Source organism: Hemitrygon akajei, chromosome 9 (genome assembly GCF_048418815.1).
Source record: "Hemitrygon akajei chromosome 9, sHemAka1.3, whole genome shotgun sequence".
Lineage (NCBI taxonomy): Eukaryota > Metazoa > Chordata > Chondrichthyes > Myliobatiformes > Dasyatidae > Hemitrygon > Hemitrygon akajei.
The window spans coordinates 144,626,071-144,770,249 of NC_133132.1; the positions used below are offsets into that span (position 1 = coordinate 144,626,071).

Genomic DNA, 144,179 nt, shown 5'->3' on the forward strand with positions numbered 1-144,179 from the left:
TTTTTAAAAAAAAGGCAAGCTACCATCTAATTGAGTAATTATGTATTGAAATGAAATACAGAACAAATTATAATACCGCCAATACTGGAACAGTACTATAAAACTGTATTAGTTCCTAATAGTTAATAATGGAAGAATTCATCCGGTGTATGTTGCAGTGTACGGGTGTCCAGGGAGGGGTAGCACCTCTGGTGAAGGGGCTTGTTATGGCCGTTCTGGGGCAGCTCACTCACTTCTGGCCCCCGCCAGACACTCAGCTCTCACCTGTGGCTCCAAGTAGCTCTTTGCCTGAAGTGAATAAATGCCCCCAGCCTTTTTCCCCAGAGATCAGGAAATTGAGACCTAGAGAGTGTAGGTTTAAGGTGAGAAAGGAAAGAATTAATAGAACTTGAGGGACAACTTCTTATTATATGCCAAGTGTGGAATGAGTTGCTAGAGGAAGTGATTGATGCAGGCACAATAACAATTATTAAAAGACAGTTGGTTAGGGCAGGTTGAGGAGGACATGGGTCAAATTCTGGCAAGTTTGTGGATGCAGTTTTAGATCATAAGACATACTTTAGGAGCAAAATCTAGGCTATTCGGCCCATCGAGTCTGCTCTGCCATTCTATCATGGCTGATTCATTATCCCTCTCAATCCCATTCTCTTATCTTCTCTCTGCAACCTTGATGTCCTGATTAATCAAGAACCTGTCAACTTCTGCCTTAAATATACCCAGTTATTTGGGTACATTCTTTTCTTAGATAAGGGGCCCAGACCATTCACAATACTCCATATGGTCTGACCAATGCATTATAAAGGCTCAGCACTGCATCCTTGTTTTTGTATTCTAGTTCTCATGTAATGAATGGTGAACATTGCATTCTCTTTCCTTCCTATCAATTCAATTTGCAAGTTATCCTTTAGGGAATCCTGCACAAGAATTCCTAAACCCCTCTACACCTCTGAGTGTTGAACTTTTTCCCCATTTAGAAAATAGTCCACACCTTTTATTTCTTCTGCCGAAGTGCATAACCATACACTTCCCTACATTATATTCCATCTGCCACTTCTTGCCATCCCTCAATCTGTCTAAATCTTTCTGCAGGCTCCCTGCTTCCTCAACACTACCTGCCCCTCCACCTATCTTCATTTTGTCCACAAACTTTGCCATAAAGCCATCAATTCCATCATCCAAATCATTAACGTGTAATGTAAAAAGAAGTGGTCCCAACACCAATCCCTGTGACAAACCACTGGCTACCAGCAACCAACCATAAAAGGCCCCCCTTTTCCACTCCTTGCCTCCTGCCAGTCAGCCAATCTTCTATCCATGCTAGTACCTTTCCTGTATTATCGTGGGTTCTTATCTTGTTAAACAGCCTCATGTGTACCATCTAGTCAAAGGCCTGAAAATCCAAATAAACAACATGCACTGACTCTCCTTTGCCTACCTTGCTTGTTATTTCCTCAAAGAATTACAAAAGATTTGTCAGGCAAGATTTCCCCTTGATTGAACCGTATTTACCGGCCTATTTTATCATGTGCCTCCAAGTACCCCAATTATGGACTCCAGCATCTTCCCAATCATTGAAGTCAGGCTAACTGGCCTGTAATTACATTTTTTCTGCTTCTCACCCTCCTTAAACAGTGGAGTGACATTTGCAATTTTCCTGTCCTTTGGAACCATTCCAGAATCTAGTGGTTCTTAAAGATCATTACTAATGCCTTCACAATCTCTTCAGCCACCACCTTCAGAATCTTGGGGTGTACACTATCCAGTCCAGTTGACTTATTTACCTTCAAACCTTTCATTTTCCCAAGCACCTTCTCCTTAGTAATAGCAACAGCACTCACTTCAGTCCCTCACACTCTCACATTTCCAGCATTCTGCCAGTGTCTTCCACAGTGAAGACAGATGCAAAATATTTATTAAGTTCGTCTGCCTTTCTTTGTCCCCAATTACTACCACTTTTGCATCTTTTTCCAATGGTCTGATATCCACTCTCCTCTCTCTTCTGCTCTTTGAAGATCTGAAAAAAATTTGTATCCTCTTTTATGTCACCCTTTCAAGGGGAACACTACTGCCTTCAACTTGAATAAGGGCAATTATAATATGAAGATCATGTTAGAAAAGGTGGAGAGGGAATAGCTAAAGGATGGGTCAGTAAGTAAACAGCCGGTCCATAACACAAAGCAGGATTATGTCCCAATTAGAAAGATCTTCCTTGAGTAAGAAGCACGATATGTGGTTAACAAAGAAGGTCATGGATAATATTAACAATGTCAAATGGGGCACATAGTGTGGCAGGGGTGGATGGTGGGATTGAGCTGTTCTTAAGACTGGCCATTAAAAGCCCATATGACATGAGAAAATGATTATTTTGATATTACGTGCAAGGATTTTTCATGCAAACTGCCAAAGTACCTATGAATATTTAAATAGGAATCCGTTGCTTAAGGTAGGTGTGGGATATCTGGAGATCAAGGCTGGTGAATGAATAACAGGAAACAGATATGTCATATGTTAAATACATTGCATCAATCTTCATTATGAAGGACTCTGCAAATATCCTTAAGTTAACATGTGGGCTAATTTCAAGTACCAGGCAGTTACTTGTAAAAATCCTGATCACAAAGAATAAAGTATTAGATAAACTCACAGGGATAAGGGTGGAGAAATCACTGGAATTCAATGGGCTACAGAAATAGTTGAAACTTTTCAAAGCTTACCAAGTCACATGAAAGTACCAGAAGGTTGGAAATATGACTTTGTTTAAAAGAAAAGGGAAGATAGAAGCTGGGGAACTAAAGGCCAGTTAGTTTGACATTATTATTGGTAAGATTATAGAGTTGACATCACTTTAAGAAACTCAATATAATCAAAGGTAGTCTACGTGGTTTTGTGAAAAGTAAACCATATTCAACAAATTGACTTGAATTGTTTGAGGATATTTGTTTTAGGTCTTTATTCTTTGGAGCGTAGGAGGTTGAGGGGGGACTTGATAGAGGCATTTAAAATTATGAGGGGCATAGATAGAGTTGACGTGGATAGGCTTTTTCCATTGAGAGTAGAGGAGATTCAAACAAGAGGACATGAGTTGAGAGTTAAGGGGCAAAAGTTTAGGGGTAACACGAGGGGGAACTTCTTAGAGAATGGTAGCTGTGTGGAACAAGCTTTCAGTAGAGGTGGTAGAGGCAGGTTCGATATTGTCATTTAAAAAAATTTGGATAGGTATATGGACAGGAAAGGAATGGAGGGTTATGGGCTGAGTGCAGGTCAGTGAGACTAGGTGAGAGTAAGCGTTCGGCACGGACTAGAAGGGCCGAGATGGCCTGTTTCCGTGCTGAAATTGTTATATGGTTATATGACATGACAGGAAGAGTTAATAATGGGAACCTGTAAACGTCATGTATTTAGATATTCAAAATGCAATTGACAAGTGCTGCAGAATTTATGTCTCTTGAAAGCCCAAGGTATTGGACCAAGTATGTTGGAATAGAATGAAAAATATCAACCATATGGAAAACAAAGATTGGTAATAAATGTGTCCATTTAAGGCTGGAGGGACGTAACTAATATTGTATCCAACAGATGGGTTGTTGAACCTTAAATATTTACTATTAACAACTTGAAGGAATATAATTTAATGTTTACAAGAGATTCAAAAGATGCTGTCAGTAATAACTCATTGCTCCATACGGCAATGTATCAGAGTCATCAGCAAGGCAATATCTGAAAGATCTGTTTCAACTTCACATTCACTGAAGTAAAAAAAACAACTACCAAAGACTTCAGTTAGTCCTGATGAAGGGTCTCGGCCTGAAACGTCGACTGTACTTCTTCCTATCGAAACTGCCTGGCCTGCTGCATTCCATCAGCATTTTGTGTGTGTTGTTTGAACTACCAGAAATGTTGCTTTTGCTCAATGGTTTATTTAGTTGTTGTTACTACTAAAATTTCATGAGTCCTGTAAAAGTAGCTTCACGTATACTGAAAGGACATATTGTGATGAGGAAATTGTGATTCAGCGGCGGGATATAGATAGCAGTTGTGTGTAAATCTGACAAATAGTTTTATGTGAGGAAATACGAAATAATCCACTTTAATAAGAGGAATTAAAAGGCAAATTATCTAGAGAGGGAGAGTGTGAGAGAGAAAGAAAGACTGGAAATTAGTGAAACTCTGAGGTATCATCCCTGATGAAGATGGCAGAATTTGTCATCCAAATGCTGGTTAAAATCTATACTTGTATCCAGCTCCAAGTCCAAGAATAGTTTATTTGCCAAAAAAGTATTGGAGACGATCCAAAAGAGATTCACCAGACTGATTTCTGAGATGACAGTGTTGCCCTAACAAGAGAGAGACTAGATAACTTGAGTCTATATTCCTTGTAGTTAAGGATGAGGGATGACTTTATTCAAGCAAAAGATCCAAAGGGTAGATAAGGAGATGTTATCACTAGTGGGAGAATCATGAACAAGGGGATATAATAATAAAGTAAGGAGCTGGTAATTTAAAAACTGTGAAGAGTATAAAAAAATTATTGATGGTAGTGAATCTCTGAAAATCTTTTTAAGATAGAGATAGAAACAAGATGGAGGCATTGCATTTTGCCTCAGATGGCCAAAGCCTAACTCCAATTTCTAGATCCAAATTACTTTTGAAAATAGCAAGAAAAGTAGTCATTATAATCACTTTGAGATGCCACTTCTCATGTTCTGCCAGAGTGATAATTTTCCTCATAACTTCTGTTTTCACTTTTGAAAACATTTTATTTCTATTCCCGACTCTGGCTCAACATTACTTGACATTCTCTTAAATTACTCTTTATTGAAGTCCCATTTAAAATCCATTCATACAAAATACTCTATGGGTAAAAATGATAGCTTTGACATAAGCCTTGTAAATAAATTAACTAAACCTTTCACTACAGTTTTTTTTATTCCTTACATTCTAAATTGTTTAGACAAGAGCTTCGTGGAGATGAAAGACTTTTGAATTGTTCTCCATGATGCCTCAGCTTTTAGCAAACATTCAAAACCTTTCTAATTTCTTACCTTCATATAAGTGTGCATCTGTTGTGGTCTGTGTATCGCAAAGATTGAAGCATTGGCACAATTTTAAATTTTTTTTATTTTAAAATTGGACAGTTTTACATAGAATTCAGAATATCCATGGCCTGCCACAGAATTGTCAGCTTTCACTGCCTTGTTGCCTGTGTCAGGGGAAGAATTAAATGTTGAAATCCAAAAGCTGCTGTCAGGGATATCACACACTTCCACACTGCACAGTGTTCAGCCAGGCAATTACTGAAGAATCTGTCAACATTAGTGTATCAACTTTTCAAGCACCATTATTATAAAAATCACCTAAAATGTTTGTTTTTACCAATGGCATTGTTACTACACTCGTATCTGGAAAGGGTAAATCAATTGCTGCTGAATCTTTCTGTGCAGGTTTGAGGTAGGTAGCCAAACGATTGTGCCCATGTGTTTACTTGGTTTCGAATATTGGCGTGAGCAATCTGATATTGGTGAGCAATCTACTTGGAGTCACAGCAAGTTAACACAAGCTTCCATAACCGAATATTATTTATTCTATTAAATTTAGCTAAGAGGACAACGTTAATGAGACTTTGTGGAAACATATGTTTGAATTATGATGCCGTTTGACAGAGTAAAACGATTTAGATGAAGGCATTGAGAATAACATCAGCAAATTTGCTGATGATACTAAGCTGGGTGGCCGTGTGACATGTGATGAGGATGTTAGGAGAATTCAGGGTGACTTGGATAGGCTGGGTGAGTGGGCAGATACTCGGCAGATGACGTTTAATGTGAATAAGTGTGAGGTTATCCACTTTGGGAGTAAGAACAGGAAGGCAGATTATTATCTGAACGGTGTAGAGTTAGTTAAGGGAGAAATACAAAGAGATCTAGGAGTCCTTGTTCATCAGTCACTGAAGGTGAATGAGCAAGTGCAGCAGGCAGTGAAGAAGGCTAATGGAATGTTGGCCTTTATTACAAAGGGAATTGAGTACAAGAGCAAGGAAATCCTCTTGCATTTGTACAGAGCCCTGGTGAGACCACATCTGGAGTATTGTGTACAGTTTTGGTCTCCAGGGTTAAGGAAGGACATCCTGGCTGTAGAGGAAGTGCAGCGTAGATTCACGAGGTTAATTCCTGGGGTGTCTGGACTGTCTTACGCAGAGAGGTTAGAGAGACTGGGCTTGTACACGCTGGAATTAAGGAGATTGAGAGGGGATCTGATTGAAACATATAAGACTATTAAGGGATTGGACAAGATAGAGGCAGGAAATATGTTCCAGATGCTGGGAGAGTCCAGTACCAGAGGGCATGGTTTGAGAATAAGGGGTAGGTCATTTAGGACAGAGTTAAGGAAAAACTTCTTCTCCCAGAGAGTTGTGGGGATCTGGAATGCACTGCCTCGGAAGGCAGTGGAGGCCAATTCTCTGGATGCTTTCAAGAAGGAGCTAGATAGGTATCTTATGGATAGGGGAATCAAGGGATATGGGGACAAGGCAGGAACCGGGTATTGATAGTAGATGATCAGCCATGATCTCAAAATGGCAGTGCAGGCTCGAAGGGCCGAATGGTCTACTTCTGCACCTATTGTCTATTGTCTATAGTAACTGCTAACCCCAGTTCATCAGATCTGATCTTAGTCAGGATCAGCCCACTAAAGCTGCAGGGCCTGATAACATACCTGGTTGGGTGCTGAGGGACTGGGCAGCCCAGTTAACTGAGGTGCTAACAGATGTCTTCAACATCGCTCTAGAACTGTCCACTGGCCCCCTCAGGAATGCAGGGGCCACCATCATCCAGTACTGCTGTCTTCAGCAATAATGACATGCTTCGAGCAGCTGGTTATAGATCACCTTAAATCCCATCATCCTGCTTAGCATTCAAATCAGTCCACTGATAATGCGATGGCCTCTGCAATCTACTCTATCCTGTCCCACCTGGAAAATGGCGCCTCATACCCCAGGATGTTCTTTGTTGAATTCATCTCGGCATCAAATACGATCATCCCTCAGAAGCCGGTGGGTAAGCTGCCCTCGTTGGGTCCTTCTCTCTGTAACTGGATCCTGGACTTCCTGACAGAAAGGTAAGTCCTTGACATAGTCAGTCCGTGTTGGCAGAAACACGTTTAGCTCCATCACGCTGAGCACTGGGGTTCCCCAGGACTGCGTGCTCATTCCGCTGCTGTTCGTGCTGCTGATGCGTGACCACACTACCAGATCCAGTCTGAACGTCACCTTCACCTGCCAGAAGTCCCTCCAGCAGCAGTGTTAAGGAGTTGGAGCTGGAAATGGATGAACACCGAGTCATTCAGGAAATCTGAGGAGGTGATAGATGGGACATATAGAGAGGTAGTTACACCCAAGGTGCAGGACACAGGATACTATGTAATAGGAAGGGGCAAGGGGTTAAGCAGCCAGTACAGAGTACCCCTGTGGCCATCCCCCTCAATGGCAGGTTTGGATACTGTTTGGGTGGGGTGAAGAGGGTGAGGGATAGAAACATAGAATATAGAAAACCTATAGCACAATACAGGGCCTTCAGCCCACAAAGTTGTGCCAAACATGTCCCTACCTTAGAAATTACTAGGCTTACCTATAGCCCTCCATTTTTCTGAGCTCCGTGTACCTATCCAGGAATCTCTTAAAAGGCCCTATCGTATCGGCCTCCACCACCGCCACTGGCAGCCCATTCCATGCACTCACCACTCTCTGAGTAAAAGCTTACCCACTGATGACCAAGCAGAGGAAAGCAAAGGTCTCTGGTGTTGAGTTTGGCTCTGTGACAGAGAAGGGAATGGGGGAGAAGAGGCACACTGTGCTGATAGAGGATCTGTTAGTTAGAGAAATGAAAAGGAGATTCTGTAGACAAGAATGAGATTCCCAGATAGTAAGTTGCCTCTCGTGTGCCAAGGCCTGGGACATCTCAAGTAGAGTGCTCGGCACTTTTAATCGTGGTCCACGTAGGTACCAATGACATGGGTAGGAAGACTGACAAGGTTCTGCAAAGTGAGTTCATGGAGTTAGGTGCTATGTTAAAGGACAGGACCTCCAGGGTTGTGACCTCAGGATTGCTACCTGTGCTGGTGAGGCCAGAAATAAGATGGTCATACAGTTTAATATGTGGCTCAGGAGTTGGTGTAGGAGGCAGGGTGTCAGACCTTTGGATCATTGAGCTCCCTTCAGGGAAGATGGGACCTATACATTAGAGATGCTTTGCACATGAACTGTGGGGGGTGGGGGAACTAATATCCTAACGGGAAGGTTTGTTAATGCTGCACAGGGGGTGGAGGGTGGTGTTAAACTAGAACTGCAGGGAAATGGGAACTAGAGTGGAGAGGTTGTGGAGAGATGTTGCTAAGAGCTCAGACAAAGTCAGGAATGAAAAGGCCCAGCATGGGTGCGACTAACGTTCTGAGCTGTGTCTATTTCAAAGCAACTGTATTGTAGGAAAGGCACATGAGCTCAGAGCATGGATCAACACATGGAATTTTGATATTTTAGCCATTACTGAGACTTGATTGCAGGACGGGTAAGACTGGCCACTCAATATTCCAGGGTTCCGTAGTTTTAGATGCAACAGAGCAGGTGGTGTTACTAGTCCATCAAAATGTCATGGCAGTGCTCAGTCAAGACAGTAAGATTTAGGGAATAGACAAGGTAGGTGACAGAAGATTGTGTAGGGTAACACTTTGCATCCAGTAATAATGATGTCATTAGTTTCCATGTAAATATGGAGAAAGGTAGATGCTGTCTGCAGGCTGAAAAGGGCAATGATGATAGTATCAGCAAGGAGCTGACAAATGGTGCAGAGTCTGTATGTTCCTGTCGGAATAAATGGTAAAGATAGCAGGTTTAGTGGACCTTGGTTTTCAAGAGGTATTGAGGCCCTGGTTAAAGAAAAAATGGAGGTGCATTGCAGGTCAAGGCAGGTAGGGATAAATGAGGTACTTGTGGAGTATAACAAATGCAAGAGAACACTTACAAAAAATATCAAGTAGACTAAAAGAAGGATTGAGGTTGCCCTAGCAGACAAGGTGAAGGAGAATTCTAAGGGATTCAACAGGTATATTGAGAATGAAAAGATTGCAAAGGACAAAATTGGTCCTCTGGAAGACCAGGATGATAATCTATATGTGGAGCCAAGAGAGACAGGATGATCTTAAATGGAATTGTTACAACTGTATTTTCTTGGGAGATAGACACAGAGTTTGTAGAAGTGAAGAAAAGCAGGAACTAAGTCATGGACCCTATACCAATTACAATGGGGGAGGTGTTTGTGGTCTTGAGGAAAATTAGAGTGGTGAATCCCCAGGGTATAACAAAGCGTGTTCCCTCAGTCCCTGTGGGAGGCAAGTGCAGAAATTGCAGGGCACCTAGCAGATATTTAAATCATCCTTAGGTGAGATACCTGAGGATTGGAGGATGGCTAATATTGTTCCACTGCTAAAGCAAGGCTCTAAAAATAAACCAGGAGGGTCTGACTTCAATAGTGGGAAGGTTATCAAAAGGTATGCTAATAGACCGATATGAGTATTTGGGTAGACATGACTGATTAGGATAGTCAGCATGACTTAATGTGTGGTAAATTGTGTCCAATGAATCTTAAAGTTTTTCAAGGAAGTTACCAGGAAAGTTGAAGCCAAGTCAGTAAATGCTGTCTACATGGACTTTGTCAAGGCATTTTAAAGGTCCCGCATGGGAGGATGGTCAAGAAGCATTCGAGATGAGGTGGTAACCTGGATTAGACATTGGCTTTGTTGGAGAAACCACAGAGTGGTAGTAGATGGTAACCTCTCTGTCTGGAGGCCTGTGACTAATGGAATGTTGTGGGGATCACTGCTATGTCTCTTGTTGTTTGTCATCTGTATCAATGATCTGGATGACAACGTGGTTAATGGGATCCGGACCAGATGGAAAAATGGGCTGAAAACTGGCGGATGGAATTTAATGCAGACACGTGCAAAGGTGTTGCATTTCAGTAAGACCAGCCAGGGTAGGTCTGACATACCTGAACGGTAGGGCACTGAGGACTGAGGTAGAACAAAAGGATCTGGGAGTACAGGTCTGTAATTCATTGAAAGTAGCATCACAGGTTGATAGGGCTGTACAGAAAGCTTTTGGCACATTGGCCTTCATAAATCAAAATATTGAGTGAATATCATCTCACTTCCACCCATTAGAGATAGTTATTAGGAGCACTGCATATACAGTGATCCCCTCCATCTGTCTTAACAATCTCTTTGAACACCCCCCGCCCCCCCCCCCCCCCCCATCATCAGGCATGAGGTTCCATAGCATTAGGACAAGAACCGTCAGAAAGGGAAACAGCTTCCTACTGAACTGTCTCATTATGTATGAAGTGCCAGTAGCATTATACTGTTTATTTTTTAACTTGGAGATGTCAGGGTTAAGGTTTTTATGCAGAGAGTGGTGAGTGCATGGAATGGGCTGCCGGAAACAGTGGTGGAGGCAGATATGATAGGGTCTTTTAAGAGACTTTTGGATATGTACATGGAGCTCAGAAAAATAGAGGGTTATGGGTAACCCTAGGTAGTTTCTAAAGTAAGTACATGTTCCGCATAGCTTTGTGGGCTGAAGGGCCTGTATTGTGCCATAGGTTTTCTATGTTTTGTATCGCAAATGCACCTTATTATCTGTTCATTTATTTGTGGTGATATTACTTTGTGTTATGTGTGTGAGTTACACGTACCATGTTGCGCACCTTGGTCTGGAGGAATGTTGTGTCATTTGAGAGTATGCATGTGTACAGTGGACTGATAATAAGTTGAACTTGAGCTTAAACTTTAATTTCCAGCCCTTGATTCCTAGTTATTTAATTCCAAGTAAACCAGTTTCATCATGTTATTTGATGAAATAGCACTTATCAATGGGACAATGATGAGTGATGAGGAGGACCCATTTGCTGAAGTACAAAGGAGGAAATGCTTGCTTTCTCATCCGAGTTGCTTTTTGCTCTTCGATTCTGCCCCATATTTCCTCCTTTGTACTTCAGGAAATGGTTCCTCCTCATCTCCATTTTCTGGAAATGTTCCTTTAGTCTTCCTCCCAAGTTTTTCCAATGTTTTCAAATAAAACATTGGGGAAAAGCTACCCCTTTGATATGGAAGGAGACGAGAGCAATCTGCACAATGCCTGATCTAGAGATCACAGAGAAATCTGTGTGTCATCATCTCAGTGAAGTATCACATTGAACTTTACTTTCTACTTCTTGTATTTGTATGTTCAATCAAGACAAAAATTCAAATTAAAATGTCTCAAGATTTTTATTACATGTTCATTAATAAAAATGACAACCAATAATTTTATCACAAGTATAATATATTTTATCCAAAAATCTGTAATTGTACAGTCATTAGAATACTATCAAATTGTGAATTACATTGGAAGCTAAAATTTTTAGTTTGTGCAATGCTGCCATTTATACTACCGTACATCCTTGGTGTTCACAGACAAGAGATTTGCTATGGTGACCAAGCTTTGCATTGGTCATAATTTTTGCCTATTTGTGTTCACTAACTCAGTTGGAATTTGAGAGTGAGGGTAGGCTTGCATAAACTTTGTAGTACTAAGGCTGCATTTGATATTTGGAATAAATGTTAGTGCTATATATATTGGGAGAAAGAATTGCAGTGTTGTAAAAATTAAATGCATTAGCACAGAGTGTTTCAACAGACTACACTCAGAAATAAAGCATTCTGTTTGCATAGCAATAACCAACTGCAAACATTCTCATGCTAAAATTAACATGGTCTTAATTTCTACCTCAATTCAATTATTTCATAGAATAGCTTCTTGACTTGATTAATGTAAATCTGCAAACATAAACCTAATGTTAAAATTTATTTTTTCCTTTAAGTAGCAGAGCTCAACCCCAAATAATCCAATCGGCACTAATTAACCTGGAAATTAGGAATTCTGTCATGGCACGAGATGGCAATATAAATTATATCATATTTTGTCAGTAATATCCATAACAATGGAATAAATTAGTTATTTAATTTAAATTAAATTATGTCCAGTATTCTGCACGATCCACATTCAGTTATCCTTCAGTCAATGTTCTCAATGCACCAGTATAAAGCATCAGAACCCACAGTGCCAAGGCCAGGCAAAATCCACCACATAATATCAAATACAGTAAATGTGCATCAAAATATTTCATACTGATATAGTCAACTATAACACAACAAAATGACATGGCAATGCACTTCTGTTGATTTGTTGCTGCAACATTAATTGGAATATAACATTCTTAGATCAAAATTGTTGCTGGTTAAAAATCTGCAGCACTTCCTGTTTTAAAAAGTAGAAGCTTAACATGTGATTCTTTTTGAATTATAACTACAAGTGCTATTATCTGGATTAATGTATCATACATCCAGGTGAAGCTTGGTACATCTTTGGATATTTGAAATCTAGAGATTTAAATCCTTACAATGATCAAGGACCTAGAATCGCTCTGAATATTTTTAGTACAGTATCAGACTTGAATATGTCAAAAATATTTTTATTGTTAAGATATTGTAGTTTAGAAAGCTATCAAAATTGAAGTAGTTTTGAATGATGCTTACATGCAAAAATAACTTCCTGATTATTTGCAAACTATAATATTTCAATAACATTATATTGTGGCATTGCATGAGTGATCACAATGTTTCACAAATGGATTTGAGGGCATGCTGTACTGTGAAAACCATTTGTAAAATATGGTAAAATTTATGCTTCAAAGACCACATGGGTCTCCACGATGGATCCTCTTTTACCAGCATATTTATAACAATTCACTTTTTCCACAGATGCACATCATAGCACAATGTATACATCATTCTCCAATGATTAAGTCCAACAGGCACAAACACAATTTTCTGTAACCATTTTTTAACCATCAATATGATACAAAAGGCATAAGCTTGAGAAATATACAGAGTTTGGAAAATACATCATTCAAAAGAAAAATCAAATAGAAATTCTTGTTTACAGACTCAAAGCTACATTCATCTTTAACAAAAACTACCACAATTATTTCAGACATTCTGAAATATTAACCATCAATCTGCAGCCAAAATTGTATTGAACTTGTAGATTGATAACTCAGTTTGTATAGCAGTCGGTGAAACAGCAGTGGACACTCTTATAGCTAGCTTTTTGTAGAGGGTTGTTAGTGCTGGTTCCTGCATGTTTTCTTGTGTAGGAGTGCATTGTACTGGCTGTTATTTCAGTACAATAGGAGATGGTAGGTTAATTGTCAATATACTAGAGGTAAACAACCTACCATAAAATTAGCAGTTTCCATTCCAGTCATGTGAGTAATTGTACAATAATTATCTGCCCAATAAATTCATGGTTACTAGAATCATACGTCCACCTGCACTGGAACCTAACAGATGTGTTGAGTGATTAAAGCTTTCTGTTAAATCTACAACTGACTCAGAAGTGACACAAGATTAAGCTCAATGGTGCAAAGCTTTGGGAAATCAACGTGAAGTCATTGTCTTTCTCCCAAGCACTCCATTTATTTCCCAGAAGTCATAAATATATCCAATTTGTATTTGAATGATTCTTTCATCCTTGTATCCAGGTCTTGGAAGGCATAAATGTTTAAATTTTTTAAAACAAGAAACTTCTCACAACTAATAGCAGCAGCACATCAAAGAAGGAAAAAATAAATCGAGGGGGAAAAAAAACCAAGGGGAAAAAAAAATCATCTGGCTTTCCTTCGCTCTGCTCTCCTCAGGCCTACAGTAACCTGATGGCACGCAGCAGCTTGTAAGCACTAAAGCTATACCTTACTGACCACTACCTGTGAAATTGCTGACTTGTCACAGTAAGTAGGAATCCTGTTTGGCGGCTTCCACTTTGAGTTTGACCACGTGTAATACAGTCTGCTCTTAATTCACTCAGTCAGATACAGAGATGAAAAAAAATATTGTTTGTATATTAAAATGCTACTCTCGTCCCCTTTATCTTTTTCACTAGCTTGTCATAATCACGGTTTTCAAAGAAGTGTATGCAATTGCTGCATGTAAATATAGGCTCTAAAGTAAACACAATTTGAAAAAAATCTGTTTAGCTATTGTTAAGGCATCAAAATGAATTAGGAAAAGCTGTTTATTTCCAGCACACTGAAGCAGTATATTTCCCTCCAGCTCTTCCCTCAGCACGTTTAAAAACCAAGTCCAATTTACTGTGATTAGAATGACACCCAAGTCGATGAGAGATTGGCAGTTCTGCTTGAACTTAGAGGCATGGTGATGAGTCTCCTGTGTTTGAGTCCGTAAGGGACGAGTACACTTTACTCGTGTCCATGGCTGACAGGTGCATCTCCTTTACCTGAGAATCCTGAAAGTCTGAGATATTTGTGCACTGTTTGTTTGTTCGCGATTCAGCAAGTCTGAAATAGGAAAAGAGAGCACCATTCAAAATTATTAATGAGGTATGAGGAACAAGCTGAGGTTTGACCAATTTAAGCCCAAGGCCAAGTTGGAAAGGTCAGGCACAGGCTGAAACAAGGTGACGGGTCCCAGGCTTGAGAGCAGGGCCAGGAGCTGAGAGGGAGAAATAACTTGATATTTGGCCAATTTAAATGCACAGCTGGATTGGAAAGGTCAGGGTGTCAGGGCTGGAGGAGAGGGAGGCTGACTCATCTCTGTGCTGAATTGAGGCAGAGGCCTGCAACAAACAGGCTGTGACTGGCTTTGTGGCTGTATCATGAACTTCAGTTCTGAATGTTATTTGCTTACTTTTAATGTTTATGAATTTGTTTTTTTCTGCACATTGCATGTTTGACAGTCTTTTTATTTTAAATGGGTCTTATTAGATTTCTTTCTTTTATGGCTGCCTGTAAGGAGACAAATCTCAAGGTTGTATATAGTATACATACTTTGATTATAAATGTACTTTGAACTTTAAAACTGTCAATTTACAGATCCATTCTAACACCGGGTTGCCTTACCCACAGACTTTGCTCTATCACTCAGCTCAGCTCAGCCTTTTGCTGTATCAAACAGGGGGATTGAGTTCAAGAGTAGAGAGGTCATGTTGCAACTCTACAAATCTCTGGTGAGACTGCACTTAGAGTATTGTGTTCAATTCTGGTCACCTCATTATAGGAAGGATGTGGAAGCTATGGAGGGGGTGCAGAGGAGATTTACCAGGATGTTGCCTGGTTTGGAGAACAAGTCATATGAAGCAAGGTTAGCAGAGCCGGGACTTTTCTCTTTGGAGCATAGAAGAATGAGAGGGGTCTTAATAGAGGTCTACAAGATTATGAGAGGCATAGATAGGGTGGATAGTCAGTACCTGTTTCCCAGGGCACCAATAGCAAACACCAGAGGGCATATGTACAAAATTAAGGGAGGGAAGTTTAGGGGAGACATCAGGGGTAAGTTTTTTTACACAGAGGGTTGTGAGTGCCTGGAATGTCTTGCCAGGGATGGTGGTGGAGGCTAAAACATTAGGGGTATTTAAGAGGCTCTTGGACAGGCACGTGGATGAAAGAAAAATGGAGGGTTATGGGGTAGTGTGGGTTTAGTACTTTTTTTGAGGATTATATGGGGCAGCACAACATGGAGGGCTGAAGGGCCTGTACTGTGCTGTAGTGTTCTAGTGCTCCTAGGACTAACCAGTCCCGATCTGTCATTTATAATGATTCTATCCTGCAGCCAATTATGCAAAACAACCAATCAATATAATTACCATCAGTGAAATGAAACATGCTCTGGGGAATTCAAGAAAAAGGAAACACTTGCACTGTAGTATCATGACATCAGGTTGTCTAAAACCACTAAACAATTAATTAAGAACTTTTGAAATGTAGTCGGTGGTGGTAATGCAATAAATGCAGCAATTAATTCACACACAGAAAAGATATATAGACACAGGTAACTGATATTCTAATTATAAGAGCATAAGATATAAAAGCAGAATTAGGCCATTTGGTCCATTAAGTCTGCCATGCTATTTCATCATGGCTGATCCATCTTTTTCCTCTCTGCCCCAATCTCCTACCTTCCCCCTGTATCTCTTCATACTCTGACCAATCAAGAATCTATCAACCTCTGCCTTAAATATGTATAAAGTTTTGGCATCCACAGTTCCCTGTGTCAAAGAATTCCACAGATTCACCACTCTCTGGCTAAAGAATGGGAGTTCTTTACATTGATTGAGAGGTCATTTTTTAATTCCAAGGCAAACTTCTCCATTCTGAACAGTATATTGTAATCTATGTGAACAGCCCAGAGAGAATAAGACCTCATTTGAACATCACAAGGGAAAAACAGCACTAGCGACATTGCAACACTCCATCAGTACTACAACAGAGTGCTGTTCATCACTTTGTGTTCGAGTCTCTGGACTAGCACCAGCAAACAGCAACTTAATTTATTCCCAGAATTGTGAGACTTACAAGGAATGCGGCAATAACTCTCATTGTTTCAAAAAAAAATTGATAGCCACAATCTTACAAATGGTAGGACAACAAAGTGAGAGGAAACTATTTCATCCATATTTGATAATGCCAACAATTAATCTACCTTTGGTGCTATGGAACTTGAAGGAAGAATACTAGGTTAATAGCAGGATTCTTAACAATGTGGTGGAACAGAGAGATCTTAAGGTACAGGTCCAGAGATCCCTCAGATTTGCAGTGCATTTGATGCAGTGGTTAAGGTAGTGCAGTGGACTTCATTAGTCAGGACATTTGAGTTCAAGAGCCATGAGGTAATGGTGCAGTCCTGTAAAACCCTGTTAGTTGGAGTATTATGTTCAGTTCTGGTCAACTCATTATTGGAAGGATATTGAAGCTTCAGAGAAGGCACAGAGGAGATTTATCAGGATGATGCCTGTATTGCAGAGCATACCTTAATGAGGATAGGTCAAATGAGCTGGGCTTTTCTGGGGCTAAGAGGTTGTTGCAGGAGGGATAATGGCAAAATAGCAATGGGTGGAATTTCTGGCAGCAATTCAGAAGATGCAGGACATATACATTCCAAAGAGGAAGAAGTCTTCTAAAGGCAGGATGACACAACTGTGGCTGACAAGAGAAGTCAAAGCCAACACAAAACCAAAGGGAGAGCATATAATAGAGTAAAAATTAGTGAGAAGTTAGAGGATTAGGAAGCTTTAAAAACCAACAGGGGTAAATTTAAAAAAAAAAGTCATTAAGAAGGAAAAGATTGAATACGAAGGTAAGCCAGCCAATAATATTAAAGAAGATACCAAAAGTTTCTTCAAATACATAAAGTGTAAAAGAGAGGGGCAATAGGTATCATACTAGTGGAAAATTATGCTGAGAGGGATAATGGAAATGGTAGACAAGCTGAATGGGTATTTTGCATCAGTGTTCACTGTGGAAGACATGACTAGTACGCTGGAAGTTCGAGAGTGTCGGGGGGGGGGGAGAGGGTGCAGAAGCATATGAAGTTACCATTACCAGAGAGGAGGGTAACTGAAAGATATGAATGTAGATAAGTCAACTGGACCAGATGGTATACATCCCAGGGTTCTAAAAGAGGTGGCTGAAGAGATTGTGGAGGCATTAGTAATAGCCTTTCAGGAAACAATTGAGTCTGGCATGGTTCCAGAGAAATGGAAAATTGCAAATGACTCTCCACTGTTCAAGAAGGGAGAGAGGCAGAAGGAAGTAAATAATAAGTTAGTTAGTTTACTTCAGTGGTTGGGAAGATGTTGGAATCAATTGATAAGCATGTGGTTTCAGGGTACTTGAAGGCATATGATAAAATAGACCATAGTCAGCACAATTTCCTCAAGGGAAAATCTTGCCTGACAATGTGTTAGAATTCTTTGAAGAAATAACAATCAGGATAGGCAAAGGAGAATCAGTGGATGTTGTATACTTGGATTTTCAGAAGGTCTTTATCAAGGTGCTGCACATAAGGCTGCTTAACTAGAGCTCATGGTACTTCAGGAAAGATACTAGCATCGATAAGGCAGTGGCTGGTTGGTAGGAAGCAAAAGAATGGGAATAAAAGGAGCCTTTTCTGGTCGGCTGCCAGTGACTAGTGGTGTTCCACAGAGATCAGTGTTGGGACCGCTTCTTTTTACATTATATGTCAATGATTTGGATGATGCAATTGATGGCTTTGTTGCAAATCTTGTAGACAATATTAAGACAGGTAGCGGGGCAATTTTTTTTATGAGGAAGTAGAGAGGCCACAGAAGGACTTAGACAGATTAGGAGAATGGGCAAAGTGGCAGATGGAATACTGTGTCAGGAAGTGTATGGTCATGCACTTTGGTAGAAGAAATAAAAGAGCTGACTATTTTCTAACGAATGGAGAATGCATACAGTTAATGGTAGAGCCCTTAATCTACATTTTACTTCAGGCAACACTCCTGGGAGCACAGTTAAATTCTTTATTATTGAGGGCTTTGTCCATTGTCTGAGTCTATGGACCTGAGCCTTGCCCCAATTCTGCTCGAGTGTTATTCCCTCATTAGCCCCTGTTACCAGTCCTTCCTATTTGAAGATCTTACTGCAAGGAAGCATAATTGGAGAACATAGTAACCATTAATACAAATAAGATCTTGCCACTAATTCCAAATACATCTTCTGAGCAGTAATTAATTTTTAAATTGCAAGGCCAGCTGCCTGAACAAACGCAGCCTCAGCGAGGAAAGCAACTACCAGGTCTTACTCAGGAGACACTTGAGGACTTTTGAACCGGACAATGAATATTGTTACCTGCTGTTTTCTTTATACCCCAAATATATAAAAGCATGATGTATTTTTCAATTTGGAGAGAAATTTTCAACCAGGTCTCCCCTGCATCTTTGCTTTAGCGTAAAAAAAGACCTGTTGCATACATGGCTCTGAGCTTTGAAGTTGCAACATTATAATACTGTAGTGGTATCTACATTTACATTTTGCCATTTACACCACTAGGGGTCAGATTTCAACAGGCTGCTGAGCAGACTTTCATAACTTGATTTGACAATCTGAAAATTAGATGAAGTATCTGTGTCAAGCTTTTCATGTCAAGGCATCTCTCAAAAGCTTTGGAAGCACACATTTTCCTTCCGCAAAAATTATTTGACTCTAACAATTCAAGTTTCTTGCTTTAACTGATAATTTGCATAAACGGTAGTTTTCACCACTTTGCTGACTTCACACTCCATTGACAGATGGATCAGATTGATGGCAAAATTTTAAAATGAGTGTGGCAAATGTGATCTTAAAGCAGTAAACATTTTCGTATGAACACAAACGTAATTGTTTCTAAGGATCTAATCATTATTCACTGAAACTGAAAACGTTTAGGAATCAGAAAAGGTACCTGTGATTGGCTTGGCTCAACTGCATCCACAATGCTGCTTGTAAAATTGAAAAATAAATATCATACCTCACAAACTTCATTCACTGGCTAACTTTTAGAGGGAAATTTTTTTTGGCTTCTTTACTCAGGTAAACATTAATTTCATACAATATTCAGGTCTATTTAGGCATGTATTTTTATACTGTTACCACTTGGGACAAATCAGAAAGAATATCAAACATGTGAAGACATACCAAGGAAGAAAACTTACTAAATACATTCAACTCTATTGTTCCACATACTTAAATCAGTTTAAATATTTTTGATTATATTAATCAGACATTTAAGTGCCTAATGTTAACAAAATCTTAATGACAGAAATGCAATATTAAGGAAAGTGACAGGGTATTATTAGTGTATTAATCTTCCTGTGCAATATCCAAGGACTTATTACTGGTTTTGGATGCACAGTCCAGTTTTCAATAATGGCAAACAATTCCTTGGACATGAAAGCCTCCAATCTCCTCAACCATTTTTGAGCAAGAGAAATATTAAATAGCAAGCTAGGAAAGAGGCAGAAGCAAGGATCTTCAAGTTGGTTGCCAGTTGACATTGCTGCAGATGAGATTAGATATCTTCTAAAGAAATACTAAATGTGTGATGGTTCATCTGATGAGTGCATTTTATTTTTCTTCCAGTTGTAGGATTGGTTCAAAATTCATCAAATCCATTGGTCTAAGAACCAACATGATGTAGCCTCTAAGCAGATGGCATGAGCATAGATTTCTACAACTTCTGGTAATTTCCCTTCCCTCCACCCCTTTCCACTTTTTCATTTCTCCACTCTGGACTCTTACTATTCTCCTCAGCTCCCTATCACTGCCCCTCCTCCTTCCCTTTCTCCCATGATCTATTCTCCTCTCCTGTTGGATTCCTGCACTTTGCCTTATCTACTTGTAACCTCCCTACTTCTTACTTCATCCCCCCCTCCCCTACCCACCTGGCTTCACCTACCACCTTCTAGCTTGTCCACCTCCCCCCTCGTCCCTCACCTTCTCATTCTGGCTTCTTCCCCCATCAGTCTTGATGAAGGGTCTAAACCCTTGACTGTTTATTCATTTCAACAGACACTGCCCGACCTGCTGAGTACTGCCACCCACCATTTTGTGTTGTTTCTCAGGATTTTCAGAACTGCAGAATCTCTCGTGTTTTATGTTTCACTACTAAAAATAATTCTGTGTTAACTATGATATTCATGGTTGTGCATATATTCAGAAATGTAATAAGGCAAGAAGACCGTACATGGTTAGTGCGACACATGGGGTTCCAGAGTTCAATACCGGTCCCATACTGTAATGAGTCTCTATACATCCTCCCCGTGGAATGTGTGAGTTTTCTCAGGGTCCTTTAGTTTTGTTCCACGGTACAAGGGCGTACCGGGTAGGTTAATTGGTCATTGTAAATCGTCCTGTGATTGGGTTAACGTTCATTGGGTTTGCCAGAAGGGCCTAAATAAATACATACACATGGGATCTGGAGATAAAACATCTGGTGAAATGGTGACAATTAACACTGGCACACCTTAACCCACTGCTCTACTCTCTCTACACCCAATACCATGGGGCTAGGCACAGCTCAAATGCAATCTATAAATTTGCTGATGATATAACCATTGTTGGCAGAATTTCAGATGGTGACAAGAGGGCGTACAGGAGAGAGATATATCAGCTAGTTGAGTAGTGTCGCAGGAACAACTTTGCACTCAATGTCAGTAAGATCAAAGAACTGTCTGTGGATTTCAGAAAGGGTAGGATGAGGGAACACACACCAGTCCTCATAGAGGGATCAGAGGTGGAAAGAGTGGGTAATCTCAGTATCTCTGAGGATAGATTTCTTTAGGAGTTTGAAGAGATTATGCATCTCACCAAAAGCACTCTCCAATTTCCACAGATGTACCATGGAGAGCATTCTATTTAGCTGCATCATCGTCAAAGCTGCAGAGAGTTGTAAACTTAGTCAGCTCCTTCACGGCCACTAGCCTCTGTAGTACCCAGAACATCTCAAAGGAGCGATGCCTCAAAAGACGGTGTCGATCATTAAAAATTCCCATCACCCAGCTCATGCCTTGTTCTCACTGCTACCATCAGGAAGGAAGTACAGAAGCGTGAAGGAACACACTCACTGATTCAGGAACAGTTTCCTGACTGTGCCATCTGATCTCTGAATGGACACTGAAACTATGAACATACCTCACTCTTTTTTTTTTGTTTCAGTTTTTGCACTACTTATTTTATATGTATATGTAATGCCCTGGTTCATAATTTTACTGCTCTGCTGTATGTATTGCATTTGGCAGTTCTGTAAGAGCAGCTTGTTTTCAGCTTGCTCCGGTTATTGTTGACGATAAGAGATGAGGAGAAATTTGTGCCATCCAATTAGGATGGTCAAATTAAGGGGAGCTTTTTCTTGGTGAAGGATAATAAGGTTGGTCTTGGGGCTTTTGTTCGGCAGGAGATGAAGAGAGAAGATGCTGGGGAGAACCAGTCGTAGCATCTGATCTAGTGGGAGACCTGTTTGTTCGAGATGGATTGCGAGCGATGTTCAGAGGGTGGTGTGTGCTTTCACGTTGACCGAGGGCCCAGAGCGTGGGTGACAGAGAAGTTCAAGATGAGCTCCAACTTGTGCACGTTTGACTCTTTAATTAGAATGAGCCCCTTTCTTTTTGTTATTCTTTACTAACCATTTAGTTAAGATTCATAAATGTAATTCCTTTAATCGTATACAGTGTACTGTCTGTTATTTCGTGGCACTAATTTGTAACAGGGTAGCAAATGACACAGCATCCACACAAACCGAGGTTTGGGGTGGGATGAGCTGTCTCAATCTCACGAGTTTGGCGGGACTTGAGAGCATCTTCCCTAGACTTGTGCAGCCAAGGAAACCAGGGTGTTTCAGATATATTGTACTAAATTCAGTTTTTTCTACTATTGTGTATTGCATTGTAGTTCTGCAGCAAAATCAACAAATTTCACGACATAGGCCAATGATATAAACCTAATTCTGATTCTTGTAGTATTTAAAATACTGCTTAATGTTGAGTCTATTAGAAATTATTAGAATATACTCATCAAAATAATAGCAATCGAGAATACAATTAAAATGCTCTGGTGCATAACTACAATTTAAATATCAAGATAAAAAATGCTTTGATTGGCCATTGAGTTCCCTCTACTTTAGGATTTTTCCCACAGTTAAACTATATGGGATCCAGCAGAGTCTGTAAATAAAACTTCCTTTACCTGCAATGAAGAGTTGCAACTTATTAGAGATATGATGAACTTCGGTGAAAAAGCCACTGTGCTATGATGCTAAAGCATGTCAGTGAAGTCCTGCATTAGCTAATCTAGAACACAGGGAAAAAATCTTAACTACTGCATTGGCAATTGGCCTCCATGGTTTGATGCCAAATTGGAGTTCTCGCTTCTGAATAATAACAGTGACTCATGGTGCAAAGAAGTAAGGGACTAAAGGTTAAGTTTTTTTACGCAGAGAGTGGTGAGTGCGTGGAATGGGTTTCTGGCGACAGTGGTGGAGGCAGAATGGATGGACTCCTGGACGGGTATATGAAGCTCAGAAAAATAGAGGGCTATGGGTAACCCTAGGTAATTTCTCAGGTAAGGACATGTTCGGCACAGCTTTGCGGGCTGAAGGGCCTGTATTGGCCTGTAGGCTTTTTAATGTTACTATGTTACCTATTACCATGGAATTTACTCTTAAAATCAGCATCTTGATAAGAGTTTAAAAGCTGACTAACAAGCAAAAGCAGTTGAAACAAATGGGTTCAGCACTGAATCTGAACTGAATATTTTTTTATCTTGCTTCTCAGAGCTAATATTGTATTGCAGACAATAAAAGTCCATTCCCGGACTGCATGCTTACGATGCTCAAGGAATTAAGTTTAGCCCATGGTTCCAATCTTATTTTATATATAAAGGTCATGGAACTTAACACAATTCTTGATGAGGTTTGTTCTCTAACATTATTTGACAAATCTGCACTCTATAAAATTACTTTGTTTTCATCTGGCTTTTTGTTTCAGAATATATGTACAACCATGAATATCACAATTGATAAAATTATTTTAGTAGAATTAAATTAATTCTTGTACCAATGGATTTGATGGATATACAAAGCCAGACCTACAACTGGAAGGAAAATAAATTGCAGTCACCAAAAGGAAGTAGCGCATATTCAGCAATTATATTAAAAAAAACTTCCAAATAGGTAAATCATACAGAAATGAAAATAACGCAGATAATTTTGTTTTTGAAGACTGAAAGCCACTTTGATTATTTCGCCAGGGGTCGCCAGTGAGCATTGGAAGATACCTTTTAAAAGCACTAGATTCTTTTTTAGCTTCTAATTAGTTTAAGGTTTCATCTACTAAGAAAACTGTTCCTTGTACCCGAGCACTACTCACATCTAGTTACCCTGTGAATACAACATAAACCGCACCATAAAAACCACACATCACAGTAGTCAGAACATAGACTGATGACATGTCACACACTTGAAATAAATAATGTTTATCTCAAATGCAAAGGCCTTAAATTGAAACTCACATTAAAGAGTGAAAACAATTGTCAGTTCTGGGAAAATTACGGTTTCTTCAATGATACTGCTTCCATCAAATTCACTAATCATTGCACAATGTCCATCCCCACTTGTGTCTCCACAGCAAATGAAGTTCTCCATGTCTGAATGCAACAAATCTAGACAACACTAGGCTGTCATGTTTATGGCATCAATGTGACGTCTGGAATCTATCTGCCTACCCTTGACATTCAATGGTACTTCCAATGTCTAGTTATCGTCAACATCCCACCCATCACCATCGTACAGATGCTCAACTGGACCCGGCCACATAAATACTGTGGCTGCAACTACCAGGTCAGAAGCAAGCAACTCCTAAAACTGAAGGATTCTACCATTGATAAGGCACTTTGGAAGCATAATGGAAAAGTCTCCATCTGGATGAGTGCAGCTCCAACACATGGGTAGAGAATAAAGGAGCCTGCTTGATTGATGACCCAATGGCCACCCCAAATGTTCATTCTCTCCATAAGAGGTATGCAGTGGCTGGAGTGCTTACCATTTACAAAATCTACTGCATTTACTCAGCTTGACTACTCCAACAGCATCTTCGGAATCAGACATCCCTACCACTACGAATGATCAGGGCGTTACTTGCCCTCCAAGCTGCACTCCAACGTGCTCTAGAAATATCTCATTGGCCCTTCATTGCTGCTGTATCTAAATCCTGGAAATCATTCCCCGACACCACTGTAGGACTGCAGCAGTTTAAGATGGTTCATCACCACCTTCTCGAGAGTAAGTGCTGGAGTTGGCAGCAATACCCAGATCCCAAAATATGAATTAAAAAAGAAAATGACAACTATGGAGATCAGATGAATGCTTCACAATATGGACCTTATTAATATGCATTAAACGTACTGAAGCTAAGTAGCCAGTAATAATATTTAAACGCGGAGATTTAATTTGGGTTGTGTATCACCAGTAAGATAATAGATTCTCCAACTGCTTACCTTGAAAAGGCATCATCAAGACCGTCGTCCTCTTCCTGCAAAGTAAACATAAGGAATTTTATTACTATTACCCAATGGCCCCATGCAGTATCACTGAAATTACAGCACATCGTATCACTGTTACAGTAATATTTAGTCAGCCTTTCTCGTGCTTTTTGCCAAATCTTAACAATGAAGAAAAGCTACAGCAGCCTTCTATCCCCCATCCTAACCAGCACTTTGAATGCAATAGAAGATTATTAACTGGGATAAATGTTAAAACTTTAATTTGCAGCAATAATTCGTTTCTGCATTTTGCTTAAAACCGGAATTGATTTTCTGTACTGGATTCAAAATCAAGTCCATGAAATTGGTAATCCTAATAGCTTTGCAGTCACTCACAAATCTCCACATCTTAGTTACATATAGTTACAGCTCACAGAAAAAGTGCAAGGGTTTGCATAATTGAAAAATCACAGCTGGAAATCTGAAGTAAACAGAACTTTATGGAAATACTCAGCAAATCAGGCAATTTCAATGAAATGAGAAACCAATTTAATGTTTCAGATCCAAAACTCTTCCTCAGAACTGGGAAAGAGAAGGGAAAAAAATGGGGGTTTTACATGGGAGAAAAGAACAGAACAAGAGAGGAAAAAATATCATAGCACGAAGCCAGGTGAACTGGTTAAGATTATTTCTTTTTCTATTTTACTAAAGCAACCAACTAACCTACTTGGCCTCACCTTATCACAGATATTTCCTTGGTCCTTTTCAGCAATTTACCTTTTCAGCAATTTAAAGAGACATTTTTTTTGAGTCTCTTTCCTAATTCTGACTTAAGTCTCAGATTTAAAATGTTAACTCTGATTCTCTTTCCAGAGGTACCACCTCATTTTCTGCGTGTTTTCAATGCTTTTTGTTCTCGTTTTGGCATAATTAAAGCCATGTTGAAAATGATAGGTTTGACAATTAACCAAATATATGTGTACCACATAGGGATTTCAACACAAATTGAAGTTGAATAGATATGTCAGGTGTTAAAATCTGAGAGCTTATTTTTGTTGTTTTACTTGCTCATATATCATATAAATTATTTATTGTGGAAATGGGCACAGAATTCCCGATACAGAAGGTAAAATGAAGATTTGAAAGCTTTTACAGATATTACGCAAAGTGATGGAAAGAAGTTATTTTTACTGGTTTGTGTATCTAAAACTCAGCGAGTGAATGTGAAAATTAGAATCTATTGAACAATTTCTTAAATCTGATGTTGATAATTTTTTTGCTGTGAATGTTTTCTGGGAAACAGAAAAACTGAGTACACAGAGTTCAATCACAGAAACAGTGAGACAATCTATGACTCCTCAAGGTCTCAGATTTTCCTATATATTGAAAAATCATATCAACACCAACTGTGACTCCAGCTCAGATTGGAAAAAATGCACTGTATAAGTAAATTTTTAGATATTTTCAAGAAGAAAAAATATTACAAATAAATAATAGCCTCGTTTTGTTGTTTCTAATATGAAATCATTATAAAAATCATTACCAATTTATCAAACTTTAACCAAGATTTTTAATTTCAGAGTATAAATTGGTGTAAACTTCTGTATAATTTTGAAGCACCTTCAGGGAAAAAAAATTCAGGGAAGGAAAGGCAGAGCAGTTTTCATAAATCCAGGAGCAAACAGCCTTAATTACTTTCTTCAACAGGGCTCAGAGCACAGATACTACAATTCCCTGGCCCAGAGCAAGAATGGGAAACAATACTACACTGATTTCAATGGTTAAAGTTCACATCCCTCATCCCATCACTTATTATGTCACAAGAAGAATACGGAAAGTAATGTGTTTCAAATACAAACTATCCAGACTAATGTCAAAAAACAACCAACTAAACATGATGACCTAATTACAAGAATGCTTAAAATTACCCCAAAAATATCATTTATTTGCACAATTCAGATTTTTCTTGTTTTAACTTTTTGGTGGATTGATTTTAAAGAAGTACGGCCACAGTCAGGCAGAAAAGCACCAAATAAATAACTCTTCTGTCTACCTGTCAGCAAAAAATAGCCTTTGGCAAACAACATAAGTCTGAATTCTAATGACTCCAGCAGTAATGGGGTAATAGGAGATCAGAAAAATAAAGTTAGAAGAATAGAAATCAGCAGTGAGGTTTTTAAGCACAATAGGGGGAAACGTGAGGCAAGTTTAATGTGCACTGCTGTATTAATTTTTAATTTGCACACTATGAACTCTGGTCACATTAGCGACCATCATAGGAGATGGAGTCAATGACAGCATGTGAATCTTTTAATTGGAGCTAAAAATGATTACTTAACTACATCCAATGTTCACTTTCAGTATACTGTGTCATGCCAATCAAGCACAGAGTGATCCCAGCACAGAGGTGTTCATGGGAAACAACAGTTTCCCTTGGGGGCTGGGGGGGGGGGGGGGGGGTAGATTCAGTGTCCAGATGGAAGCTGAATCTCTCACTGAAGGTGATCACCAGTCCTGCCCCCGATATGCAGCAAGTACAGAAAAGACGAAAGATATAAAGGGAGAAAACAAAGCAAATATGTAAAGGCATCTCAGAGAGTGAAATCTGAATGTGTGTTAATTTTTTTTTAAAATACTCACTGGCATGATAATTGATCTACTTAAATTCACACCCAGAAAAATGCACCATTGAATACACAAAACAAAACATGAAGACAGATGTTAAAGGCAATCAAAATTTTGCGTTACCACTTAGCCACCAGTGGCCAGATATTAACTAAATAATTAATGATAGAAATAACAGACTCATAATGTGCACTCATAAAACTTTCTAGATTTAGGGAGGTGAAATGTGATATACAGTACATGTTGATTCAGGTGCTCAAATGTAAATTGGTCACTGGCAATAATATTAATTTCATGGTCATTTTTTTCTGCAAGTTCAATTAATTCAGTTTCCTATATTTGTTCTAAGATCAGAGCATCCATTAATTTATTCTAGTTTAATGACTTATTACATAAATCTGTAGAATTAGGCTGACATGCTTTAGCTCCTTTGAAAGTGAAATAATCACAAAGCTAAATGGGAAGTTCCAGCTGTGCCTACTTGTATTTTCTTTTAATTTAACATCACCTCAGTGTGATTTTGACCTGATGAGGTCTTATCTAGCTTTAGGGCTTTCATGGTACACAAAAAAAGAGCGCACAGGAATCACCAGTTTATCCAAATGACCATCTGGCAGTCTGAGACTAGTCAGAGCCAAATCCTGAATGTCTGATAAGCTTCTCTCCAGTCAGACAACATGTGACATTGATAAACCAAGGCAAGCCCGAAAGCTAAACAAATGGTTCCCCGGCACAAAGGCAACGTCGATTCTCTTGCTAAACCTAACAACAAAATCAAAATTACAAATGTATTGCAAATTAGCTATGTTGCTTACATAAGTATAGATGACAACAGAGCTCTAAACAGGGAAATTCTGCAGGTGCTGGAAATCCAAAGCAACACACAAAACGCTGGCCCTGAGGAAAGGTCCCAGCCTGAAACATCAATTGTTTACTCTTTTCCATAGATGCTGCCTGACCTGCTGAGTTCCTCCAGCATTTTGTGTGTGTTACAATGGAGATTGTTTTTCACAGATACAACATTCCTTCCCTTCCCCCCCCCCCCCCCCCCCCATCCCACCACTGACCCCAGAAGGCTACGGTGCAATCTCAGCTTGGTTGTGTTGAAATAGGAAGGAGATTCATTATGTTTTTCTAATATGCAGCATTTCAGTCCTGGTTTTTTTTTGTGTGTGATTTAATAAACTTCTATTGAAAACAAACAATAGGAAAAAATAAAAAGACAATATTACAACGTACCCAAGAGAGTGCGTGTGAAGGAGATCCACAGGATGGACTGCTTTGCCTTGTGATATCGAAATGAATTTCGGCTTGTGAAATAAATGGATTCTGGACTTGGTTTACTGTATGATCCTTTGCTGCGGTTGCATCTGAAAAATAGAAAAAAACATAGTTTTGTTAATAATAACTATTTTCAAATTAATCCTTTACTATAAATAAGATGTATAGTGACTATTAAAGATTGGATGCTTACTCTTTACCTGGCTCTACATATCGTGTTGCTCCATTAAGGGCTGCGGGTTCAGGACTGTTACATAGTTCACGAGTCTTTTTACATTTTTCTGGAAGCACAAAGTGAACCACAAGCAGAGTCATAGAATCATACAGCACGGAAAAGGGTTCTTCTGCCCACCAAGTCTGTGACAACCACCAAACACCTAGTCACGATAATTCTGCTCGAATCTTGTTCTCTTCTCTCCACATTTCCATAAACTCTTAGCCCAGTTCCAGTCTCTGTCACTCATATGGACACTAGGAACACTTCACAAAGGGCAGGTGTGGCTTTGGAATGTGTGAGAAAATCAGAGAACCTCGGGGATACCCACACTGTCAGGGGAAGAATGTTCAATGCCACACAGGCAACTTTAGGGTACTGGCACTACAAGGCAGCAGTGCCACCTGCTATGCCACTGTGCTCTCCAAATACTATTCACTCTCCTACTGCAGACATTACTCCTTTCTTCAAAACTACAATCCCAATCACTAGTTCCATTTTATAACCAGATCCATTCTCTCCACCAAGCAACAACCTTCATGAATAGAAAACACTTAATTTTGCACAGGAACCTGTTCAGGTCTGTCCAAAAATCCTGTCTGATGATGTTGTTTTGCTGTGCATCTCTTTTTCAGAGCTTTAAGTATTCAAAGTTCAAAAGTTTGAAGTAAATTTATCATCAAAATACATGTCACCATAGACAACCCTGACATATCTTTTCTTGCAGGAAAGCACAGTAAATTCAATGCCACCGTTATTGCTATACAATTGCTATACAGAATAGAGGGATATCCATTTAAAATGGAGATGAGGAATTTCTTTAGCCAGAGAGTTGTGATTCTGTGGAATTCTTTGCCACAGGCAAATGTAGAAGCCAAGTCTTAATGTATATTTAAGGCAGAGGTTGAGAGATTCTTCAAAGGTCACCGCACAAAAGGGATACGTGGAGAAGGCAGGAGATTGGGGCTGAGAGAAAAATTGGATCAGCCTTGATGAAAAGACAGAGCAGTTTCGAGGGCCAAATGGCCTAAGTCTGCTCCCGTATCTTATGGTTGTATGGTCAGGACTTGAGTGGAGAAAGGCTGTCTCCGTCAGCAGACCTCTGTTTTTACTGACTAATCTCAGCAGTGTTATTCTGCACTTAAGAATGTACATGATCTGTTGATGTGAAAGGAACTGAGATCTGGAATTGGCAGCTACGGGATTCACAATCATTTTCTGTTTGAGTTTTAACTTGAGATTTTGTTTGGCATTACATAGGTTTCAATTAGAAAAATTAAGTACATTGATTATTGATTAAACCATCTGGCATTTCAACTTTGCGCCAGTTAACAGTCATTAATAAATATTCTTTGGTCTTCAGAGGACAATAGTTGAAGGAACGACAAGTCCAATTCCTGCCGAAAATAACTCCCAGGCTAGCAAGCTCAGCAGCAATCAGCTCCTTGTTATGTTAACTCAGTGTAGGTCTGAACCTGCAACATTAGTAAACTGTAAGTGGATCAATATCTGTCTAACACGCTCAGTTAAAACACGATCCTCATCTTCTATTGACTCACAAGCCACACAAGCACATTGGGCACCTATTCTCAAAGTCTGCTCTTCCTTGGAACAGTTCTCCATATGATATCCAGTACTCAGATCCTAATTATCTCTGTTGTGTTAGTAGGCAGAGGGGGTGGTGTGGCCCTGTGTATAAGAAATAATATTAAATCATTGGAAAGAGATGACATAGGATTGGAAGGTGTAGAGTCTCTATGGGTTGAGTTAAGAAAAGGCAAGGGTAAAAGGATCCTAATGGCAGTTGTATACAGGCCTCAAACAGCAGCCGGGATGTGGATGACAAATTACAAAGGGGATAGAAAAGGTGTGTCAGAAAGGCAAAATGTCATGGTAAATGTTGGGGATTTTAACATGAAAGTGGATTGGAAAAACCGGGTCAGTACTGGACCCCAAGAGAGAGAATTTGTAGAATGTCTAAGGGATGGCTTTTAAGAATAGCTTGTTGTTGAGTCCACTAGGGGATCGGCTGTGCTGGATTGGGCGCTGTGCAATGATCCAGAGGTGATAAGAGAGCTTAAGGTTAAGGAACCCTTAGGGAACAGTGATCACAATATGATCGAGTTTACATTGAAATTTGAAAGGGAAAAAAATAAAATCCAATTTGTGTCAGTATTTCAGTGGAATAAAGGAAATTACAATGGCATGAGATGGTAACTGGCCAAAGGTGACTGGAAAGGGACATTTTCAGGGAGGACAGCAGAGCAGCAATGGCTTGAGTTTCTGTGAAAAATGAGGGAATTGCAAGACAGATATATTCCAAATAAGAAGAAATTTTCAAAGGGAAGAAGGACACTACCATTGCTGACAAGTGAAGTCAGAGCCAAAATAAAAGCAAAAGAGAGGGCATACAAGGAAGCCAGAGCTAGTGGGAAGATAGAGGATTGGGGAACTATGAAGGTTATTCAGAAGGAAAAGATGAATTATGAGAAGAAGCTGGCGACTAATATCAAAGAAGATACTAAAAGCTTTTTTAAGTATATTAAAGGTAGATAAAGGGTAGATATAGGACCAATACAAAATGACGCTGGAGATATTGTAATGAGAGATGCAGAGATGGCAGAGGAACTGAATGTGTATTTTACATCAGTCTTCACAGTGTAAGACGTCTGCTGTAAACCGGACATTCAAGAGGTCAGGGAAGTGAAGTTTGTGCAGTGAAAATTACAACTGAGAAGGTGCTCAGGAAGCTTAATGGTCTGATGGTGGATAAATCTCCTGGACCTGATGGCATGCACCCTTGGATTCTGAAGGAAGTAGCTGGAGAGATTGCGGAGGCATTAACAATGATCTTTAAAGAATCGATAGGACTCTGGCATTGTACCAGATGACTGGAAAATTGCAAATGTTACTCTGCCTCTTAAAAAGGGTGGCAGACAGCAGAAACTATAGACCTGTTAGCCTGATATCAGTGGTTGGGAAGTTGTTGGACTCGATTGTTAGGGATGAGATTACGGAATACCTGAAGACACGTGACAAGATTGGCCAAAACCAGCATGATTTCCTGATAGGAAAATCCTGCCTGACAAACCTACTGCAATTCTTTGAGAAATTACAAGCAGGGTAGACAAAGGAGATGCAGTAGACATGGTGTGCCTGGATTTTCAGAAGGCCTTTAACAAGGTGCCGCACATGAGGCTGCATAGCAAGATAAGAGCCCATGGAATTACAGTGAAGTTACTAGCATGGGTGGAACATTGGCTGGTCGGCAGAAAACAGCGTGTGGGAATAAAGGGATCCTATTCTGGCTGGCTGCTGGTTACCAGTGGAGTTCCACAGGGGTCGGTGTTGGGACTGCTGCTTTTTACAATGTATGTTAATGTTTTTGACTACAGTATTAATAGATTTGTGGCTAAATACGCCAATGATACAAGATAGGTGGAAGAGCGGGTAGCGTTGAGGAAACAGAGAGCCTGCAGAGAAACTTAGATAGTTTAGGGAATGGACAAAGAAGTGGCAAATGAAATACAATGTTGGAAAGTGTGTGGTCATGTTGGATGAAATAAACAGACAGACATTTAGTTAGATGGGGAGAGAATTCAAAATGCAGAGAAGCAAAAGGACTTGGGAGTCCTTGTGCAAGATACCCTAAAGGTTAATCTCCGGGCTGAATTGGTTGTGAAGATGGCGAATGCAATGTTGGCATTCATTTCTAGAGGTATAGAATATAAGAGCAGGAGGTGATGTTCAGGCTCTATAAAGGCACTCATGAGACCACACTTGGAGTATTGTGTGCAGTTTTGGGCTCCTTATTTTAGAAAGGATATACTGGCATTGGAGAGGGTTCAGAGAAGATTCACAAGAATGATTCCAGGAATTAAGGGGTTGACATATGAGGGAGGTCTGCAGCTCTTGGGCTGTATTCCCTGGAGTTCAGGAGAACGAGGGGGGGATCTCATAGAAACATTCTGAATGTTAAAAGGTGCGAACAGATTAGATATGGCAAAGTTATTTCTCACTGAAAGGGATTCTAGGAAAAGAGGGCATGACTTCAGGATTTAAGGATCCTTTTAGAACTGAAATGCAAAGAAATTACTTTAGTCAGAGGGTGGTAAATCTGTGGAATTTGTTACCATGAGCAGCTGTGGAGGCTGAGTCTTCGGGTGCATTTAAGGCAGAGATAGATAGGTTCTAGATTAGCCAGGGCATCAAAGGGTATGGGAAGAATACAGGGGAGTGGGGATGACTGCAAGAATTGGATCAGCCCATGATTGAATGGCGAAGCAGACTCAATGGGCCGAAAGGCATACTTCTGCTCCTATATCTTTTGGTCTTATTGGTATCCCATGTCTGCTGAGCTGTGTCACGTAAAGGATTAGCAGACAAACAGAGGAAAAGATTCAAAGATGTGCTCAAAGATTCCTTTTTAAAAATGCAACGTTCTCACTGACCCTTGGGAAAGAGCATTCAGGATGGCAGCGACTTCATGCCCCTGATGTACACATCTCACTAGGCATAACCTGCCATACCTGTGGAAAAGTTTCCACTTTTTATGTTGGTCTCCTCAGTTATTGCCAAATCCTCAGAACTAAAGTGGAAACACATCGTTGACCCTAAGAGACTACCCAAGTAGAAAAAACTCTGACTTTCCACTTGGAATCTGCTTCCCAGCTGGTGAATGGTAGTGCAGGGCCATTTTGAGCAAAAGTAGCATTTACAAGCATGCAAAACCACTCAAAAGCTTGTAATAAAAAATATTCTTAAAAATATACAATCAAAAATACACTGAACAAATAAAATCAATTAAACTTAATTGAATCAAAATAAAAGGAAATCAGCTTTTATTGCACCTCTCTCTACCTCACTTTCTCCCTTGAACTCAACCTACTGACACAGGATATGCCAGGTCAACCAGTTACAAATTCAACTGGCATATTTTGCAGCTCAAATTCTGTGAAATCTGCAGAAGCTTACACTTATCCACCACAGTGGAAGGCAGCTACCCAGAAAACACTGACAGCTAAGTGTCAGCTCTAGACAGAGTGGTTAGACAGTTGTCCCCAAATTTCCACTCAATTATGTTAACAAAGGCTGCCAGTTCCAACCAGATCTGCTGGCGTTTTGGCAGAAGATCAAGGCCAAAGCAAAAATCATGTTCCTGGTGATCTTGCCTTGTTCTAACAATCCTTCCTTCAAAGAAAGAACACTGAAACTCGATTTAGCATTTGAGATGTGGCCTCACCAATTCCATGTATAACTGAAGCACGATTCTGTTACTTACATATTTAATTACCCATCAATAAGAGATAACCATCTGCCTTCTTCAGAACTTTCCCAACTTTGTGTCATCAGCAACTACAGTAATTAAAACATCGATGCCTTTGTCAGTCATTTCATATAAAATTTAAATAGTGACTCCAGCCCTGATGCCTGTGGTATATTCATTATATTTCTGCCCCCCCACCCCACCCTAAAAAGTAAGCATATAGTGAGCCACTCTTTCCTATAAGCCAGCCAATCTTACATTTGTGCCCAATGTTACCTCCTATTCGATGAGCTTTTATATTCCACTATAGCCTTTAATGTAGCACCTTATCAAATGCCTTCTGGTTATTGTACAACTACTGGTCACCCTTTATTCCCAACCCCCGTTATTTCTTCAAAGAACTCTGTACATGTACCAGACTGGATTTTTACTGCTCCTGTATTTGCATTCATCAGTAACAGTTTGAAGCTTTAGTGAGGGAGTTTGGCCATGGAAATGGGAGGCCCTCTGCCCATGTTTTCCTGAATCACCATGGCTGATCGGTTTTTAAAACAACTGCTCTAGTTACTGTGAAGACACTTCCATAAGGCTCCTGCCTGCCTCCCAGGATTCCAAGCAACAATGGTGTAGAAACTCAACTTTCAGGAGACAGTTTCAGGATAAGTTTTAATGACAGATTTTAATCACTTTGCCATTTCCTGTTTTGATGTGTTGCTCTGTGGCCTCCTCTTGGCCTCTGGGTGGAGGAGCGATGCCTTATAATCCATCTGTGTAGGCTTAGCCTGATGGCGTGAATATCAATTTCTCCTTCGGGTGAACAACTTCCTACACCCTACTTCCTCTATTCCCCACTCTGACCTTTCACTTCTTCTCACTTGCATATTACTTCCCCCGGGCCACTTCTCCTCCCCTTTCTCCTATGGTCCACTCTCCTCTCCTATCAGATTCCTTCTTCTCCAGCCATTGACCTTTCCACCCATCTGGCTTCACCAATCACCTTCCAGCAAGCCTTCTTCCCCTCACCCCACCTTTTTATTCAGATATCCTCCTCCTTCCTTCTCAGTCCTGAAGAAGGGTCTTGACCCAAAAAGTTGACTGTTTACTCTTTTCCATAGATTCTGCAGACCTGCTGAGTTCCTCCAGCATTTTGTGTGTTGCTTACAATTTAATGATGTAGTGATTTTATATTTGCACATTCATATTTAACACATCAAACACACTTGAAATACAAATTATAGGAATATAACTGATTTCTTTTCAATAAATCTCCATTAGATGTTGCAAAATTTTAAAGCTTTGTATCTGAACTTGGAAGTAGAATCAGTGTCTTACTAACATTAAGCCATGTGGAAATTAATTCACAATAATTGAAGGGAAAGACAGAGAAGGAAAAAAGGGGAAAAAGTAAATGAAGAAAGACAGGCTTGGATTCTTCACATGCAATTAAATGCTTTTGAAATGTAGTACACAATGTTTCAAACCCATGATATCTGTCTTATACATTACACTGTGATTGAATATTAGGATCTCGCAACTTCATCCATTATTTAACAAAAGATGTCTGAAATGCATTCTATCTAAAGCAGCAGAGACTGATCTACATAAAGAACCCATTCAAATGTTGCTAGAGAGCTCTCTAGCATGTGATTTATTCTCAGTATTAGCTGAAATTAAGCACTCAGAAGTAGAAGGCTTCAGCAAATGATTTCAGATAAATTGTGGTCAGTGATGGCATATCCTGCAAATGAGCAGTAGCTCAGGACGTGATGCTTGCTATCTTGTGCCAGAAAGTACTTCCATTAATTGCTTCATTCTATATTAAACAATTACATTCTCCTTCAAATATACCTGCTTCACCACTTCACCGCCAAGCAAATTCTCCGATCACCCAGGACATGCCCTCTTCTCATTGCTAGACATCAGGAAGGAGGTACAGGAGCCTGAAGGCACACACCCAATGATGCAGAAACAGCTTCTGCCCCTCTGCCATCCGATTTCTGAATGGACATTGAACCTATGCACACTACCTCAATACATTTTTTATTTTAACACTACCTCTTTAACTTGTGTGTGTATGTATATACAGTATACACACACACATATATATTATATATACACACACATACACATTTTTTCTCTATTATTATGTATTGCATTGTTCTTTTGCTGCAAAAACAACAAATTGCAATTCGCCTATCGCCACTATAGGTCAATGGCAGACGCAATCTCAATGGCTTTCCACACGGCTTTAGACCACCTGGACAACACAAACTCCTATGTCAGGATGCTTTCTATCTACTATAGCTCGGCATTTAATACCATCATTCCCACAATCCTGATTGAGAAGTTGCAGAACCTGGGCCTCTGTACCTCCCTCTGCAATTGCATCCTTGACTTCCTAACCAGAAGACCACGATCTGTGTGGATTAGTGATAGTATCTCCTCCTTGCTGACGATCAACACTGGCGCACCTCAGAGTGTGTGCTTAGCCCACTGCTCTACTCTCTGTATACACAAGATTGTGTAGTTAGGCGTAGCTCAAATACCATCTATAAATTTGCTGACGATACAACCATTGTTGGTGGAATCTCAGGTGGTGACAAGAGGGCGTACAGGAGTGAGATATGCCAACTAGTGGAGTGGTGCCGCAGCAACAACCTGGCACTCAGTGTCAGTAAGATGAAAGAGATGATTGTGGACTTCCGGAAGGGTAAGACATAAGAACACATACCAATCATTATAGGGGGATCAGAAGTGGTGACAGTGAGCAGTTCCAAGTTCCTGGGTGTCAAGATCTCTGAGGATCTAATCTGGTCCCAACATATCGATGCAGTTATAAAGTAGGTAAGACAGCAACTATATTTTATTCGGAGTTTGAAGAGATTTGGCATTCAACAAATCCACTCAAAAACTTCTATAGATGTACGTGGAGAGCATTCTGACAGGCTGCATCACTGTCTGGTATGGAGGGGCTACTGCACAAGACCAAAAAGAGTTGCAGAAGGTTGTAAATCTAGACAGCTCCATCTTGGGCACTAGCCTACAAAGTACCCAGGACCTCTTCAGGGAACGGTGTCTCAGAAAGGCAGCATCCGTTATTAAGGACCTCCATCACCCAGGGCATGCCCTTTTCTCACAGTTACCATCAGGTAGGAGATGCAGAAGCCTGAAGGCAAACACTCTGATTCAGGACCAGCTTCTTTCCCTCTGCCATCGAATTCCTAAATGGACATTGAACCCTTGGACACTACCTCATTTGTTTTAAATATACAGAATTTCTGTTTTTTGCATTTTTTTAATCTATTCAACATACATAATTGATTTACTTGTTTATTTATTATTATTATTAATTTATTTATTTTCTCTTCTATATTATGTATTGCATTGAACTGCTGCTGCTAAGTTAACAAATTTTATGTCACACCCTGGTGACAAGAAACCTGATTCTGAATCTGAAAACATTTCTTGATATATGGTGGTGATATTAAACCTGATTCTGATTCTAACTCAGGTCTTTGCTCGTCCAGTTACAATATTGGCCTCATCAAGACAGACAAAAATAATTTATGTGGCTCACCTTCTAATTAAATTTTCCTGGGAAAATACGTAGCTCTTCACTTTCAACTCCATTTGAGAGCACGGAGAAGATAATCAATTCATTCATCAAAGCATATTAGAGGATATCAGTCAAAAAACATTGACCCTCCATCAAACAGTCCACAACTGTGGAATACTTCCTTGTGACAATGAAGGTTTCAGTTTAAATTGGATTATGTGCACCACTTATTGTACCTCCCAAAGAAGCAGCGATCAATGGTGAAATTTATCATTGTTTGTAGTGATCAGGAAGCTTTTGGTTGTTTGAGGAAAACAATACATGGAGATCAAGACCATAAACCTGACAAAGGGCCAGGGCCACTGGGCAGCTGTGATTCCCACCCTCTGTATACTTCCTACACCAGGTACTTCAAGGTACAGAATAGATAGCACCAAAGATGTTGTCTGCTGTATCCTCCACATGCACAGATAAGATAAACAAATCAACATCAGTACTTATATCCTTTCCCAAGTCAACACTCCAGCACTGAGGTCCCATTAACTTCCCAGTTCAAGCTCCGTCATGGCAAGGGATAGCAGGTGAACTATTTTAAAAAAACAAGGAAGTTCTCAGTATCTTCTTGGAGAAAAAAAAAGCAACATTCTCACTGACTCCTAGGAAAATCTGGCCCTTGATTACTCAAAATGGCAAAGCAGCTTTCAGAGCCATGAGCTAATGTACTGGTATCACACAGAAGCCTGGCATCATTGGTGTAAGATCCAACCCACCCACCTGCTTAGCCACAGGTGCTCCAGTCCCACCCATGACAGAGCCTGCAAGTCTCACATTGATCTCATTAGCCACCTCAGAAACCCATAACTGGAATGAAAGCAAGGCCCTTTCCACCTGAGCAGCCGCCTATGGAGAAGGTGAGCCATCGATCATGTTTTATTATACTCGAAGAAGAACGGTTTGTTGGGTTTCTATTAGTAAACCTAATTCTGCAAAAACCTCATTCTCCAGTTTTTTTCAGGTAATTATCTAATTCTCACAGAAGAATTGGCATTTGCAACAAAGGGCTAGGCAGGCCTGAATTCTCATCTCCCTTTTTTGACGGCAACTGCAGATCATGTTAGCTCTCCTCTCACTCACCATCTTCTTTATGCTGACTGTACTCTTCCCAGGGCTCACCTAACCTACCTAAAGGCAAGTGGCAATGTGACAGGTGACCTTTATTGGAGATTCACTATCTGACAAGAGAGAAAAAGCACTGCAAAATAGGAGATACTACCTGTTTCCTATCAGTTTGACATGGGGGACATTTGAATTACTTTGTTTATAGAGCTTGCCCACAGTGAGAGGGTGTTCTATGATCCTGTCATAGCAGAAAGAACTACATGATCTGTTCAATCAATAACTAATCCAGTATGCCCACAAATGGACCAATGTAGGAGTTAACTCTATAAAATTTAGAGATTGCTATTGGGGTTTGTTCATCACGCTAATATTAATATAATTGCATTTACCCATTTCTCATCAAAAATTCTTGTACATATTCTTTACTTCGTGTACTTTCTGTATAAAACATTGTTACACAACTTGAACCTCATTCAAAAACATTATATTTGTGCTTACCCTCTTGTGCTATCTCCCAAAGGTCAAACGCAACTCTGAAGGCCTGAGCAACTGTTAAGGTCACAGCTTGTGCCTGTGTCGGAGAAAAACTAACAATCATTAAGAAACAGTGCCATGCCTCAACAGATCAGATCAAATTTTGTTTGGGTTAAATAACTATGAGCACCAATATTCTAAAATGACCCACTGACCAATCACTGTTTCTATGTCTTACAAAGTAATAAACCAAGTTGAGAACAGTGTGTCACAATGATTGGACACGATAGAGGCAGGAAATATGTTCCAGATGCTGGGAGAGTCCAGTACCAGAGGGCATGGTTTGAGAATAAGGGGTAGGTCATTTAGGACAGAGTTAAGGAAAAACTTCTTCTCCCAGAGAGTTGTGGGGGTCTGGAATGCACTGCCTTGGAAGGCAGTGGAGGCCAATTCTCTGGATGCTTTCAAGAAGGAGCTAGATAGGTATCTTATGGATCGGGGAATCAAGAGATATGGGGACAAGGCAGGAACCGGGTATTGATAGTAGATGATCAGCCATGATCTCAAAATGGCGGTGCAGGCTCGAAGGGCCGAATGGTCTACTTCTGCACCTATTGTCTATTGTCTATTAATGTATTTTCTATTACAAAGACAGTTATAAATTAGGCCTATGGAATATAACGGAGATAGAAAAGACTGCAGATACTGGGATATGGAGCCTAAGAAAAAGTGCCGGAGGAGCTTGCTAGGTCAAGCAGAATGCATAGGAACGGCTGGCACTTTGGGCCAAGACCAAGTGACAATAAATAAGATGCTGGAATGAATAGAGTGTCCCATCTATTCACTGCTCTGTTCTAATTGTATTAGCTTCATGTGAGAATACAATGTTGCCAAATAATTAAATTCCTGCTTACACAATAATTATCCATTGAAAACTGTGGACTTAGCCCAAAGTGCCAGCCATTCCTATGCATTCACAAATGCTGCTTGACCTAGCAAGTTCCTCCAGCACTTTTTCTTATGCTCCATATCCCAGTATCTACAGTCTTTTCTTGGCATAAATAGCAAAATTTTAATCCATTGATTCCAGCCAGGACTATACCTGCTTAAGTCTTTCTTCCATCTGTCTAAGGAATCAAGCCCACTTGCAGGGTTTCCCCTCACACCGTTAGAAGTCCTACACACCAGACTAATAAGATCCTCCAAAATCTTCCCTTTCAATTTCGTTAGGGCACTTAAGTAGTGATTCTGTAAATTCCCACTTAAGTTAGGGTGGAGAGGAAGGAAGAAGCTCTGAAAACAATTAGGTCCATTACAGTTTCAGGATTAGAACTCAGCATCATGGAGCTGAAATCTTTGGAATTATCCACCCTCAAGAGTTGTGGGTTTTCAGTAGTTACCTTCAAGAGTGACAATAGATTTTTGAAGCTTGGGTTCAGGAATATGGAAATACTTTAAGACAATGGAGGTTAATCATGCTGGATGAGTATTTATGTTTTATAATCTATTTTAGTTGGTTCAACCAACTACTAACAACAAAGAAATTCCTGATACTTAATTTTCCTGATGCAGTGATTTTGGCACAGTTCTGCCTTTCTCAGTAATTTCTCTGTGCAACCAGATATGAGATGTTGAAACTAAACTGCAGAATTTCTGACAGCTTAGCCTACCACTTGCTGGCTGGAAACAATCGATTAGAATTTTGCTATTTATGCCTGGGTAGTAAGATTTATCTGAATGAACAAAATAAAGAGAAATTCCACTCTTTCCACTTTGGTTAACATTATGGCAGTGCACAAATCATCTATTCTTCTCCTCGCTCAGAATAAAGTACACAATGGAGTAAAAGTAAAGCTGAAAGCTTTTTTTATCCTCAAGTATAATGGGAATGAACTTTCTTGAAGCTTTATTTGATATATCATAATATTGGTGGAATTATGGAATATGGAAATATTCAGAGAGCTTACAACAAAGATTCAATATATTAAAACATGTATTATTCTTTCTGCTCTTCAGCTTTTCCACTTTTTTTCCAACAGAAACAGCATTAATTTGTAAGATTCCCTTCATACCCCCCTCACATCTCAGGAAGGACCTGGACTCACTGCAATTTGCCTATCACCACAATAGGTCTACAGCAGATGCGATCTCATTGGCTCTCCACACGGCCTTGGATCACCTGGACAATGCAAATACCTCTGTCAGGATGCTGTTTATTGACTATAGCTCAGCATTTAACACCATCATTTCTACAGTACTGATCAAAAACCTACACAACCTGGGCCTCTGCAGCTCCCTCTGCAATTGGATCCTTGATTTCCTAACCAGAAGACCACAATCTGTGCAGATTGGAAATAACATCTCCACCTTACTGACAATTAACACTGGCACTCCACAGGGATACGTGCTTAGCACATTGAAACACACTCTCTACACCCATGATTGTGTGGCTAGGCATAGCTTAAACAGCATCTATAAATTTGCTGATGATACAACCATTGTTGGCAGTATTTCAGATGGTGACGAAAGGGCACACAGCAGCGAGATATACCAGCTAGTTGAGTGGCGTCATAGCAACAACCTTGCACTCAACGTCTTCAAGACCTAAGACCTGATTGTGGACTTCAGGAAGGTTAAGACGAGGGAACACAAGCCAATCCTCAAAGAGGGATTAGAAGTGGAGAGAGTGAGCAGTTTCAAGTACCTGGGTGTCAATACTTCTGACAACCTAACCTGGACACAACATACTGATGCAGCTACAAAAGAGGCGAGAGAGTGGCTATATTTCACTAGGAGCTGAGAAGATTTGGTTTGTCAACCAAAGCACTCAAAAACTTTTACAAATGTACCATGGAGAGCATTCTGAAAGGCTGCATCATCATCTGGTCAGTGATGTGTGGTGGGGGTGTGTGGTTAGTAATGAACAAGATCGAAATAAGTTGCATAAACTTGTAAAATTAGTCAGCTCCATCATGGCTACTAGCATCTGCAGTGTCCAAGACATCTTCAAGGAGTGGTGCCTTAGGAAGGTGGCGTCCATCGTTAAGGATCCCCACTACCCAAGACATGCCCTCTTCACACTGTTACTGTTGGGAAGGAGGTACAGAAGCCTGAAGGCACACAGTCAGTGATTCAGGAACAGCTTCTTACCCTCTGCAATCTGATTCCTAAATGTACATTGAACCCTTGTACCCTACCTCTCTACTTTCTTTAATTTCTGTTATTTTGCACTACTTATTTTGAATTAACTATTGTATATATATATACTTAATGTAACTCAGTTTTTTCTCTGTATTTATCATGTATTTCATTGTAGTGCTGCCATAAAGCTACCAAATTTCATGTTTCATGACATATGCTGGAGATATTAAATCTGATTTGACTCCCCAGAATCCCAGACATCATTTCAATATGATCACTGTGTTTTTTCTCAGAAATTTCTTTTCTTTCGGCCCTTAATGATGTTCTTGTAAAATTCGACTGAAGTTAGTGTAATGGAGATGGGAAGGCTTTTCTACCCAATGTATCCATGCCAAACAAAAGAAAACTTGTTTGCTTATTCTCAGAATCCAGTTCTCAATCTGTCATCTTCTAGATTGCAGTAAGTGACCATTGTTTTTGGTGAAAATATTTTTTTTTACTCTCCTCTGCCAATGATCTTAAACCAATATTTCCTCTCTGCTAAGGGAAATCAATCCCTCAATTGATCTTATTTCCTTTGTTACATAAAACTTTGAGGCATACCACAATTTAAATGCCTCAACTGAATTTACTTCAGTCTTTGTTCTAAAAATATACAAAACCAGCCTGAACAATCTCTCCTCAAAACAATAATTCTCTTACTCTAGTAACATCTGCTTATATTTCCTGTGCATTCACTGTAAGCAGTTAAAACTGTCATGAAGCCTTAACAGGTTTTACAAAGGTGAGGTTCCACCCTCAGTGCTGACTTGCATCAAAAGCTGTCAAGGTATCTCAGGGGTGGGGGTCCTGCAGTATATCAGCTCAGGCATTTGTTCTTCGCATTTTCTTTACACATCAACGTTGTCCAATAAAAGTTACTTCCAATGTATAAGAGTGATGAGAAAACCTGCTCCCCCTTCTCACAAATGCAATGGTGAATGGCCTATTGGCTACCATGCAAGTTCATTAACTCCATATGAGAATTGTTGGCATTGACTTTTGTTCAGTTCCATCCGGTATATCCAAAATTCTTATGCCAAATCTTCCTGCAAATTGTTAGTGAGAAAGACTAAAAGCAACTTTCTCATTGCAAGTTTTTCCACAAGCTATGACTATTTTTTGAAACCAGATTTGAACATGTGTTACACTGGTTAAGAATATCATTTCTACAGTTTCCTCAACTGGATCTGAATTCCTGCATATCTTTTTTAATTAATTTATTTATTTATTGAGATACAGTGTAGAATAGGACCTTCTGGCCCTTTGCGCCTGGCGCTCAGCAACCCCAATTTAATCCTAGTGTAATCCTAGTGACAATTTACAATGATCAATTAAGCTACCAACTGGACGTCTTTGGACTGTGGGGGAGACCCGAAAACCAGGAAGAAACCCACACACGGTGACGGAGAAGATACAACCCCCTTCCAGGCAGAGGTGGGAATTGAACCTGGGTCGCTGCTGCTGTAAAGCCTTGTGCATTTGCTGTTTTGGGGAGAAAACTTTGAAAACTCCGAACCAAAACAAACTCGCTTTCTAATAGTAATCTGCATCTGAATTTGCCTCTGATTCGCTCTCTACATTAACATCCTCAATGTTATCTTGCCAAGTTTGACAGTATATCAGCCTTTATCATTTCATTACTTGCCAAACTCTGACACAATGCTATTTATAACCTCCATTAAACCAAGGGAACATTTATCAAAAGGAAAATAGAGACAAAGGTTTAAACAAAATTTTAAGAAGGATTTTTATCAAATGTTAATTAATGAGCTTTGCAAACATTTTGCTGCAAGTGACCGTTTAATGTCACAAAACTAAAGAGTATCATTCAATTTCTTCCACAAATTACTCAGCACATTGACAGCTTTACATTGCAGCTTACACTGCAACTGAAATGTCACTTCACTTGATAAAGAATCACTTCATTAATGTGAAGTACGATGTAATTCAAACATCAATCACCAATTTCCAGGAAGGAAGCAACAAGCCTGCTTCGGATATGCTTGAATAATGAAAGATTTTAAAACTTACAATTTTTTTCTTCGGACACAGAAATGCGTGACATTCCAAAGTCCCATTTAGCTGGCTCCGAGCAATATATGCAAATACCTTGTCCTGAGTCTTGTCTGCAGTGCAGTACGATATTCTGTTGAAACAACATTACACACACTCATTACTGAGATGGATTTGAATGTTAATTACATTATGTGGGTAAAAAAATTTTTGAAAATAAAGGCAATTTAAAAGACTGTAATGTACAACATTATTTTGATTTCCACATCTTAGGTCAGTCATAAATATTTCAAAGGTATTGACTGAGATGAAACTGATCAGATAATATGTGATAACAAAACCATTGCAGCTTCTAACAGGCAGCAAACTTGAGGTGGAGTTGGGGGAACTCTGGATCATTTGGGAGGCTGAGGGGTAGACTGATAGGAGATCCAGGGAGGTAGTTACACCTCAGGTACACAGGTAACTGGATGTTGGTCAGGAAAGATAAAGAGGTGTACACCCGTGGCCACTTCCCTCAATAACAAGTACAGTCGTCCATCCATATCCGCAGGGGATTGGTTCCAGGACCCGCCGCAGATACCAAAATCCGCAGATGCTCAAGTCCCTTATATAAAATGGCGTAGTCTTTGCATATAACCTACGCACATCCTCCCGTATATTTAAAATCAACTCTAGATTACTTATAATACCTAATACAATGTAAATGCTATGTAAATAGTTGTTATACTGTATTGTTTAGGGAATAACGATAAGAAAAAAAAGTCTGTACACGTTAAGTACAGACACAAACATCGTAGCTCTTCTGGGAACGTTGATGCTGCCTCGGCATCAGAAAATGCCGATTCTCCCGTGATCTTTAAGTTCTTAAGGCTGTAGCATTTTACACAGCTAGCCAGCCATCCCTTACTAGCCTTAAACTCCTTCCTCTCGCTCACAACACAAGTAGCAAACGAACGAGACATGAGGTGAACAATGCTCAAACAACGAGTGCTGGAGAGAGACTGAGGATCTGTGAAATGGCGGGAGGCTACAGCAGGGTGTGCCTACATATCACTTCATTCGCGTGGATTCAGCGTAGTGCTCGGCGCGCAGCAAATTCAAGTTTTGCTTTTTGGAACTTCCTGGAATTTTTTTTTCTGAATATTTCCGATCCGCGGTTGGTTGAATCTGCGGATGCGGAACCTGCGGATACGGAGGGCGGACTGCATAACTCTTTGGAAACTGTTGAGAGGTACAAGCTAGTAGAGGGAGTCCACAGCAGTCAGCTCACTAGTACTACATCTGGCTCTGTGCCTCAGGAGGGAAGGGAGGAGGAGAGACGAGCGGTGCTCATAGAGGATTCATTGGTGCAAAGGACAGCCAGGAGGTTCTGTGGATGAGAACAAGATTCCTGGATGGTGTGTTGCCTCCCGAGCGTCAGTGTCGGGGACATCTTGGATCAAGTCCATAGCATTCTTAAGTGGGCCCAATCTGCCTGAAGCAACCAGTAACCCTCCTGTGCTCCTTCTCCTGTCAATAAGAACAGTTTTGCTGGTTTTAGTAGCTAAGCCACATGTGAAGGCTAGGTAGATGAACTTGGTAGTCAGAGGCTATTTGAGGCGCATGCCATTAGTGGGAGCTTATCCCTACTATTACCCTCAGCTACACCAACCTTAAGACCATAGACCATAAGACATAGGAGCAGAAATAGGCCATTTAGCCCATCAAGTCTGCTCCGCCATTCAATCATGGCTGATCCTTTTTTCCCCCTCCTCAGCCCCAATCCCCAGCCTTCTTGTCTTAGACTCCTTCACCATGGGAAACATCCTTTCCATATCTACTCTGTCTAAGCCTTTCAACATTCGAAAGGTTTCAATGAGATCCAAGGAACCATAGAACATTACAGCATAGAAAGAGGTCTTTTGGCCCTTATTGGCTGTGCCGAACCATTTTTCTGCCTAGTCCCACTGACCTGCATCTGGACCATATCCCTCCATACACCTCTCATCCATGTACCTGTCCAAGTTTTTCTTAAACGTTAAAAGTGAGCCGGCATTTGCCACTTCATCTGGCAGCTTATTCCACACTCCCACCACTCTCTGTGTGAAGAAGCCCCCCCCCCAAATGTTCCCTTTAAACTTTTCCCCCTTCACCCTTAACCCATGTCCTCTAGTTTTTTTTCTCCCCTAGCCTCAGTGGAAAAAGCCTGCTTGCATTCTCTCTATCTATACCCATCATAATTTTATACACCTCTATCAAATCACCCCTCATTCTCCTACGCTCCAGGGAATAAAGTCCTAACCTATTCAACTTTTCTCTGTAACTCAGTTTCTCAAGTCCCAGCAACATCCTTGTAAACCTTCTCTGCACTCTTTCAACCTTATTAATATTCTTCCTGTAATTAGGTGACCAAAACTGCACACAATACTCCAAATTCGGTCTCACCAATGTCTTAGACAACCTCACCATTACATTCCAACTCTTATACTCAATACTTTGATTTATAAAGGCCAATGTACCAAAAGCTCTCTTTACGACCCTATCTACTTGTGATGCCACTTTTAGGGAATTATGTATCTGTACTCCCAGATCCCTCTGTTCTACTGCACTCCTCAGTGTCCTACCACTTACCTTGTATGTTCTACCTTGGTTTGACCTTCCGAAGTGCAAAACCTCACACTTGTCTGCATTAAACTCCATCTGCCATTTTTCAGCCCATTCCTCCAACTGGTCCAAATCCCTCTGCAAGCTTTGAAAACCTTCCTCACTATCCACTACACCTCCAATCTTTGTTTCATCAGCAAATTTGCTAATCCAATTTGCCACATTATCATCCAGATCATTGATATAGATGACAAATAACAATGGACCCAGCACTGATCCCTGTGGCACACCACTAGTCACAGGCCTCCACTCAGAGTAGCAATCCTCCACTGCCATTCTCTAGCTTCTTCCATTGAGCCAATGTCTAATCCAATTTACTACCTCTCCATGTATACCTAGCGACTGAATCTTCCTAACTAACCTCCCATGCGGGACCTTGTCAAAGGCCTTAGTGAAGTCCATGTATACAACATCCACTGCCTTCCCTTCATCCACTTCCCTGGTAACTTCCTCAAAAAACTCTAATAGATTGACTAAACATGACCTACCACGCACAAAGCCATGCTGACTTTTTTGAATAAGTCCCTGTCCATCCAGATACTTGTAGATCCTATCTCTTAGTATTCCTTCCAATAATTTACCTACTACCGATGTCAAACTTACCGGCCTATAATTTCCCCACTTACTTTTTGAGCCTTTTTTTAAACAACAGAACTACATGAGCTATCCTCCAATCCTCCAGCACCTGACCCTTGGATATCGACATTTTAAATATTTCTGCCAGGGCCCCTGCATTTTCAACACTAGTCTCCTTCAAAGTCCGAGGGAATACCCTATCAGGTCCTGGGGATTTATCTACTCTGACAGGAAGCACTTCCTCCTCTTTAATCTGTATAAATTCCATGACCTCCCTATTTGTTTGCCTCCATAGACTCCATTCCAGTTTCCTTAGTAATTACAGATGCAAAGAACCCATTTAATATCTCTCCCATTTCTTTTGGTTGCATACATAGCCGACTACTCTGATCTTCAAGAGGACCAATTTTATCCCTTACTATCCTTTTGCTCTTAACATACCTGTAGAAGATCTTAGGATTATCCTTCACCCTGACTGCCAAACCCTCCTGATTTACTAAACCTGCCTGTGAGAATATTGGTCCCCCAGAGGAGATCCCAATGATCCAAGAACCTGAAGCCCTGCCCCTGCACCAGCTTCTCAGCCACGCATTAATCTGCCACATCATCCTGTTTCTATCCTCACTGGGGCATGGCACAGGTAGCAATCCAGAAATTATGACCTTGGAGACCCTGCTTCTCAGCTTTCTACCAAGCTCTCTAAATTCTCTTTTTGGTATCTCTTTGCTTTTCCTTCCTATGTCATTGGTAACAATATGTACCGAGACATCTGGCTGCCCAAGACATGCCCATGGCATTTAAGGAACCAGGGCAATCCACCTCAGTTAATAATAACAATGAGTTCATCAATATATTATGATCCAGCATAAAGCTGCAGAATATCTTTAGAAATAAAGGTAATAAATCAAAGAGAAAAAATAAACAAATGACAATCTAAAGCTGCAGAGTGGCCTTCTGGATTGAGTACAATACCTGTAGATGGAGACATTCTCTATGAGTTCATTGGTTATTGTGTCTTCCAACATTATCCCTCGAGGCGAAACAGTCAGGGTAACTTTGAGGAATTTCTTTCCACTTGCCTTTGCCTGGAATAATCATTAAAATGGATAAATATTTCATTATTACACAAGTAGAACACTAAACCTTCTGGTTAAGATGCTTCATGATATACTTAATCCTAGGGAAAATTCCACATGCCGTGAAAATCAGTATTTTTGCACAAAAGTACACAGTTCATTCAATAAGTTGTTGCTTTATCTGTGGTTATTACTGTCATAAAATATGATGAGATTTGGTTTTAATAATTGTCACTTTACAACTAAAACTGTGAGTGTTAAATGGAACCAGACCCTTTATTGCTGACTTCAGAGAGTTGTTTTATATATTGACAATAACCACAGTGACAAAGGTTATACATTACCTTTAAAAAGTATTCACACTGTCCTCCCCCATCCCCAGAAGTTTTCATGTTTTTTGTTTTACAATATTAAATTACAGTGGATTTAATTTGGCTTTTTTCACACTGATCAACAGAAAAAGAGTCTTTCATGTCAAAGTGAAAATAGATCTCCACAAAGTGATCTAAATTCATTACAAATATAAAATACAAAATAACTTATTGCATAAATATTCACCCCCTTCAAGTCAGTATTTAGTAGATGCACCTTTGGCTGCATTTACAGCCTTGAGTCAGTGTTGATAGGTCTCTATCAGCTTTGTACATATATACACTGCAATTTTTCCCCATTCTTCTTAACAAAACTGCTCAAGCTCTGTCAGATTGCATGAGTATCATGCAGGAACAGCCCTTTTCAAATCCAGCCACAAATTCTCAAATGGATTGAGGTCTGGACTCTGACTTGGCCCCTCCAGGACATTAATTTTGTTGCTGTAAGCCATTCCTGTGTAGCTTTGGCTTTATGCTTGGGGTCATTGTCTCGCTGGAAAACTGATCTTCTCCCAAGTCAGTTTTTTTGCAGTCTGCATCAGGTTTTCCTCCAGGATTTCCCTGCATTTTGCTGCTTTCATTTTACCCTCTACCTTCACAAGCCTTCCAGGCCTTCTGCAGTGAAGCATCCCCACAGCACGATGCAGGCACCACCTTGCTTCACGGTAGGGACGGTGTGTTTTTGATGATGTGCGGTGTTTGGCTTACACCAAACATACTGTTCAGTCTGATGGCCAAAAAGCTCATCAGACCATAGAACTTTCTTCCAGCTGACTTCAGAGTCTCCCACATGCCTTCTGGCAAACTCTAGCTAGAGTTCATGTCAGTGTTTTCAACTGTGCCTTTCTCTCTGCCACTCTCCTATAAAGCTGTGACTGGTGAAGCACCCAGACAACAGTTGTTGAATGCGCAGTCTCCCCCATCTCAGCCACTGAAGCTTGTTACACCTCCAAAGATATCATCTGTCCCTTGGTGGCCTCTCTCACTAGTCCCCTTCATGTACAGTCACTCAGTTTTTGAGGGCGAACTACACTAGGCAGATTTACAGCTGTGCCATATTCTTGCCATTATTTGATGATTGACTTAACTGTACTCCAAGGGATATTCGGTGACTTGGAAATTGTTTTGTATCCATCTCCTGACTTGTGCTTTTCAATAAACTTTTTGCAGAGTTGCTTGGAGTGTTCTTCTGCCTTCATGGTGTAGTTTTGCCACCAGCAGTTGGACCTTCCAAATACAGGTGTATTTTTACTACAATCAGTTGAAATACCTAGACTGCCATTAAACTAATCATGTAACTTCTAAAACCAATTGGTTGCACCAGTGATGATTTGATGTGTCATATTAAAGGGGATGAATATTTATGCAATCAATTATTTTTGGTTTTATATTAGTAATTAATTTAGATCATTTTGTAGAGATATTTTCACAGTCTTCTGTTGATCAGTGTCAAAAAAAAAAACAAATTAAATCTACTGTGACTCAATGTTGTAAAAACAATAAAATGTGAAAACTTCCAAGGGGGGGAGGGGGTGAATGCTCCTTCTAGGCATTATACATATCATGCTCCTTATTGTGAAAATCATGTTTTTAAAGCAATTACATTGATTGTCAAATAGTACATTAACTGCACTCAAGACATAAAGTCAGGGTACTGTAAATCCTACACTTTTATTAAAGAATGGGTTACAATGCCACCATTTAACAAGTTTAACATCTAGTTGACCAAAATAAGAAGCATCAGATTTTAACTTGACACAGGTGAGTCTAATTCACATTTATGACTGACAATTAGGCTTTGCAATTAGATTTTTAAAAATGGTATCTTAATGCTAAAATGAACATAGATGTCAGTGATTGGGCTCTATACCAAGAGCATTAATAGAGTCATAGAGTCTTAGAAAAATACAGCACAGAAGCAGGCCCTTTGGCCCATCTGGTGCATGCTGAACCATTTAAATTGCCTGGTCCCATTGACCTGCACCTGGACCATAGTCCTCCATATCTCTCCCATTGATGTATCTATCCAAACTTCTCTTGTACATTGAAATAGAAATCACATCCACCGTTTGTGCTGGCAGCTCTTCCAACACTCTCACCACCCTCTCAGAAGTTTCCCCTCAAGTTCCCCTAAACATTTCACTTTTACACTTAACCCATGAGTTCTAGTTGTAGTCTCACCCAACAGTGGAAAATCTTACTTCCTATCTATAACCCTCATAATTTTGTATACCTCTATCAAATCTCCCCTCAATCTTCTACATTCTAGAGAATAATGTTCTCACCTATTCAATCCTTCCTTATAACTTCGATCTGGCAACACCCTTGTAAAATTTCTCTATACTCTTTCAACCTTATTTACATTTTTCCTGTAGGTAGGTGACTAAAACTACACACAATACTCCAAATTAGGCCTCATCAACATCTTATACAACTTCAACAAAACAATCCATCTCCTTTACTCAATAGTAACAGTAAATAGTCTGGAAATTAGAAGGCTTTATTACCACATGGTAGCTTAAAATGTACACATCAAATTATCCTCAACATTATTCTGTTGAAATAGGTCCAATGTCATTTTACACTCTCTATAAAACTGTGCAATTAAAAAATAATCCAAACCAATATTTGTCATCATTTTCTTACAAGGTATGCTACAAGAAATCAACTGGTCGTACAATAAATACACAAATTGCACAAGAGATTTCAACTGAGTTTTCTTGAAGATTGAAATGGATTTATAATCAAAAATATGTTTTGCAAAGACAGTAATATGTAATTCTCTATTAAATTCCTTATCTTGGACTCAAATTCGGCCACATTCTACTCATGAAATTAATTCTTAAAGAGTCACACAGCACAGAAACAGATTTTTTCAGTCCTTCATGTTCATGCTTTTTATCAAGTACCCAAATATATTAATCCTATTTACTAACATTTGGTAAGTACAGATCTAGATACTTCTTAAATGTCGTGAGAGTTTCTGACTCCACCATCCAATCAACTCATATCATGCAGATTCTCACTGCCCATAGAAAAATTCTTCCTCGTCCACTCTAATTTTTTAGCCCTCATACTAAACCTATCCCCTCTAATTTTAGATACCTCTGCTATGGAGAATTGTTTCCTTTCATCTACTGTGTCTAAGACCAACATAATTTTGCATTCATTTTTCAGGTTTTTCTTCAACCTTGTCATTTTCAGGGAAAACTATCTCAATCTTTCCTCATAACTGAAATACTTTATTCCAGGCAATACACTTTCTTTTGTACTCTCTCCAGTGCCATCATATCCTACTTAAAGTGCAGTGACTAAAATTGTACTCAATATTCCAGCTGTGGTCCAACCTGTGTTTGATAAACTTGCTCAATTAACTCCTTGTTCTAATATTCAATCCTTACACTAATAAAGATATGTATCCTATATCACCTAATCCAGATGTGCTGCCATTTTCAGGTCAAAGGCCTTTTTGAAGTTCATGTGAACTATGGCAACTGCTCTGTCCTCTATAGTACATTCCCTTACCGCTTGAAAAATTCAAATTAATCAGACAGGATCTTCCCCTAACAAAACCACAGCAACTATCCTTGATTTATCACCAATTTTCCAAGTGCAGATTAATCCTTTCCCTCAGAAATACAGTATTTCCAATAACTTCCCCGGACCAGCATTAAGACTCACCGGCTGTAATTACTTGGCTTATCCCTGTGGATACTTCTTAAATAAAATTACCATACTTCCTGTCCTCCAGTTATCTACTGCCTCACTTGTGGCCAGCAAAGATTTAAAACTTCTGTCAAGTCCACAACAATCTCTTCCCTTGCCTCTCATAATGGCTAGGAATACATCTCATCAAGCCCTAGGGCATTATCTACCTTTAATGACACTATTTATCTAATACACATTCTAGAATTTAACCATCCCTCTAATTGGATTTTCCTCCTTGAGTGAATAAAGACAAGTATTCTTTTAAGCCCCAACTAACAACTACTGATTCCTACACACATTGCTCTTGATTGTTATGGGTTGAACTCTTTCCATGGTTGCCCTAAATATGCTGATGATGTATTTGGCAATTTTCTAAAATCTTGTTTGTCACTGATACTTTGTGCTGCTATCTGCCACCCTATTTATTTTTTCTTAAAGTATTCTCTACACTTTTTATACACTCGATGAGTTCAGTTCTCTATATTTGCTATGTGTTTTTTTTTCAATCTAGCCCTCGATAACACTCAACGCCCAGGATTTCTAGAGCTCGTGCCCATAGAAACACATTGGACCTGAATTCCCATTATTTCACTTCTGAATGCTACCCACTCATTGAATGTAAACTTCCCTGCAAGTGGCTCCAACCAATCTACTTTGCCAGCTCTTACCTTGTAATATTGAAATCTGCCTTTCCTCAGGTCAGGGTTTTAATTTCAAGGTTTTTTAAGTTCAGGGTTTTAATTCCTTAGTCCTTTTCTAATGATCTGGAACCTTGCAATTATTGTCATCATCTCCAAAATGTCTTCCACTAACCCTCTAGTACTTGCCAAGCTATATTCACTAGCATTAGATTCACTATTGCTCCATCTCCAGTAGAAAAATGTGTCTCCTGTAGCCACCCCTCTAATAATTCTAATAATTAAATAAACATAACATAAAACGGAATAGTATTTTGTTCATGTTATCATAAACTGACTCAGTACAGCTAATAAATAACAACCGACAAATATGAGGACTTGTGAATTTTTCCATAAACTCTTAGCATGCCTAAATCCATCGATAGCATTGTAATGGTGTTCATTTCAGCCCAACTGTAGGAAGTAGTTCCTTGATCATAATTCGCACCCACAACGATGCAGCACAATCTTCTATTCCAATAACCTTTGATTCAATGTTGGAAATGCAGCAGCTGTGCGTTAGCTGATTATCCATTTTATTATCTCTGCTACATCAATTAATACTATTCTGTGATATTTTAAGGAAAAATTTTCTTATAAGTCATAATACATATAAATATTCCTAAATTAATCTTAAGAATGAAGGTGAAGAGCACATATTCCTATAAGTAGGTTATCTTTCTAAGCAGCTACGAGACCATTTATCATTAGTAATTGGGACAGTTGCTGCACAGTTTTATCCATTAGTTCATGAAATTGGTTTGACAAGGGTTGTTTCCATGGTTGGATAATGAGTTTACTTAAAGCTGAACTAGTGAAAAAAATTGCCATCCAATAATTCAATGGACTGTCACTATAAATCAATGAAAATGGTCTCTTTTTCCAACAAGACAAAAGTTGACATTTACAGTTGCTGATGAATTTTGCATTAATGAATGTAATATTTTGACTCAAGTACATATAATGCCAAATTCTAGGCCTGCAAACAGAATGACATTTTGTTTGTGTGTAGTTTTTACTGATTCTGCAGTTTTTCACTGATACTGTAAGAAAATGAAACTCAGGGTAGCATACGGTGATATATACAGTATATACTTTGACAATAAATTTACTTTGAAATTAGTGGTTCTATAAAAAGAAAACACACCAAACAAAATTCTGTGGTGTGCTATTAGTGCAACTCTTCCTCAAAACATGCACCACATTTAGAAATGCTCAGTATTTATAATGAATAGTCTCCAATATTACACAGATTATATGAACAAAGGTACAGACAGTAAGGCTTACATGGGTGGAGTTAGTTAAGGGCTCAGAGTTGTAAGAACTCATAAAACTCAGAGTTATATAGCTAGAGGAGACTACAGAGATGGGAGTTGGGTTACTCACAATGCATTCCATCACTGAGGGACAGATTACAGGTGAACCTCATTATGGTTAGACCATTTGAGCAGTACCACAAGAAGCCCATCAGTATTTCAGAAGCAGTACAGCTCAATGGAAATTGCTGTTTCTTGTCACGCACAACATAAAAAATTATGTTAAGTCAGAGGAAAAAGAAAACATAATTTACCTACTTCTGAAATCAGACTATCTCTGAAAGCATTGCACCCTCAAAGGTAAACTCTAAAGGCTACATGCAATCTGTTCACATTATTTCAAAGTTTTCACATTATCCTTTCAGATAAAAAATATCAATTCCCACTGAAGTCAGTAAGTTTCCTGATACTTTCAGTAGCCACCTTATATCGTGGCATCAGATTGACCTGAGAGTGCCTCATGTTCCTATACCTGCCTTAAATATACGTAAATAAGAGAGGCCTTGGCAGGGACAGTAATGTAATGAATCTTACATCCAAGTGTGCAACTACCAGATATTTAAAATAGCTCATTGAAATTGGAGCCATAATTAGTGGGAGATCAGTGCTCACCGATACAGTGACAGCTGTACACCAACGCTGTCCAGTGACAGATCTTTATCCGCCAGAGCAATACTCCAGTGTTATACAATGGCAGAGACATATCCATGTTATAGATCCATCAGTAGCACTGGATCTAGAGTTGGATATGGACCTGGACCTGAACATTGGTTCAGTAGATTGGACTGTACCAAATAAATCATAAATTCTTTCAGAGGAACTAAAGGTAATGCAATTGCAACCATACATTATACATCCTAATGCCAACCATTGAGTAAAGTCTTTTAAACGACATCAGCAAAATATTGTTACCACAGTAATTATCCGCCTAATGGCTGCTGCCGCCATCCCTTCCCCCTTTGGCTGGTCCACTGCTGTCACACCGAGGTATTTAAGGTGAAAAGCCATCCCTTCTTGTAGGGTTTCTTTTGTGTCAGTCCAGTTTTCTGACAACTCTGAAAAAGAGGGAAGGAAAGTTATAGACACATTTCTGAGAAAATCAGCTGTAATAGCATCTCTCTGAGGTTTACTGGAGAGAATCAGCCTATACGAAGTACCGCAGGCACATGAACCTTAACATGCAACACGCCAACCCACAGTGGAGCCATTCCAGATAATGTTTAGTATCAGTGATTATACATCACTCAGATTTAGTGCAACAACAGAAATGAATAAGTGTGAACATCCCCGTTGGGAAGAGGTCAATTAAGCTAGGCTTGGCTGTAAGCAGCTACTCCACATCATAGGAGTGGGAGGCAGATAAAGCAAAGAAACTAAAGGTTGAGAGCAAATCTAATGTTCTAGATTTCAAGATGCAAACAGGGGTGAATGGTGTAGATGTGGAATAAACTGATTAAAACTACAAAGTGGAAGAGAGATTATTTAATTAGCCAATTTAAACTAATTCATGGGTTATGAGCAATATTAGCTATTTAGACATATCGTGGTTCCTCAAGGTTTTTATAGCTGTGGGTGGTAGCATGGACAAGCTCCCACTCTCTATGACATAGGCTTTGACAAAAACATTCAGCTCCAGGTCTTCATATGTAGCTTAGCTACTAAGCCCAGCAGAACCATTTCTACCGATAGGAGAAGGGGTAAAGGTGAGTTAAAACTAGTCGCTTCAGGCAGATGGGGCTCATTAGCCATGATTGGCAGCTTTCCTAGGAGAAGACAAACTCTGATCTCAGATCTCTGCTACCTTGAAGCTATACCCACTCACGGCCTTCGGGAGTAAACCCTGAGGTAAAATCAGCAGCTGGAGTCCATAAGGCAATCCGGTGTTGAGTTCAATGTTGACTGGCAACTTTTGCAATGCTGGTGGTACTAAACTGCATTGGTCTCCGACGTTCCTTTGGATTCATCAGATGTGTGGAGAGGAGGAGCTTGCTACATGGGCACAGCTTGCTGTCCATATCGTACTGCCCAGGCTTGCGTCCAGGCATCTGACCACGAGAGGGCCTCAGACACATTGCCCATCCCCAGCGTGACATAGAAGTCAGTGACAATCAGATAAAAATGCAGTTGCTCTCAAGAAATCTTGCTGGAAGAGATAATCTTCAACATCTAGCAATGGAAAAATTACTCTTGTAAATATGGTGATGTAGTAAGTGTAGAAAGTTGCAGCTACGCACTTCCATCTGTCAACATGGGATAAATCCAAACTCTCCATTTGCCACTGCTACAGGAAATATTGATCACGCTGTCCAGGTAAATGGGCAAAGAAGATCTCTCATTGATTTATCGTAGCAACACCCCACTGTAGCCCATGCACATTCCTAAAACTAAACCTGATCATTTCTTCATTTTTTAGCTTTCTTTAAGTTAGCTGGAGAGCTGTGACTTTTGAAAAAGTAACTGTAATTAATTTCATTTAAGAATTTTAAATATGCATTAATATTTTAATCTCACTGTTAAACAATAGGTGTGCTTTCCTCAAATGCTCTAACAGAAGGCGCTCTGGCTTTCTGAATAAATCATTGGTGAAGACTTCTCATTTCCCAATACATTAATGAAAAAGTACATTAACTTACTGAATAATGAAATTGCAAGCATCAGGTACAGGAGCTTGGTGAGCATAAGGTAAAGGAATTCCAGAGATATTTTGGCCAGGATGCCATGGCATTCAAAATGGGTTCCACTGGAGGTATTTTTAACTTTGGCTTTGCCCTTTTTTGCTCTTGTTCGGGAACGTAGGCTGCAGAGGACAGCCTGCTGGGGTGGTTGAGCAAGCGGAGGGAGGGAGGGTGGTGGCAAATCTGAGGGTTGGCTGCAGAGACAGTATGGTGGATGCAAGGGAGGAAAGAAGCAGTCGCAGGTCTGGAAGAGTAGACAGCATGAATTGAGCAGTTGTCAAGGAGTTAAGACAATGAGTCAGTTGGAGCTGTGGGAGAATGTAACAAGCCATATTTGACCTAGAGGATGTATTGCACATACAGTCAGCCCTCCTTATCCACGGGGGATCCCGGAACCAATCTCCCGTGGATAAGAAGGGCCGACTGTACTTGAATTCACCTTTTATTTTCAATAATGCACAATTAAGAAATTTAAAAATACTGATATACTAATTTGCATATGTCATTGATATAACAGATAAACTCTAAAATTCAAAAACACAAGAGATTCTGCAGAATCTGGAAATCCAGAGCAACACACACAAAATGCTGGAGGAGCTCAGCAGGTCAGGCAGCATCTATGGAAGTGAATAAACAGTCGACATTTTGGGTCAAGACCCTTCTTCAGGACTGGAAAGGAAGGGGGAAGATGCCTGGATAAAAAGTGAGGGGAAGGAGAACTAGATAGAAGATGATCGGTGAAGCCAAGTGGGTGGGAAAGGTAAAGGGCTGGAGAAGAAGGAATCTGATAAGAGAGCAGAGCGGCACACGGGAGAAAGGGAAGGAGGAGGTGATAAGCAGGTGAGGAGAAGAGGTAAGAGGCCGGAGTGTGGAGTGGAAGAACAGAGAAGGGAATGTTTTTTACCGCAGTGAGAAATCGATGTTCGTGCCATCAGGTTGGAGGCTACACAGACAAAATATGAGGTGTTCCTCTTCCATCTTGAGAGTGGCCTCATCATAGCAAATGGGAAAGGCATGAGGCCCCAAAAATTAATATTATTCCATGCATTAGTTTCAATGTATACTTCAGGGATCTATATCAAGTTTTATTTATTTATTTAGCGATACATCGCGGAGTAGGCCCTCTTGGCCCTTTGATTCACACTGCCCCAGCAACCCCAGAACCATGATTAACCCTAACTAATCACAGGATAACTTACAATAACCAATTAACCTACCTGATACGTCCTTAGACCATGGGAGGAAACCAGAGCGCCTCTGGAAAATGCACGTATTCCACGGGAAGGAATACAGAGACTCCTTACAGAGTGACACTGGGAATTGAACTCTGAACACGAGCACGCTCCGAATTGTAACAGCGGCTGCACTAACCACTGCTGATTAAGTATTAGTGTAATAAGTAAAACTGTAATAAGCCAGAATCTTTACTTGTCCCTTATTCCACACTTTTGATCCCATCCCAAGCCCAATAATAGATCTCTCATCCTTCCTTTGAAACATCCATAAGAGACACAGGCCTGAAAATGCATCAGCAGCAGGAGTGGGGGTGGGGAGAAGCAGACTGAAGAATGGATCTGTAGTATTCTAATAGACATAGAAGTCATGCACCCTAAGCCTTTGGGTGGTAGTGACATGGGTGGAAGGGACAGGACCCTCAATGCTTTGTGGAATTTATCATTCCCGAGCCTACAACGGAAAATAGGAGTGGAGCAGGTCCAGCAATTCACGGGGGAAAGCAGGTCAGTATGTTAGAAGCTTAGCTGGGGATTTGGGGGTGGCATGGTATGGTAGCATTGTGGTTGGCACAACACTTTACAGTACCAGCGACCCGGGTTCAATTCCCGCCACTGTCCTGTAAGGAGTCTTAACGTTCTCCTCGTGACAGTGTGGGTTTTGTCCGGGTGCTCCGGTTTCCTCCCACAGTCCAAAGACGTACCGGTTGGTAGGTTAATTAGTCATTGTAAACTGTCCTGCGATTAGGCTAGGATTAAACTGGAGAATTGCTGGGTTGAAGAGCCAGAAGGGGCTATTACACATCGTATGTCAATAAATAAATAACCTCGGGCAGGGTCAGGAAATGATGGACTTATATAGATAGTTATTAATTAAAGGCACATCAGCACCAGGAAATTACCACCAATGCAGTCTGCAAAATCCTCCAGATTAACTGGAGGTATAAACCAATGGAACTGTCTTTTCCCTGCAATGAGGCCCTAGTCTCTCTCAGTTGGCTGGCTACATAAGCCAACACCAGACTTGCTGAACACTCTGTTTGTAGTTCTATATTGGGTCAAGATGTTATTTGGACAAAGGGAAAGATTTGAGGATGTGTTCAAAGCTTCTGTGAAGTGCTATCCATGTAAGAGGGTCTTGGCCCGAAACCTCAACTGTACTTTTTGCCATAGGTGCTACCTGGCCTGTTGAGTTCCTCCAGCATTTTGTGTGTGTTACTCACTATCCATGGCTGCCCAAAGTGGAGAAAGAGCATTCGGTATGGCAACGAGAGCCTCAAGGTCCCATTTTAGAAGAACACAAGAGCCGTGGGTTGTCTGGCAAAAGCAGTACACCACCTCAAAGACCCCACCTGCTGTCACAGCACCCACCTCCTGCCCTGCCCCAAATGCAGATAAGTCTGCTGTTCCCCTCACTGACATCATTAACACCTCAGAGCCTACAAACCCAGACCGAAAACATAACATTCTCAATCCTGAGTGGCTACAAAAGAAGAAATTAAAAAGCAGATATCCCTGAATTGGGCTTGGAGCACTGGGTTATACCATTTTAAAGAAGCCTGCTTTAACTGGTATTATGGCTGAGCAGCCCAACTCTTCCTAGAATGCTCAGTAAGTGTATCTCAGTACAAAGTGACCTAATTTCCCAACCAGTGTGCTAAAGGAGTATTACACAGGGGAATAATGTTCAATGCATGTCTGATGAGGCAATCTACAGTACATCGAGCAAATGCAACTCCTGACAGAATTGGACATTGAAATGGCCACAACTGCATTCCACTGAAGAAATAAACAAAACTGGCATTACTCTTGCCGCATACGTTGTACATCATAAAACGTAACCGAAGGTTCAATAAGTCAGATGAACTCAGAATGTGGGTTGGCTCTGGAGTCGGGGATGTTACAATCAAAATGGAAAAGTGGCTGAGAGAGGCTCAGGACTGGAATCTCACTGCTCCAGGATACAGAGGCTAAAGGTGTGACTGAGGTACAGGTGAAGAGAGGTATTGTCTTTTTGTTAAAGGAGGATATTAAAAGCAATACTTGGAGATAACATTCTGGGGCATCATCCAATTAGGTCATATGGGTAGAACTTAGAAACAAGGGAAGGGTCACTCTACAGCAGGGGTTCCCATCATGGGGCCCACAGACCCCTCAGATAACAGTAGTTGTCCATGGCAAAAAAAGTTTGGGAACCCCTGCCTAGTAGGTCATCTCCCTTCCCAATAATCAGCAGGAACTTGAGGAGCAAGTGTGTAGAGATAATACCCAGAATTGTAAGGTTTGTATTCGTGTGAGATTTTGATGTCCTCAGTATTAACTGGACCACTTAGAGCATATATGTCAAACTCAAGGCACGCGGGCCAAATCCGGCCCGCGGTGGAATTATCTTTGGCCCGCGAGATAATATCTAATTACTATTAAAGCTGGCCCCAGTAATCGAAGCGCCTATGGCGTATGATATGGCTAATGCTGAGTTTATTCAGGTACCGGGTTTTCAGGGTTTTTAGTGTTTATTCGGCAGTCTTGCTCGGCAGTCTTCTTCATAAGAAACGGAATTTGTAAAGTGAAACACTTTGTAGTTATAGCAGAGACTGAGACACATGAGAGCAGGCTGAAAAAACGGAGGCAACGAAAGCTGCGTTTGTACGCGTCCGACTGATCCGGCCCGCATGAAGCTGCATTTTGCTCAATCCGGCCCTAATCGTGACCTAAAATGAGTTTGACACCCCTGACTTAGAGTGTCAAAGGCTTCAGCAAGGTGGAGTTTGTGAAACGTGTCCAGCAAAGTTTACTGTGACAAAAGACCGAGCCCTACTTGGGAGGATGCAAAACTGGACCTTCTCTTAGGGAATGAGGTAGAGCAGGTAACTGAAGTGGCAGTTAGGGAACACTTCGGCTCAGGTGGCTGTAATTCTATTAGCTTTAACGGGCAAGGATAGGACATGTCCACAAGTCGGGCTTCTACACTGGAACTGGGCTAATTTGGGGAGAATTGGGCAGGGTCCAGCAGAGGCTGATTGGGTGAGCCTGTTTGGAGGGAAAGTGAGGGGCATTCCAGAGTGTCGTATCAAGAGTCCAGGAGCAGCATGCTCCTGCTAGGGTGAAGGGTAAAATTCTAAGTTCAGAGTAAAATATATTATCAAAGTTCATACATGTCACCGCGTACAGCCTTGAGATTATTTTTCTGCGAGCATACTTAGCAAATCTATAGAAAAGTAACTTTAAACAGGACCTGTAAACTGAAAACAAACTGTGTAAATGCAGATAATAAATAGCAATAAATAATCAGCATGAAATAACAAGATAAAGGAGCCCTTAAATGAGTTTAGTTATCCCATTTTGTTCAAGTGGGTTTATCCCGTTTTGTTCAAGAACCTGATGGTTGAGGGGTAGTATCTGTTCTTGAACCTGGTGGTGCGAGTCCTGAGGCTCTTGTACCTTCTACCTGATGGCAGCAGCAGGAGAGGAACAGTCTTCCCAGCCAAGTACTCCATCCGGACCGGATGCTTTCCTGGCAAGATTAGGGAACCCTGGCTGATGAGAGCTATTGAAGTTCTGGCCAAGAGAAAGGAAGAATATATTGGGTTTAGGAGGTTGGGGATGAATAATTTGGATGAGTGAATCATTGCTGACTATAAACAGAGTAAGAATACACTTAAAGGGGAAATGAGGAAGGTAAAGAGGGAGGGTACAGTATAAGGCCGTTCTGACAGGTAAGGTTAAGACGGCTCCCAAGTGGTTCTATGGCAATTATTAAGAATAAAGGGTGGGTAGGGAGACCTGCAAGGAGCTTCATGCTTCATGAATCTTCCAGAGATTTTAAGAGATAACCAGTAAAACAGTGGGTGATGCAAAAGTAGGAGCTGTTGATGATAATGAAGAAGGTTACCACAGTTAACAGGGTGACCTTGATCACTTAGGGAAATGGGCTGCCTAGTGGCAAATGGATTTCAGTACAAATAAGTGTGAGGTAAAGCATTTTGGAAGTCAAACTGGCAAATACTATGAATGGGACGCATTAGGGACAAAGGGACAAGTGCTAATTCGTGGAAATTGGCATCGTAGGATGAAAGGTGGTGAAAAAAAGCATTTAGTACACCTGGTCTTCATCAATCAGGGCACTGAGTATAGAAGACAAGTTATTTGTAAGACTGCACTTAGAGTACCGTGAACACAGAGTATTCTGCAGCTGCTGGAAATCCAGAGCAACACACAAAGAGTGCTTAAGTTACTTAGCAGGTCAAGCTGTATGCATGGAAATGAATAAACAGTTGATGTTTCAGCCCGAGACCCTTCTTCAGGATAGGAAAGGAATGGAAAGGTGCCAGAATAAAAAGGTGGGTGAAGGGGAAGGTGGACTAGCCAGGAGGCGATAGGTTGAGCCAGGTGGGTGGGAAAGGTAAAGGGCTGGAGAGGAAGGAATCAGATGGGAGAGGAGAATGAACCAGGGAAGAAGAGGAAGGAGGAGGGCCACCTGGGGAAGGTGATAAGCAGGTGAGAGTAGAGGTGAAAAGCTAGAGTGGGGAACAGAAGAAGAGGAAAGGGGGAGTGAAAAATGGAAGGAGAAAGGGAAGTTCATACAATCAGGCTGAAGGTTACCTAGACGGAATACAAGATGTTTCTCCTCCACCCTGACAGTGGCCTCATCGTGGCAGAAGAGAAGGCCATGGATTGACAAGTCAGAGCGAGAATGGGGATAAGAATTAAAATGGTTGGTCACCAGGATATTCTGCTTTTGGTGATGGAGTGGAGGTGATTGACAAAGCGGTCTACCAATTTATGTCTGGAAGTGGTTGGCAAAGGTAGAACAAGTCATTGAAGAAGCATTTGGATGGGTACGTGGAGAAGTAACATATGGATAGATATGGGCTGATGCAGGGAATTGTGTCGAGCTGGGTGGATGCCATGGTCAGCAGAGCCTGTATCCCTGCTGCACTGCTCGATTACCCAATTACTGATAACTCTGTAACTGAATTATCAACCACAGCCCCTTAATATACTTCAGTACCTTGTTTTAATGGGGTTTCATTTTCATCCTGTTTCTCATATTCTCTACTTGTCTCTGATCACCCCATTCTGATTCTCGCCTGGCTTGTGAAAGCAGCAAATGGACTCAGGAAAAGGTTATTTCAGATTCCGATTCATTTATTTATCACAGGTACATCAAAACATACAGTCAAGTATGCCGTTTGCATTAACAACCAACACAACCTAAAGGGTTGCTACTCGTTCCGCCGCCAATATAGCATGCCCACAACGTTCAGCAAAACAAATCCCCGTTGCTTTTAATTTTAAATTTGCATTTAATTGTATTGGTTGAAGGAGAAATATTGAGCAATATATCAGAAGGACTCCTTGACAATCTTCAAATAACGTGCTTGGGATTTCTTCTTAATTCCCATCTCAGCAATCAGGCTGTGAGCGCCTTGACTTAAGATCCCATCTGAACACTTTAAGTTGTGAGAATGTGGCGCTCTGTTAGCACATACTGCACCAGGTCCTGAATCCACAATGTTCTGCCTCAGAAGACGAATGTCAATTAGCTGGCACTTAGCTCTATTTAACATGTTATGACCGGGGGAAATAAATGTTGGCCCTTTGTCTGTGGGTCTCTATGAGGAAGACAGAATGCAAATTAAATGTGCACATAAAATGCTGTGTAGTGGAGGAAGTGGTGTAGCGCCAGCAATACTGTGACTGCTGCTAGCAGTCTTGTTCTTGGTTCATTTTATATACTTCAATCATTGCCCCCGCATTGTGGACAACTTCACTCCCCTCAAAACTGAACTGAGCACTGAACACAACCTAACCACTTACTTTCAAGTTATCTACAACTCATGTTTTCAGTATTATTTATTTAACATTATTAATTTTTTAACATCTGCACAGTTTGCACATTGGTTGCTTGTCAGTCTTCGTTTAGAACATAGAAATCCACAGTCACATTGCAGGCCCTTCGGCCCACGATGTTGTGACTACTCTAGAGCCTGGATGTTCCCTAGCACATAGCCCTCTATTTTCCTAAACTCCATGTACCCACTTAAGAGGCTCTTAAAAGACCCTATTGTATCCGCTTTCACCACCGCCACTGGCAGTGCATTCTACACACCCACCACTCTCTGTGTGGAAAAGTTTACCTCTGACATCCCCCTTGTACCTTCTTCCAAGCATCTTAGAACTGTGCCCCCCTCGTATTAGCCATTTCAGCCCTGGGAAAAAGCCTCAGGCTATCCACACAATCAATGACCCTTATCATTTTATACACCTGAATGTGTTTATGTGTAATTTTTCATCGATCCTATTGTATTTTTTGTCCTACCATGAATGCTTGCAAGAAAATGAATCTCAGGTTGGTATACGGTGACATACAAGTTTATTTTGAACTTTGAAATTTTCCTTTCAGGAAAAAGAAATCCAATTTTTTTGGAAAAACGTTCCGATGTGTTTCATCATAGAAGAACGCCTATCAGCAAATCGGATCTTCCACTTCACTGTCACAATGCTTTCTAGGTGTTCTATGCAAGTAACCGAGCAGAGTCAGGATTCACATAAAAGGCCTCTGACATTTGAAGCCATAACTTCTCATTCTGGGTTAGACAGTTGCCTAAATGTGAGGCAAGAACAGTACTGAAACTTGGGTCGTTACGACATCATTCAGTGCACTTTCCAATATTCCCTCCTACATTGCACTTTGCTGCCTGTGATAAATGAGCAACTTGGTTTTAACAGAACTCAGCACAACCTGATTTCTAGAGTACTCACTGAATATTTTTATGTTGCTGCTTTCACTTAAATGCATCAGGAATTAATGTTGTACCAGCATTTTCTGCCAGAAGTGATAATGACATACATTGTAAATTATTCCAGTTTCTCATCTGACCTGAATTTTCCATTTACTTCTATCATGACAATGTGTCACGCCGCACCTCATCTATTTATGACCTAAGTGGCAGTGTGTTAAAAAACTGGTTGTTGCGCCTTAACGGAAGCTCCATCATTTGATAGGAAATTTCAGTATGCAACCCGCAGTGCATATAGTAAAATTAACAGGAATTATGCAAATATATGAGCTAGGACAAATGTACCCATCTGGATACATAGATGTTCTTGAAATCACCTGATATTAAGTAAATGTCACAAACAAAATTATAGATAAGAGTTCTAATTCACTATATTCTCAGAAATACTTACATAACATTGATGAAAACAATAATTTCACCTGAACTAGAGACCAGATTATGTACGAATTTCTCCTGGACCTGGACAATGCAAATACCTATGTCAGTTTACTGTCTATTGACTATAGTTCAGCATTTAACATTCCTCCTGTCCTGTTCGAAAAGCTACAGAACATAGGCCTCTATACCTCCCTCTGCAACTGGATCCTCGACTCACAGGTGAAGTGTCACCTCACCTGGAAAGTCTGTTTGGGGCCCTGAATGGTGGTGAGGGAGGAGGTGCAGTAGCAGGTGTAACACTTGATCCACTTGTAAGGATGTGCTGGGTGGGAGGTCAGTGGGGATGGACAAATAGACGAGGGAGTCACATAGGGAGCTATCCCTGCAGAAAGCAGAAAGTGGGGGTGAGGAAAGATGTGGTTGATGGTGCAATCCCATTGGAGATGGCTGAACTTTTGGAGAATTATGCGCTGTACACAGAGGCTGGTGGGATGGTAGGTGAGGACACGAGGAACCCTATCCCTGGTAGGGTGGCAGGAGGATGGGGTAAGAGCAGATATGCGTGAAATGGAAGAGATGTGTTTGATGGTGGAGGAAGGAAAGCCGGTTTCTTTGAAAAAGGAGGATATTTCCTTCATTCTAAAATGAAAAGCCTCATTCTGGAGTAGATGCAGTGGATGGTGTTTTTACAAGTAATAGGGTGGGACAAGGTGTAGTCTAGGTAGCTGTGAGAGTCTGTGGGCTTGTAATAGACATCAGTGGATAAGCTATCTCCGGAGACAGAGACAGTGATATCGAGAAAGGGAAGGGAGGTGTTGGAAATGGACCAGGTGAATTTGAGGGCAGGGTGGAAGTTGGAGGCAAAGTGGATGAAGTCAACGAGTTCAGCACAGGTGCAGGAAGCAGCACCAATACAGTCATTGATAGCACAGGAAAAGTGTAGGATGGTCTCCAGTGTAGGCTTGGAACATTGTGAATATAACTTGCTTTCTGCACTTTCTGCACCAAATATATTCATTAAATCGCAGGTACAATCACAATCCCAACGGGAAGCACTATCATTGACGCAAGGATGCATAGTCTCAATTTAAATTTTGCATTAAAAGTTTTGATTTTTAATGAACACTGTGAAGAAAGTTTCACATGACTATTTTATTTGGCTGTGATGCATCTCATCTTTGATAAAACACAAACTGACTGGAAGAAAATGTTCAAATAAGAAAATGCAGCAATAAGAACAAAAACAGAGTTTGTGAAAAGCTGTAACGTGTCACCTGGTTACAACAATAAATCAGAAGAGATAATGGCTTGAACTTGGAGGTACAAACCAGAGGATGTGCACTTTTGGAGCATTTATTTGTCCTTGGGCAAGAGGTAAACATTACTTACTCTTGTTTTCACTGTAATCTTTGCTAAATTTGATAAATTCACTGGCTTTTCTCCAATGGAGAATGAGCGACAATTTCTTATATTAGTAATTGTTTGAAAAAGGAAATAAAATTTCAATCAGATCTATTTCTGGAAAAGTATACATTCTCTCTGGATTTGACACAGGAAAGCGGCAATTGTACTTTCATAGAATGGCCAATGTGCCCATTATTTAACACGACTGTGCAAACTAATGCACAATGATACTCAGAATTTCCTGTTCTGGTTTTCCATAACAATCTACCATTGAATTTATTTATGATATAAAATATCATGAAGTAAATTAAATACCAGCAGTGCAAGATTCATAATTCACAATCTTCTGGGTTTGAAACACGAAGTGGAAATTCCCTCCCATTACCTATTTGCGAATTTCAAATCTTTAAAGGGAATGAAGAACACATTTTAATGTGTTCCAAGTATATTTGCTCTGCAATGGATCAAAGCATTCAAAGGAGGAAGCTCCAAACATCCTTTCTCCTTTTTCAGCACAACCTAGGCACAGGTGACGAAGAGTCAGATGCCTGAAATGTTAATTGTTTCACTTTCCACAGATGCTGCCTGACTTGCTGAGATTTAACAGTGGCTTTCTGAGCAGTGTTTCAGGATTGAGTTTAGCAGGTACCGAGACTGGCATTTCTTCAGATTTTTTTCTTTTGATACTGCAGTGATCCTTTTTTGAACTTAGCCTTGGTGCTTGAATATACTCAGTAACATATCTCATCTTAATTGTTCATAATTGCAATTAATTAGAATGGTTTACATTAAGAGGGTCCTTTTTTTTTTAAACGGCCAGTGCAAGGTTTTCAGAAGTACAAAGGACTTTCTGATTTGAACCTTTAATTCTATTTCTCTTTCCACACAAAATGGCTGATCTCCTGAGTGCTTCCAGTAATTTGATTTTATTTCAGACTTCAGGTGTTTTGTTTTAAAGGCCCAAAATATCATTTTTTTATGCAGAAAGTGAAACGTCTCCAAGGAAGCAGTCTATTCTCCGGTATTATTGTTCAGGAAACATAAAATCTAGCCAAGTAATAGGAATGGTATTGGTACCTTGGCTGCTTTTTTAAACCTCTCTGATTGATCCAACACAGGTGAGCCTTTCCTGAACATATGGCAGTTGCTTTTGAAGGAGAATTGCTGTGAAATGTAATTGATGAATATCTGACTACAGCAAGTGTCAGTTTAGATTAGCCATGTATGATATTTTCCTGCCCCCCACCCCCCCACTCCTCCTTCCATATGCATCAACTCAATAGCAGGAGAAAATACAAGGGCATAACACAAGTTATGCTTGTGTCACTGCACACCAAACCCATTTACCAATGATAGTGGTACAGCTTCAGGAGGTGAAAATGAATCCGTTCTCATGATGGGAGGCCACTGGCAAGGCTGACATTTAATGACCACTGTAAATATTGAACTGTGGTTAATACTAATGCATCTATTGCAATGTTAAAATTCCCACAAATAGAAATCAATTAAGTTTTAACTATTAATGTACCTACTTTAACATTTGATTTCCTTTTATACATTAATTAATTTAATGTAATCAAACTGTAGGCCTACAAATCTCCATATACATGCAGCCCCGGCACTGCTGCACATCATATAAAACACCCATCCATGGTCAGCTATGAATGTGAAATCAATGCCACCTCGTGTTCCAAAGAATACAAACTTATAAAACAAATCAGAAGCTGAGCTATTTTGAACAGGAAAGCCTGGAAAAGTGCAGGCAGTCCAGTGGAACAGCAACAGAACTAATAAAAATCATTGGCCTCAATGCCCACAGCTGTCTCTTGTATGTTCTTTTCCCTCCCAATGCATGGTCAGTTAACCCTCGATTATCACCACCTTGGAAAATGTTTGAATATGGCAATAGTACATTAAGTCATGTAGAAAGCAAGAAATTACATCAAAGCAATAGCTTTTTTGCCTTTTAAAAATATATAGCATATAGATACTGCAACAAGAACTATGTTGGCCAGATAGGATGCAAACTCTGTACTCACTTACGGGAACACAAATTGGGGGTACGAAGAATGATCCACTGTCGCTGATCTCAGTACATGAAGACAAAGAAGGACACTACTTTAACTGGGACAGTGCGGAGGTTCTGGCGCAGGCAGACACAGAACAGGCACGAGAATTTTTAGAAGCGTGGTTCTGTTCTGATAACTCTGTTATCAAACATATAGAAATAGATGGTATCTGCGAACCCCTATGAGCCAAAGAAACACCGAGACAATAGAATTCAAAAGTCACCTGAAGGGGTTGCCAATCAGGACCAAGGCAAGCAGACAGGAGTCTATATAAACACAAGCACTCCCAGAGAGAAACGCCAACAACTGCGCACTGAATATGTCACCTCAACTGGTGCAGGCTAATTGCCAAGCTCAGTGAATACTGCAACATCAAGTACAGGAGAGACAGGGAGGCAGAGGGAGATGGAAAAAGAGAGACAGAGAGAGAGAGAGCGACAGAGACAGACAGAGAGAGAGAGAGATGTTTAATAAGAAACTGATCAATTGCTAATTTTTTGAGCACCTGCCAATGACCTGATGCAGAAACCATGCTTTATTCCCCTCCATGGTCTCGATTCAAATCCAGGATGAACAGATGGAGTACGGCTCACATACTCTTTCTGAAGAGGCCATAGTGCAATCAGAAAGGTTCAATGCCCAAAGCTATTGCATCGGTTGGCAATGTGCCTCATGTTAATCTGTCCTTCCCTTCCCCTCCCTGCAAAGTAAGAGGCCAGAATTATTACCCCACTTTCAGAGAAACAAACAAGTCAAAACTGCTTCTGCTTAGAGCAACAGTTTTTGTGTATCACACAAAGAAATTTGCAGCACAACCCAGTCACTAAACATGGGGCAACGCTCACGCAAGGCTCATTTCTGCTTTGCCGAAGTCAAACATCTTCTTTGGCCTGGCCTGCAAGTTCAAGCCATCAAACCGTTGAGAATCCTACAATTGTTGTTTAGTATTCACTCTGCCCCACCCTTCATGCTCAACCTATAGCTGCCCCCATCCTCACCCTCTCTCTGGACCTACCCTGACGATATCTTCAACCCTCTCACTGGTCCCAAGTAAAATTAAACACAGATCCTCTCCCACCAACCCCCAACCCCCAACAGGCCCTCAGGTTTAACCAGCTCACATGTCCAATCCCGAACATTGCTTGGCTCAAATTGCCTCTTCTTTTTGTGTTTACAAGCTCCATCTCCCGATTCCTCCAATCAAACAGTGCCCTTCCTTGACTGTCCAATCACTGCAAGCCAAGGCCCAGCTGGCTTGATTCTTAGCTCTGCAATAATGGGGGAAAGGTGTTTTGACTTGTGTATACAAGCCTGTCCACCACACACAGACCCATGGGCTTAAGATATGACAGAATATTGCTGATGGCGAGCCTCACATGAGAATGGAACAGAGCCCTGTGTGGCATTAGCCACCCCTTTGCTGAAGATTATTCTGAGCACATGCCTATGACTTACAAAGGGCTTTCATGCGTGTTACATTTTGTACAAATTGATGATTGTTGAATTCCGCCACTGTTATTTTCAATACAGAAATTGTCACTGAAAATTGCAGGTTGAACAGTAACTTGTCTAGATTTGATTTTATTATATTCAGAGATGCAGCACAGAACAGGCCCTTCCAGACCAATGAACCGCACAGTCCACAACCCACCTATGTAATCCGAGCCCAATCACAGGACAACTTACAAAGACCAATAAGCCTACTAAAGATGTGCGTCACATCTTTGTGGTAGGTCCCGCATACCCTACACCGTAGGGTGATGTGCACCTCCCCAAAAAAGTAACTCATGCGTCACGGCAACGCAGACCACAACAACTGTGATCGGTCCGCTTGGTAGCATCGCATTTCCGGTTGCTTCTTCTCCGCCATGTCTGTACACCGATGCGAAATAGATGAACCAAATCATCAAATCTACCTGCCGACATGCAGAAATGTTTGAAATGCATTTCCTTGCCCATGTCTCTCACGAAGAAACTCAACACAGTGGCATAGAAACCACCGCCAACTAGCGTTTTGGCGCACACCAACGCGTGCTCGTTACAGTGTAGAGCGACGCAGAAGTGAAAATCAGGGCTACAGCTTAGGCTGCGGCGTACCCGTACGCACAAGTATAAATCAGCCTAAATTGGTAGGTGTGGACTGGATTGTGGGAGGAAACCGGAGCACCCTGAGGAAACCCACACGTTCACGGGCAGGAAGCACAAACTCCTTACAGAGGACACCAGAGCTGAACTTTGAACTCTGAACTCATTTGCCCCAAGCTGTACTAGTGTCATGCAAACCACTACACTACAACTGAACCCTCATGGATGCACGAGATTGCAGATGCTGGAACCTAGAACAAGGAAACATTCCATCTTTTGGGTTGAAGCCCCACATCAGTCCTGACGTAGGATCTCAACCTGGAACATCAGCCATTTCTTTGTCCCCACAAACGATGATTGACCTGCTGAGTTCCTCCAGCAGTTTATGTCTTGCTACTGAATTGTCATTATCCTCTTCCCTTTGTAGCACCATTTCATGCACATTTGTGATTTCCTATTGCAGAGGTAAAAATTTAAAATGTAGTTTGATTAATGACATCTTTCAGCAATACACATCACATCACAAACCATTCAGACAATTTTCTAAATAATAAATTGTGCTCTCCATCAAGTGGATATAGTTTATTCCTCAACTTAAATTATCATTTTGAATTATACAAAAATAATACAGAATCCTTCAAATTCCCTCATTTTGTGTTATTTATCTATCTAGTTTAATTTTAAAACTTCAAGAATTCAATATCCTAAAGTTCAAAATAAATTTATTATCAAAGTACATTACAAGGGGTGATCCATAAGTTCCTGGCCTAAGGTAGAAAGAGCCAATTTTAGAAAACCTAGCACATTTATTTTTCCTACATTCACACACTTAGTCCAGCAGTCGTGGAGCATACAGATCCCTCCTTTGTAGAAGTTGGCATCTTAGACCTCCAGAATTGGTCAATTGTAACGAGAGCTGTATAACTCATCTCCTTCCACCTTAGGCCACGAACTTATCAATCATCCCTGCTATAGACCACCCGGAGGTCCAAGACACTCTCGTTACATGCACGTGCAGTTCAGCTCTTTGAGTGATGATGCAGAAAGTTTGAAGTTAATAACTCATCTCCTTCTACCTTAGGCCACAAACTTATCAATCACCCCTGCTGTGGACCACTTCTACAAAGAAGGGATCTTTATGCTCCACGACCGCTGGACTAAGTGTGTAAATGTAGGAGAGAGCTATGTTGAAAAATAAATGTGCTTGGTTTTCTAAAATTGACTCCTTCTACCTTAGGCCACAAGCTTATCAATCAGCCCTCGTACATCACTATATACAACCCTGAGATTCATTTTCTTGCAGGCAAGCACAGTAAATTCAAGAAGTACAATAGAATCAATGAAAAATTGTATCCAACAGGATGGACAAAACCAATGTGAAAAAAACAAACTGTGCAAATACAAAAAGGGGGAAGAAAAGAAAAAGTAATAATAAATTAATAATCCTCCATGGATAACATCCCCAAGATGTGAGCAAATTAGATGCCAACAAGGAAGCGTCGAACGCCCAGCTCAGGTTTAGAGACCTCTTTCCAGAAACAGAAAGGTTCCTTGTGGCAATACAGGACCAGGTGGTTAACACAAGAAAATGATCAAAAAAACATAATAAAAGACCAACAAATTCAGATAATAAATGCAGAAAATGCCAAGAGAAACCAGAAACAATGCAACACGCTACAGGATCTTTCAGCAGTTTAACTCAATCTGATTACTTACACAGGCACAACAAGTGGCAAACATTATTCACCAAATCCTGCTTTACCATACCTTACTATAAGTACAAGCCTGATCCAGTTTTAGAGTCAAAGTCCTACAAATTATATTACGACCAATCTGTTAATACAGATAGGACAATCCATAATAACCATCTGATATAACAATACAGGATAAACAAGCAGGATCTACTTACTTAACAGATATAGCCATTCCAAACACACATAACATATAAAAATCATGAAGTGGAAAAATATCAGAAATATGCAGAATTAAAAGAGGAAATTGAAAGACTATGGAATATCAACAGGATACACTTTGTCCCTATAGTAATATCTACAACCGGTATCATCACAAAGGCCCTACCTGATGGAAAAATAATAATAATAAATAAACAAGCAATAAAAATTGAGAACATGAGATAAAGAGTCCTTGAAAGCGAGTCCATTGGTTGTGGGAAGAGTTCAATGGGGAAAGTGAAGTTATTCCCAGTGGTTCAAGACTCTGATGGTTGAGGGGTAAACCTGGTGGTGAGGGTCCTGAGCCTCCTGTTCCTTCTTCCTGATGGCAGCAGCGAGAAGAAAACATGGCCTGGACAGTGGGAGGCCTTGATAATGGATGCTCCTTTCCCGTTTCATATTTTTATAGGCCTTTCTACACCAGGGCATTGGTGTTTCCATAGCAGGACATGAGGCAACCAGTCAATATATTCTCTATCACAGATCTATAGAAGATTTTCGAAGTTTCAGATGACATGCCAACTCTTTGCAAACTTCTAAGAAAGTAAACAAAAGGCCAACTCCACATTGATTGTACATGTCCAATGCTAGTACTCATGTTTACCAATTTTTAAAAGTACTCTTTTGAAGAGAATGGAGAGGAGAGCAATTATGTCATTGAACTCTACTAAAGCTACTATTTGTAGGTGAAATGAACTATAGTATCACTCTGCTGTGCTTATTTAAATTATCAGGTCATTTGTTTTTGGGCATTCTGCATGTGTGCTACATTATTAAACCAACACTAATTTTGACTTTTACAAGGTGAACTGCTCCACTGCATATAGAGTATGGTAGAATTCTCAACCTCTCCAGCATTGAGGCTCGAACTATTCTCAGCAAACCACATGGGCTGGCCATGCGATCACATATTCACCAATACCAGGTTCCTGAAACAACCCTTTTATTCTGAGCTCTGTCAGGGGAGGAGAAAACCAAGATGAGACAGGAGCACAATTAATGACTTATACTTTTAAATTAGTCTAAAGTTATAATTTTAACTGATTATGAACATAGTGTTCCATCAGTAAATTATAACTTTCAATTCTAACAGCTGATCCCAAGCAATGAGGAGCAATCATCTCAGCAACAGCAAATTCCTGAGCCTGTGGCCTCTGTCGGTCAGAGTTGACCATGGTTATTGCATCCCAGCTGTCCAGAGATGCAAGCCTGGGCAGTATGATATGGAGAGCAGGCTGTTGCCCATGTAGCAAGCTCCCCCTCTTCATGCAGCTGATGAATCCAGAGACCAATACAGTTTGGTACCAGTAGCATTGCAGGAGTTGCCAGTCTGCATTGAATGCAATCTCTGATTGCCTTAGGGACTCCAGCTCCAATTTTTTCCCTCAGGATTTACTCCCAAAGCCTTCTCCGTGAGTGGGCACAAGGCAACTGAGGTTTGAGATCAGTTTTCCTTCTCCCGGATGAGCTGCCAACCATGGCTTATAAGCCCTGTCTGCTCGAAGCGGCTGGTTTTAACTGCAGATTAACCCTAATGTTAATGTATCTTTTAGGAGATACAACACAGGAGCAGGCCCTTCCAGCCCAATAAGCCCATGCCATCCAATTACATCCATGGGACCAATTGACTTACTAACCCGTGTGTCTTAGGAATGTGGGAGGGAACCGGAACACTCAGAGAAAACATACATGGTCAGGAGGAGAACGTACGAACTCCTTACAGACAGCAGCAGAATTGATCCTGGGTTGCTGGCAGTCTAAAAGATTACACTAACCACTCTGCTACCATACTACCGCAAATCATGAACCATATTAGTTACATAAAGAGTAAAAGATAGTTAAGACATGCAACAGAATGCAAGTTTACAACAAAATGAGCAAATTACATTTGTTCCCATGCTTTCAAGAAGGAGCTAGATAGGTATCTTATGGATAGGGGAATCAAGGGATATGGGGACAAGGCAGGAACCGGGTATTGATAGTAGATGATCAGCCATGATCTCAGAATGGCGGTGCAGGCTTGAAGGGCCGAATGATCTACTTCTGCACCTATTGTCTATTGTCTATTGTAAGACGATCGAGCTGATTGCGGACTTCAGGAAGGGTAAGACGAAGGAACACATACCAATCCTCACAGAGGGATCAGAAGTGGAGAGAGTAAACTAGCATGTACTTTGCTATTTTACAGCAGTGTTGACACTTGAAAGCATTTCTTGTCCAAAAAATGATATGTGGGCATTGTGAATGGCATGTGAATGGTTCTACAGTATGTGACTGTAAGCTATACCCCCCGCCCCAAACATAATCCAAGTTAGATCCTCTTCTTCAAGTTAGACTGAATTGCTTAACAATGCAAAAAGAAACTCAGTAGACACTATCAATCGAAGTCGAAGTACTTGGTTAAAGAAATTGAAATGTCAACGTCTGCTGCAGTGAGGAAAAGAACCGATGGGACATAGTAATTTTCACAGTGATGTTGGGAGAGGAAACTAAGGGAAATGTTTTACATTCAAAATAACAGGCCAAATTTTGTATTCTACAGAGATGTAACAGCATTCTCCAATTATCACAAAGATAATTGTGATTATGGAGTTCCACTCTTCCATCTATTCAGAAAAGGAGACAGAAAACAGAATAATCTGGCCCAGCAAGCTCAAGACGTATCACTGGGGAGATCCTCAAAGCTATTAAAAAGAATATGTTGTAACAAGAAAAAGAAAAAAAATGTGCTGTAACTCAATTTTGTCTCTCTTAATAACCCTGACCAACCTACTGGGTCTTTCCAGCATTCTGTATTATTTCAGGATTTTTAGCAACTGCCTCGCTGTACCTCATATCTCCCACAGGCCTACTTTCTTCACATCTGTTCGTCCTCTCATTACCTCTCCTTGGGAGAGATTACATGCCATTAGCAAGCCTCCAGCACCCTCTCTTCACTGACACCAGACTGTGTAATCAGTTTTCTCATGCCCTCTACGCAGTAACAAACATTCTCGTATTTCTCTCCACCGTCCTCTGACAGTTTAAACATGCGTATTTTATGGAGAAGGGTCAGTGATCTGAACCACTTACTCTGCGTTTCGCTCCACAGATACCACATGATCTAATGAGCTTTATAGCACTTAATGATTTGATATTCATTTTTTATAATCTTATAGGAAGCAAAATAAATATTGGATTATACATATGCACTTTTGATAAAGATATAAAAGGTTTAAACACCTATCGATGTGAATCACAATGGATACATATAGAAAAGCTGTTTAAGCCAAAATAGATCACTAAGCGGCAGTTATGGCATAATGTCTCATTAAGAATTCAGACTTGTGCAACAGAATTTAGCATAATGATGATATTTTATAGCTGGAATATTTCTTGGATAATGTGCTGTCATTGTTTATTCATTGATTAAAATGAAGAAAGCTTAATCTGCGAATCCTGTGGGAGAACAGGCGATCATCGGCAGGAGCTTCTTGTATATTTATTTCGTACCTCTGTACTCCAGGGGTAGGAGTCAAATGCTGTCAGTGTCACTGTCACTCCTGCCGCAAAATACACGTCAATGAAGCAACTCAAATAAGTTAGAGGGCAACTCACAGGATTGACTTCTCCAACACTCCTTGACAATCTTCTACATTCCACTGCCTTGTAACACCAACTTGTCCAACATGTCAAAACCTACATTATGTTGAATACTGTACATCACCAAAGCTCATTGCTCCATTAACCCTCAGCACTCTGTGACAGCAGATTTTAAAGCTGCCTTTACATTCACCTACAACTCTTTTACGTAGTTCCTTTTCACTCCCTCAAAAGTCTGCTTCTTCAGAATCCAGTGGTTTACCTTTAACCTGACAGGAAATACAATGTGTAAATGTAAGTGCACTGGCCAGATGAACATCTTTAAATTTATAAGAGGTTGAAATAGAAATAGAGAACCTGTTCCCACAAAGTTTCATACATTTTTTTGGCAGCAAGGGCAGTATTTATTGTCCATTCTCAATTATATTTGAGAAGGTGACAGTCAACCATTGAGTGAAGTTAATTGTACAATGCTAATGTGGAGGGTATTCTGGGTTTCAGACCTAGAAATGATAAAGTCAGGATGCTGCGCGACTCGGAAGGGAACCTGTAGCGGGTTGAGTCCCCATGCACCTCCTGTTCTTATACTTCGTGGTGTTGGAGCTCATAGGTTTGGAAGATGGTGTTCAAGTAGATAACTTGAAGAGATGCATCACTGTGGGGAAGACCAGAGTTAAGGAGCAAAGATAATCATATATGTTGGTCACTAATAAATCAACAGGAAATTCAGATGAAGCTCTTTCTGGAACTCACTGCTACAGAGACTACTTGAAGGGAACCTAGATGCAGCCAAAAGAAGCAAAATATACACCTGAGGCATGAAGAATACAAATATAAAGCTATGGAGTTAGATAAGGCTTGTGAAGAACATGAACTCTGGTAACAAGAATGTTTGGAGAGTGCACCTAATACTATGTTCTATGGTAGTCCCACTTCAGAGTTTAAGACCATAAGAGATGAATTAGGCCATTTGGTCCATTAAGACTGTTCCACCATTCAATCATGACTGATTTATTTTCCCTCTCAACCCCATCCTTCTGCCTTCTGCTTGTAACCTATGGCACCCTTAGTATTCAAGAACCTATCAACCTCCACTTTAAAAACAGTAGAAAGTCTGTGGATGCTGGAAAATCAAGCAACACACACAGAATGCTGGACGAAGTCAGCAGGCCAGGCAGAATCTATGGAAAAGAGTACAGTCGACGTTTTGGGCCGAGACCCTTCAACAGGAAGGGGCCTCTGTATGTTGCTTAAACCTCCACTTTAAATATACATGAAAACTTGACCTCCATAGTTGTCTGTACAATGAATTCCACCAACGTACCACCCTCTGCTTAAAGCGATTTTTATTCATCTCTGTTCAAAAGAGATTTCAGTAGAGATTTCCTTCTACTCAGAGGCTGTGCCCTCTGGTCCTAGACTCTCCCACTATTGAAAACATCCTATCTACGAGCACTTTCCTTAGGCCTCCAAAGGAGGTTCACCAGAATGATCCAGGGAGTGAAAGTGTTAACGTATGAGGAGCACTTGATGGCTCTGTGCCGGTAATCACTGGAGTTTAGAAGAATCGGAGAGAGGATAACAATCTTATTGAAAGCTGTTAAATATTGAAAGGCCTAGATAAAGCCCTGAAGGTTCAGAATTCTACACTGGAACTTCTAAATCCATTGGCACCTTTGATTTCTGCATTCGCTATTTAGACAATAGTCCTCACTTTATTCCTTCTACCAAACCCAGGCAACACAACCCTTAAAACTCTTGACTCTTGCGACAAAGAATTGTGTCTAATCCCTGACTATACTATCCCTAATTACAACTGCATTTCTCTTCTCTCCACCCTCTTGAATGGCTGGCTGAACGATGGTGGCACAGCTCCACTGCTTTCCTACAGCTCCACTCTTCTCCTCACAGGGAACAACAACCTCAGACCTTCTGGCAAGTTCCAAGGGCTGATGCAGCATTACCCCTTGGATCACCCGTTCTGCTTCACTGGTAGCCAGACCCTCTTTTCCCTGGCCACAGACTGAATTTGTAGTAGTTAATCTAACGGGCGTGACTGCCCGCTGAAGCATAGTGTCCAGGTACCTCTCCCGCAGCCTGATAAATTACCGTCTTTGAAGCTCAGACTCCAGGTCATCAACCCTGAGCCTGAGTAACCAACATTTGCTGCCAATGTGGTCATCAGGAGCCACGATGGGGTCAACCAGCTCCCACATCATGCAGCTACAACACATCACCTGATCCTGCATCCCGACTTTATTTAATTACCTTTACATAATTAGGCACACAATTTTGCCCACGATATCTCGATATTCCTCCTGGCATAATGCATTGCACTAACTTGGGCAAAGGAGTATCACGATGGTTTTATAGATAAATTACTTATTTATAGAGACAACATGGAAACAGGCCCTCTCGAACTGTCCAATTACACCCATGAGACACAAATTCTGGCACTGAAACTTTTTAGTGTGAAATGTGTTCATCTCTGCCATCATCCATTTCTGATTAGATTAATTATAGCCAAATGTAGGAAAGCACAAGGTGTAAATATTTTCTACTCATTGAATTTTCAGTGGAGACTAAAGAGAAATTGATCTAATCATCTGATCTAAGACATGTACGACTGGACACTGTCAAATAAGTTTTCACTTAACAAGAGAATAAAATCCATGCTACTGACTGTAATTTAAACTGTTATAGATACTATAAGCTAAGCGTTTTTTTTTAAAGTGAAGAGAAAAAAGGTTATGACTAAGACATAGGAGGTTAATCAGAGGAAAATTTACCTCAATCCTAAAGTTACAGTGTAAGAGAGTATCATTTCAGCTGTCAAAACTGAGCTGTGAGAAAGCGTAAGTAAATGGCACCAGAAAGTAAAACTTTCAACTTGAAGCTCTTGATGTTGAAACAAAACACATTTCAGAATGACAGTAGTCTTCCTTGACTGTGTGCATACATGGCTTAGGGATCTAACCTATTAACTTAGATTTTTTTAAATGATCTATAATATCCATAATATACATCCACATTTATAATTTCATGTTATAGGTAACACATTAGAAACTTTTCCAGCAGTTTTATTTCACATTTCTGAAAGCCGTAGTAACTTTTAGGATGTATTGTGGAGTTAGATGAATATTGCAAATATTAATTTAAACAAGAACCAGGCTTCAGTTCTCATTGTAAATGTAAATAAGTGCAGGAAGCTTGCAATTAGCCGTCAGGATTTTATTTTGTGAATTGCAAGCAGAAAATTGAAGTTACGTGCACCGGATGCTCCATCGACGAAGAGATTGCATTTGCATCAGCCATAAGTTAAATAGTGGGGTTGTCTTAATTACCCTGCATCAACTATGAGTTTACTGAATTTGCACCACTGTGTAAATTCAGGGACCCAGCCAAGGTACGTGAACATTCAGAAGTCTCTCCCACTTTGGATATATAATGCAAAGGAAGTACTGTCAGTCTGATGTATTGAAGTGATAAACATCTTTGAAAAGGGTATAAAAAATGTGATGTATTTTGAGTTAGTGAGCCTCTATCAGGAGTGTTTGATGCCTGCTTGTTGTGTGAATAAAGATTTCTATATCACCAACTTCCATGTCTCTCCAGTGACTTTGTTCACAGTAAAAACATTTGGGGGCTTGTTCGGGAAACATTCGTGACCTACTGTCTGGCCAGCATCTTAGCAGTCTAAGGGGGTGAGTATTTTTTTAAAAGAGTAACACACCATACTTATAGCAACACACACAAGGTCAAGCAGCATCTATGGAAATGAATAAACAGTCGACGTTTCGGACTGAGGCCCTGGAAATGAAGGAGGAAGATGCCAGAATAAAAAGGGGGGGGGAGGGAAAGGAGGATAACTAGAAGGTGATAAGTGAGGTCAGATGAGTGGGAAAGGTAAAGGGCTGGAGAAGAAGGAATCTGATAGGAGATGAGAGTGGACCATGGGGGAAAGGGAAGGAAGAGGTGATAGGCAGGTGAGGAGAAGAGGTAAGAGGCCAGAATGGGGAAGAGATGAGGGAAGGAGAAGGGAAAGAAATTCACTCTTCATCCTATTAGGTTGGAGGCTACCAAGATGTAATGAGGTGTTGCTCCTCCACCCTGAGAGTGACCTCAACATAACAAAAGAGAAGGCCGTAGGCAGACATATCAGAATGGGAATGATGATAGGAATTAAAATGCTTGGCCACTAGGAATATCCATCTTTGGCGGATGGAGCGGAGGTGCTTGACAAAGCCGTCCGTCAGGTCTCACCAGCGCAGAGAAGGCCGCATCAGGAGCACCAGATACAGTAGATGACCCCAACGGATTTGCAGATGAGTGCTGCCTCATCTGGAAGGCCTTTTTAAGGCTCTGAATGGAAGTGAGGGTGGAGGTAAGTGGGCAGGTGTAGCATCTCTGTTGCTTACCAGGAGGGACGACTGGACAAAGCAATCACGGGGGGGGGGGGGGGGGGGGAAGGTAAAGATGTATTTGGTGGTAGAATCCCATTGAAGATGGCGGAAGTTGTGGAGAATGATGTGTTGGATGAGGATGTGGGGTAGTAGGTGAGGACAAGAGGAACTCTATCCCTGGGATCACAAAGCACGAAAAGAACAAGTTGAACTGGTAAGTATGGTGCATGGGTGTTTGTGTAAGGGATCAGCTACAAGACAGTTTTGCATAGCCTGGTGAAAAAGGGTCACCAGTTGTGAAAGATGGTTACGGTCCGTTTGAGACACCAGAGAGGTACGTGTATATTCGTTCAGAGGAACTGTATAGTACCATACAGATTTGTGAGCGTGTTGTAGAATAAGTTGGAAACCCTGGTAACTAGAATTTTAAATGCAAGGCAATACAACAAACATGAGTTCAGTGTCACACAAGTGGAAGATTGCAGAGTACATAAGAGGTTCAAAGGTTCATTATATTGTTAAAGTATGCATGTATAATACAACTCTGATATTCATCTACTCCAGGTAGCTATTAAATACAGAAAGACTATGGGTTTTGGTGAAAGAAATCAACTCCTCCCAACAGCCACAAAAAAGAAGAGATAAAGCTCACAGACTCCAAAATCCCCCCTCACCCACAATAATATCTCCCTCTCAGACCCCAAAATCCCCCCTCGCCCACAACAAAATCTACCTCTCACCCGCAGCAAAATCCCCCTCTCTCAGACCCCAAAATCCCCCCTCGCCCGCAAAATCTCCCTCTCAGACCCCAAAATCCCCCCTCGCCCACAACAAAATCTCCCTCTCGCAGACCCCAAAATCCCCCCTCGCCCGCAAAATCTCTCTCTCAGACCCCAAAATCCCCCCTCGCCCGCAAAATCTCCCTCTCAGACCCCAAAATCCCCCCTCGCCCGCAAAATCTCCCTCTCAGACCCCAAAATCCCCCTCGCCCACAACAAAATCTCCCTCTCACAGACCCCAAAGTCCCCTCTCGCCTGCAAAATCTCCCTCTCAGACCCCAAAATCCCCCCTCGCCTGCAAAATCTCCCTCTCACAGACCCCAAAATCCTCCCTCGCCCGCAACAAAATCTCCCTCTCACCCTCAGCAAAATCCCCCTCTCACAGACCCCAAAATCCCCCCTCGCCCGCAACAAAATCTCCCTCTCACCCACAGCAAAATCCCCCTCGCCCACAGCAAACATCAGCTACAATAACAGTCAACGACCCCCTACACAGGACAATCCACGACCCCCCGTCTCTGATCTCCACGAGGCAGCTCTCCGGACACAACACAGCGCTGGATCCTTCAAATGAATTCAAACCGTACGTCATGGGCTCCAACAGTTTCCGTAACACGTACAAAACAAATAGAACAAGCAGAAGCCATAAAAAAGTGAAATAATTGGAAAGATTTTCTATCTGAAAGATGTCGCCCGAGGAACAGTTGTTCACTGGCACCATCTTGACTGGAATACTGTGCAGTTTTAAGTATGTACTGCTTCCTTTATACGTTGTTTAGTATGGAAGTTAGTGTAAAGATATTTGATGGAGAGGTTATACACAGATATAAATGGAGAGGCAGTGTCCTAAAACAGGAGGAAGCAGGCAGAATCCACAGCAGCACACACTCTGTCTGATTTGACTGCCAACCAGATTATCGATTTGGTGAGGTCAGCATTCAGGTCAGACAAATGTCTGGCGACAGCCTCAACTGCCAGCGGTGGTCATTCACAGAGGTACACAAAAGCTTTTTACAAGGGGCCAGCATTGCAATATGTTAATTCAGATTCAGATTCAGTTTATTGCCATTTAGAAACCACAAATGCAATGCAGTTAAAAAATGAGACAACGTTCCCCCAGAATGATATCACAAAAGCACATGACAAAACAGACACCACCAGAAAATCCACATAACGTTTGGCAATCCCCAATCCAGAGTCCGGAGAGGCTGCTGCGTATTAATATCGCGCTACCGTCTAGCACGTTCCCCGGAAAGGAGCTCCAAATCCACCAGACAAAAACAAGACCAAAAACTAAAGCTACAAGACCTGCACAAAACCACATAGTTACAACAGTGCAAACAATAGCATAATTGATTAAAAAAACAGACTATGGGCACGGTAAAAATAGTCCAAGATGTTAAAGGACTGTAAATTCAAAAGAAATCACCACAATTTCCACGTCCCCAGGGTCTCGACAGACTCACCATCCCACGCCGGCGGCAGAAGGGAGTACCCCCGCTATGGACTTTCAAGGCACCGCCTGACTCAGCCTTGCAGACGCAGCACACAATGGAAGCTCCATCAAAACCAGTCTTGCAGACGCAGCACACACCGAAAGCGACCTGAGTCCGTCGAACCTCCGAGCCGACGACCATCCCCTCCGGCACAGCTTCTCCGAGCTTCATCCTCTGCCAAGTGTATTAAGATGGCCCCGCCAATGGCCATCGGCAACGCGACCCCGAGGACTGGGGGCCTGTTCTTCCCAGCAGAGTCCCGGACCTCACAGTAGCAGCAGCAATGAAGAAGGTCTTCCTGGAATTTCCCGATGTTCTCCGTGCTTCTACGTCTGTTTTCAATCGGATATGATTGAATATCATATATATAATAATCAATATGATTGTGCGCGGCACCCCACTTCACAAATAACAGATCATCAGTTCCGGAGTGGCCGCTGCAAGCTGCGTCGCGCCGCCATCTTGGATCAGCATCTAACACTATGACATCTACAGCATCTACAACTATGACATCCTGTACCGGCCTGGAAGGCTCAATGAGCCCCCTGATGCCCTATCACGGGGAGCGTGTGCCAGCGCGCAGCTCGACTGGCTATACGCCCTCCCTGCAGATCTTTGCCACCCGGGGGTCACCCGACTTTACCATTTTGTGAAAGCCCGGAACCTGCCTTACTCCCTTGAGGACATCAGGACGATGACCAGGGACTGTCAAGTCTGCGCTGAGTGCAAACCACACTTCTACCATCCTGAAAAGGCACAACTTATCAAGGCCACCCGCCCCTTTGAGCGACTGAGTGTCGACTTTAAGGGCCCCCTTCCCTCCACCGACTGCAATAGCTACTTTCTCAACATAATTGACGAGTAATCGCAGTTCCCCTTTGCCATCCCCTGCCCCGATACCGCTGCCACATCCGTCATAAAAGCCCTGCGCCAGCTCTTCACTCTGTTTGGATATCCCTGCTATATCCACAGTGATAGAGGATCCTCGTTTATGAGTGACGAGCTGCACCAGTACCTGCTGGCTAGGGGTATTGCTACTAGTAGGACCACAAGCTATAATCCCCGGGGAAATGGACAGGTGGAGAGGGAGAATGCCATGGTGTGGAAGGCCACACTCTCAGCCCTTAGGTCAAAGGGATTGCCGGTCTCTTGCTGGCAGGAGGACCTCCCTGAGGCACTCCACTCCATCCACTCCCTGTTATGCACGTCCACCAATGCCACCCCTCATGAGCGACTCTTTTCTTTTCCTAGGAAGTCTGCCACTGGGACCACCCTACCGGTTTGGCTGACGTCCCCAGGGCCAGTGCTGCTCCGGAAACATGTGAGGAGCAATAAATACTCCCCGATGTTTTTTTTTTTTTATAAACTTTTTTTATTGAGTTTTCAAATAATTGCAGAAATAAAAGAAAATATATGAAAAAAATATATATATACCCTTCCCCCCTCCCCTTAACCCCTCCCCCCTAACATCCCTATAGAAAAAAAAGAAAGAAAAAAAAAGAAAGAGTGCCTGGATATCGGAAGATCCCCACATGTTCCATGGAGTTCGTAATAACTTTAGTATATATATTTCTTTCCCCAAATAACTAATTATTTCATCTTTGGAGCACCTATATATTTAATCCTGTCTTTTGTAAATAAGGGCGCCAAATTTTCAAAAATGTTTCATATTTATCTCTTAAATTATAAGTAATTTTTTCAAATGGAATACAGCTATAAATTTCCTTCTTCCAACGATCTATACTTAAATATGTATCCGATTTCCAAGTAACTGCAATAGCCTTTTTGGCTACTGCCAGTGCAATTTTTATAAATTCTTTCTGATATTTATTCAATTTGGGTTTCGGTTTTATCCCTTCAATATCGCCTAGTAAGAATAATATTGGATTATGTGGAAGTTGTGTTCCAATAATTTGTTCCAATAAAACTCCTAAATTTGTCCAAAAAGGTTGAATTTTAGAACAAGACCAAGTAGAATGTAAAAAAGTACCGATTTCTTGGTTACATCAGAAACACTGATCGGATAAATTTGGGTTTAATTTATTTATTTTTTGTGGTATAATATATAATTGATGTAAAAAATTATATTGCACTAATCTTAACCGGACATTTATTGTATTTGTCATACTATCAAGACATAGTCTTGACCAATTTGTTTCTTCAATTTTAATATTCAAGTCACTTTCCCATTTTTGTCTTGACTTATGGACTCCTTGTTTAATTGCCTGTTTTTGAATCAAGTTATACATACAAGAAATAAATTTTTTAATCTTTCCTTTTTGAATTAAAGTTTCTATTTCATTAGATTTCGGCAATAACATTGTTTGACCTAATTTTTCTCTTAAATAAGCCCTTAGTTGGAAGTAACAAAAAAGAGTGTTGTTTGATACTTTATATTTATTCTTTAATTGATCAAATGACATTAATATACCTCCTTCAAAACAATCTCCTATATATCTAATCCCTTTTTGAAACCAAAAAGTTAATTATCCATTGTAATATTATAATATAAATAATATAATTATAATATAAAAGTTGATTATCCATTGTAAAAGGAATGTCTATTTTGAGTTAAAGATCTCTTTGCTAATAAAGATTTCTTTGTCTCATCATCAACATTTATCTTATTCCATAAGTCAATCAAATGTTTTAATATAGGAGATTCTTTCTTTTCCCGTATCCATTTAGATTCCCATTTATATATAAAATCTTCTGGTGTATTTTCTCCTATTTTATCTAGTTCTATTCTAATCCATGCCGGTCTATCTTTCTCAAAAAAAGATGCAATAAATCTAAGTTGATTTGCTTTATAATAATTCTTAAAATTTGGAAGTTGTAACCCTCCTAGATCAAATTTCCATGTCAATTTTTCCAACGATATTCTTGACATCTTACCTTTCCAAAGAAACTTCCTCACATATTTGTTTAACTCTTGAAAATACTTCTGGGGTAGTTGTATTGGTAGTGATTGAAATAAGTATTGTAGTCTAGGGAATATATTCATTTTTATGGTATATACTCTGCCTACTAATGTTATTGGTAATACCATCCATTTATCAAGATCTTCTTGAATTTTTTTCAATAATGGTAAGTAATTTAATTTATATAAGTTCTTTATATCATTATCAACTCTTATACCTAAATATTTTATACCATTTGCCGGCCATCTAAATTGAGTTATTAATCGACATTGACTATAATCTCCTTTAGTAAGAGGTAAAATTTCACTTTTATCCCAATTTATTTTGTAACCTGATATTTTCCCATATTCTTCTAATCTATAGGATAATTTACGCAATGAGTGCAATGGGTTTGTTAAATAAAGCAGAACATCATCAGCAAATAAGTTAATCTTGTATTCTTCCTGATTAACTCTGAAACCCTTAATATCTGGGTCCATTCTAATTAATTCAGCTAATGGTTCTATCGCCAACACGAATAAAGCAGGTGATAATGGACAACCTTGCCTAGTTGACCTTGTTAACTGAAATGGTGTTGAAATTTGACCATTTGTCACTACTTTAGCTTTGGGATTAGTATTTAAGGTTTTAATCCATTTTATAAAAGATACTCCTAATCCATATTTTTCCAATACCTTAAATAAAAAATCCCATTCCAATCTATCAAATGCTTTTTCTGCATCTAAAGCAACTGCCACACTCATTTCCTCCCTCTTTTGTGCCAAATGAATTATACTAAATAACCGAGTTACATTATCTGCCGATTGTCTATTTTTAATAAATCCCGTTTGATCCATATGTACTAATTTTGGTAAGTATTTAGATAATCTGTTAGATAAGATTTTTGCTATTATTTTATAATCAGTGTTTAATAAAGAAATAGGTCTATATGATGCTGGCTTTAAAAGATCTCTATCTTTTTTTGGCAATACTATTAAAATAGCTGTCGAAACAGATTCTGGAAGTTTATGCGTTCTTTCCGCTTGATGTATTAACTCCATAAAAGGAGGAATTAATAAATCTTTAAACTTTTTATAAAATTCAGCCAGAAAACCATCTTCTCCTGGAGATTTATTACTTTGAAGTGATCCTAGAGCTTCTTCGACCTCTTTCAATGTAAAAGGCATATCTAATCCCTTCTGTTCTTCCATATTTAATTTTGGAAGAGTTATTTGTGATAAAAACCTTTCTATCTTGACATTATCATTTTGTGATTCTGATTTATACAACTCAGAATAAAAATTCTTAAAAGTTTCATTAATTTCTAAAGGTTTATAAGTAATTTTATTTACTCTTGTTCGAATTGCATTTATTGCTTTAGAAGTCTGGTCTGTTTTTAACTGCCATGCAAGGACCTGATGTGATCTTTCACCTAGTTCATAATATCTCTGTTTAGTTCTCATAATTGCTTTTTCTGTTCGATATGTCTGGAGTGTATTATATTGTAACTTCTTATTAATAAGTTGACTTCATTTTTCTTCTGTCATATTTCTTTGAGATTCTTTTTCTAATTTTGTAATCTCTTTTTCCAATTGATCTATTTCTATCATATATTCCTTCTTAATTTTAGAAGTATAACTTATTATCTGACCTCTCAAATATGCCTTCATTGCTTCCCACAATATAAATTTATCATCAACTGAATGTGAATTTGTATCTAAAAAGAACTGAATCTGCTTTTTCATAAAATCACAAAAATCTTGACGTTTTAGTAATATTGAATTAAATCTCCATCTATAAATTGATTCCTCTTTATCTATCATTATCATTGTCATTATCAAAGGAGAATGATCTGACAATATTCTCGCTTTATATTCCATATTTTTCACTCTATCTTGAATATTCATTGATAATAGGAAAAAATCTATCCTTGAATATGTTTTATGTCTATTTGAATAAAATGAATAATCTCTTTCCTTTGGATTAATTCTTCTCCATATATCAATCAAATTTAAGTCTTTCATCAATGATAGAGTTAATTTTACTACTTTTGGTTTTGTGACAACCTTTGTTGATCTATCTAAAACTGGATCTAGACAAAAGTTAAAATCTCCACCTATTAATATTTTGTCATGTGCGTTAGCCAAATTCAAAAAGACCTCTTGTATAAATTTTACATCATTTTCATTTGGTGCATAAATATTCATAAGAGTCCATAGTTCTGAAAAAATTTGACAATGTATAATTACATATCTCCCCGCCGAATCAATTAATACGTTTTGTATTTTAATTGGTAAATTTTTATTAACCAAAATTGCAACTCCTCTCGCCTTTGAATTAAATGAAGCTGCAATAACATTTCCAACCCTGTCTCTTTTTAATTTCTGATGTTCTATGTCTGTTAAATGTGTTTCTTGTAAAAAAGCTATATCTGTTTTCATTTTTTTAATGTATGTTAAAATTCTTTTTCTTTTTACCAGTCCATTAAGCCCATTAACATTAAAACTTTAAAAATTCAGTAAATTAGTCATTATTTTTAATTATGTTACTCCAATCTATAATAATACCTAATCTTTCAACTTTCGTGGTATCTTGGGAAATCTTTTTAAAATTCTCCATGTTGCTATGTGTGTCCCCACCAATCATCCAGGCAGAAAGATAGAAGAAAAATAGAGTATAAAGAAAAAAACAAAATATCCCCCTACCAATGTTGTGAAAAAAAAGAACACAACATTACCCCCCTCTGTTGTACGGGTCATGGCGATCGCCATGATTACACACGTGAATCCCACAGTAACCGATCCAAAGCTCCCCAGCCCCCCGCAACATAAAAAAGTATATATATAAGAAGAAAAAAATATTATTCTCAATTAGTATTTCTGAAATTTTACTTTTCTCCCCTGTATCATCCTTAAATGTCCATCACTTCCATTCACTGTCTCTATCTTCATCTTTAATCCATTACGCTTGGAAGTCTCTATGTGTAATTAGCGAATAAATGAAAGTTTTTGTGCGAACTCCTCCGCTTCTCGATAATCGGTAAAAAATCTTCTTTTTCCCTCCTCCAAAAAAATTATCAGTGTTGCTGGGTGACGCATTATAAATTTATAACCCTTTTCCCATAAGACTTTTTTCGCTGGGTTAAATTCCTTCTTTCTCTTCAAAAGGTTATAACTTATATCAGGATAAAAAAGAACTGCCTTCCCTTCTATCATCAATGGCCCGTTTCTATTTTTGGCACATTGGGCAGCCGCCTTCAGGATCTTTTCTTTATCTTGGTATCTTAAGCATTTTATCAAAATTGATCATGGATTTTGATCAGCTTGAGGTCTTGACCTTAAGGCTCTATGAGCCCTTTCAATCTCAATTAGAGTTTCTCCTTCCATTTCCAAGTTTTCAGGGATCCATATTTGAAAAAAAATTATTGGATCTTCTCCTATATCTTCTTTGAGTCCAACAATTTTAATATTGTTTCATCTACTAAAATTTTCAAGCTTATCAATTTTTTCCATAAATTGTTTTCTTTCTGATGTCCAGGCAGTAATATCATTTTCCATTTTATTCATTCTTTCAACCATGTCTTCCACTGTAGTTTCCAAATCTATAATTCTCTTTTCCATTTTTTCCTGTCTTTTTGTCATTTTATCAAACATAATCTCCATATTTGTCATTTTTCTTTTGATTACTTTTAATGCACCTAATTTACGCATTATTTGCATCAAAGTCTTTTCTATATTTCCAGAAAAACTTTTACCTCTATCCTCATCTGATTTTTCAAGAGAATCTGACTCTCCCTCAGATTCACTTTCAGTTTCAGTCGTAACTGGGATTTGTAGTTCTGGTTGCTCTCATTTGCGCATGCTCCTTCCTTCACGTTTGCACAGTTCCCGTTGGTCTTTTTCTTTAGAAATGGTTGATGTTGCCACAGTTTCCTGTTCTGTATCGCCGGAGGTGAAATGTACCTGAGCCCGCGGTTCTTTGGCAGAAGTGGGCCTTGATTCTGTTCCAACTTGCGTTGTCTTCACTCCCCGATGGTTGAGAGGGTTCACCTACTTCATGCGAACCCCCAGTATGCCTACGTGGTCTTACCTGATGGGCGGGAGGACACGGTCTCCGTCCGCGACCTGGCGCCCGCAGGAGCACCAGACCCCTACCCCGAACACTCCACGGTGACTATGAACCCCGTACCCCCCGATGTATATACCCACGAGACACCGCGCACACCAAGCCCTACACAGACTCCTCACGACACTCCCATACCGGGCACTACGCACACGTATGAGGGATTACTGACGCCTAACGGGCTGGCACCTCCAGTCAGGCCGGAGCCAGCACAACCACCGTCACTGGTGCAATCACCACCGGTGCTACGTAGATCACAGCGACAGACTCGACCGCCTGATAGACTTAACCTGTAAATATACTTGTAAGAAACTTAACCCCGTGGGGACTCTCTTTTAAAACTGTGGTAAACTATGTATACCTGTCTGGACACGCCCCTCTGCTGACTGCTCCTGTGGCTCCTCCCACAGACCCCTGCATAAAGGCGATTGGAGGCACTGCTCCCCCCCCCCCCAGTCTCCGAGATGCTGTGTTCTGTTTTGCTGCTAATAAAAGCCTATTATTCGCCTCCCGTCTCTGAGAGTTATTGATGGTGCATCAAAAACAAAGGGGGGACCTTCAGTATCGATAACCGATGTCCCCTTGCCTTTGGCTGGAGAGGATATTTACATTAGCAGTGCAGGGTGAGAAACAATGAGGGTAGATAGAAGTGACCCTCAAGCACTTTAAATTGAGGGAACGCAGCTTCCTGCAGATTTGTGGGTGTGCCCAAAAAATTAGGGCACTGTCCTGGGGATAGACACACTAAGTAAAGCTTAGATACAGGAAAGGGAGAAATAACATCAGCAAGATAGGGACAGCAAACATGTGATTCCCAGAACAGACAACATGGCCCACAGAGAGACAGCAGCCCCAAGCAAAGACAGAAGATGGCACCTCCGGTTAAGATGGTGCAACGCAACGTGTGTGACAGCTTCTAGTAGTCAAAAAGATAAGAAATCCAACTAAAAAGATCACTAAAAATACCTTTTCTGTGGTAAATTGTGTTAAATTATCGCTCTAAACAGTGAAGGGGTGAGTGATGGTGAGGTGAGTTTGTGGGGTGTTGCAGAATCATTGCAGATTGAGTTCTGATGCCCATACGCTGGCCTGGGTGCGAGGTTGGATAGCTCTGGGCACTGAAAGGAGAAGTCCGGGCCCGGGCAGAGAAATTCCAATGCTCGTTCAACTGGCCCGAGTGCAAGGTTGGATTGCTTTGGGCACTGAGCTGATCTAAAGACCTTGAGAGTGGCTTCAGGCTGGGGGGCGAAATCTGGGCCCAGAGCGAGTTGCTGCAGCTAGGTCCTAGTGTGAGGTACGATTTACTGTGTAGACAATTTAAACAAAAGCCCAGATCGAGGGCGATTACACTTGCTCTATGCGATCTTTGCTCCTCTCTCTTGGGCGCAGACCCTTTCGCCGTTCTGTTGTTGGGTTAATTCAAACGCGGCCCAGATAGACTGAAAAGACTGTACGAGAGCCAACTTCACTCAATCTCTGTGAGGGTCTCTCCTCCCTATATGGCACCAAGGCTATGAAGACTGCCCTGCTGCTGTGCTCCCTGCCCGCTAATATGATGAAACGAGAAGCAAGGCTTTGGGCCTTCTCCGGGGTTCGGATCTGAGGACTCTTCTTCGGTTCAGAATGCTGTTGCTGTTCACGTCATTTTTATTTTTTTCCCCTTTCTCTTGCAAATCGAGTGTTGGTCTTTTATTTTATATTTTTTTTCTTTAATTGGCTTCTTTCAGGTTTCTTGCTTTGTGGCTACTCAGGAGCAAACAAATCTCAATGTTGTATAATTTTACATTCTTTGATAATAAATGAAACTTGAATTTGGTGAGGGGGTGATGCGTAGAAATCGTATCCGGAGGTCTCAAAGGTTGGGGACAAACACAGCCAAGAAATGTTAAAAGCAGTTCAGCCGCCTGCCGAGGTAGCAGCAATTAAAGTAAAGGCTGACCAGAAAAGGGGAGGGAAAGGAGCAGAAAGGAATTCAGTGTGCTGATCACGGAGCAGAGAGAGCAACGGAAAAACATGATGGAACAGAAATTGAAAGTGTGCAGGAAAAAACTACCAGAGCCAATTTTGTAATCTGAAACGGGAGCATGAAGGACCATTATAACCAGGTTAATATGATACAGGACGGAGTAAAATAGCAGCAACATATTACTGATTGGAGAGTGCCAGAGGGAGAGCAGATAGACCTCCCACAGCTGGATGAAAAAGGGAGCTGCCTGAGGGGGCAGGTTTCACTCCCAGGTGGATAGGAACTCAGGTGGTGCCTCTGCGTTTATGTACAGGTCTGGTGAGGACTGGACTCTGGTTAAACTGTACGACTCACCTTCTTGTCACCCTCATAGACAGAACAAGGGATCAAGTTCTCCCATGAACAGTGTCATTATAGAGAATGTAAGTGATGAACATCAGCCAGCTGCTTCACACCTGACCACACCAGATGGAAGTAGACCCACAGATGGAAGTGAATGGAAATGCACATGCAGAAGACAAAGAGAGCATGTCGGTGAATTGAGAATTTAGTTTGAAGTACAACAGTGTCTATACTTTGTATCTATACCTGGTCTTTGGAGGTAGATGATTAGATGCATAGATCAGAATAGAAAAATACTGGGGAAAATATGTAGAGGCAATGTGTAGTACGACTTCTAGCAAGCAGGAGCTGTGAATAGGGCAACATTGCAGTCAACAGGATGAGTTGCAACATCCACAGACATCCAGCATCTGCAGATTTTCTCTAGTTTGTGTGTTGCAGCGTAAAAGCAGACAAAATCGAAAAGGGTGAATACAGGACTGAAGGTGTTATATTTGAATGTGCGCTGTATATGGAATTAGGTAGATGAACTTGTAGCAGAGTTGCAGATTGGCAGGTGTGATGTTGTAGGCATCACGGAATCAAGGCTGAAAGAAGATTATAGCTGGGAGCTTAATGTCAAGGTACACATTGTATCAAAAGGACAGGCAGGAAGGCAGGTTAAGTGGCGTTGCTCTGTTGGTAAAAATGAAATCATGAGAAAGGTGGTGACATAGAGTCAGAAGGTGTTGAATCATTGTGGATAGAGCTAAGAAACTACAAGGGTAAAAAGAACCTGATGGGAATTATGTACAGACCCTCAAGCAGTAGTAAGGATGTGGCCTACAAGTTACAACGGGAGATAGAACGTGCATGCCAAAAGGGCAATGTTACAATAGGCATGGGGGATTTCAATATGCAGGTAGATTGGAAAAATCAGGTTGGTGTGGGATTCCAAGGAGGGGAATTTATAGAATGCCTTCAAGATGCTTTTTTTTTCCAGCAGCTTGTGGTTGAGCCCACTAAGGGAGCAGCTATTCTGGATTGGGTGTTGTGCAATGAACCAGAATTGATTAGAGAGCTTAAAGGTAAAAGAACCCTTAGGAGCAGGTGATCATAGCATGAACGAATTCACCTCAGATTTGAGAAGGGGAAGCTAAATCATATGTATCAGTATTACAGTGGAGTAAAGAGAATTAGAGAGGCATGAGAGAGGAGTTGGCCAGAATTGACTGGAAAAGAACACCGGCAGGGATGACAGCAGAGCAGCAATGGCTGGAATTTCTGGAAGCAATTCAGAAGGCACAGGGTATATACATCCCAAAGAGGAAGAATTATTCTAAAAACGAGATGACACAACCATGGCAATAAAAGAGAAGTCAAAGCCAACATAAAAGTCAAAGAGAGGGCATATAATAGAGCAAAAATTAGTGAGAAGATAGAGAATTGGGAAGCTTTCAAATACCAACAGAATACCAGAAATTTCTTCAGATACATATAATGTAAGATGGAGGCAAGAGTAGATATCAGACTGCTGGAAAACGATGCTAGAGAACTAGTAGTGGGGGACAAGGAAATGGTGGATGAACTGAATAAATATTTTGCATCAGTCTTCACTGTGGAACACCCTAGCAGAATGGTGGAATTTCCAGGAGTCAGGGGCCATGAAGTGTGTAAAGTTACTACTACGAGGGAGAAGGTTCTTAAGGAAGGAAACTGAAAGGCATAAAGAAGTTAAGTCAGCTAGTGTACACCCCAGGGATTTGAAAGAGATGGCTGAAGAGATTGTGGAGGCATTACTAATGATCTTTCAAGAATCACTAGGTTCTGGAATGGTTCCGGAAGACGGGAAAATTGAAAATGTTACTCCACTCTTCAAGAAAGGAGAGAGTCAAAAGAAAGAAATATATAGGCCAAATAGTCTGACCTACGTGGTTGCGAAAATGTTAAGGAGTCAATTGTTAAGGATGAGGTTTCTGGGTACTTGGAGGCATATGATAAAATAGCATGGTTTCCTCAAGGGAAAATCTTGCCTGACAAATCTGTTAGAATTCTTTGAAGAAATAACAAGCAGGTTAGACAAGGAAGAATCTGTTAATGTTGTATACTTGGATTTTCAGAAGGCCTTTGACAGGATGCCAAACATGAGGCTGTTTAACAAGTTAAGACCCTATGGCATTACAGCGAAGATACTAACATTTATAAAGCAGTGGGTGATCGGCAGAAGGCAAAGAGTGGGAATACAGGAAGCCTTTTCTTGTTGGCTATTGTGCCTAATGATGTTCCACAGGGGTTTGTGTTGGCACCAATTCTCTTTAAGTTATACATCAATTTTGGATGATGGAATATATGGCTTTTTTGCCAAGTTTGCAGATGATACAAAGATAGGTAGTAGGGCAGGTAGTTTTGAGGAAGTAGAAACACTATGGAAGGATTTAGACAGATTAGGAGAATGGGCAAAGCAATGGCAGATGGAATAGTGTCAGGAAGTGTATGGTCATGCACTTTGGTAGAAGAAATGAAGGGGTTGATCATTTTCTAAATGGAGAGAAAATACAAAAAACTGAGGTGCAAAGTGGGAGGCCTTGTGTAGGATTCCCTAAAGGTTAACTTGCAGGTTGAGTCTGTGGTGAGGAAGGTAAATGCAATGTTAGCATTCATTTCAAGAGGACTAGAATATAAAAGCAAGGATATAATGTTGAGACTTTGTAAAGCAGTAGTGAGGCCTCACTTGGAGTATTGTGAGCAGTTTGGGCCCTTTATCTCAGAAAGGATGTGCTGAAACTGCAGAGGGTTCAAAGGAAGTTCACGAAAATTATTACAGGATTGAATGCCTTGTCATATGAAGAGTATTTGATGGTTCTAGGACTATATTCACTAGAATTTAGATGAATGAAGGGTAACCTAATTGAAAGTTATCGAATGGTTTAAGGTCTTGACTGAGTGGATGCGGAGAGGATGTTTCCTATGGTGGGAGTGTCTAAGACTAGAGGACACAACCTCAGAATACAGGGGCATCCTTGTAGGATGAAGATGAGAGGAATTTCTTTAGCCAAAGAGTGGTGAATCTGTGGAATTTGTTGCCACAGGTAACTGTGGAGGCCAAGTCTTTATGTATATTTAAGGCAGAAGTTGATAGATTCTTGATTGGTCAGGGTATGAAGGGATACGGAGAGAAGCCAAATGATTGGGGCTGAGAGGAAAAATAGATCAGCTGTGATGATATGGTGGAGCAGACTCGATGGGCCAAATGGCCTAATTCTGCTCCTATATCTTACAGTCTTATGGAAAATAGATGGGAAGGGATGAAAACTAAGGCAGAGACATCAAGTTCCACAATCTCAATGGCAAGGTAGACTAAGAAAGAGAGAAGAAACTGCACAGCGTCAGAAGGCAGCCATTCCAGCTGAAAGGGGCGTAAGCACAAATTTGTTGAGCCCTTTCAGTAGCTGAACCAGTAATTGAAAGGACAGTCTTGGAGGAGATGTTCTCAAAGCAAGGTCTTTGCAGCTATTTGAATAAAGACCACTCCAAACCCTCCTGTAGATTGATCAAGAAGACTGGCTGTTAAGATCATTCTCGATAATCTTCTGTCATGGCGTGAATGTGATCTGTTGCCTGTGAACCTGAAACAAGCTAACCTTGCTGTGATCCTACACACAGAGTAACTACTGATAGTTTTTAGCCATCAGATATTGAAGGGGCAAAGAGGATGTGATCAAATTTCCGGAATGTTTTATTGTTATCTTTGCGCAGTTTTGTAGACAGCTAGTTAAGGATGTTAGATGGTGTCGATGTAGGCCAGTAATTGGGGCAGAGATTCAAAGTGAGGGGCATTTTTTCTGCCCCACTTAATCAGATCTTCCTTAAAGTTTGACATTCCCAGAACAGATTCCTGTCCAGGGGCCAAGAGGAGGGTATGTTAGGGAGTATTCTGGAGATATGTTACTATAACAGATATCAGTTCAAACAAGAACTAGGCTTCAGCACTTATTGTAAATGTAAATAAGTTCAGGATGCTTGCAATTAGAGTTCGGTTTTCTTTTGTTCATTGCAAGCAGTAAATTGAAGTTAAAGGTGGCACAAGGATTTAGAATACAGACATCACAGGTTCAGTCCCCGCTGCTGCCTCTAAGGAGATTGAACGTTCTCCCCATGATCGCGTGGGTGTCCTCTGGTGCTCTGGTCTCATCTCACGCTCCGAAGATGTACCAGAGGTTAATTGGTCATTGCAAATTGTCCTGTGATTAGGCAAGGATTAAATCAGGGGATTGCTGGGTAGCATGGCTCAAAGGGCCTTTCTGAATGGTGCCTCAATAAATAAATAAACCAATTATAATTACAAGCACAGGCTGCTCCACAGTCTAAGAGACTGCATATGTACCTGCCATTAATTAAGACAGCAGGGTTGTTTTAATCACCATGGATCAACTATCTATTCAAGGAATTTACACCATCGTATAAATTCAGGGAAGTGTCCAGCCAAGGTACTTGAACATTCAGCTGTGTCTCCCACTGTAGATCTTACAATTCAAAAGGAGCATTGTCAACCCAACGTATTGAAGTAAATGATGTCATTGAAAGTGCATAGAATCACCTATTGTTATCATTGATCTTAAGTGTATAAAAATTGTGATATACTTTGAGTTTGTGAGCCTCCACCGAGCCTCTCCAGAATGATGTCTGCTTGTTGGAATGAATAAAGACTTCTTTATCACCAGTGCCTCTCCAGCTACTTTGATCACAGTCACAACAGTACCAAAGCATTATTTTCTTTGGATGTCTAATCATAATTCAAAAGCCAAATAGTGTCTTGTATTAACTTGCAATGCCCTTAAGGAAAGAGCAGTTTAGTTGGAGCTTTATTGTCATTGCTGGCAACAATGAGATTGCAGAGCTACTCCATGCAGTGTAAGCAGCATCCAGGCAATTCAATTACTAAAAACACAACGATTAAATTTAAAAATAATGCCTGAATTATTTACAGTGACATCTAAGTTACAACTGAATTAAAAACAAACAACTCTAAATTGGGGCATTGCTCAGCTGCACAACAGCCCTGGGGTAAAACAGCTGCAATTCAGTATAGATGCTCTTGCAGGGAAGATTCTGTATCTCCTGCCGGATGGTAGATTAAACAGGTGATTACTGGGGAGGGTTGAGTCCATCACAATTTAAAGAGCCTGCCGTAGATACTGTGAGTTATAGGTGGTTTCCATATCTGGTAGTTGTGGCCCAAAGATGTTCTGCGAAGTCCTGATCACCTGCTGAAGAGCTTTTTGGTCGACCTTGTTGCAGCTAGTTACCCATACGGTCATGCAATAGGTCTGTATGCCTGCAATTACACATTGATTATCAGCAGCTTTGGGGCAGATTTGCTCTCCTTAAACTCCTAAGAGAGCTGTCCCCCCTATCAAGGAGGTGCTGGTGGCCCAAGAGAGCTCCTCTGTGACATTCACTCCCAGGAAATTAAAGCTGGAGACCCTTTTCACTGCTTCACCGTCTATGGGTGGTGGAGCTTGTTCATACCGTTTTGATTTCCTGAAATCAATAAGCATTTTTTTTTAATGTTGAGTGAAAGGTTTTGGTTTGTGCATCATTCCGGCAGTTTCTGCTCCTCTTCTCTCTGTGCTGTTTCACTTTTATTTGTAATTAATCCAGTCACTGTGGTGCATCTGCATATTTGACGATGGAGTTGGCAGGGACACAGTAGTGGGTGAAACGAGAGTAACGGTGTGAGCTCAGTACACATCCCCGCGGTGCACTGGTGCTCAGGGTCAGGGAGGTTGATGAGTGCTTCGCTATTCTTGGACAGTCTGGGTGTGATTGGTAAGAAAGTCCACAATCCAGTTGCAAATTGATGTACTTAATCCCAGATCATGTTGTTTAATGGTCAATTTGTTAGCGAGTATGGTGCTGAAAGCAGAACTATAGTTGATTATAAAGTCATTCAAACTCACTTTGATTGAAACAGTCAAGTCGGTGTCCAAATTCATTTTAAATAATTTGCCATTCACTTCTGGAGTAAGCCATACTGTTAATTTTCACACTGTTACTCTCAAGTCTACCCAGGCCTGTGTTACTCTCATCACTGTCAGATTTTTCATCAACAGCATGCATATTGGTGCACTTTCTGAAACTGCAATTAGACTCTTTTTCTCTTCTCTGTGCAGTCCATTCATTTTTGTCTGCCCGACACACTCTTTGTATGTGTCCTGCTTTGTGGCATTTTCTGCGAGTTCTGCATTTAAACCTATATTTATCTGTTGTTTGTGAGCCCTGCAAAAACAGTAACACAATTTGCTTGGCCAGGCAGATTACTGTCTAGACGCTGCAATTTTGTTCTTGCTCACTTTCATTCGTGACTGCAACTCAATTGTATTTCTGTCTGTTGTTTCTATTGATACAGCTATTTCAACTACTCTTTCAAATGTAAGTTGTGCTTCAGTTAGGAGCCATTTTGAATGCTTTCTCTCAGTGCATCTTTAAACCTATTACTAAACTGACAATGCTCAGAAAACGTCTTCAATTCAGCCACATACACTGAAATGAACATTCCTTCCTGTTCATTCCACTTATGGAACCTGAATCATTCATTTGCTTCAAAATCTTGCTCAATTTGCTCAGCACAAATAAGCCAGTTATCCATTGTGCAACTAAATGCACTTATTTTTCCAATGTAGCCAGTTATTTCTGCTTTTGTTTTATGATTATTGTCACCTGGTATTCACAGTTTATAAACACATGAATTTGCCCGTTTTCTGCCTTTTGTTTTTAAGACACTCGACCATTTCTCTCTTGCAAAAAAAGTATGCTGCATTTTTTTTTTAAACTTGAACACCTTGCTGTGTTTTATTTGAACTCCAGCATCTCACTGCTCTTCAACACATAGATTTGTGTTTGTTTAAAACCTCCTTGGTTTGTTTAAAACCTCCTTGTCACCACTGCTATGTTTTATAACTCCAAAACATAAAATCTAATTGAAATGAAAATACAAAGCCAGGAATAACTTGTGTCCATTCTTAGTTTTACTTTTAGCCTGGCACATACATACAATGTTTGGACATGATGACGTATGTCATTGATGTACTTTTACACGTAACCTGTAATGAATTATTTAAACTAGCAACAATGCTTAATCAAACAAGATATTTACAATATCACTCAACTATTACTAAATTTCTATGTACACAGAGAGGGACAAAGCAGATTGAGCGCCTTGCCGAAAGAATCAATTGCAACCACTTCTGGTGATTAATTGCCTAGAATGTCTTGTCACTTTCATAAATTTAATTTTACCCCTAAATAAAATTGATGCCAATTGAATTCTAATCAATAGAACTTGTAAGAATTATGCAGCTACCGTAGTTTCACATTAGTAATGAATTGCATAAATAAAATTTAAAAATATGTATTTCTTATGAAAATGTTCCCTGTTTACTGTCAGGTAAAGACGATTTTGATTAAATTAAGCCATTGAAATCAGCTGACCTCCTTACTTTTGCTCACAGAATATGCTGATCTCACGGTGCAAACTCTTTGGGCATTGCGAGTTATAAAAAGCGCAAGCTGGTAATGGTACAGCGAGGTCAAAGGGCACTGGAAATCTGAGATACATATACAATACTGTGCAAAAGTCTTAAGTACCCTATAATTCTTTAATGTGCTTTTAGATTGCATGGCCACCACAGAATCCTGTTCTCAACATCTTTGAAGCTGTCTGGGATTTCGGGACAGACAGAAGCAAGTGAGAGTAAAAGTCTGCAAAAGGACTGTGGCAGGTTATCCAAGATGCTTGCAACAACCTACCAACCAATTTTCTTAATAAAACTGCATGACAGTGTGCCTAAGAGAATTAATGCAGTTTTAAAGGCAAAGGGTGATCACACAAAATATTGATTTGATTTATTTATTGTTCACTGCTCTTTACAGTATTTTTTAATATTGAGAAGCTTATTTCATTATTTTAAAATGTAATATGTATTTTTTGTTAATTTTCTATCCCTGCCTCTCTCATATATATATATAAAAATACACACACATATATACACACACATCTCCATCTCTATAAATATTTCATGTAAGCAAAAAGATAGAGTTAGCCATAATGAGCCCTGTACTTTTGTGATGAACTAAATGAGAATCAGATCTTAACTGAGATAGCATGTTGGAAATGTTCTAATTGGTTAAATTGGTACCTTGTGGACTGAATGATATTTGAAACTAGGAGATGTTAACTTTGGACTTCACTGTTTGGGAGAAAAAAAAAGGTTCAGGCATTTAAATGAGTATAAAGGGAAATAATTTTCAGGGCAATGGAATACCGAAACTGGGGTAATAGAGTTGAGTGGATTGTCCTATAGGAAGCCAATCTACCTACTGTTCAGCACTGAATCTATGAAACAAGCTGTTAGCACTGCTTTGTAGGTTTTTGTGTCACTAGCCTTTTACACCAAAGGCATATTACATAAGAAATTCTCAGATTTAAAATTCTGGCTTGGACTGTTCTGTTTGTGGTAAAACTAGGGGCTCCCGGAGCTCCCAGATTCTTCCATCACTCTGCAAAGAGTAGAATACAATGGTGTAAATAGGGAGCCTACCAGTGGGGAAACCTATGTTCTTCAGCAAGAAGCATAAATCCTGAAATCATCACGTGGACTGCTGCAGTTCAAAGTGCTACCTCACCGTCAAATTTGCAAGGGCACCTCAGGAGGAATAATACATTTTGGGTCTGTCAACTATGGCCACAATCCAAGAATGATTTTTTTTTTTAAATCATCTACAACCTCAAATTCTCCAAAACTCAGCTTCCTTTGAGTTCCACAGAATTTATCTAACTTCTGTAAGAAAATGTGGATTTTGCTTTGCAAAAATGACCAATCACCGTTTTTGTCATATCCCATTTCATCTCATCCCAAAGCTGCTGCAGAGAGTGGCTTTGCATCTACAGACACACACATCAAACTCAACAACTGAAAACTGCAGATTTTCCCCAGATACTTCAAATACTCCACCCCATATCTTAATCAACGGAGAAAGTTTTCATTCTAGTATTTTTTGGTGCCTAAAGTAAATGTACACTGATGGTTTCATAATGGTGAAATGTGTTCAAATGATGAAAGTAGGCTGCAACAAGTTCCATTATTAACTCACCTGCAGACATGCAGAGCTCTGCACTAATGTACTTAAATGTATGCACAGATCTCTGGCAACCTATCTGCAAATGATAGTTATATTTCAATATTAGAAAAGGGCCAATTCCCATCAACTCCACACAACCTTGAGTTGACTACAACACTAACCTACACGACTGCTTTATAAAACTACTATGGAGAGACAAGAGACTGCAGATGCTGGAATCTGGAATAACATGAAAACCCAAAGCTTGGGGAACTCAACCAGTCAGACAGCATCTGTGGAGGCAGAGTGGTGTTTTGGGTCGAGACCCTGCAGAGTCCTGATGCATTCTGAAAGCTGGGTCATCCATCTGCCTCCACGCCTGCTATCTGAAGCACTGGGTCCCTCCAGCAATTTGCTTGCTATTATAAAACAATAACTCCTGGGACTACCGGCTATGCGTTAGTTCAATTACAAAGCAAAACAACACAGGGACAAATTCAGCTGAAACAAAATGAATGCTGTCCAGTTTACATAGTGGACATCTGTTGAATAAAGCAAGTTACGCAACCAACAGGAATGTAACCCTTAAGACAAAAGGAACATTCTTCCACAACTTGTCCATTGTGCATTGGTAAATCAAGTGATGATTTGTTTTTGGAGAAGCTCCAGTTGCAAAGAGAAGGGATTTTTTTGTGCTTTCCACCCTAGCCATGAAGGGTTCCTACCAGCTACAAGTCATGCAAACAGGTTGTGGTTTCATTCAGCTATTCAGAACTGCATGGCACAAGCTGATACTTGGATGAAACTTCACTTAAGAGATCAACACAACCGAGTGCTTCAAAATATTCCCAAATAAAAACACCACTGTGATGCATTTTTGAAGTGTATGGTACAATGATTCACTGTGACTGTATCTGAGATGAAATCTGGTAAAATATCACATGAAGCTACACAAGTCGCTTAATCCGATGCAGGTGTGAACACACAGCAACATGCACTTTGATGTAAAGGACAATGATACAAAAAAAGTGGCATTATTCTGATCACGTCACCATTTCATGAATCATGTATGCAATCCTAAATATTTTAATTTCCACACCAAATCTCTCCAAGTACTTAACATTATTTCTTTGTATTACTTTCCTTAAGTTAAACCTCTGACAAGGCCTTTCGCTTCTCAACCAAGTGTCAAATTTTTTGCATGGCTCTCCTGTGAAGCTGTCAAAAAAAATTCCACTAAATAAATGCATGCTATTACTTAACAAACAAAAAAAAACTTTACTCTGTGATCCCTGTTGTTCTTTAAGCAGATAATTGTGTGAGCCAACTGATTTTAATTTTGTTTCAACATTGACAATTTTTTTAAATTTTCATTTTAATTTATATCCATTAGTGGGGTACACAATATTAAAAAAAGGTCAGGTGGAAGGTAGAGTGGCATGGAAAGAGAGGAAATTCCATTAGCAGGAAGGCTATACAAGGACATTTTACATAATTGAACAAATTTTTACAGGTAAAATAAAATTGGCAGACCATAAGATTTATCCAAGGGGTGATTGATAAGTTCATGGCCAAAGGTAGAAGGAGTCAATTTTAGAAAACCTAGCACATTTATTTTTCAACATCGTCCCCTCCTACATTTACACACTTAGTCCAGTGGTCATGGAGCATACGGATCTCAGACCTCCAGAAAGTGTCCACAGCATGTGTGATTGATAAGTTTGTGGCCTAAGGTAGAAGGAAATAAGTTATACAGCTCTCGTTACATGCACATGCTGGTCAACTCTTTGAGTGATAACGTAGAAAGTTTGAAGTTAATAACTCATCTCCTTCTAACTTAGGCCACGAACTTATCAATCACCCCTCATGAGTTATTAACACAAATCACCCAGACCAGATGAACTGCACCCTAGGGTTCTGAAAGAGGTAGCGGTAGAGATTGTGGAGGCATTAGAAATGATCTTTCAAAAATCACTGGACTCTGGCACGGTCCCAGAGGACTGGAAAATTGCAAATGTCACTCCACTCTTTAAGAAAGGAGGAAGGCAGCAGAAAGGAAATTATAAACCAGTTAACCTGACTTCAGTGGTTGGGAAGACATTAGAGTCAATTGTTCAGGATGAGGTGACGAGTACTTGATGACACAGGACAAGACAGTACAAAGTCAGCATGGTTTCCTTAAGGGAAAATCCTGGCTGACGAACCTGTTGGAATTCTTTGAGGAGATTACAAGTAGGATAGACAAGGGGGATGTAGTGAATGTTATATATTTGGACTTTTAGAAGGCATTCAACAAGATGCCACACATGAGGCTGCTTACCAAGTTAAAACTCCTTGGCATTACAGTAAAGTAACTAACATAGTTAGAACATTGGCTGATTGGTAGGAGGCAGCGAGTGGGAATAAAAGAATCCTTTTCTGGTTGGCTGCCAGTGACTAGTGGTGTTCCACAGGGATCAGTGTTGGGACTACTTCTTTTTATGCTGTATATAAATGATTTAGATGATGGAATAGATGGCTTTGTTGCCAAGTTTTCAGATGATACAAAGATTGGTGGAGGGGCAGGTAGTGTTGAGGAAACAAGTAGGATGCAGAAGGCCTTTGACAGATTAGGAAAATGGGCAAGAAGGTGGCAAATGAAATACAACGTTGGAAAATGCATGGTCATGCACTTTGGTTGTAGAAATAAATGCGCAGACTATTTTCTAAACGAGGGGAAAATCCAAAAGTCTGAGATGCAAAGGGACTTGAGAGTCCCTGTGCAGAACACCCTAAAGGTTAACTTGCAGGTTGTGTCGGTGGTGAGGAAGGCAAATGCCAGGTTAAGCATTTATTTCAAGAGGTCTAGAATACAAGAGCAAGGATGTGATGCTGAGGCTTTATAAAGCACTGGTGAGGCCTCACCTTGAGTATTGTGAACAGTTTTGGGCCCTTCATTTTAGAAAAGATGTGCTGGTATCGGAGAGGTTCCAGAGATAGTTCACAAGGATGATTCCAGGAATGAAAGGATTATCATACAAGGAATGTTTGATGGCTCTGTGTCTGTACTCAGTGGAATTCAAAATGATGAGGGGGGATCTCACTGAAAGGCCTGGACAGAGTAGATGTCAAAAGGATGTTTCCCATGGTGGGGGAGTCTCGGACAAGAGAGCACAGCCTCAGGATAGAGGGGAGCCCTTTGAAAACAGAGACGCAAAGAAAATTCTTTAGCCTAATTGTGGTGAATTTGTGGAATTTGTTGCCACATGCAACTGTGGAGGTCAGGTTGTTGGGTGTATTTCAAGGCAGAGATTGATAGGTTCTTGACTGGACATGGCATCAAAGGTTACAGGGGGAAGGCTGGGAAATGGGGTTGAAGAGGAGAAGAAAAACAATCAACCATGATTGAATGGCAGAGCAGACTCGATGGACCAGATGGCCTAATTCTGCTCCTATGTCTTCTGGCCTTATGAAAAAGGTGAACTTTCTGAGGAGCTGGATCTACAAGGCAGTAGGATGGTATCTTTGTTTGTATCTCAATTGTAAGTGAGTGGCCACAGGGGATTTTGTGTACTGGTTAAAAGATGAATCTTCATACTGTTCATTTACTGTGATAGGTTTCATGATTCCTTATATCTGCTTCCTCAAGACTTCCAGCTGTACTCAAGTAATCTTCATTTTGTAAACTCTTTTAAGGATTTCAAATAAAAGAGGAAGCAAAGTACTCCTTTCCCTAATAGGGAGTAACCTGGAAAATGGAGTACTGTATCAAAGGCCTCCTTGGTGTCAGGACGATGAGAGGCCAGAGACAGCAGGTCCAGTTGTTATGCAAGAAAGGAACAGAAGTGGAAGACGGTTGTCTCACCCATGAAGGCCACAAGACATCCTTCCTCTGCCAGTACCTTCAACGCTACATCCTAGAAACTGCACACACCCCAGATACAAAACTCAATGAAAATTACAGTCAATACTCATGTGCTTAACATGCAGTACACTAGTTTATGCACTCCAGGTAAATTCAAATTCTGTATTCAGTCTAGATTTTATAAGCATTCATTTGATGTCTGTGTTCACCCTTCCATTAAAATAATCCTCTTCAAAGTTAAACTCAATTACCAACAACATTTGTTGGGAGTCCAACCTTCATTATTGTGTATCAACATATGAAATCCCATTTAGGATAATATGCAAGATTGCTATCAGGAACTTCGACCTGCATAGCAGAATTTTCTTGTGATAAACAAGCATAAAGTCAACAGCAATCTTTTCTGTAGATATACTTAGAGTTTAATGGTTAAAACCTTCATACTGCTGCTTCAATGACAATTCTGTAATTTGCATATCATAAATAAACTTACTGCTCAGTTTATTAAGATTTTCACACATTTAATAATGTAGGTACTAATTATAGGGACTAAAGAACAAAAGCAGGGCACGCAGTCCACACAGAATGAACTTTAATATAGTTAAGCAGTGGGTATTTTATGCTTGGCTCGATATATCCATTACTTCACATCCCTTTCAATTTCAACTGAGCTAACGTATGCATTCTGTTGGTGGTGGAGAACCTATATCGTACGATTCAGAAACTGAAGCAGAGGCCAGAAGAGCGGTCAAAATTCTAGGTCTATCATTGGCTCCAAGAGTTAACAACTCCAAATTATTTTCTGCCATTTTACTGAAAAGGTGCTTCCTGACTTTGCTTCTTTCTGAGCCTATTATTCTGGATTATCCCAGCAGAGGAAATAGATTTCCTCACCTTCTCTGAAAGGAAATGCAACAGAAAATTTAGAAAACAATAGGTCAGACAACATCTGACTCTGTTATATATACCAGGTAACTCCACCATCCTCCTTTCTTTCAGATTTCCAACACTCTCCTGTTGCAGTGCATTCTTCTGGTTTTCATACAAAGGATTCAAAGTACATTTATTATCAAAGTACATATGCAGTATACAAGCCTAGGATTCATCTTCTCCACATCCAGCCACAAAACAAAGAAAACCATGGAACCCGTTCAAAAAACATCAACCCCCACCCCTGTGCAAAAACATACATCGCAAAAAAGAGCGACAAGAGCATTAACCCAATCACACACAAAAAAAAACAAAATTGTGCAAACGGCAACAAGAAAGAAGCAGCGAAAACACAGAAAATAAAACACAAAATTGATGGAGTCCATATTCTCTAATTTTCCACATTCATCCATTAACTAAGTAGCCCACAAGTATTACGCCACCTGGGCAATCACAGGTGTTCACTTCGTTCTATCTCACTGCAATTTAAAATCACACACATTTCATTTTTCTTTAAATGTTTTAAGTCAAAGGCTTTTCATTTGAATAGGTCTCTCCACTGTTCTATGAATTCAAATATTAATGCAGTTCCTCTGTCCTTAGAACCTACCTGACCTGCTAAGCATTCTCAATATTTTTTATTTCAGATTTCCAGCATCTGTTCATTTTGATTTTCAAAGATTTTTCCCCACAATTATACTTTAAGACATACCAGTTACCAGTTATTCTCTTCTCATACTCCTTTGCTCACAATAATTCATTTCCACTTCCCTCTGTCTACGATATTCAGCCTGGTTCTCAATAACTATTTGCCTGTCATGCATCAGACACCTTGTTGTTTTCTCCCCCTCATCTTCTCTACCTTTAATATCTAGGAAGCTCCAATTTTGATATACATAGCTTTCCCCACATGTGAATGCATTTTCTCCGTACCTGAACCATTCGCTCTTTAATAGAATTTTACTTATCAATGATTTCCCTTTTCATTTCAATCTGCCTCCCATTTAGAAACTTCTCTTTGTATTATTCTTGCCTTTCGTGATTAATCCAATGATCCTGACCATCAGTGCCCCCACAGGTTCTCCCTCTGCCACATCAACAATTTGCATATCTCATTCCCCAATGTAGATTCAACAAGCTCATTCTTCATTGCGTCAGAAACATACCAAGTCAAGGAAGTCCTTGTTCAGCACAGTTCAAAAAAGCTAATAGACCATAAGACACAAAAGCAGAATTAGGCCATTCAGCCCATCGAGTCTGCTCGGCAATTCCATCATGGCTGATCCCAGATCCCACTAAACCCCATACACCTGCCTTCTCACCATATCCTTTGATGCCCTAACTTCTGTCTTAAATATACTCATGGACTCTACCACAGTCTGTGACAGAGCATTCCACAGATTCACCACACTCGGGCTAAAAACAATTCCTCCTTGCCTCTGTCCTAGAAGGTTACCCCTCAATTTTAAGGCTGTGCCCTCTAGTTCTGGACACTCCCACCATAGGAAACATCCTCTCCACATCATCTAATCCTTTCAACGTTTGGTAGGTTTCCATGAAATAGCCCCACATTCTTCTAAATTCCAGTGAGTACAGGCCCAAAGCTGCTAAACATTCCTCACATGTTAACCCCTTCATTCCTGGAATCATCCTTGTGAACTCTCTAATGGAAACACATCTGGACTCTCTAATGGAAACACATCCTTTCTGAGACGAGGGGCCCAAAACTGTTGACAACACTCCAAGTGCGGCCTGACTAGTGTTTTATAAAGCCTCAGCATCATCTCCTTGCTTTAGTATTCTATTTCCCTTGAAATAAATGCCTATATTACATTTGCCTTCTTTACCACAGACTCGCCCTGTAAACTGTATTCCCATTTGCTGTCTCCGCCCGTCAACCATTCCTCTATCCATGCCAGTATCTTTCCTGTAATGCCATAGGATTTTATCTTGTTAAGCAGCCTCATGTGTGGCACCTTATCAAATGCCTTCTGAAAAGGCATCTCTTTCTTTGCCCTTTACACTAACTCTGTATCAACCAACATCAAAATCAGATATAAAATCAGATTCAGAGAAGGTGTAGCCATCCATTTTAAGCCTGCCACACAATTTAATAAGATCACAGCTGCTCCAACTGAAAAATCAATTCTGTATTTCCATTCACCCATGGCAACTTTGCACTCCCTTGTGTATCTAGAAATTACTGATCTCTGCCATAAAAGAAAGTCTGCTACTGCTAGCATATGAGGAAAAGAATTCCATAAACTCACTAGCTTCCAAAAGAAAAGGAATTTCACCTCATCTCCAGCTGAAATGAGTGATCTCATTTACAAACAACAAATCCTATTTCTATACTTAAGATAGATAGATAGATAGATACTTTATTCATCCCCATGGGGAAATTCAACTTTTTTCCAATGTCCCATACACTTGTTGTATGACACAAGACACAAGAGAAAACATCCTTTCTGCATCTATTCTGCCAAGACCTTTTAGATCGTATGTTTCAATCATGCCCCCTGCCATTTCAGAGGAAGAAGTTTTATATTTGCTGATGTGAATTTTAAAACTAGTTCCAATGCACCGATGTCCTTCCTTAAAGACCAATCCTATACCTGCTTCTCCAGATGTGATCTCATCATTGTGCAATATAACACAGGCACAACAGCCTATGTTTCCTGGGGAACTGTTTACAATCAACAATAATTTTCCATCAGTATTTATAATTATTGGCAGCATCTGGATAGTAGCCTTTTGCAAATCATGCACCAGGACACCCAGATCCCCCTCCATCTCAGTGCTCTGCAAACTCTCACCATTTAGATAACGGGCTTCTGTTTTGGTGTTCCCTGCCAAAATGGACAACTTCACACTTTCCTACATTACACTCCAATTGCCAGATCTTTGGACACCCATAATTGATCTAGATCTCTGTAGTTTTCTAAACTTACCTGACAGGTATATCACAACTGTTCAACAGTTACACATCTCTGTAGTTTCTCTACTATTTGCTTGTCTATCTTTATTTGGAGAATCTGTCCAGCATCATGATAACTGTTTTGAATTCTTAATTCTATCCAGATGGATTCTCGATATAACCTCTCATTCTTTCTATCCTTATCTGCAATATTTTTGTTAATAGGACTACAATCAGAATAATCACTTTTCTCTTTGCTACCCCTCATATATTTTATATGCTGTGGTATGAATGCCCAGACCTGCCCTGTTTTTTTTATTAAAATGATGTCTAGCTCACCAGCTTTATTCCCCAGACCTTACCCATGAGCATGCATGCATTTTAAACTTGTTCTGCATTTCTTAGATACAATAATATATATTAGTATCTCTGACTCATCTCCCAATATTGTACAATTTTGAGGAAATAACAGACAGGATAGACAAAGGAGAGTCAGTGGATGCTGTTGTGACTGTGAACGATGTCACCAGACAGACACAGCTGGCAGACATAAAAGTCTTTATTCGGGACACACAAGCTGACAAGAGAGAGACTCGGAGAAAATATGCAGACACCTCAGTCATTTGGGTGTTTCCGGGTTTACAAATTACTCTGAGATGCAGCTTCAGGAAGTCTATCATTTTGAACTGCATTTTAAACTCAACCTACAATCCACATTTAGATCTGAAATCTAGTTGCAGTTGAAATTATTATTTGCTATATACCTCACACCAGAATACGCCCTGACGTAGTTTACATGGAGTTTCAGAAGGCCTTTGACAAGGTGCCACATGTGAGGCTGCTGAACAAGAGCCCATGGCATTACAGGAAAGATACTAGCATAGATAGAAGATTGGCTGACAGGTAAGCTACAAAGAGTGGGAATAAAGCGGGCCTTTTCGAGTTGGTGGTTAGTGACTAGTGGTGTTCTACAGAGTTCAGTATTGTAACTACTGTACCTCCTTTCACACTATACCTTATTTCAGCGATTTGGATGATTGAATTGCTGGCGTTGTGGCAATATTTGTGGACAATACAAAGAGAGGTGGAGGGCCAGACAGTGTTGAGGAAGCAGGAAGTCTGCAGAAGCACCTAGATTAGGAGAATAGGCAAAGAAGTGGCAGATGAAACACCTGTAAGGAAGAGTATGGTCACGTACGTTGGTGGAAGATATAAAGACAGACTATTTTCTAAACGGAGAGCATATTCAGAAATCAGAGGTGCAGAGGGACTTCGAAGACCTCGTGCAGGCTTCCCTAACTTGCAGGTTGCATTGGTGATGGGAAGAAAAATGCAATCTTGGCATACATTTTAAGAGAACTAGAATATAAAAGTAACGACATAATGTTCAGGCTTTATAAGGCATTGGCCAGACTGCTCTTGGAGTACTGTTAGGAGCTTTGGCCCCCTTATCTATAAAAAGATGTGCTGTCATTGGAGAGGGTCCAGAGGAGCTTCATGAGAATGATTCCACGTATGAAAGGGTTAACGGACGAAGAGTGTTTGATGGCTCTGGGCCTGTACTCACAGGAGTTTAGAAGAACGACAGAAGATCTCATTGGAACACACTGAATATCAAAAGGCCTAGACGGAGGGGATGTAGAGAGATGTTTCCTAAGGTGGAGGAATCTAGGACCAGAGAGCACAGCTTCAGAATAGACAGACATCCATTTAGAACAGAGATGAGAAAGAACTTCTTTAGCCACAGGGCGGCAAATCTGTGGAATTCATTGCCATAGATGGTTATGGAGGGCAAGTCACTGAGTATTTTTAAAGCAGAGGTTGATAGGCTCTTGTTTAGTCGTAGCATCAAAGGTTACAGGGAGAAGGCAAGCGAATGCGGTTGAGAAGGAAAATAAATCAGCCATTATATAATGACAGAGAAGACTCAGTGGACTGAATGTCCTAATTCTGCTCCTATGTCCTATGGTCTTAACTTGCTTCCCCAGTTACTTTTCCTTCACTCATCCCTTTCTGTACTTTATCATACTTTTCCAGAACCACACAATGGATCACATTCTATTGCTAATTTAGCTTAAACATTCTCCATTAGTGACCTTGCAATATTGCTGCAAGTTCTACCCAGGTGTGGCTCAGTTTGAAAAGATCCTTCCTGTCCATGAACGGGTCCCAAAGTCTCAACAACCTGAAGTCTTTCTTCCTGCACCTCATCTTCAGTCATGCATTAATCTGCTGATTTTATTTCTATTTTCTCTTGCGCATTGGGAGCAATCCAAAGATGACTATCTTTTAGATCTTTCCTAATTTAAAAAAAGCATTGGCCCTAGCTTCTTGAAGTCTGACCATCAGACCTCTACTCCTCTCCTCCCTACAATGCTGGATCCAAGGTCTACCATGACGTCAGGCTCACTCCCTTGCTCCCACACACTGCACTCAATGACCATAAGATATAGGAGTAGAATTAGGCAAACTTGGCCCATCGAGTCTGCCATTTCGTCATAGCTGATCCAATTTTCCTCTCAACCTCATTGTCCTATCTTCTCCCCATTTCCCTTCATGCCCTGACCAATCAAAAATCTCTCAACCCCTGCCTTAAATATACATAAAGACTTGGCTTCCACAGCTGCCTGTGGCAAAGAATTTCCCAGATTCACCACTCTGGTTAAAGAATGATATTCATTACCCAGGCAAAAGGACAGCAATACATCACAAGAGATTTGGTTTAATGGCTAGAGAAACCCCTGTCCACAGACAGGCTACAGAAAGTGGTGGATACAGCCCAGTCCGTCACAGGTAAAGCCCTTCCCACCACTGAGCACATCTACCAGGAGCATTACCACACAAAAGTAGGATCCATCATCAAGGATCTCAACTATCCAGTCGATGCTGTCTTCTCACTACTACCATCAGGTAGGAGGAATAGAAACCTGAATTCCCGCACCATCAGGGTCAAGAACATTTATTACTCTCCAGTGACCAGGCCCCTGAACTGGCACGGATAACTTCTTTCACCACTACTCTGAACTCACTCTACAATCTCACGTTTAAGGACTCTCTATGTCTCATGTTCTCAGTATTATTTTTAGGTGCAGTTTTTCTTCTTTTTTGCATTGGTGTTTGTATAGGTTTTTAGTAACACTCTACTGCATTTCCTTTTTCCTGTAAACATCTGCAAGAAAATGAATCGCGAGTTATTATCTATATATTACCACATACCAACAGCAACAGACACAAAATGCTGGAGGAACTCAGCGGGCCAGGCAGCATCTAGGAGAAGAACGTAGTCAAGGTTTTCGGCTGACTGTATTTCTCCAGCATTTTGTGTGTGTTTCTCGGATTTCCAGCAACTGCAGATTTTCTCTTTTTTGTACTTAGATAATAAATTTATTTTGAACTTTGAGCACACTAGCTATATATCTCCTATACCTACTGCATTTCTACACTCGGCTGTTACCCATGGGTAACTAGCTCCATTGTGCTGTGCTTTTCTAATGAAGAGAACTCAGGCTATCTAATGATTCTTCATTATGTAGCAGTAAGAAATGGGAACAAGCACCAGAGAGCTATATCTGGCCTATGACTCAGGGACAAGCAACACAGCTGTTGCACCAGGTCCATGATCTGTGAAAGGAAGTAAAGTAGCAAGTTATGCAGAGAGCAAAATACAAACTGCTGAAGGAGATCGGTAGACTGGGCAGCACTTGAAGAGGGAAATAAACAGACAATGTTTCAGATCGAGACTGTACATTTCCATCCGTGGATGCTGCCTGACCAACTGAGTCCCTCCAGCAGTTTGCATTTCCCTCCTGATTCTATCATCTGCAGTCTCCTCTGTTTTCAGGTTATGCAGACATATGGATCATGAAAGCAGCATTCTCAAACCAAATCCAAGAAGCAGATTCTCATACCACAAGAACTGAAAAATTAAATACAGATATGATCAGTAAGCATTGGGGCTAAATTAGACGACTGGTGTCACCATGACCAAAATATTTGACAAATATTTAAACTGTGAAATCATCTTAAGATAGATGTTACATGGAAATCCTGATATTGTAGATTGGGTAAAAACAGTTTCCTGTTCATTTAACCTTTTAATATTTGGCCCCACAATGCATCTATCCCTATTAAACCAATAAAATGATAAAAAGGCATTGGCTGTTATCTACTACACATAATTCATACTCTGTTTATTGTGCATATCATGCCACAAATTAAGGCAAAATACTTACAATTACCACGTTATATCAGGAGAGAAAGAAATATATTGAAGTATAATATTTGCAAAGTTTTCGGTACTTTCTCTAACATGTTCATAACAAGATAAAAGAAGTTTTGCTCTTAGGCCATCAATAACAGTGCTTCAGGGGTGGTTTGTTAGAAGAATTTGGATTAAAGCAAAAACTCCTTCATCAATAGGTGGCAATGGGGAAGTACTGCCATGGTGTGATGGGATTTATACAATTCAAATAGCTGACAACAGCATGAGATTTGTGCAGCAGCCACATAAAATCCAGATTTATCCCATCTACATGAAGTAACAATCAGAATGGAGCATACTGCGTTTAAAATATCTTTCCCCAACAACACAGGTTTGCTAACAGCCAGCAATGACTGTATCCATGGCAACTGTTAGTTTAACACAGTGTTGTTTGAGAAGTCTAATGATGTAACTTACAAAATTTTAATCAAAATTCTTGTCAAGTTGCAAGTTGTTAAATTTGCTCTCACATATATCATTCAAAAATCTTGCACCCTATATTTAGTCACAATTACTAATTCTGCACCTTGTGTACATAATGGTTATTAAATTAATTAATATGCTCCAGTTGAAAAGAGACATTATTTCTTATTTTGCTCAATAATAATCAGTGTGTGGCTTTCTCTCTTGGAAGTGCAAGTTCTTCAGAGCTGCTGCGAATTTTCCATAAAAATGTTGCTTCAATCTGCTTATGGAAAAATTATGGCCATAGATTTCATAGAAAATGTGAGATCCCGATCCAAACATCTAGAAAATGCAGACACCACTTCTTAGGAGCAATGGGTGGCAGACAATTTAAGGTCAAACTAGCTGTGTAGTCTAATTTTCACTACAATAGCATTTCAATAATCTGCTATCCTATTGTTCAGAAATCCGTGAGTTCACCAGGGCCCTACTTCCCACGGTCCCTTTAAACACACTGGGACAGTGTACCCACACATTGTTTAAAGTCATTCGGTTTTAGCCGTCATAGTCCCTTTAAACTCAATTCCTTTAAACATTTAAAAGAAAGGGTAAATTAAATGTGTGTGTTGGGTACTCATAAAAATAACATTTTTTTTAAAAATGGGAAATCTAACAATCCAACACCAAAAGAGTCAAGGCGACAAATTAACATAACTGCATATTGTACATTTATTTCCAACCACAGCACACCTTAATGCCCACAGTTTAAGCTAGCTCATTTCCCCATCGCTCCTGGGAGATCATACAATTTCAAGTAGGAAGGAGCATGCATTCGGGTTAATGCCACAGATCTGTGAAACAAGTGGCTGGAGTACAATCTTCAACTGTCAGTAATTGTTCAGATGTTCCTACATCACTGCCTTATACAAAATGAAATTTGTTGTTTTGTGGCAGCAATGCAGTACCACATTACAAAGTTACAAATAAAGATTGGCAAAAATGAGGTGGCATTCATGGGCTGTTCATAAATCTGGTGGCAGAGGGAAAGAAGCTATTCCTAAATTGCTAATTGCTGGTCTTCAGGTTCCTGTGCTTTCTCCTTGAAGACAATAAAGCGAAGGAGCCACGTACAAGATGGCAAGAGTCTTCAATGTTGGATGCTGCCTCCTTGAGGCATCGCCTCTTGAAGGTGGCCTTGATGGTGGGGAAAATTGTGACCATGGTGGGGCTGGCTGAGTCTACAATCATCTGCATCCTCTGGGATCCTGTGCATTGGAGCCCCCATACCAGTCTGTGATGCAATCCATGTGACCTCCATATAGAAATTTCAAGAGTTGTTGGTGATGTATCTAATCTCCTCAGACTCCCAGTGAAGTAGAGCCACAGCCTTTGGTGTGACTGCCTCAATGCATTGGGCGCAAATAGATTCTCTGAGATGCCGACAGCCAGAAACTTAAAGCTGCCCATCATTTCTACACTGACCCCTCAATGAGAGGTCAGTGTATATTCTCTGAACTTCCCTTGCCTGAAGTCTACAATCAATTCCTATTTTTGCTGATGCTGAGAGTGAGGCTGTTGCTGTGACACCACATAACAGTTGATCTATCCCATTCCTGAAACACCACCTTCTCGACATCTGAAATTTCACCAACAACAGTAGGACCACCTACAAATTTATGAATAGCTTTTGAGTGCATAGCCACATAGTCATGAGGGTAGAGAGAAAGTAGAGCGTTGGACTAAGCTCGCATCCTTTAAGTGAGTTTGTATTGAGTGACAGTGAGGAGGAGATACTATCACTGATCCTTACTGATGGTGGTCTCCCAATAAGGGAGTTGAAGATCCAGTTGTGGGGGGAGGGGGTGTGGATGCCCATGTTTAGGATTTTGGTGATTAGTACTGAGGGAATGACGTTATTGAGTACTAATTGATAAACAGCAGACTGACAAGTTTTGCTGCTGTCTGGGTGCTCCCGAGTGGAAAACCAGTGAGACACCATCCAACTGCATTGTAATCTTTTCTTCATATTCCAAAACATTGGGTGTTCTCCATTCCACAATCTTGAAGGAACTGATATGCATCTCCTTAGGGGAAATGCATATCTTCCATGATAATAAAAGTTTGAAGATAAGATTTACTTCTTTTAAAAATGTAGTAGTAGTATTGGATGGGGAATAAATATTATCCAGGATAGCATGCACACTCTCTGTTCTTCTTTGAAATACTGTCATTGAAATCCTTCTTTGCAATGGATAAATCAAGGCTCCACTTGCCCTGAACACTAATCTGAAAGCTGGTAAATCTCACACAGCCAAGATCACATGTTTAACTCTCTGGAATGGAGCATGAACACACACCTTTCCCGGTTAGAAACACTGAGAGTATGAGCCTAGTCCATGGTCACGCAGGTTAGTTTCAGACAATTTATTTAGCAATGTTCTACATATGAAATAAACAGATCGCATTTTTCCATTTGCCCACAAGGTATTGCATCATTACATTTTCCTTACACAACAAACTAACTGACCTAAATGAACTAGCAATCATGAACTTTTCCTGCGCTGTTGCTTAAACCATTATTTGAACTGTAAATGTGTTTCCATAAATCATTAACTGCTGTTAGTAAGCTCTGCATGATGTAAAATGCCCAAATGGTTCATCTTCACTGTAGGGGTATAAATGGATATACATGTGACATGATTCCTTTCCTCATTTAGAATCACTTCTAAGGGACAGCTAATTAGCAATCAGGAGCATTAGCCCAGTCCAAGCTTCTCTTCTTTAACCCAGGCGACCTTAACCTCTGCCCTTACAGATGAGAGACTGAACCTAGAGGACGGAACCTGGCAAAAATACATCAAAATAATTTAACAAAAAACAGGTGCCATTGCTCCACTACTTCTTGGAATTCTCTCTTAGAATACCAGCTAACATGAATTCTAATAGCTAACTTATAACAAAGAAATACTTTCACTGGAATAAAAGTAATCTTAGCAAACAACTTGTGTCACACCACCGTATCCCGCTCATGACAGTTACATAAAAAACATTAAGTGTTCAGCTGCAGTATACAGACCAGGCATTATGATTTATATATAAACATTTCCCTAAGCTGGATCCAAGTTAGATCCCCATTCTCCCCAATGATTGATTGCCTTTGCAGTTTCTGGGAATCAACAAAACAGCTTTACTACTTTTAAAGATGTACCACCCTGAAGCCATTCATTACCATTTGGAGCTGACATTGTGAGAAAATGATGACTGTGGCCACAAATTTCTCTGCTGGAAGCAGCACATTACACTTATTAAATTAGTTAGTGATTTATGCAAAACAGAACAGAAAATCTGATTGAAGACAGCAATGTTGGAAATTTGCCTGCATTAAAAAATATATTCATTAACATTTTCCAATTTAATTCAGAGAAATTTGTTAGTAATGATTTTTTTTACATTAGAAATCAAGTCTGTCAAATTTCACAAACTTGAGATTCTGCAGATGCTGGAAATCCAGAGCAACACACATAACATGCTGGAGGAACTCAGCAGGTCAGGCGGTGCCTACAGAAATGAAGAGACAGGTTTGGGCCAAGACTCTTCATCAGTTTCGAATGTTGAAGGCAAGGCAACAAAGTATGTGATTTTAAAAATCAGTAATACATTTCCATAATTTCTTAAATCAAACGTCAAAATTAATTTAGATTCAAAACAGACCAAGGATTAATGTTTCAATGAAGCCTATTGAATGAAATTTAAAACTTGTCAGTGCAGAATCTAAAAGCAAATTGCATGTGTAGAGTATAAACAGTACAGACCCTTCAGCCTGTGATGCTGTGCCGACCTTTTCAGCTACTCCAGGATGAACCTAACCCCTCCCTTCCACATAGCCTCCATTTTTCTTTCACCCATGGAACTTCACAGTCTTTTCTACTTTAAATGTAGCTTAGTATGTTTGTAATGCCCAAGAAAATAATGAATTTCAAACTCACATAGAAACATTATCATCACAGCAGCAAATGAAAGTTGGTAAGCTTATACATTCACTGTTAATCATAACTCTTGACCAAAGTGACTGTTAAGTTAACAAGATACCATTCAAAAATAAACATCTGGCCATTGATTTCCAAATAGTACCCAAACGTCAACATAAAGCACATCGAGTACCAAAATGCTCAAAAAAAACAAAGATAATTGTAACAACAATGTGTTTAGTTCATTTCGTAAAATTACAAAATATAACACCATCTTCTTGAAAAATCATAAGTTATACCTTACATTTTATATATTACTGTTCTTTTCACAAGTCATTTGTTTTCCACGTTCTCTACTTATAGAAATTATGTGGACTACACGTCTATCCACTCAGGTGGAAACTGCCCGTTTATATATTACGACTTCAATGGCAAAGGCAATAGCTTTTTTTAAAAAAAAAACTTATACAAAATCATGGAAGATCCTTCTAATTTGCGCGTTAAAAAATTAAACAAGCCGAACAGCTCAACCAAGCAGAAATTTCAACAAATACAGCTCGGTAGGAGAATTCCAGTTTCTCATGCACCATTCAGTTAAAAAAAGACGAGCAACATAAGCTTCAGTTACACTCATCCGCTGTTATACTCATTAAACACATCGACTTGCGTACGAGTGGACAGATAATTTCATGAAAAGCTTACGCTGTAAATAAATAATCGGTGCAATAGTTAAATTAATAGTGCTGACAATAAGAATCACATTGCTGGTCAGATTGTCTTCACAGATGCTCCCTAACTTGTAGGGAACAAATTCAAATACGTCCGAACAAGACGAGCACAAGGACCCAGAGAACGCAATGCTCCTTTAATTGTACGGGACAAAAGGCCCAAGTGATACAAATTGGCAGCTTCAACGTTATATTTTAGAGGCAATTTAATTCATATTGTTCAGCGCCCCACTGCCCAAGCCGATTCGGGGTTTCAATCGGAAGCGCGGGATAGGTGACGCCTGCCAGCCCATTGTACGAACCGCAGAAACTTACTGTGGTGCCTGGCCAAGCCCCAGCTGTGCCGGCTAATGCTGGGGCTCCGGATCAGCGCCCTGCCGGCCGATTTTAACGCGTCCATGGTTGGCGAGTGCAAAGTAGTTTGGGGTGAGCGGAGTCTGGAGCGGCGTGCCCGGCTCGGTGTCCCTGAGTGAGTGAGTGACAGGCGGCAGCCGCCGCTCTCAGCCGAGCGAGGGCAGCAATGCAGGGGCGCGGTCGCATTAACTCCAATCTCTTCGGCACGACTCCGTTCAGCTTCGCTCGGCCTGACTCGGTCCGACCCGACTCAAGTCAGTGGACTCCCCTGCTCGATTTGGCTCGGCTCGCATCCGTTTGCTTCACCGCAGCTTATCTCAGCTCAGTTTGCCTCACCGTGGCTTTCACATCAGCTCTGTTCGGCTCGGCATGACTCGGCTCACAGGCAGGGAGAAAGCAAATCAAGCGACTGGGGAAACTCAGAAGGGTAGGCAGCATCTGGGGAGGCAAATGGACTATCCTTGCCTGACCTGCTGAGTTCTCCCAGTAGTTTTTTTTCCCGTTTTTCTAGATGACACCATCCGCTATCTCCTGCTTTGACAGAGCATGGCGCGCACCAGATTGTCTCATCTCGGTTTGGCTCCAATCGGATTAGCGGGATACCATGAGCAACTTCAGACAATTTCATTATGCCCTCTCTCTGTACCATGGCCACCTATACACCAATTTCTCCAATGTGTAAAAAGTGTAGAACATAAATGTATCAGTCTTCACAAAACGTCTGCTGTATACCGGACATTCAAGTGTCAGGGAAGTGAAGTTTGTGCAGTAAAAATTACAACTGAGAAGGTGCTCAGGAAACTTAATGGTCTGAGGGTAGATAAATCTCCTGGACCTGATGGAATGCATCCTCAGGTCTAAAGGAAGTAGCTGGAGAGATTGCGGAGGCATTAACGATGACCTTCAAGAATCGATAGATTCTGGCATTGTACTGGATAAATGGAAATTTGCAAATGTTACTCCGGTGTTTAAGAAGGGTGGCAGGCAGCAGCAAGGAAACTATAGACCTGTTAGCCTGACATCAGTGGTTGGGAAGTTGTTGGAATCGATTGTTAGGGATGAGATTACGGAGTACCTGGAGGCACATGACAAGATAGGCCAAAGCCAGCATGATTTCCTGAAGGGAAAATCCTGCCTGACTAACCTACTGCAATTCTTTGAGGAAATTCCAAGCAGGATAGACAAAGGATATACAGTAGACGTAGTGTATTTGGATTTTCAGAAGGCCTTTGACAAGGTGCCACACATGAGGCTGCTTAACGAGTTAAGAGCCCATGGAATTACAGGGGAGTTACTAGCATGGGTGGAGCATTGGCTGGTCGACAGAAAACGGATAGTGGGAGTAAAGGGATCCTATTCTAGCTGGCTGCCAGTTACTAATGGAGTTCCACAGGGGTCAATGTTGGGCCCGCTGCTTTGTACGATGTATATCAATAGTTTGAACCAGTATTAATGGATTTGTGGCTAAATATGCCAATGATACAAAGATATGTGGAGGAGCGGGTAGTGTTGAGGAAACAGAGCCTGCAGTGGGACTTAGATAGTTTAGGGGAATGGGCAAAGAAGTGGCAAATGAAATACAATGTCAGAAAGTGTATGGTCATGTACTTTGTTGGAAGAAATAAACAGGCAGACTATTATTTAGATGGGGAAAGAATTCAAAATGCCGAGATACAAAGGGACTTGTGAGTCCTTCTGCAGGATATCCTAAAGGTTAATCTCCAGATTGAGTCGGTTGTGAAGAAGGCAAATGCAATGTTGGCATTCATTTCTAGAGGTATAGAATATAAGAGCAGGGATGAGATGGTGAGGCTCTATAAGGCACTCATGAGACCACACTTGGAGTATTGTGTGCAGTTTTGGGCTCCTTATTTTAGAAAGGATATACTGACATTGGAGAGGGTTCAGAGAAGATTCACGAGAATGATACCAGCAATGAAAGGGTTACCGTATAAGGAACATCTGGCAGCTCTTGGGCTGTATTCCCTCGAGTTCAGGAGAAAGGGGAGATCTCATAGAGACGTTCCGAATGTTAAAAGGCCTGAACAGATTAGATATGGCAAAGTTACCCAGAGAGTTGTGGATCTATGGAATGCTCTGCCTTAGAAGGCAGTGGAGGCCAATTCTCTGGATGCTTTCAAGAAAGAGTTAGATAAAGCTCTTAAAGATAGCGGGATATGGGGAGAAGGCAGGAACGGGGTACTGATTGTGGATGATCAGCCGTGATCACATTGAATGGTGGTGCTGGCTCAAAGGGCCGAATGGCCTACTCCTGCACCTATTGTCTATTATTATTTCCCATGGTAGGGGAAATAACGTGGTAGGACAAGAGGGCGCGACTTCAGGATTGAAGGACTGAGATGCAGAGAAACTAGTCAGAAGTCTGTGGAATTTGTTGCCATGAGTGGCTGTGGAGGACAAGTCATTGGGTGTATTTAAGACAGAGATGGATAGGTTCTTGATTAGCCAGGGCATCAAAGGGTATGGGGAGAAGGCAGGGGAGTGGGGATATCTGGGAAGATTGGATCAGCCCACGATTGAATGGTGGAACAGACTCGATGGTCCAAATGGCCTCCTTCTGCTCCTATATCTTATGGTCTAAACAAGAGATGCTGGAAAGCCAAAGCAAAACACACACACACACACACACACACACACACACACACACACACACACACACACACACACACACACACACACACACACACACACACACACACACACACACACACACACACACACACACACACACACACACACACACACACCTGGAGGAAAGTCAGCAGGTCAGGCAACATCTATGAAAATAAATAAGCAGTTGACGTTTCAGGCCAGAAACCTTAATCAGAACAGCTGTAGACCATGCAACACACGCAAAATGCTGGTGGAATGCAGCAGGCCAGGCCACATCTATAAGGAGAAGCACTGTTGACGTTTCGGACTGAGACCCTTCGTCAGGACTAACTGAAAGGAAAGATTGTAAGAGATTTGAAAGTAGGAGGGGGAGGGGAAATGCAAAATGATAGGAGACAACCAGAGGGGGTGGGGTGAAGCTGAGAGCTGGAAAGGTGATTGGCAAAAGGGATACAGAGCTGGAGAAGGGAAAGGATCATGGGATGGGAGGCCTAGGGAGAAAGAAAGGGGGAGGGGAGCACCAGAGGGAGATGGAGAACAAGCAGAGTGAATCACCTTTCCAGCTCTCAGCTTCCCCCCCACTCCCTCCGGTCATCTCCTATCATTTCACATTTCCCCTCTCCCTCCTACTTTCAAATCTCTTACTATCTTTCCTTTCAGTTAGTCCTGACGAAGGGTCTCCGCCCAAAACGTCGACAGTGCTTCCTATAGATGCTGCCTGGCCTGCTGCGTTCCACCAGCATTTTGTGTATGTTGCTTGAATCTCCAGCATCTGCAGATTTCCTCGTTTTAGCTGTAGACTATTTAGTGTTAACTAGCAATTGCCACATTAAGTCCAAAGTCAGCACAGTAGTGGTTAGCACAACGCTTTACAGTGCCAGCGACTGAGATGCAGGATTTATATTCACTTGGAAATGCAGAGAATGATTAGAAGAAATCAGCTTGGTTTTGTGCAGGAGCTGTCTCATAACTTTGATCGAGATTTTGAGGAAGTAATTGAGAAAAATTATGAAGATGGTGACATGGACATGGACTTCCAACAAGGCTTTTGACAAAGCTCCACACACTGGGCTTGTCCAGAAGGTTAGGGCACATTGGGTACAAGGTGTGTGCAAACAGGATCTAAAATTGACTTGGTGACAATAGGCAGAGAGTCTCTGTGGAAGGCTGTTTTCTGATTGGAGGTCCATAACTAGTGGTGTACCACAGAGATCAGTGCTGGGACCATTATTGTTTGCTATAAATCTAAGTAGCTTTGGTGAACATGGAGGTTTTCATATTTTTCATATTAGGTAGTTGCTGACAGTAGATGATATTTAGGAAAGGCTGTGAAATGATACAGGGGAATATAGATCAGTTAGAACTTTGGTCAAAGCAATGCCAAATGGAATTTAATCCAGACAAGTGTAAGGTAATGCTCTTAAGGAGTGCCAATACTTAACGTATGAAATATACATCAGGGATCACTGAAGTAATGATGTACAAACCTAGGAGAGTAAGTTCAAAGCTCCCTGAAAATGGCAACACTGATTGAAAGAACAGTCAAGGTATTGAGTATAAGAGTTGGTATGTCATGTTGCCCCTGTAGAAAACATTGTTCAGGCTGCACTTGAAGTATTATGTACAGTTCTGATCCCTACACAGCTAGAAGGATGTGATAGCTTTAGAAACAGTGCAGAGAGATTCACCAGAACTTTGCCCAGAATGGAGCACTTTACTTATAAGAAATGATTAGATAGACTGGGTTCATTGTCACTGGAGTCTAAGAGGTTGCAGCTGACCTTGTAGAAGTTTATAAAACCATGGAAAGGCATAGATATGGTAGGTAATCAGAGTCTACATGCTGGAGTGGAGAACTGTAGCACTTCAAAGTTCAGAGTTCGAAGTACACTTATTGTCAAAGTATGTATACCATATACAACTGTGAGATTCATCTCAAGAACATAGGTGAGGACATAGGTTTAAAGTGAGGAGCAGACATTTAAAGGACATCCTAAGGACAGTTTTTTTTTCCCCACACAGGGGGTGGTAGTCATAGAACATAGAATAGTACAGCACATTACAGGCCCTTCAGTCCACAATGTTGTGCTGACCCTCAAACCCTGTCTCACATATAACCCCCAACCTTAAATTCCTCCATGTACTTGTCTAGTAGTCTCTTAAACTTCACCAGTTTGTCTGCCTCCACCACTGACTCAGGCAGTGCATTCCACGCACCAACCACTCTCTGAGTGAAAATCCTTCCTCTAATATCCCCCTTGAGCTTCCCTCCCCTTAACTTAAAGCCATGTCCTCTTGTACTGAGCAGTGGTACCGTGGGGAAGAGGCGCTGGCTGTCCACTCTGTCTATTCCTCTTAATATCTTGTACACCTCTATCATGTCTCCTCTCATCCTCCTTCTCTCCATATGGAAAAAGTAACTGGAAGAAATGATAGATCTAATTACAGGCAGTCACCTCCCAGTTTCCACCCAGCTAACAGGAGTTACCTGCCACTCATTTCCAACTCATCACCTGCAGCCTATTTAAACCCAGCTCTCATCCACTGTCCTTGTTCACCCATCAAATCAGACAGTCACAACCAGTTGCTTCAAGCCTTCAACTACACTGTGGTGTCCAGTATCTGTTTGCTCTTGTTTTGTGGCCCCCTCATGGCTTGTTATTTTGTAGTCTACTATTAAAGTTGATATGCTGATCCATCTCCACTGCTCTGCTTTTGGGTCAAGCTTTCTCTGCATTTCCTGATAGGATAGGGTAATGAACAATGGACCCAGCAGGGAATGCTTGCCTAAAGGGAGTCGTCTGTCAACAGGAACATACAATCCCGAAGCAGCATCTCGCCACACTCAACCAACTCTCCGTCTCGATTCAGGAACTCCACGTCAGTCAACCTTCTCCCTCGGAGTCACAGATTCCAGTGCCCAAATGCTTCAATGGATCCCCAACTCCGTGGTGCAACTTTCTGCACTAATGCATTTTACACTTCAAGCTCCATTCAATTCCACAGGTTAAGCCAAGATTGCCTTCGCTATCTCTTTCCTGACTGGGCAGACTCTGACCTAGGCCACTGCTAAACAGGACAATAAAGCCACGATTTGCAATAAATATGAGGAATTCACCACAGAGGTGTGCCATCATCCGGGAAGCTGAAGCAGGGCAACAGATCAGAAACTTTGCCTGTGTCAAGGCCTACGTTCGGGGGATTTACGATCCTCGCGGTGGAATGCGGAAGCGCTGCTCTGCTGGCCCATTACCATCATGGCATCCAGAACGCTTGAAAGATGAGCTGTCTGCCCAGGAGGTGCCCACCAACCTTGAAAGCCTCATCACTCTGGCCCTCCATGTTGACAATCGTCTTATAGAATGTCCCTTCAGATCATCAGCCAGACCCCCAGAGCCAACACCAGAACCATTTCAGACTGCAGGATCCTGATCACAACACCTTGAGAACCCTCTCAAGAGCATCAGCTGATGAACTCTTCTTCAAACAGTGGTAAAAAAACTGAGCTCAACGGTCAGTTAAATTCAGATACTTATGTTTGAGGGAGCAGAGCCTGGTCTATCATCAATTGTAATTTCAATTTGAAAATGCCCATCAATTTCATAGCAACCAATAACAGGACAAGGGGAATGCCCTTTATTCTGTTTGAAAAAGAGTTTATCAGCTGAATCTATTCTTCTATCACTAGGTAAACAGCCCTGCAAGTCACAGCTCTTTAAGGACACCGCCAAGTACTGTTTACATCTGATAAGGGTTTCTGCCTGTTAGCAAATAGTGAACTTCAAATCCCAACTTTACATTAGAGCAAATGCTTGCCTCTAATCTTCTGAATAACTCTTTTCAATCTATGTCCTCTGGTTTTTGATCCCACTGAATAGTCATGAAACAAAACTTTGACCCGACCATTAGAATAAAACAAGACTGTAGATCTATGATACAATCATAACTTTGTTCTCAATAAATATTCTTACTTGTATATATTATTTTGTACTTAATAAGTAAAGAATCTCATTTTTAGGAGTTCAGAGAAAACAGGCAACCCTTTACCGATTTACAGTGAGGAAGAAAAAATATGCGGGAGGAGTTAATCAAGAGTTTCGTAAAATATATCTGTAAAACAGCAAGATGCAGCCAGAGAGTGGATTCACCTACCTTTCAAATAGTACAGTTTGTATAAAAGGAATTCAAGGCATGCCTTTATTGCTTAGAATGCAGTTGTAGAGAAAATGGAACAGAACTATTTTTTTCAGACATACTGTAAGTACATTTTATTTATAAGATTTTTAATGGTGATGTTCAAGAGAATTTTTTCATATAATCATTTAAACAAGGCCACTAAGGAAGAACAGATTTTTAGAGCACTGGATTCAAAACTTCTTGGAATGCTTATCCTGTGGTTCTAGAAATATGATGGGTTGCAAGTCATTGTCTGCAAAGTTTATGATGTCTGAATTTCCTTTATATGGCATATCCTTTTGTTATTTCTGCTCTTTTTCTCGAGAGAGGATTGATAATTTGCATGCAAAAAGTGTAAAAGTTGACATACACTTGATCAGCCTCCACATTCTTCAGAGTTATTTTGCTTAAAATACTGGAAATGTCTGTGGAAATTTTCCTTGATGTCAGCAACATCCTCAGCCACCTGGCTTTAAGCTTGGGTGGGATGATGCGTTGATTTTATTTGAAGCTGAGAGAAGTAGAAAGCTTTTTGAAGCAAAGGCAATCTCAGAATTTATGGATTCATATTCCAACAGAAGGGTTTCTCATACAAATAAATATTGTAAACACCAATCTGCAATATGGAACCCCCAACCTATGTGAATCTTATTTCTCAATCCTGGTGGATTTGAAGAACAATAAATAATCAGCATTTGCTAAGACCAGAGAGACCTTGTTAAATTCCAAACAAAGAATACACCCGCTAGTAACACATTTTCAACAGACTCCTTTATCTGTATATTTTCTTGCACTTTGAATTAAAATAATATATTTTTGTTCCTTTTGTTATAGTCAAGAATGTCCAATTCTGTTTCTGCTAAATCAGTATGTCTGCAGTTTTTCAAGCACTGTTCTCCCCTAAATAGAATTTTCCAAATAACTAAAGTGCTGAAAGGAGCAAAAAATGTTTTCCTAATTGCTAACATTATTTAATTAATGATTATAAGTAATTGATATTTGGAGAACAGGTGGCAGCTATATTAATTGAAAAACAAAAGCTGCTCAGTATACACTTTATTAGGTACGTGTCTTTGTTATTGCAAATAACTAATCAGCCAATCATGTGGCAACAATGCAGTGTATAAGAGCATACAGACATGGTCAAGAGGTTTGATTGTTGTGCGGACCAAACATCAGAATAGGGAGGATATAAGATCTAAGTGACTTTGACTGTAAAACGATTGTTGGTGCTAGATGAGGTGGACCAAGTATCTCAGACACTGCTGATATCCTGGGATTTTTACACACTATGATCTTTAGAATTTATAGAGAATGGTACAAAAAACAAAAATAAAATCCAGTGTGCAGCAGTTCTATGGGAGAAAAAATGCCTTGTTAATAGCCAGACTGGTTCAAGCTAACAGGAAGACAACAGTAACTGAAGTAACCATGTGTTACAACAGTGGTGTGCAAAAGGGCACACCACTCTGAACACATATGTCAAGCCTTGAAGAGGATGGGCTACAGCAGAAATGACACCCACTGGGTTACTGAACCTACAAGGGAATGTGCTGTCTTAGATCTAGATCTGTACAATAAGACAATTAGAATTAGTGATCTTGTGGTTAGGGATCCTCTTGAAAGAGTGATCAGAGTACGGCAGAATTCCTCATACAAATGGAGGCTGCAATAGTTCAATCTAAAACCAGTGTATTATGCCTAAACAATGGAGACTACAATGGGATGAGGGAGGATTTGGCTAGAGTAGACTGAAAACACGGGCTATATAGTGAGATGGTTGAGGACCAGTGAAAGATATTCAAAGAGATTTTTCACGGTGCTCAACAAAAGTATATTTCAGTTAAAAGCAAGGACAGTAAGGGTGGGGAGAGCCAGACATGGATAACTAGGGAAATAAAGGAACTAAAAGCTCATGCATACAAAGTTGCCAAGAGTGGTGGGAAACTGGAAGACTGGGAAGACTTTAAAAAGCACCAAAGAACCATAAAGTGAGCAATAAAGAAAGGGAAGATAGATAATGAAAATAAACTAGCACAAAATATAAAAATGGATAGTATGGATAGTAAAATTATTCAAACAAGAGGACACGAGTTGAGACAGGGGGCAAAAGTTTAAGGGTAACATGAGGGGGAATTTCTTTACTCAGAGAGTGGTAGCTGTGTGGAATGAGCTTCCAGTAGAAGTGGTAGAGGCAGGTTCGGTATTGTCATTTAAAGCAAAATTGGATAGGTGTATGGACAGGAAAGGAATGGAGGGTTATGGGCTGAGTGCGGGTCAGTGGGATTAGGTGAGTGTAAGCGTTTGGCACAGACTAGAAGGGCCAAGATGGCCTGTGTCCATGCTGTAATTGTTATATGGTTATAAAAGTTTTTATAACTATATAAAGTGGAAAAGGGTGGCTAAAGTAAACATAGGTCCCTTGGAGGACAAGAAAGGGGAATTGATATTGGGTTACGAGGAAATGGCAGAGGCTTTGAATGACTATTTTGTGTCGGCCTTCACAGTGGGGGGCACATCTAACATGCCAAAGAGATGTTATGGATGTGATGGATGGTGAGGACCTCAATACAATAGCTATCACTAAAGGGGTAGTGCTGAGCAAACTTGTGGGCCTGAAGATAGATACGTCCCCTGGTCCTGATGGAATGCATCCCAGGGTACTGAAAGAAATGGCAGAAGTCATAGTAGAGGCTTTGGTGAAAATTTACCAACATTCTCTGGACTCTGGGCAGATCCCAGCGGATTGGAAGATGGGGAATGTCACACCACTGTTCAAAAAAGGATGCAGGCAAAAGGCAGGTAACTATAGGCCAGTTAGTTTAACATCTGTAGTTGGGAAAATGCTTGAAGCTATCATTAAAGAAGAAACAGCGAGGCATCTGGTAAGAAATGGATCCATCAGGCAGATGTAGCATGGACTCAGCAAGGCAGGTCCTGTTTGACAAACTTACTGGAGTTCTTTGAGGATATAATGAGCGCAGTGGATAGAGAAAAACAGATGGATGTTATTTACTTGGATTTCCAGAAGGTGTTTGATTAGGGGCCACATATAAAATTTATCCATAAAATAAGGATGCATAGAGTTGTGGGTGATGTATCAGCATGGATAGAAGATTGGTTAACCAATGGAAAGCAGAGAGTTGGGATACATGGGTGTTACTCTGGTTGGCAATCAGTGGTGAGTGGTGTGCCTCAGGTGTTGGTGCTGGATCCACAACTGTTCATGATATACATTAACTACCTGGAAGAGGGGGCTGAGTGTAGTGTATCTAAGTTTGTTGATACTAAATTGAGTGGAAAAGCAAATTGTGCAGAAGATACGGAGAGTCTGCAGAGAGCTATAGATAGGGTAAGCGAATGGGCAAGGGTCTGTCAGATGGAGTACAATGTTGGTAAATGCGAGGTCACCCACTTTGGAAGGGAAAATGAAAGAGCTGATTATTATTTAAATTGTAAAAAATTGCAGCATGCTGCTGTGCAGAGGGACTTGGGAGTGCTTGTGTATGAATCACAAAAGGTTGGCTTGCAGGTGCAGCAGCCTATCAAGGCAAATGGAATGTTGGCCTTCATTGCTAGAGGGATTGAATTTAAGAGCAGGGAAGTTATGTTGCAACTGTACAGGGTACTGCTGAGGCTGCACCTGGAGTATTGGACTGTGAATTGGGAAATGAGCCTGGCCAAGTGACTAAACATGGAGGGAAATATTTAGGAAACTGCGATCACAATTCCTTAAGTTTTATGAATAAGAGTAAGTATAGACCTTGTGAAAAGGTATTAAATTGCAAGTTATGTGAGTTCTAGGCAGAAGCTAGGGAGAGTTAATGGAGAGCAGGTATTTTTGTTGTAAGTCCATATCTGACATATGGGGGGTGCACAGAAGTATGTTCCAATAAGAAGGGTAAGAATGGTAAGGTAAGGACTCAGGGAGGTATTGTGAATTTTAGTCAAGAAGGAAAATACAGCCATGGATGGGTGTTTTAGTATGTTTTCAAAAGACACAAAGACTGGTGACTTTGCAGATGATTCAGAAGATTGCCCAAGTAAATCCTTTGCAGATAGTGGTAGAGAAATTGCAGATGCAACTTAATTTAGCCAAGTGTGAGGTGTTGCACTTTGGGAAATCTAACAGAAAGAGAAAGTACATAAATAATGGACCCTTGGTAGTGTTTAGGTACAGAGGGATCCTTGGGTCAAACTCCATCGTTCTTCAAAAGTAGCTGCTCAAGTTGATAAGGTAATAAAGAAAGTGTATGGCATATTTACCTTTGTTTTTTAAGGCACTGAGTTCAAGAGTCAGTAGGTTATGTTGCGGCTTTAAAAAACTCAGGTTAGGTCGGATCTGGAGGATTATGTATAATGTGGTTGTCCATGTGTCTGATGATATCAGGAAACCTGAGCGGAGAATTCGTAAAGCAGAAAAGCCATCGCACCGGGGCAGTTCCACTCTCTCGACCTCAGAAGGCCGGGTCCAGTGGTACGAACAAGCATCACAAACTGGGCTCTTCCCTGGTCGCAGTGGAAGACCATGATGACTTCTGAGCCTTATCATACCCTTCGCTCTCCACAGAGCGTTGCCGTGCCACCTTCCTGACCGTTGGATCTCATTAGATCTCAAATGCCCAGTCCACCTGAACTGATTTCACATGCTGGGACAAGCATGTCTCTAACTCACCAGGTTATAAGGCTGCCGGCTACCCTCACCTTGTTCAGCTTGCCTGTTGAAGCGGTGTAAAGGGATGTGGCCGCTGTCACATGGAAACAGCGACTTGGAGCCGCAGGTGAGAGCTGAGTGTCCGGTGTGGACCAAAGGTGAGCTCACAAATACACACACAGTACTTGCCTGGTATGCTTTGCCAGGGGTCATGGTGGAGGGAGATAAAATAGATCCATTTAAGAGGCTCAAAGGCACATGAATCTGCAGAGAATGGAAGGATGTGGATAATGTGCATGCAGAAGGGGTTTGGTTCTTTAGTCATTATTAGTTTAATTAGTTTTGCACGACATCATGAGCTAAAGGGCCTGTTCGTTTTCTGTATTGTTCTATGTTCTACTGGAGCAGGAGATAATAACTTCATTTAAAAGTACTTAAAAAAACCACTCTGCTTATATTTGGACTATAATTAACATAAGGCAACATTAGAATGCTTTTTAAACCCAGTTTGACACCATACTGGAACTGCATGGTGAATTAGCCTTTTATGTCTTAATTGGAAATAGATTTGAAGATATCCTGTCTGGAGTCAGATCATTATTTTCAGACTTACCCCCATTTTCACAGAGATAGCTCCATGGCAAAATAGAAAGAGCTCCTGTACAATTGTCCTTCAATGATAATTGCAAATTTGCCTGTGTCTGTGAAGTGGCATCTCATTTGAAGATTGAGGATGCTTGTACTTAAAAAGTGATTGAAGTGCTCAAGGTAGATCTGGATTAAAACAATCCCAAAACTAGAAAGAAAACTGAAACCACATTTAATAACAGACATCTAAAAGCCACCAGTTGTGAAACATTAATGTGTACCTTAGTGTCATCTGGTTATATGTGTTATTGGGACATGCAATGCAGCCAAAAGATACTTAAAGCAAAATAGCATATTTAGTAGTGATTACTTATTTATCTTTTAAAAATCACTTACTTCAAATGATTTCAATTGGAGTGGAAGCTATGTCATGCTTGCAGCTTGTATAACATATCCCAATGTTAGAAGTGCTGAAAGAATAACTTTCTGAAATATGCAATCTCATTGCAAACAGAAGGAAGCAAAAATGCAAAAGCAGTGCGATATCTGAAATTTCAGCACAGTATTGTACTTAATTTTACCTTTAGCTACAAACAGAAACACAGAGCTGAAAGTGTGCCATTCTAAAATAGATTGAGGTCACAAAGTATGAAATAGTCACAGTAAGTGTTTTCATTAGGAACTAGTGAGTTTATTCTTGCAGTGATGGAAACCAAGAGATTCTGGTGGGAGTTTTGACCCACTTTTGATAATTTTGGAAGAATGACATCAAATTAACTTCCAGAAAAGCAATGTTCAAGATGATAAACTAAAGTACAAAACAGAGTATTTATGAGATCAGAAAAAAAATCTCATCATATATCAAAAATATCTCATTCCAGCAACTAGCAACTTGTGCCAAATATTTGCAATTGGAACTGGGTTATCACTATCACATGTCCTCAGGTACAGTGAAAAACTTCATTATGCATGCTATTCAAACTGATCATTTCACAACATAAGTACTACAAGATAATACAAAGCAAAAAGCAAGAATAGAATGCGGATTGCAGTGTTAGATTTACAGAGAAAGTGTTGTGCAGCTGGATAAATGAGGTGGAAAGGCCATGATGAGGAAGTTTGAGAGATCAAGAATTCATCCTCATCATACAAGAGGTTCCCTCAAGTCTCTTCACAGTGGAAAAGATGCTCTCTTTGAGCCTTGTGGTGTGTGTTTTTTAAATTTTTTTGCTCAGTGTAAATGAGGAGAAGAGGGAATGACTGGGTGGGAGGGACCACTGTAGCTGTTACTGTAGCTGCTTTGCCAAGGTAGAAGGAAGTGTAGACAGTCAGGTGATGCACTATCAATTACTCTAAAAGACTGGAAGTAGAGTAAATACCGATAGGCTTTTATTAACAGTAAAATGGATCCACATCCATGCTGTATGTCTGTCCTGGACTGTGGGAGGAGCAGTGACACAATCGCCTTTATTCAGGGGTCTGTGGGAGGAGCCACAGGAGCAGTCAGCAGAGGGGCGTGTCCAGACAGATAACCCAGTTACAACCTATATACATGGTTTACCACAGAGGGTAGACTGGATCTTGAGATAAACTGGGTTATGGTCATAACTCTGAGCAATTTCTTGTAGTTTTGCTTCAAGGAAAGTAGTCAAAAAAAACACACAATTTCAGGAGAAACATTTCAATGAATGATTCATTTAGTTGTTCCTTTTGACACAATATAGCCTCAATGTAACTTTCTAATTCAGGTGTTTAATGTAAACATTTTCAATATATTAATAAGATCATAAGACATAGGAGCAGAATTAGGCCACTTGGCCCATTGAGTTTCCATTATGACTAATTTATTGTCCCTCTCAATGGCTTCCTCCTGCCTTCTTCCTCTGCTTTAAATATACCCAATGATTTGTCCTCACCCACCACCCCACCAGCCTCCAGGTCCAACGTATAATTCTCCGTAACTTCCGCCACCTCCAACGGGATCCCACTACCAAGCGCATCCTTCCCTCCCCCCCTTTCTGCTTTTCACAGGGATCGCTCCCTACGCGACTCCCTTGTCCACTCATCCCCCCCCCCCCTCCACATCCCTTCCCACCAATCTCCCTCCTGGCACTTATCCTTGTAAGTGGAACAAGTGCTACACCTGCCCTTACACTTCCTCCCTCACCAACATCCAGGGCCCCAGACAGTCCTTCCAGGTGAGGCAACACTTCACCTGTGAGTCGGCTGGTGTGGTATACTGCGTCCGGTGCTCCCGGTGTGGCCTTTTATGTATTGGTGAGACCCAACGCAGACTGGGAGACCGTTTCGCTGAACACCTATGCTCGGTACGCCAGAGAAAGCAGGATCTCCCAGTGGCCACACATTTTAATCCCACGTTCCATTCCTATTCTGATATGTCTATCCATGGGCTCCTCTACTGTCAAGATGAAGCCACACTCAGGTTGGAGGAACAACACCTTATATACCATCTGGGTAGCCTCCAACCTGATGACATGAACATTGACTTCTCTAACTTCTGTTAATGCCCCTCCTCCCCTTCTTACCCCATCCCTGACATATTTAGTTGTTTGCCTGTTCTCCATCTCCCTTTGGTGCTTCCCCCCTCCCCCTTTCTTTCTCCCGAGGCCTCCCGTCCCATGATCCTTTCCCTTCTCCAGCTCGGTATCACTTTCACCAATCACCTTTCCAGCTCTTAGCTTCATCCCACCCCCTCCGGTCTTGTCCTATCATTTCACATTTCCCTCTCCCCCCACTACTTTCAAATCTCTTACTATCTTTCAGTTAGTCCTGACGAAGAGTCTCGGCCCAAAACATCGACAGTACTTCTATAGATGCTGCCTGGCCTGCTGTGTTCCACCAGCATTTTGTGTTTCCAATATCTGCAGTTTGTCTCTTGTTTCTATCCATGCTTGTATTTTTCTTTTAATACCACGGGCTCTTGTCTTGTCTTGAGGTACCTTGTCAAAGGCCTTCTGAAAATCCAAATAGACAACATCCACTGAATCTCCTTTGTCCATCCTACCTGTTTCTTCCTCAAAGAATTCCAACTGTTTTTGCCCTTAAGGAAATCATACTCACTTCAGCCTATTTTATCATGTGCTTCCAAGTACCCTGAGACCTCATCCTTGATATGGACACTAAAATTCTACCATCATCATTAATGGCATTAGTGCATGGGAGCCATTCAGGTCAGAAGGTCTGAAAATACAGCAGTGTATTTGGAATGAATATCCTTAATAAGCCTTTTCTAAATGAGCCATACAAGTTGAAATGGAAATATTACAGATCAACACCAGTTTATCCTATGGTTTTGTTGCTACCTTTATTATTTTTTCTGATATTAAAAAAAATCAGCTTTTTATTAGACAACCTCTATTCAAAGTTCAAAACAAAATTCTTATCATTTATTATCATGTGTCACCATATACAACATAGAGATTCATGTTCTTGCAATCTTTAGTGAAAACAGAGGTTATTTTGAATAACGTGTACTCTTTTGAAAAGAGATTTTGGGAAAGTGCTTTCCACTGCCTTTACTGGGTGCTGAATGAAATTAACTTGCAAGAAATTATCAATACAATAAAACATTGATTTATTCCAGAAATTACTATAAATCTTTTAACTGTCTAAATTTAAAATTCCACAAATTTCTCTGAAATTGACTATAGCAGAATCACTAACATTTCAGCTATTGTCTGAGCTCTATTTAACATTTATTTGAAAAATAAACCAGTTTATCACAGGTACAATTCGCAATAAGTACACTTTAAATCAATTGAATGTAGCAAATAAGAGAGTCTCCAAGGACGAACTATTCCAAAATTATATAGTATAATATATATAATAATAGTATATAGTATAACGTCATCCAGGATGTTCTGCTGTATAAATCTAACCCTGTGACATTGAGCCAGGGACAGGATGGTGGGGCAAAGGAACCATGGTTGACAAGAGAGGTAAAACATTAACCAAAAGGAAGAAGGCAGCATACTTGATGTGATGTTGAGGCTCTATAAGGCACTCATGAGACCACCCTTGGAGTACTGTGTGCAGTTTTGGGCTCCTTATTTTAGAAAGCATATACTGACATTGGAGAGGGTTCAGAGAAGATTCACAAGAATGATTCCAGGAATGAGGAACGTCTGGCAGCTCTTGGGCTGTATTCCCTGGAGTTCAGGAGAATGGGGGGGGGGGATCTCATAGAAATATTCTGAATGTTAAAAGGCCTGAACAGATTAGATATGGCAAAGCTATTACCCATGGTAGGGGATTCTAGAACAAGAGGGCATGACTTCAGGATTCTTCAATCGTATTTTTAGAACTGAGATGCGGAGAAATCAGAGGGTGGTAAATCCGTGAAATTTGTTGCAATGAGTGGCTGTGGAAGCCAAGTCATTGGGTGGATTTAAGGCAGAGATAGATAGGTTCTTGATTAGCCAGGGCATCAAAGGGTATGGGGTGAAGGCAGGGGAGTGGGGATGACTGGAAGAGTTGAATCAGCCCATGGTTGAATGACGGAGAAGATTTGATGGGCTGAAAGGCCTACTTCTGCTCCTATATCGTATGATCTTATATTCAGGGAGCCAGACTCTTTAATAATTATAAGGTTGCCGGGAAGAAGTTTAAGAAGGGATTTAGGAAAGCTGAAAGGAGATGTGAGAAGGCCTCCATCAGTAGCATTACGTGTTGCTGTGAATGCACATGAAGAAAAGTAGGATTTCTAGAGTGGGGTTAGGATGCTTAGGGATCAAGGGGATATGTGTCTGAAGGCAAAGGAGGTAGGGAAAGCCTTTAATGATTACTTCATTTTAGTGTTTACCAGGAAGAGGCAGTGTAGAACAGGCTAACATGCTGGAAAATGTTTAGGTTAAGAAAGAGGCGGTGTTAGACCGTCTGAAAAATAGTCGAATAGATAAGACCCCAGGACCAGCAGGGATTTACCTCAAGTTCCTATTGGAAGCAATGGAAGAGATTGCTGGAGCTCTGAATGCTATTAGCATCCTCTCTGACTACAGGAGCGATGCCAGAGGATCAGAGGATGGCACATGTTTTACAATGTTCAAGAAAGGTAATGCTGCAGCGACAATTCTGAGAATTATAGACCAATGAGTCCTCCGTCAGTGCTAACTATTAGAGTGGGTTCTTTGGGAAAGGATTTATAAGTATTTGGAGAAGCATAGTATTATTAGTGAGAATCAGCGTGGCTGTCTGAGGGGCAGGCCATGCTCTTGAACTGAACTGAGATTTTCAAGAAGGTGACAAAACAAGCTGATGAGGGTAGAGTGGTGAATATGCTGTATGATGATTTTATTAAGGCCTTGGCAAAGTTCCCCATGGTAGGCTTATCCAGGACGTCACGAGGCAGGGGATTGATAGAAAATTGGCTACATGGATTCAAAATTAACTTGCCCACAGAAACAGAACTTCAATAACTACTCACTATAGTGGCAGCAGAAAGTAATCGCAGAGGCCTCTCAATCAACACCAAGAAGACAGAAAGCACGGTCATCACCAGAAAGACAAACATCCCACAAGGTGTGATCAAGATCAGAAATACAAACATCAAACAAGTCAACAAATTCAGATATCTTGGCAGCCAGATAACAAGTGATGACAGGTGTGACACAGATATCAAATACAGAATAGCAATGGCGAAAGAAGCTTTTCAAATAATGAAGACCATATTAACAGACAGAAAGATGAGCATGTACACTAAAGACAGAATACTGCAGCGCTACATTTTTTTCTGTCCTGACTTATGGAAGTGAATGCTGGACCATTTCCCCAGCAATGGAAAGGAGACTAGAAGCAGCTGAATTATGGTTCTACAGGAGAATGTGAAAGATATCATGGACCACGCACACATCAAATGAAGAAGTTCTCAGAACAACGCAGGCAGTTAGATCACTCATACCGACAACAAGAGAAAGACAGCTCAGATTCCTATGACACATTATGCAGAAAGATAAACTAGAAAAACTCACACTCTCTGGAAAGATCGAGGGGGGCAAACCGAGAGGAAGACCTCGGCTTATGTACATCAAAAGTCTAGCCAGGTGGCTACACCGAGGAAATGGAAGCCATCCAAAGAATGAGGGATAGATCTGTATGGAAAACCATGGTCAGCAACGTCCGCCTCGGATATGGTACCTAGACAGACAGGCAGAGGATGGTAGTAGATGGAGCATATTTTGCCTGGAGGCCCATGACTAGTGGTGTTACATTGGGATCTGTTCCTGCTCTTTATGATTTTGGAGGGGTGGATTAGTAAATTTATAAGCTGAAGGTGTTATGGATAGAGCTGAGGTTGTTGTAGGTTATAACAGGGTATAGACAGGATGCAGAGTTCGGTGGAGAGGTGGCAGGCGGATTTCAATCCAAAAAAGTCTGAGGTGATACACTTTGGAAGGTCAAACTCGAAAGCAGGGCGCAAGTTTAATGGCAGGATTCTTAGCAGCGTGGAGGAACAGAGTGATCTTGGGGTTCGTGTCCATGGATCCTTCAAAGCTGCCATGCAAGTTTATAGGGTGGTTAAGAAAGTGTGTGATGTATTGGAAATTGAGTTCAAGAGTCGTGTGATAATGTTGCACTTCCTTTTAGTCTAATTTTACCACACAAGAGTACTGTGTTCAGTTCTGATCACCTCATTAGAGGAAGGACATGGAAGTTTTAGAAGGGTGCAGAGATTTAGCAGGATGCTGTCTGGATTAGAGAACATGTCTTATGAGGAAAGGTTGAGTGAGCAGGGGCTTTTCTTTTTTGAGCAACAGACGATGAGAGGTGAGTTGATAGGTGTATAAGATTGAGAGGCATAGATTCAGAATCACATTTAATATCACCAGCATATGTTGTCAGATTTGTTGTTTTACTGCAGCAGTACACTGCAATACATAATAACAAAAACTATAAATTACGGTAAGTTTATATAAAAAATAAATAAGAAGTGCACAAAGAAAGGGTAAAGAAACTACTAGATAAAATGGTCGGCCAGTACTTTTTTCCCATGGCCAATACCAGGCGGCATTGTTTAAGGTGAATGGAGGAAAGTTTTGGCAGATGTCAGAGGTAGGGTTATTTTAATTACCCAGAGTGATGGGTGTCTGGAATGCATTACCAAGGATGGAGGTAGAGGCTGATACAATAGAGAAATTTAAATTACTCTTAAATAGGCAAATGGAGGTCTGGGTAGAAGGGAAAAGTTTGATCAAAGGTTCAAAGGTCGTTTTATTATCAATGTACAGTATGTACCCAGAATAAAACTCTGAGATTTGTCTTCTCCAGAGAGCCATGAAATACAGAAAAACCATGGAAGCCATTGAAAGAAAAGTTATCAACCTTTACCCACCGCATGAACAGAAAGAGAAACAGAACTCACAAACCCCAACCCCTCCCACACAAAAACTAACAGTTCGCCCACCTGGAAAACGGCAGCTAGAACATCAAACCCCCAAGCCCCTCGCAGATTGATGGTGGAGTAGGTCTCTATTGTTCCATACTGTGCTGTACTGTTTAATTTTCTATGCTTTATGACACACTGCCTTCTCTTTATGTGGTTCACCATTGCAGAGTCTATAGATCAAAACAGGTGGGCATTAGGTCAAGGTGTGGATGAGGTGGGAGAGAGAATTGTTTCTGGCTCTTAAAGTCTTCTGCGTAAGTGGTCTGCACTCTCCATCAGCCACGTATAGTACGTGTGCAGAAATGGCACTCATGCACGCATTCACTGTCCATTTAGGGGTCTCATTGCTTTCAGTATATTAGTACATCTGACTAAAGAAAATAAATCGCTAACTTCCCAGCCTGAGCAATGAGCCTTTCAGCTGCTTCTCTAAACTTTAGTTCATGGAAATATTTTCATACAGCACACAGAGAGCCATCTGGGTCCACATTTGAAAACTCCTCGAGCTGTGATTGTCTTGACTGAAGTAGTAAAGTCGCATTTCAATTTCAGCACAGCATTATTTTGTGATTTTTTTTTGCTTCTAGCATTGTGACAAAAACAATTTGTGGCACAGTAAAGCTGAAGTGGAAGAATCTGACTCCATAATCATTTATAAAATAGTAGCATTTATGTGTTGGCTTTTTCCTTGAGAGCTTTCACTTGAAAATGTCAGTTTTCCTTCAGGTTGTGCATACAATCAAAGTCCAAAAGTAAAAATTTCATTGCTTCATTTTCCAACATGTATAGAACGATCGATGAATGCCCTCAAATCATTAATTCTGCACTCAAACCCAACGTGCATTATCATTTTTGGTTACCCTCCTTCTGCAATATTATATTGATTTTAACATTGTTTCTCCAATTAATTCCAATTGCAACAAGAGAGAAAAAATAACTAATTTGCAGAAAGTTGTGTTGTGTTGGTGCGTGGCCTAGTGGATAAGGCATCAGTTCTAGAGATCTGAAGGTCACTGTTTCACAGCATGTTGTGTCCTTGAGCAAGGCACTTAACACATTGCTCTGCGACGACACCAGTTCCAAGCTGCTTGGGTCCTAGTGCCCTTCCCTTGGACAACATCGGTGGCATGGAGAGAGGGAGACTTGCAGTTTGGGCAACTGCCGGTCTCCCATACAACCCTGCCCAGGCCTGCACCCTGGAAAAACCTTCCAAGGCGCAAATCCATGGTCTCACAAGACTAACGGATGCCTACGACTTCTGTATCCAAGTTCACTCTGGTTTTATATTACCCTTGTTTGACTTTTCCTAAAGCTTCAACGTAGACAATCCAAGGATTTGAAACTCATTTCCAAGGTTTAAAAAACAATCCCTCAAAAAAAAACAAACACACAGCAGAAGGCATTTAGTGCAGTTTTATGATGCTTATTTTTATTAATAGAAGTCTGGTGTACAAATTCAATGAAATGCTAGACCTTTAAGAGTTGCTGATGTGATCTCAACTGGATGCTGACTTCGGCAGGCTGGGAATGATCTTTTAGGTTTATTACAATGTTATGAGATTTGAGAGATCGGTGTTCTGGAGTAACTAGTCTTGTTCTTCTTAGCACAGAGGATATTTAATTGCTAACATTCAAAATAATGAGGGATGTTGATAAAGCAGTTTCAACTAAACAATGCCAATGGTAGGAAGGTAAGATCCAGAGTAATTAATAAACAAAACACGGGGGAAATCAGAAGAGTGTTTATTTCTTTGGTAGGTTTCTATGATTTGGATTGGAAGGCTCAGTGGAAAGCAAATACATTTATTCATTGATTCATTTCCAAAGTAAATTAGACAGATTTAAAAGTTGTTCCTCTTTTGAAATGTATAGGCAAATGGAAAGAGGGTCTAACTGGATAAACCTCTAAAGAACTGACAAACTTCGGTACTATATTTACTCTATGATACAGAAGTGGCAATGACTCCCCGGATTAAAAAATTTCATATATATAGATATGATAATATCATATCATACCACATAAAGCTAGCCTGAATTGCTTTAAAAACATAGAAAACCTACAGCACGATAAGAGCCATTCGGCCGATAAAGCTGTGCCAACCATGTCCTTACCTGAGAAATTACCTACATTTACCCATAGCCCTCTATATTTCTAAGCTCCATGTACCTTTCCAGGAGTCTCTTAAAAGACCCTATTGTATCCACCTCCACTACCATTGCTGGCAGCCCATTTCACGCATTCACCACTCTCTGCGTAAAAAACTTAACCCTGATATGTCCTCTGTACCTACTTCCCAGCACCTTAAACCTGTGTCCCTTTGTGGCAACCATTTCAGCCCTGGGAAAAAGCCTCTGGCTATCCACATGATCAGTGGTTCTTATCATCTTATACACCTCTAGCAGATCACCTCTCATCCTCCATCGCTCCAAGGAGAAAAGGGCGAGTTCACTCAACTTATTCTCATAAGGCATGCTCCCCAAAAAGTGCATTGTGGTTGACATAGTTGAAAGCAACCAACAAAAACTGGGGAAGAGTAACTATTGGAGAAAGTAAGATTCAAGGCTTGATGTAGGAGCCCTGTTGATTTTGGTACATGGTCTTGAGCAGACTTTGAAGCACAAATCTTCCAGTAGGGATGTGGTCATCAACTCACTCAACACACTTTGGACACAAGCATGAATCTCCATGTGATAACCAACACCTCAGCTTCCGTGACAACAGATGTCAAGAGGAAATTGAGGTTCACATTGCTGTTGTCATACTCACAAGGAAATTGAGGTTCACATTGCTGTTGTCATACTGCAATGGCAGTATGTCAACACTCTGTTGAGTATGTGTGATGGCCAAAGTGGTGAATGAGATGGGAAGGGATAGGGGTGTTGATTTTTCCTCATTTCTATGTGTTTCTTAGTGGTTGTTAGTATGGAAGATTATGGGTACTTACCAGCTAAGAGGGTAAATGATTGACATGCACCACATTACAACATTTATCTGGACTTCAGCAAGTTAGTAACGTTGCATTTGCACCATTCCAGATCTCAGTCTGCAGCCATTGAGTATGCAAGTGTAATGTGCTCCCATGCCAGTTCGTTTCAGGATAAGGTTAATCCTTAATACTGCATGAGGACATTTAGAGGATACTGCATAGTTTAGTGTCATCCTGAGATACATTCGGGAGGATCCTACCTGATAATTTTGCTGGAGAAGCATGCATTCATGTTTTTTTGCCACATGTAGCAAGATGAGAAGCAGTGACTACTTCTTTTTGAAGAATTGATGAACAAATTATTCCATAACATTCCTCCATGATCTTTGCGATGGTGCAGCTGGTTGATAGCTAACTCACAGATTCAGTAATATCAGGTCAGTCCTGACCTGCGGTGCAATCTATGCTTGAAGTTTCTCCCTGTGAATCCATGGGTTTCCACTACAGCTCTCTCCTCACACATTCCAAAGGCATGCAGATTAATCAGCCACTATAAACTGCGCGTAGTATGTAGGTGAGTAATAGAATCTAGGGGAGTTGAGAATTTGTGGAGGTTAGAGTACATGGAGAGTTAGTGTGGGAAATGGGATTGTTCCTAGAGATGACATAAAATTAATGTATCAAAATGGCCTCCTTTCATGATGTGTGGAAACAGGGAAGCTTCAGTGTAATTATAGAGACTGTTTATCTGACCAGGTGACATGACATTAGCCTAGATGTTGGAGCATTACCAAGCTCTGTGCAACTTCAATGTTGAGCAACCAGATAAGTTGATATCATTGCTCAGCTGAGCACATGGTTGTTAATGTCCACGTTAGACACAGTATTTGGAGGTAGGGGATGGTCCCTGTGAATTTTGACATTAGGCGTTTAGATTGAGTCATTGGTTGATGACAGTTGTAGAAATGTTTCACCACTCTTGAACTTCTTCTAGAAGTCAGCCTTGTATAAAGTGGTGAATAGCAAGACATGGTTACAGGAGGTTACTAAGTTATTCAAGAAAACCGTCATATCAGGAAGAGATGTAGAGGTGAATTTAGCGGTGATTACATAGTAAAACATTGCTGTGTGACTTGCCATGTAGCCCCAGAATTTGCTGTTCTCATTTAAGTTCCAGCATGCATCATTTATTTCTTTGATTAGTGGTTAAGAAATAAGGATTCACACTAAGGATAGGATGAGAATCAATAGGCTTCTCTGTACTCTAACCTGGCACGCTGTACCTAGCATGGAGGAATTGTCACCATAGTTTTGGAGTAAGTCAGACAGCATGCCTACAAAAAATGTGACCAAATATAGATCCTTGAGAAGCACCACTAGCCATAATCTGCCGGGTGTGTACTAGCCCATTATCTCCACTCCCTGTTTCCTAACTTCCATCCAGTTCTCTACCCAAGCTTACAGATTCCACATTATCTTGTATTTGTTAATGATCTCTTGTATAGAACCATTTTAAATGTCCTTCAGGAGACCAAACAATATTTATTGATGCTTTCTTATCTAATTCCTTCAAAAAATTCAAGAATAAAGAAAATATTAAAGATTAGCATTATTGAATATTGAAACATCAAAACATACAGTGAAACACAGCATTTGTGTCATCATCCAACACGGTCCAAGGATGTGCTGAGAGCTGCCCACACGTATCACCGTGTTGCTGCACCAACGTAGCATGTCCACAACTTACTAATACTAACCCATACGTCTTTGGAATATGGGATGAAATTGGAGGACCCTGCTGAAATCCATACAGTCATGGGGAGAACGTACAGACTCCCTACAGTCAGTGGTTGAATTGAACCCAGGTCACTGGCATAATGATAATGTTACACTGACCATTACACTACCATGTAAACCCTAGGTTCAGAAATCATGGCGCAGTTGGTTCTTTCTGATTATTTTTGGTTTCTAATTCTTGCCTCTTCGTAGCTCCCAAAATTAACTACCCTAGCATTGATTTTTAGCTGCTCTGTCCCCAGAAGATTATGGAATTCTCTCCCTCATCTCTTTCACCACTCATTTCTCCCTT

The 144,179-nt window shown here is 40.5% G+C and overlaps 1 protein-coding gene across 4 annotated transcripts; it reads right to left on the minus strand.

The window, feature by feature from the left end:
- Positions 1-11,300: 11,300 nt before the first annotated feature.
- On the minus strand, positions 11,301-120,248 carry LOC140733614 (low density lipoprotein receptor adapter protein 1-like). 4 transcript variants are annotated; one of them, XM_073057189.1, is made up of 10 exons: positions 119,671-120,248; positions 55,928-56,070; positions 48,840-48,952; positions 44,664-44,778; positions 39,474-39,546; positions 29,021-29,101; positions 28,779-28,909; positions 24,930-24,964; positions 19,345-19,378; positions 14,299-14,441 (listed from the first exon to the last, which is right to left on the minus strand). In XM_073057189.1, exons 1-10 carry the CDS (start codon positions 119,753-119,755, stop codon positions 14,433-14,435), a joined length of 819 nt encoding a protein of 272 aa, XP_072913290.1. In that variant the 5' UTR covers positions 119,756-120,248; the 3' UTR covers positions 14,299-14,432. The 4 variants fall into 4 exon arrangements, with proteins under 4 accessions (XP_072913289.1, XP_072913290.1, XP_072913291.1 ...); XM_073057191.1 differs by having other exon boundaries at positions 14,346-14,441; positions 29,014-29,101; positions 119,671-120,247; XM_073057188.1 differs by lacking the exon at positions 19,345-19,378 and having other exon boundaries at positions 11,301-14,441; positions 119,671-120,242.
- Between the last annotated feature and the right edge of the window lie 23,931 nt (positions 120,249-144,179).

Coding starts and splice junctions, on each gene's coding strand:
- LOC140733614 (XM_073057188.1), bottom strand. CDS start 119,755: ATGGACGCGTTAAAATCGGCCGGCAGGGCGCTGATCCGGAGCCCCAGC. Junction 39,547..44,663: donor TGTGTCCGAAGAAAAAAATT/GTAAGTTTTAAA, acceptor TCTCCGACACAG/GCACAAGCTGTGACCTTAAC. Junction 28,910..29,020: donor AACACGATATGTAGAGCCAG/GTAAAGAGTAAG, acceptor TCTATTTTTCAG/ATGCAACCGCAGCAAAGGAT.